The 144,179-nt window shown below is 40.5% G+C and overlaps 1 protein-coding gene across 3 annotated transcripts; it reads right to left on the reverse strand.

Moving 5' to 3' along the window:
• Positions 1–2,431: 2,431 nt before the first annotated feature.
• ALKAL1 (ALK and LTK ligand 1) lies at positions 2,432–111,428 on the reverse strand. Of its 3 annotated transcripts, none has more exons than XM_089678420.1 (6): positions 111,267–111,422; positions 109,203–109,507; positions 26,600–26,653; positions 11,788–11,868; positions 8,314–8,387; positions 2,432–3,051 (listed from the first exon to the last, which is right to left on the reverse strand). In XM_089678420.1, exons 1-5 carry the CDS (start codon positions 111,371–111,373, stop codon positions 8,323–8,325), a joined length of 612 nt encoding a protein of 203 aa, XP_089534546.1. In that variant the 5' UTR covers positions 111,374–111,422; the 3' UTR covers positions 2,432–3,051; positions 8,314–8,322. The 3 variants fall into 3 exon arrangements, with proteins under 3 accessions (XP_089534546.1, XP_089534545.1, XP_089534547.1); XM_089678419.1 differs by having other exon boundaries at positions 11,788–11,871; positions 111,267–111,421; XM_089678421.1 differs by lacking the exon at positions 26,600–26,653 and having other exon boundaries at positions 11,788–11,871; positions 111,267–111,428.
• Between the last annotated feature and the right edge of the window lie 32,751 nt (positions 111,429–144,179).

The raw sequence follows: 144,179 nt of genomic DNA on the forward strand, positions 1-144,179 counted from the left end.
GTAAAAAATGCTTTTGGAACTTTTATTTTAGCGACAGATCGACTTTAAGCTGTAAGATCCTTTTATATGTACTAATACAGTGTAAACACTTCTAAAGACAAATTCCAGCAAACTTTAAAATATTTCCTTGCAGTGGGACTGCACTTGCATTGAAAAGGTTATCTGCTCATATAGTTCTAGAGGATATCGAAAGAAAGATTTACTTACCTGATCCTCCACTTTTCTGCACTGCTAGACCTATCCCTGCATGGGGTCTTCTCCCCAAGCTCCAGCAGCCTAAGGTCTTTACATAAGCAAGGCCAATGCAGGATCCAAAGCCCTGCACTAGACATGATCATGCCAAAGGACAGTCTACAGCCAGAGCATAAGAAAGCACTATCTGCAGGGGTAGTAGAGGATCCAATAAGTAAAAACGCTTCTTCTTTCCCCTAGCCAAAAAGAGCACTTAACGCGGTAATAAAGGCTGTTACAATAAAAATAAAAAATTACCCTGCAAACAAAGAGTATAGTGTGCTAGTATGCATCACATACTAACACATTATGAAACACACACCCTAAAATGAAGCCCTCCAGTGAAGCACTGCCACCGCTGACAGGGCTTTCATTTTTACCTGGTCTATCATCCGGGTTTAAGGGCTATGTCCATTTGAATGGCAGAGCCACAATGATGTCACTCCTGCTCATGCATATGGGAGCCACAGCCATGGCACTGTGGCATGCCGTCCCTTCAGAGCACAGTATGCATACGCTGGTGATGTCACGGACTGCAGGAGTAGTGAATATCTATTCCATGTACTTACAGGTAAGTTTTATTATAAGTCTGCCTGTAGGTAAAAGTGAGCAAGCGGTGTTTACTACTGCTTTAATACTTTCAGGTGCAGATCCACTGTTAGGCTCTATTCACACCAATGTGTTTTTTAGTGCTTATTGCAGAAACGTGCTACAGTCTATTTAATATGATTTCCTATGGAACACGTTCACATCTATGCTTTTTTGAGCTGCTGCGTTTTTGGAAAGGGCCAGGGACTTTTTTAAAAGCAGAAAGCAGCGTATTTGCTACAGTAGAGTTCAATGGAGAAGCTGCTGAAATGCATGGTAGTGCATTCTTGCCATGTTTTTACCATGTTTTGCATTTTTATTCTGTCCAGCAACCAAAATAAATTCTACTGTAACAAAAAAAAAAAAGAGCTGAACAAAAAGCAAAACGCAATAAAAATGAGTCACAAATGCATGTAGAAAAACGCAAAACGAACTGCAAAAAGCACTGCAAAATAGACAAAAAGCAAACTGCACAGGTGTGAACGGAGCTTAAGGGAGGATTTTAAGGATTATTAGAGCTTTAGACTGAACTCAGCTAAATTCAGAAATTACATATATGGGAGCTGTTTAACCTGCCAAAGGATTTGTATATCTGTTCAATTGGTTGTAACATTCACACTGCTGTACTAGATAGCAAAGCTCTGCTTGGCAGGGCAGGAGACCTGATTTTCTTTTGCTGCAGTTACGTAGCACTTAAGCCAGCCATAGACAGATTGAAATTCGGACGGGTTAGTAGAAACCAGTTAAATTTTGATCCATCTATAGGCAAGCTGGTTGTACCAAACACGATTGATCATTTGACTTTAGTACAACCAGCCTGTCTGTTTTTCTCTGCCAATCACTGCCACTGGCTATAGCCGCCAGCAGTGATCATTGTATTCTGATGGCCAGGAAACCTCCCGCTGTCAGAATACAATAGCTCAGCGGGAGGAATTCCCCCATTAGCACAGATTGTGTTGATGGAGGAATTGAGCAATTTTATTTCCTTCAACCATGAGTTGCAGAAAACTGTATAATGTATGTCCTGCCTTAAAGGTCCATACCCCCCCACCCACCCACCAGCCTGTGACTGCACAGTAAAAGTAAAGCAGCTGACTGATCAGCTTATCTCTCTGTCACTCTACTCTCTTTTTTGATAAGCATGTTCCTTGTTTGCATGTGACCACTGTAGTACAACTGATTAGCTCCTTGTGCTGCTTCTCCCTCTCCAGTCTGAGGTCTGCTGTGCAGTGGACTGAAAGAGGCTAATACCAATCTAAATTTAGATATTTACAATGCTTGAATTAATAAAATAGATTTTCAGTTGAAATGTGCTTTATTTATGTGAATAATTTCCTTTTTACTTGTTTGGATAATTAAAGTGAATCTTTACTGTGTGAACATACTCAGTTCTGTAGATAAGTCAGCCTCTTTGACCCTAATACCTTAGAATGATTTATATAAATAATATAGTTGTTCATACAAACACAATATTGTGCATTTGGGTTTTATTACCAACATCTGCTATTTATTTAGTGGTTAGTTATGGCTAAGATGTAAATGCGAAAACTTATAGAATGCAGTCTTTCACTGAAACAGAATCTTATAAGCAAAACAATTAGACACAAATAGATCATTTCTTCCATGTAAACTGCATTGCAGTTTTCCAGTCATGTATCTTATGTTTATTTTTTTAGATGTTCCACACTTGCTGATACATTGTGCAATTGTTCTCATGTGCAATATTTTGCAAAAAAAAAAAAGCTTTATTATACAATATCAGATCACTTCTTCTGACAATAAAATTATCAGAGCACTTCTTCTGACAATAAAACATCTCCCTTAAAGCTTACTTTGAATAGTCATCTCTCATTATATAGATTTCTTTTCTCTTCAAATTAGTGCAAATAAAAATGTATGAGCCTGAGCAACTTATATAATTACAATGGAAAAATGTTAAACTGAAAGAAAAAAAAAACAAAATCTGACACTGTTGAGTGGTTATAATTATAATATATATTAAGTATGTCATTAGTAAATATTATATACAATGTATTTAAATAAATAGAATTGTTTTCGGCCCTGTTCAATGTGTTAAAAAATGTTTTATTCACATGACTATGGAATGTTCAATGTAAAGAAAAAGAAAAAGATGCTTTAATAAGAAAACAGTAACTCAGATCATCATGGTATAGACATCCGATTTCAAGGCACATTCTTGGCAAATCAGAGTTCTGTTTTAGTAGATCAGACCTAGAATTAAAGGGAAAAAAAGATGTCAGGTACAAGTGCTATGAACAGCATTTTAACAGATTATGATGTGCCTAAGTCCCCATTTTAAAAGGTTAAGATGTGCCTAAATCCCCATTACAAATGCTTGTACAGTTTGTGGATTTTCCATTTGCCCAAAATGCACTTCTCTTGGTAACAGGCCTCTACAGGGGTTGCTTACTAAAGGAGTGTAGAATGGTCACAAAGTCGATTTTAATTTAACAAAGTGAATGTTTACTTTGGTTGGTAAACAGAGCGAAGTTTACATGAAATGCCCAATCATGTGAAGTGGAGTGAAAGAAATCAGAAGTGTCCAATCTTTTGACTTTCTTGGGTCTCACTGGAAGAAAGGAATTGTCCTGGGCCACACATAAAATACACTAACAATAAGGATAGCTGATGAGCACAAAAAGTTGGGCAGATCACCAGTTAATCACGGATACAGATATTGTACCTGTCTGAGTAATAAAACTTCATTTTTTTAAAATATATTTTATTATAAAAGTAAAAGGGGGCAACATAAAATTAGTGTAATATTTGACATTGTTTTTGATAAACTAACTCATCAATATCTGGTTCAATGGATAAACTAGCAATTCTCAATGAATTCTCAAGGTGCTCATCAGATATTTTGGTTCTAATTTTGTTCTTCGTGTGCTTCATCTTTGGAAATAATTGCTCACAAATATAGGGGCTGTCGAAAACTGACGACATGAATAAGGTGATTGTGAAGAGTGGGCGGTTTTTCTTTGGGAAGAATAAAACTTAGTAAAGTTAGTAAAGCAATACTGTCAAATTTTTCTTCATCCATATACGATTGCTATGTGTAAACACATTTTTGCAAAAAATTCCCCCAAAAATCAACAGTTTTACGTAAGTTTATGATTTTGTTTTGGGCCCCATTCATAGTCATCTCAGGCCACATGTGACCCATAGACTGCAGGTTAGACACCCCTGTTATATATGATTGCATTATTGTTAAAGTGAACACATCTTTAGCTTATTCACTAATCTTACTGAAAATTTACTTTATGGAGGGAACATTGTTTATTCCTTAGTAACCCAACCACTATTAATTAATAAAACACAGATCATAGATGTAGAGGAATGTAAAGCCACTGCAGTAGCACATAAACAGGGGATAAACTTCACACACAGTAGGTGTTTAACGCTAGAACGTGACTTCATTGTATATTTGTAAACATATCTGAGTTCTCTGTGTTTATTATTTATTTTTTGTTCTAACTGTACAAGAGTAAGACAGGTAACAATAGAAGCCAGTTGATTTTTTTTTTTTACATGTCTCTATTTACATTTTAGCCCACATTTACACACATACCAAGCTGGTCAGCATCTTATTCACTTTTTTTAATGGCGTTGTAACCACCAAAACACTGGCAGTGTCATCGTTTGGAACCCTTTCTGTCACAAGTGGTGAGGTCTACCTTTTCATGGTTTTATAAGGTTGTTTAATTAATTTTACAATAAACATTTATATTATTTTTCATATAAGCCGCGGTTTGCCCTCATTGGGACCCCTTGACCTTAGGGATCTCTTTCCCTTGGTCTTCCCCCTTTTCTCCTCTATGCCATATTTGGTTCCGAGGACACCACTGTGTCATCCACATGTGAGTCGGCATTCTTATACATTTTCCAGCATCAGGGATTAATTGGTTGATACCCCTCTGGTGACTATTTATGTTAAGCTTAGGGGCATCACGTTTTTTTAATTTTTTTTTATTTTTATCTTAAAGATAACATTGTAAGGGTTTTGATTGCAAATGACAACATTTTGTTTTCCCTTCCTTTTTTGAAAGTTAATTTCCAAATGAAATACGTTGTGCGTATATAGGCTAGAATTTCTGGTCACCATCTAAAACTTCTAGTTGCCCTACCTCAATAGTTTTAGTGCTGTCTGGGTTATTACAGGTTACAGACATGAGATAAGTATGCTAAACATAACTAGATGAAAATTCTCCCATGACTGGATAACTGTGCTGACTTCAACTATCCAGTCGTGCACAAGCAAAAATACTGGGTTTTTTTTATTTGTTCTTGCCCATGATGGAGTATTCTTTGCAAAGTGAATTTTTGATTTGTTTCACCTTATTCACTAAGATTAGTGAAAATTCAACCATTAATACTATCAACACATTACATTTTCCCCTAAAAGACTGTTTTGTTTTTGTATCTCAGTGCCAACCTTGTCTTCCAGCCTCTCCCTGTCTGCATACACTGTACCGGCTGCCACAAAGGTGACAAACTGGAATATGCCTTTATAGTGTGTGTTGGCAAGGCCATTTGTAGTCTCCATGAGGGGCATCTAAAATGCTCGGATACTATTGGGAGACAGTTGTCAGCCCATATTAGGAAGGATCTTCATAGTAGTATCTCCAGGTATTATTTTAATGAAAGCTGCATATTTTAAAATATTAACACAGACTTTTGAAAACATATATACATGTCAAAGTTTCTATAAAATTTTAGCAACGAATTGTATCTATCTATCTATCTATCTATCTATCTATCTATCTGTCTATGTATCTATCTACAGTGCATTCGGTATTTAGTATTCAGATCCCCTACACTTTTACAAATTTTGATATGTTGCAGCCTGATACTACAGTTGTTTAATTTCACTTTTTTCTCATTAATCTAAACTCAGTACCCCATAATGACAAAGTAAAAACAACATTTTAGAAATGTCACTGAATGTATTCACTCTGAAAGAAAAGTTTTTTTGCAAACTCCAAGCAGGCTTTCATGTGTTTTGCACTGAGGTGAGGCTTCTGGCTAGCCACTCTGCCATAAAGCCCAGATCGGTGGAGGGCTGCAATGATTGTTGTCCTTCTGGAACTTAGACCCATCTCCACACAGGATCTCTGGAGCTCAGTCAGAGTGACCATCGGTTCTTGGTCACCTCTCTTACTAAGGTCCTTCTCCCCCAGTTGCTCAATTTGGCTAGGTGACAAGCTCTTGGAAGAGTCCTGGTCATGCCAAATGTCTTCCATGTGAAATTGAGAGTTAGGGAGGCCACTGTGCTCTTGGGAACCTTCAGTGGAGCAGAACTGTTTTTGTAGCCTTCCCCAAATCTGTGCCTTTCAAAAATCCTGTATCTGAGCTCTGTAGGCAGTTCCTTTGACTTCATGGCTTTTGCTCTGATACAGTATGCATTGTCAGCTGTGAGGTGTGTGCTTTCCAAATAATGACCAATCAATTTATTTACCACAGGTGGACTCCAATCAAGGTGCACAAACATCTCAGCAACAAAGAGAAATAGGAGGCACCTGAGCGAAAATTTCAAATGCAAAGGGTCTGAATACTTTGTCCAATGTGATATTTCAGGTTTTTTATTTTTAATAAATACACAGACATTTCTAAAATTCTGTTTTCACTTTGCCATTATGAGGTACTGAGGGTAGTTTAATGAGAAAACATGAATTTAAACAACTGTAGTATCAGGCTGCAACATAACACAAAAATGAAAGAGGTCTGAATGCACTATCTATCTATCTATCTATCTATCTACCGTATTTGCCGGCGTATAAGACGACTTTTTACCCCTTAAAAATCTTCTCAAAAGTCGGGGGTCGTCTTATACGCCGGTATAACATGACATGACACTTTTTAGGGGGGCGGCGCGGTGCCGCCGCCGCCCCCCCCCTTCCCCTAACGGAAGGGACACTAAGTACAGGGGTGGGCAGGGGCTATTTCTTACCTGGTTCCGATCCCACGACGATCCGGTCCAGGAAGCGCGGCTGCGCCTTCAGTTCGGCCACTGGATGTTCGCGCGGCTGCTCGGCTCCGCCTCCTCACCAGCGATTGGCCGCCAGAACTGTAGCTCAGGAAAGGCACACAGGCGGCCAATCACCGGCGAGAGGGTGGAGCCGAGCGGCCGCGTGAAAATCGAGTGCAGGACCAGCAGGTAAGTGGTCAGTGTAGAGGTGCTGCTGCAACCACATATGCTGGCTGCAGCAGCACCATACGAGAACAGAGTCAGCAAGTGTCAGTGGGAGGAATAGTGCCCCATCATTGGTGTCACTGATACCAATGATGGGACACTATTCCTCCCGCTGATACCTATGATGGGGCACTATTCCTCCCACTGACACCAACGATGGGGCACTATTCCTCCCCCCCACTGACACCAACGATGGGGCACTATTCCCCCCCCCCACTGACACCAACGATGGGGCACTATTCCACCCCCCACTGACACCAATGATGGGGCACTATTCCACCCCCACTGACACCAATGATGGGGCACTATTCCTCCCCCCACTGACACCAACGATGGGGCACTATTCCCCCCCCCACTGACACCAACGATGGGGCACTATTCCCCCCCCCACTGACACCAACGATGGGGCACTATTCCCCCCCCCACTGACACCAATGATGGGGCACTATTCCACCCCCCACTGACACCAATGATGGGGCACTATTCCACCCCCCACTGACACCAACGATGGGGCACTATTCCACCCCCCACTGACACCATGATGGGACACCATTCCTCCCACTGACACCAATGTTGGGACACTATTCCTCCTACTGACACCAATGATGGGGCACCATTCCCCCCACTGATACCAATGATGGGGCACTATTCCCCCCACTGATACCAATGATGGGGCACTATTCCTCCCACTGACACCGATGATGGGGCACTATTCCTCCCACTGGTGTGCACTGGAAGAGGGGTAGTCTTATACGGCGAGTATAGCCCAAACACTACATTTTAGCAGGAAAAGTAGGGGGGTCGTCTTATACGCCCAGTCGTCTTATACGCCGGCAAATACGGTATCTATCTATCTATCTATCTATCTGTCTATCTATCTATCTCACAAAAGCTCTATCCATTTTAACCTACTATGATCACCTACAGCGCAAAGATTTCTCCTACCTTGTTACAATTTAGAATAAGGACATTGTCATTAGACAGAGAACAGCTTTTGGAATTGCATCAACAAGATAAAACTTTTAAAGATTAGGTTTAAGTCTACTTTAAAACCAGACCATTATGGAAAGCCAGGCAAATGACATTATCAAAAGAAGAGAATAACTGAGCAAAAGTGGAACTTCTGATATTAGCAAATAGCCAAAAAAAAAAGAATCTGATTTCTTGCTATTGTGATTGCTTTGTACAATAACTTAATTCTACCAGCGGAACATGCCTCCATTCTTCAAACAATAAATATAGATTTGAAGCCAGTGTTTTATGTATACAGTCGTTTTACTTACACCAGTAATTTAGGGTTGTGCACACAACTGACTCTTAGCCAACCTTGTTAGCAGCCTTGCACATCTTTTGTAATCTGTAAAAAGAAAGTATATATTGATAAAATAATATCTTTAAATGTGTATTTAAGTACTGAAATGCATACACAGTTTATGGAAACTGTTAAGTATTATGTTAATTGTTAAAGTAGAACTATAGTCAAAACATTTTTCTCATATTGGACAGAGTAAGGGAGGGTCATAACCACTGTCAGTTTATTTTTTACCATCTGTGTCCCACTGGGGAGATTTACCTTCACTTTGTGTTCCATAGCCAAAACAGGGAGAGAAAATCCCTACAACTTAAGGGAATTCCATGGGGACCCCAAGGTCACCAGAACTAGTGTCCCCATTGGAAAAATTCCCCCTCTATTACTTTTCTGGGGACAACCCAAAATGTGGGATTTTCTTTTAACTTTCACTTTTGAGGATAATGGTAAACCATGATCATCAAAAGTGAAAGTAAAAGAAAATCCCAATTTTGGGTTAGAGAGGGTGAATCTCTTTAACAGGGGCACAGACAGCAATAAAACCCTAATAGGTGTTTTAATCCATCTCCACTCTATCCAAAACCTAAAAAAAACAAAAAAAAGCTGTCAGCTCAGTGCTTCTCTAAGTTTGTAAGATTAGGGCCTGATGAATTATTTCAAAGAGCTTGCCCCAACAGTAACAGTTAAAAAGCTTTCATGCCTGAACAATAAAAAAATAATAAAAAACATGGGCACACAAATTATGTATTCAATTGCATTTTTATGCATCCATATGGCTTCATTTGTCTCTTGACCTAGCCTAGCGATCCTGTCATTGGTCATTTGCTGCCAGTGACATGACTGCAAGTGTGACATGTAAAATCCCTCCATAACTGCAATTTATGTAAAGCAATAACATATTTTACCAGTAAACTAGGTAATCGGCACCCAATAGCACTCCCCTACTTCTATACCTTTCTCCAGCAATCCACACAACAGCATTAATGTATTCCCTAGGAATTCAGCAACTTTTCAGTAATTAACCCTTGAGCAGCACCTTGCAGTACTTTTCTTAGTAATTCCCAGCCTCCACACCCAAACCATGAATTTAACTCCTAGAAAATTATAATAAATTATAATTAACAGCATTCTTCTCCCACCACTAGCCTTCTTTCAGTGCTTCACACCTTATAACTTGCCATCTGTTACTCAATTCCTGTTACTGTGCAGGTAACTGTGAGATGGGGTGACATTCCACTCATACAGCACTTCATTTCCTCTTAAGCAGTGTCCTTCATCTTGCCCTGTGGCCCATAAGGTAGGTGCCTCCTACCTACCAGTTGTGGACTGAATGTAAACACACAGCACCAGATAGAAATACTATACAAAGAGCTGATGAGAGAGACTCTGCAGAGGCTATGAAAACAGGTTTTAACAAGATGTGGCCCAGCAAGAGAGAAAACAGTCAGTGTGGGCACAGAGAAACAAAAAAGCTGGCTCTGCAATGACTAAAAACAGTGGGGTTTATTTACTAAAGCTGGAGAGTGCAAAATCAGGCTCACTTCTGCGGAGAAACCAATTAGCTTCTAATTGCGCAATGGATCAAATTCAAAATCCTAACACTGACGTACAAAGCCATCCACCATACTGCCCCGAACTACATCACTGACCTAATATCCAAGTACCACCCAGCACGCACACTCCGCTCCTCACAAGACCTCCTTCTCTCTAGTTCCCTGGTCTCCTCCTCCCATGCCCGCCTCCAGGACTTCTCCAGGGTGTCATCCATCCTCTGGAACTCCCTGCCCCAACCCATCAGATTATCACCTACTCTCCTCTCCTTTAGGCGCACCCTGAAAACCCACCTCTTCAGGGAAGCCTACCCCACCCCCTGCTAACTTGCCAACCTCCTCCACTCTTCCTACCACCCCATCCCCCACAGCTATCTCCTCCTGTGCCACCATCCCCTCCCTCCTAGATTGTAAGCTCGAAAGAGCAGGGCCCTCGATCCCCTCATGCTTTGCATTGTATTGTTGTTGTTCTGTCACATGTTCTGTCCCCCTTTGTAATGTACAGTGCTGAGCGAACTATTGGCGCTTTATAAATACTGTATAATAATAATAATAATAATAACCTCAGCTTGTTCAATTAAAGTGGTTCTAAAAGCACAAGGTTCTTTACTTTCATGCATTCTATGCATGAAGGTAAACAAACCTTTGTGTAGCAGCCCCCCAGCCCCCCTAAAGGTTGCCTGAGCCCCATTCCGATCCAGCGATGTCGTATGGAAGAAGTCTTGATGAAGAAACTGGTCAGAATTGACGTCAGAAGCCAGAATGAATGCAATTGCAGATGCTGGAAGTACTGCAGCAGCCATTTTGGAAGTGGTTACAGGAGTTTTTTTACACTGAATATTTGTAAGTGCATAGATTTTAATAAATATGTGTTTTGTTTAAGGATTTACTGCACTATGGCCTCTGTATGATATTTCTTGCATGAGAAGCTGGATTTAAGAAGGGGACTGTTGAAACTGGAGGAGATTGGTGGAATGTGATTTGAACGGCACCAATCTGGAAAGGTGCATGGAGTGACACTATTAAACATTTGCATGCGGTGGATTTGTATCATTCAAAGGTATATGCACTGTTTTGGTGGTATGGAAATGTGAGTGGTTTTAAGTTTTATTTTCAAGCGTTGTGTATAAGCAATATCACACTATATTAGTCTTTGTTTTTTGGGGGACCATTTGCATGTCATGCTGGTAAAGAGCAAGAGGGTGGAATGGTTTATTTTAAAGCACAGTTTATTGGAAGTTTGGTAAGGAGCTTGGAGTGTCTTTGGTGAGGTGATTCACTTGGAGGATCATACTATGGGTATTAATGGGAATGCATAGTTAATATATTATATTGTGAGTGGCTTTCCATCTGAGAGAGATTTTTAGAAAACAGTATTACACTATATTGGTATTTTGTATTTTGGGTAAAATCGTGTAGAGTACCAGACACAAGGAGACACAGAGCTGAAGAGAATCTGAGAATTGATTGATTGGATATATGCCAAGTATATGAAGGGTAAGGTTAGATAAAGAAGAACACTGGTGAACAAATACACATATGGTCATTTATTATAAATGTGAGTACATTGGGCAGGATTTGAAGCATGGCGTATTGAGCATACTACATTATATTATATTTCTTTTTTTTGAAGATCACTGTATAGGAAGATTGGATTCACAGGAAGAAGTTGATTGATGAATAATATCTGATTTTCGGTCATACAGAGACAATATTAAAATAATTATTTTGAGAGCGCTGGTCACTACTAATATATATATATATATATATATATATATATATATATATATATGTACATCCACATACATATATACACACACATAAATCAGTTTAAATCTTTTTTTTTGCATGCACATTTAAATAAAATAGGCCAGAGTTCCCATTTAATTTTTACTTACATGATGGTGTTAAACAGTCTTTGGTGTTGTGGTAGAGTCGATAGAACTGTTTACTGCACTCCGCTGAGACTATTAGTGGACCTGCTAAAATAAAAGTGAAGGCAATCTGTTTACTTGAACCCTTCTAAAGACATAGGCTGAATTAATAAGGCAGAACAGATAGTTAGATTGTACCCATGGCACTCAAAATCTTCCACATACATCCACCATCTCCTGCGCTCAGGGGCTCTGATCAGAGGAAGATTATTAATGAGAAAGTATGTTCATCCAATACTGATCAAAGGTTGTGCAGCTCTATTACGAAGCTGGGGAAGCTTGATATGGACTGTAGTAAAGAATAAAAGAAAGAGCGCACCTATCTCAGTAAACAGTAGATGAATTTATTAATAAAATATACTCACAAGAGTAGCAGTAAAATAGGTATATAATAACCATAGCCAACACAGGGTTACAGGTTACATACAAGTTCCATCTGAAGGGGAGATGAACTCTTGTTCAAGCTAACGCGTTTCGAAGGGTGATCCCTTCTTCATCAGAGCTATTCATAAAGAGATACGTCACCTCTCAATATATTGTTAATTGTTATTATACCTCACAGGGCCTCACATATGAGTTTATCTCCCCTTCGGATGGAACTTGTACGTGAGCTGTAACCCTGTGTTGGCTATGGTTATTATATGCCTATTTTACTGCTACTCTTGTGAGTATATTTTATTAATAAATTCATCTACTGTTTACTGAGGTAATGCGCTAGGTTGGTGCACTCTTTCTTTTATTCTTTACTACATTAAAAATCTTCCTCCTTACTTTTATTTTACAAGTTGGACAATGAAACAGACATCTGCATGAACAAACCCTAATGCTCTGCCTACTGGTTGCAAATGGTAAATATGAAATATTTAAAATGTTTAGCCATTAATTCTGAACATTATAGATTAGTAAAGTATGTAAGAAAACAGAATAGATGCTCATTCGAGTATAGGTAAATACCATTTGTAAAATATCATATAGGCTTTATTATTATTATTTTAAAAAATTATTCATTTAATTATAACAATATCTGGTGATTCAGCCATGAAGGTCTTTCTGCAGGCATTTCTGGTTATAGGGTGATAATACTCTGTCCCTGTCTCCTAAATACTCCAGTATATATAATTATTCTGGAAGGAAGAATTAATTATTCCTCAGAATAAACTAGGTAGAAGAGTGGTTGAGAGTACTAATGGTGGGAGCAGGGGCGGACTGACCATTTGGAAACTCGGGCACTGCTCGAGGGCCCAGGGTCAGTAGGGGACCCCATGAGATGCCCCTGGTACTTTTTTTGCATTTGGGCAAGGATACAGGGGCCCCATGATCCCCTATTGCCCGGGGGCCCCATGAGTTGTCAGTCCACCCCTGGGTGGGAGTATATTTTATCTGTGTATTGTATATTATTATGGGGGTACTTCTAAAGTATATTTTATTGTTGGATTGTAATTAATATATTAAAAAATATATAGATGCATTTTGTCTGAACGACACCTCTAAAGCACCAACGTTCTTCTGTAGTGTACCTCTAATACATTCTTTATAGGAACAAAAAAGAAACACCTATGATTTTGAAGTGAAAACACATTTCTACTTTAATATTACCCCATCAATTGAAAATGTTGAAAGGAAAGAGAGAAAATTGCAGTCTACATAGCCCCATTTATACAAATTCATGGATGCTCCTTAAGGGACTCAAAACATTCCAGGTCAGTAGTCTGGAAGTGAATTGGAGTTATGCATCATACATATCTCCATATTTTATGCTAGACCTAAACTTGCTACACTGTGTACTTCAAATACAAAACTTTTCATCTAGAGGTTGACCAGACCATGCAGATATTTTAATTTTCAGCAGTCATTATATAACCTTAACACACGGTTCTAGTATAAAGGACAAATCCACAGAGATAAAAACACAATACAAAATATATCTCAATGAAAACTAGGTTTCCATTTAAAGATAAATCTACAATATAAAAGACCATTATATACCACATGTTATGAAATTTCAGTGGAGGAAAAATTGCAGATATTCCAAATATTTCATGAATAAACATGGACCAGCGCAAAAAAACAGATGTTTAACTGGTAGTATGTTATTACACCACAAAATTATGCTCTTTTTCCTATATAAATGATGGTATTACTGTAGTACATTATACTAGTATATACCAGATGAACTATTTCTGCAACATTCTACAATTTTGATTTTTTCTTTGATTCATCTTTTACTGTTATGCACAGTGAAGGATACTGTGGACACCTGCAAAAAAGGCAACAGCAGCTTTTATAAACAGATATAAAAGATATAGTCTGACTAGAACTGCTGGTAGCATGGGAGTAAATATTTATTCTGCTCTCCAAGACCCTATTGGTTTATAAAAGTAATTGCAAGTCCAGAATCCCAATTCTAAAAACATTAAGGTGCAGAAGTTGTTGAAACATCTCTTAGAGGAGAAACAGTGGAGCCCCACACTAGAAGCATACTCTTGAAAATGTCCCCAGTTAGGATAGGGACCAAAAGGAATGTCTCTCTATGAAATTCACTTACAATTTAGTGCCTGTTTTTCACAATATGCAGGGTCAGCTATCCATCTAGTCACTTTATAGGAGTTTGAAAGCAGAAATGCTAAGTCAGGTATCTGCAGGGACAGTCTAACCACTCTGGTATGACATAATACCCTCCATTACACAGAACATACACATTGATAATTTTGGGAGCATCTGTCTACATTTGATTCAAAATGGCAAACCATTCCATGCTCCTAAACCAAAAAGTCCAAGAAAGCACTGGGATATACATGCACATTTCAGGATAACTTACCCACCTGTGGTTGAAATGTGCCCTAATTTCTGATTTCCCTGTACACTGAACAGGGCATTACATCCTGTCTGTACAACAGACACTGAGGGGTAGATTTACTCAAACTGGAGTGCGCAAACTCTGGTGCAGCTCTGCATAGAAACCAACTGGCTTTCAGGTTTTATTGTCAAAGCTTAATTGAATAAGCTGAAGTTAGAAGCTGATTGGCTATCATGCACAGCTGCACCAGCTTCCGAGTGATCTAGTTTTAGTAAATATCCCCTTGATTCTTCTTCTTCTGAGAGCTGTTGACACAAATGTGTACCCCAAATTTACAGCACCAATCAATGCTAAGGTCAGATTCAGAAACCCTTAGAGAATAAACCCCAAACCTGACATTCAGGTAGATTCCAAACTCTTTTTATTGATGAAAGAAAATTATACATTCACAGACATTAATATAGGAGTTGTTTAGTTGTTTTGCAGTATCACATTGGTTGTGGAAGCTACTACAGTGATTTCCAGCTTCCACTGGGATCAGCCAAGTATGGCACATTCAAACTTACATTAGTCCAAGCTGGACCAATTGAACTATGTAAAAATTACTATACCTAAACTTCCACTTTAATATATACACTATATTGCCAAATGTATTGGGACACCCCTCCAAATCATTGTATTCAGGTGTTTCAATCACCTCCATGGCCACAGGTGTATAAAATCAAGCACCTAGGCATACAGACTGCTTCTACAAACATTTGTAAAAGAATGGGTCGCTCTCAGGAGCTCTGTGAATTCAAGCGTGGTACTGTAATAGGTTGCCACTTGTGCAATAAGTCCATCCATGAAATTTCCTTGCTGCTAAATATTCCACGGTCAACTGTTAGTGGTATTATAGCAAAGTGGAAACATCTGGAAACAACAGCAACTCAGCCACAAAGTGGTAGGCCATGTAAAATGATAGGGTAGGGTCATGCTGAAGAGCGCAGAGGTTGTCAACTATCTGAAGAGTCAATAGCTAAAGACCTCCAAACTTCGTGTGGCCTTCAGAGTAGCACAACAACAGTGCATAGAGAGCTTCATGGAATAGGTTTCCATGACCGAGCAGATGCATCTAAGCCTTACATCAGCAAGTGCAATGCAAAGCGTTAGATGGTGTAAAGCACACAGCCACTAGACTCGAGAGCAGTGGAGACGTGTTCTTTGAATTGGCGAATCACGCTTCTCTGTCTGGCAATCTGATGGACGTGTCTGGCTTTGGCGGTTGCCAGGAGACTGGTTCTTGCCTGACAGCATTGTGCCAAGTGTATAGTTTGGTGGAGGTGGGATTATGGTTTGGGGTTGTTTTTCAGGGGTTGGGTTTGGCCCCTTAGTTCCAGTAAAGGGAAATCTTAAGACGTCAGCATACCAAGACATTTTGGACAATTTCATGCTCCCAACTTTGTGGGAACAGTTTGGGGATGGCCCCTTCCTGTTCCAAAATGACTGTGCACCAGCGCACAAAGCAAGGTCCATAAAGACATGGATGAGCGAGTTTGGGGTGGAGGAACTTGACTGTCCTGATCTCAACCCAACAGAACACCTTTGGGATTAAATTAGAGAGGAGACTGCCAACTCAATATTGAACCCTACAGACTAAGACTGGGATGCCGTTAAAGTTCATGTACGTGTAAAGGCAGGCACCCCCAATACTTTTGGCAATACAGTAAGTCCTTTACTTAAGAATATTCGAGTTGCGAACTTTCAAAGATATGAAAAACCTCCAAGTTGCGAACTTTCAAAGATGCAAACATGCATTCACATGCCAAATCACAAAAGTAGCTCACATGTCAGCTGCGAGCACCCTCTGCCACAAGCGGTTGTTCTGCTGTGTACTTTACTGTATAGTATAATAGTGTACAGTAGTTTTTGATTTCAAGCCTAGGATGTCTGGAAGCAAACATAAAAGCAGCGGTCTTGTCTGGTCACGCCATGCCAGCCCCTGTATGTCAGCTGTTGTACTATACTACTGTACCTTTCAAGGTATTGTAAGATTAAACATCCTTTCTTTACAGTATTTCTTTTTATGCATTATTTGTGTGAAAAGTATTATAAACCTTACTTTTTTGGACTTACAAACAAATTGGATTTATGAACGATCTCTCAGAACGGAACTCATTTGCAAGTAGGGGACTTATCGTATAGTGTACATGCAAGTTGGGCTGCAAAAATAATATATTTCATGGGCAGCACGAAATATGGTTAAATGGTTAGCTTTTCCGCCTGGCAGTACTGGGGTCATTAGTTTGAATCCCAGCCACGGCAGCTCCTTTGCATGGTCTCCCTGTGCCTGCGTGGGTTTCCTCCGGGTGCTCCAGTTTCCTCCTACACTCGAAAGACATGCTGCTAGGTTAATTGGCTACTGTCTAAATTGTCCCTAGTATGTATGTGTATGTATGAATGTAAGTTAGGGACCTTAGATTGTATGCCCCTTGAGGGTTAGGGACTGATGGGAATATACAATATATATGTAAAGCGCTGCGTAAATTGACGGCGCTATACAAGTACCTGAAATAAATAAATGGTTGCCCAAATTTTGGAGTTATGTGGTTCACCTCAAATACTGTAGTACCAACCTACATACAGATAATAAGGCGAATCAACAGTTTGTCAATAGCTGATTCTGATAATTTGATTATCAATAGTGCAGACAGTATCAAGATCCTTTTTACACCATCACTTATGAAAAAAATGAAAAAAATTAGGGGAAAGAAGACTTAAATACATTCACATTCATGTACAGAAATGTTCACATCTGTACAGAAACTGCCTTAACTGTTATTTAAATAATTTTTGTTCTCATAGGCTTAGAAGATGTTTACATGCTCATGGGATGGTAATATCCTTCAGCTGTGATTTAATATGGCATTTATTTAGCTCTGCCTTCATTAATACTGTAAATTCCTGTGTTATAACTGAAATATATTTAAAGTGAAACTAAACCCTACTATTTTTTACAGCCAAAGAAGCTGCCATCTCTCTGATTGATCTGCAGTTGCCATGGTGCCACACATGTGATCAGTTATAACACCAAAAATTTGATGGTTTGACAGTTTGATTGAGCACACATGCAAATGTGACCGCTTATCATTCACGGCATGCCTTGAATGCCACTGTTTTGGTAAACAGTTAAATTGATGCGTTTAGTTTACTTTAACTTGAAAAAAACAATGATGAAAAATAGATGGCATGGTTTCAGGTACTTAGTACTTGATGGGGGAGGGGGGGTGCTTTTGAGAATTAGTGTAACATTATAATGAATTATTAAAGTGATGTCTGATTACATATATACACAAATAAATATTGATGATTTTAATTTTGCAAAATCATCTTTTTTATTTATTTTGTTATAATTTCCTTCCCACTTGATTAGATAGTCTACAACACTGTAGCTGGATTGGATACGTAAACTTTACCTTACTTATACTTTACCTTATTCACTATCCATGTGCATATTCACTTTGGAAATTGAACATCCTATATTCCTTTACTGACACCTTTATCTTAAACAGACAAGTAAATGTTAAAGTATATCTAAAGGCAAAGCTTTTAGTTTTAGATATAGTGGAGAGGTATTAAAACACCTATTACGTTTGTATTGCGGTTTGTTAGGGAGATTCACCCTCTCTATTTCTCCTGTTTACCATTATCATTGAAAGTGGAAGTAAAGAGAAACCCAAATTTTGGTTTCTCCCCATGAATGTAATGAAGGGGAAATGGGGGACACTAGTTCTGGTGACCTGGGGGGCCCCAAGGGATTCACTAATTTGCGCGGATTATCTCTCACTTCCTTTTGTGGCTATGAGACAGGACGTGAAGGCAAATCTTCCCAATGGGACACAGATGGCAAAAAATAAACTGACAGGGGTTATAACCTTCCCTTACTCTATCCAAAATGTTTTTTTTAAATTTTGCCTATAGTTCTACTTTAAAGCAAAAGCATGACTGCACCCATTATCAATCTCATTGTTAAAGTGAATCTGTCACAAAAAATTGCTTGCTGCTAACCCCTTGCCCTCCAGAGGATTTACCCCCCCCCCCTTTCTAACCAGGCCATTTTTTGCATTATGGTGCTCCGTTACTTTAACTGACAATTGCACAGTCATGCAACGCTGCACCAAAATAAAATTTATGTTCTTTTTTTCACACAAATAGTGTCAGGGCTCCCAGGTGTGACCAGAGGTGTGTGACTGACGCAGGGAAACGCAGACTTCAGATATGTGATAAACAATATAATTTATTAACACTAACAATACAAACATAAACGCAGTGCAATACTAAACATAATACAGTGCAAACAAACCAAACCAACCACCCACAGATAACAGTACATACAAGCAAGCGTCGTCAGGCAGGCCAGGTCAATATCAATTGGGCAGGTAGGTACAGGGGGAGCAAGCGGAGATTGGTCGGGGTCACAGGCCAGGTTCAGCAGGTAGCTAGCAGCGTAGTACAGAGGGTCAGGCAGAGGGATGGTCAGGGTCACAAGCCAGGGATCAGAACAGGTAGCAGGCAGCGTAGTACAGAGGGTCAGGCAGAGGGATGGTCAGACAAGCCAGGGATCAGAACAGGTAGCAGAGAATCAGACAGGAACAGAGAGCAGGAACAGGATACAGGGCCCAAGAGAAACACAACACCAAGGCAGAGTCTGCAAGTCTGGCCATCCCTTAAATACCCCAGCATAATCAGTTCCAGGTGTTAGCTGGCTGCAAAGTTGAGTCTCTGATTGCTGGGAGCATCCGCTGGCCAGCCCTGGTACTGCAGATCAAAAGGCAGGTGAGTCCCACCATTGCTGGCTAGTCCATTCCTGACAGTACCCCCCCCTCAAGGAGCGGCCTCAGGACGCTCCAAACAGTCCTAGCTGGGCAAAATGTTCCACCGCCCGGGTCTGGTAACTGGCGGGATATCAAAGACTGGCACACCGGGCAGGACTCCGGGCAGCGGCACACCGGGCAGGACTCCGGGCAGCGGCACACCGGGCAGGGGCACACCGGGCAGAGGCACATTGGGCAAAGGCACACCGGGCAGAGGCACATCGGGCTGGACTCCGGGCAGAGGCACATCGGGCTGGACTCCGGGCAGAGGCACATCGGGCTGGACTCCGGGCAGAGGCACATCGGGCTGGACTCCGGGCAGAGGCACATCGGGCAGGACTCCGGGCAGAGGCACATCGGGCAGGACTCCGGGCAGAGGCACATCGGGCAGGACTCCGGGCAGAGGCACATCGGGCAGGACTCCGGGCAGAGGCACATCGGGCAGGACTCCGGGCAGAGGCACATCGGGCTGGACTCCGGGCAGAGGCACATCGGGCTGGACTCCGGGCAGAGGCACATCGGGCTGGACTCCGGGCAGAGGCACATCGGATTACCAGGCGAAGCAGCAGGCAGCGGGCCACCGGGCGGAGCAGCAGGCACCGGGCCCCCGGGCGGGGCAGCAGGCACCGGGCCCCCGGGCGGGGCAGCAGGCACCGGGCCCCCGGGCGGAGCAGCAGGCGTCGGGCCCCCGGGCGGAGCAGCAGGCGTCGGGCCCCCGGGCGGGGCGCCAGGCGTCGGGCCCCCGGGCGGGGCGACAGGCGTCGGGCCCCCGGGCGGGGCGACAGGCGTCGGGCCCCCGGGCGGGGCGACAGGCGTCGGGCCCCCCGGCGGGGCGACAGGCGTCGGGCCCACAGGCGGGGCGACAGGCACCGGGCCCCCAGGAGGGTCGACAGGCACCGGGCCCCCGGGCGGGGCAGCAGGCACCGGGCCCCCGGGCGGAGCAGCAGGCGTCGGGCCCCCGGGCGGAGCAGCAGGCGTCGGGCCCCCGGGCGGGGTGACAGGCGTCGGGCCCCCGGGCGGGGCGACAGGCGTCGGGCCCCCGGGCGGGGCGACAGGCGTCGGGCCCCCAGGCGGGGCGACAGGCGTCGGGCCCACAGGCGGGGCGACAGGCGTCGGGCCCCCAGGAGGGGCGACAGGCATCGGGCCCCCAGGAGGGGCGACAGGTCTCGGGCCCTCAGGCGGAGCGGCGGGCGCCGGACCCCCAGGTGGAGCGACAGGTCTCGGGCCCCCAGACGAAGCGGCGGGCACCGAGTCACCAGGCACGACAGTGGGCACCGAGTCGTCTGGCAAGACTGCGGGCACCGAGTCAACTGGCGGAACAGCGGGCATCGAGTCAACTGGCGGAACTGCGGGCACCGAGTTGTCTGGCAAGACTGCGGGCACCGAGTCGTCTGGCAAGACTGCGGGCACCGAGTCGTCTGGCAAGACTGCGGGCATCGAGTCAACTGGCGGAACAGCGGGCACCGAGTCGTCTGGCAAGACTGCGGGCACCGAGTCGTCTGGCAAGACTGCGGGCACCGAGTCGTCTGGCAAGACTGCGGGCACCGAGTCGTCTGGCAAGACTGCGGGCACAGAGTCAACTGGCGGAACAGCGGGCACCGAGTCGTCTGGCAAGACAGTGGGCTCCGAGTCAACAGGCACGACAGTGGGCACCGGGTCATCAGGTATCGGATTGTCTGGCTCGACAGCGGGCATCGGGTCACCAGGTATGACAGCGGGCACTGGGTCACCAGGCATCAGGTCATTTGGCTTGCCAGCGGGCACAGCGTCATCTGGCAAGGCAGTGGGCACCGGGTCACCAGGTATGACAGCGGGCTCTGAGTCAATTGGCACGACAGCGGGCACTGGATCAGGTACCGGATCATCTGGATCAACAGCGGGCATCGAGTCAACTGGCCTAATAGGATCGTCGGGCTGGATCAGTTCATCATGCTGAGTAGCGGCATCAGGCTGAATGCAGGCATCAGGCCGAGTAGAGGCTTCAGGCTGAGTAGAGGCTTCAGGCTGAAGAGAGGCATCAGGCTGAAGAGAGGCATCAGGCTGAAGAGAGGCATCAGGCTGAGTAGAGGCTTCAGGCTGAGTAGAGGCTTCAGGCTGAGTAGAGGCTTCAGGCTGAGTCACGGAAGGCAGGTTCACCGGTTTGGATACTGGCAGGATGGTATTGGTTGGAAAGAATTTTCGCTTTTTTCTGGTTTTAACTACTGGAGCACTGCAAGTAAACGCAGGTCTGCAAACGAATGGAGCAGCTGGAGACAGAGAAAAACTGGAGGATGGAACAGGAGAGGGAGCAGTTGCTACAGAGGACTTTTTTACAGGGTTAAAGGCAGGATAGGTGCAGCGAGTGGGAACAGGGTACTGACATGCGGTAGATAGCCAAGTATACTGGGCTGTAACTGGAGGAGCTGGTGGGAATACAGGAGTAGAGTTAGAAGCAGGACTGGGTTTTTGTAAGCTGACTGAGGCTGGGTGCAACAAGTCTGTCCATGTCTGCAGTATGGGTTGAACAAAGCTGAGCTTACACAAAGCCTGTCTGGTCAATGACTGCACTGCGTTTATACAATCTCTTAGTGTCTGTGGTGAACATGTGGAATAACGCTCCAGAAAGTAACCCACATCATCCTCTAATAACCACACCAGGGACTCTACCTGGTCTGCACTAAATGGTGGCAAAAATTCATCCCTGCATTCGGGGGAACCAGATGAAACCAACTCAGCACAAACCTCAATCAATGGCTGCACCTCAGAGAACTCTGTGCCCTGATCTACTAGAACATGAGCGAGCCGTATACATTCTAGTAGTTGATCCCTGGGATACTCCTTCAGAGTTTGATAAGCATACTCCCTGTCATCAAACACTAGCAGATATAAATACACAACCTCATCCAGATCCATCCTTCCTAGCAACAAGCCAAGATGGCTTCCCTGTGCAGCCACTTCTGGTCAGGATTGGCCTTGGTGTAATGTCAGGGCTCCCAGGTGTGACCAGAGGTGTGTGACTGACGCAGGGAAACGCAGACTTCAGATATGTGATAAACAATATAATTTATTAACACTAACAATACAAACATAAACGCAGTGCAATACTAAACATAATACAGTGCAAACAAACCAAACCAACCACCCACAGATAACAGTACATACAAGCAAGCGTCGTCAGGCAGGCCGGGTCAATATCAATTGGGCAGGTAGGTACAGGGGGAGCAAGCGGAGATTGGTCGGGGTCACAGGCCAGGTTCAGCAGGTAGCTAGCAGCGTAGTACAGAGGGTCAGGCAGAGGGATGGTCGGGGTCACAAGCCAGGGATCAGAACAGGTAGCAGGCAGCGTAGTACAGAGGGTCAGGCAGAGGGATGGTCAGACAAGCCAGGGATCAGAACAGGTAGCAAAGAATCAGACAGGAACAGAGAGCAGGAACAGGATACAGGGCCCAAGAGAAACACAACACCAAGGCAGAGTCTGCAAGTCTGGCCATCCCTTAAATACCCCAGCATAATCAGTTCCAGGTGTTAGCTGGCTGCAAAGTTGAGTCTCTGATTGCTGGGAGCATCCGCTGGCCAGCCCTGGTACTGCAGATCAAAAGGCAGGTGAGTCCCACCATTGCTGGCTAGTCCATTCCTGACAAATAGAGCTTTTTTTCACTGGCATTTGATCGCCTGTGCGCTATAAAAAAAAAAAAAAAAAAGACCGGCAATTTTGAGAAAAAAAACAATGTTTTTGGCTTTTTGCTATTAAACATGTCCAGTAAAAAAATATTTAAATGTCGTCATAAATTTAGGCCAAAATGTATTCTGCTACATGTCTTTGCTAAGAAAAAAATCCCAACATGTGTAAATGAATTTGTTTATGTGAAAGTTATAGCGTTTACAAATGGCGGTATATATTCTGGGATTTTTTTCTAATTTTTTACATTTTTACTAGTAATGGCGGTGATCAGCGACTTATAGCTAGACTGCGGGACTGCGGTGGGCATTCTGACACTGGGGGGAACTGACAATGTCACTGACATCCCCAGTGACACCTATACAGTGATCAGCATTAATAAATAGCACTGACACTGTACTAATGGCACTGGGCAGGAAGGGGTTAACATATGGGGCGATCAAAGGGTTAACTGTGTGCTGTGTGCTGTGTTAGTGTTTTCAACTGTAAGCACACTGATTTGCATGCAAAGCAGTATGCAGGAGCTGACAGGGGAGAGAACTGGATTGTTTACATACAGTTCTCTCTCCCTGTTGGTAATGCTCCTCAATAACCGGGTGCTGGAGAGTAATCACCGGCCGGGATCTGGTGATTGACAGTCGAGGCCGCGAATAGCGGCACGGGTAGGGGGCGCATGTGCCCCCTACCCGGAAATGCAAAATCACATATATATACGTGATTTTGCGTACCTGTGCCACCTTGTAGCAGTATATCTGCTATAGGGCAGTGGGAAAGCTGCACTATATATAAGAAGGCTAGGGTACAAAGTGATTTTTAACTACTAATGGAAACGTTATATAGAAGTAGTGAAGCTTGTAAATTTTTTTGTAATATATGATATTTGTACTTTTTGGGATAATTTATTCCTGCAGTTTGTGTAACATACAGTGTTCTTGTCAAGACAATAAGGTGAGTTCTGACAAACTACTATAAACTATTATGCATTAGTGATATTTGATGCTGAAGAACAGATTATTAAGTCCGTAAAAAAAAAAATGTCAGGAGAAATATATGTTGGTTGCTATTGTTGACCTCTTTTTGAAAATACTGGTTGCCTGGCTGTCTATGTATACACAGAACAACAATGATGTGCAAAGTCAGTACACATTAGCCATGAAGTAGCATAATGAGATCAGGAGCAGGTGAAATGAGATTGGTTGGCTGCTTCGGGCATATTTCAAAATGTTACTCTGCTTTGCACTTCCTTACTAAAAAGGACATCTCTCTCATACAAAATGTCCTGCCTTTTGAAGTACATAAAACACAGGAAGATGAAGTTACACAACAGAAGTTTAAGAATACACAACCACCCACAAGGTTGGAGCTACGTAGAATCTAGGATTCAAGACCTTTCTAATAAATTTAAATCTACTAATAGTAATGCCTTTTCTGCTCTTTTTTATTTTGATGATTGGTCTCTACTGCAAGCCTTATAACCGCCAGGAAACTAGCCACCTATCTCTACCCTGGAATCCCTGAAAAGCTTTGGAGGCTGAGTAAGCTAAAAGGCTAAGAGGCTGTATTGTGTTCACTGCCCCAACCTGGGCTAGTATCATTCAGATTGAGATGGAGTGGTGAATGAACACAGGGGGTTACAGCCCAAGCAGAATTCCAGGATGATCACAGCACTGTATTTAAATGGGAGTTGAAGTCACGACGCACGTGAAGCAACGCGTTGGTATGCCATTTCCGGTCACGAGGTACGTCATTTCCGGTCACGAGGTGACGGATGTCCGGACGCAGCGGCCATATTGGTTTCTCCAGGCTTCATGCATTACACCCATGGGATGAGGTGACAGGCTGATGTACTAGGGGAATACATGTGAGTGAAATTCTTGTTTTGTATTCGTTTCTACATTAAATATTGTTGCACTATGGAAGGATCTTTTTGTGTCTTATCTATATACTATTGAGTGGAGGTGGAGTGGAATAGGAATGCTGGGGGAGGAGTCTCCATTTACCGTGTGGTCCCTGGATAAACAGCATACTTATGAGGATCTGGTATAGAGGAGATTAATAGCCTTTTGGTCCTGTGTGGGTCAGTGTGTGGAGGTGAGCAGGCACTGCTGCCATTTGAGGATTTATGCACTAGAAGTGAAGATCACCTTTTCACACAGTTTTCACTTGCATGAACTTGCTTATATATTGATTACTCACGGATGTTTTTTTTATATTTGTGATTCACAGCTGTATGTTAATTTATTGAATAATTGTATAAATGATTATTTAGATTGAATATTATTTATACACATGGAATAGTTGTTATCACTATTCACTTTAAGTTTGTGTATGTATATCACCATAAGGATACACTTATGTTTATGAGTCATCTATCACGGAGCACTATTATGTAGTTATAAATGGCACTGTAATATGAATTTATTTAGTTATTTTTAGCGCTTCACTAATTTATGTATGCACAGCACTGTATTACTTACATAGGATCATAGCAAGTTTTAGATCCATCAACATCTGTCATTCTTGAAGAATTACCCATCAGTTATTAATCTGATAAAGTACAAACTGTAAACTATAGTGCGTCCTTTTTATCAATTCACAGTAAGTTTGTTGCAGTGATGTTGGAAGATGGCTTCAAACTGGTTGTTACAGTTATTGCACCTTCCACAATACCATTACTCTGCATTTCCTTATTGAAACCAGTTACAGAATTATCAGTTATATTTTCCATAAATTAACAAGTTGGTGGTAAATTAAACTAGAACTATAGGCAAAACTTTTTTTTTCATTTTGAATACAGTAAGGAAGGGTTGTAATCTCCATCAGTTTATTTTTTGCCATCTGTGTCCTAATCTACCATTGGGTAGATTTACCTTCACTTCCTGTCCAACAGCCAAAAACTGGAAGTGAAAAAATCTCTGCAAATTAAGGGAGTTCTTTTGGAACCTCCAAATCACCAGAAATAGGGTCCCCATTGGAAGATTTCCCCTCTATTACTTTCTGGGGACAACCCAAAGTTTGGAGTTTCTTTTACTTTCACTTTCAATGATAATGGTAAACAAGACAAATAGAGAAAGTGAATCTCCCTAACGGTGGCATAGGCAGCAATAAAAAAGCCTAACAGGTTCTAATTCCTTTCCACTTGGTCCAAAACAAAAAAAAAACATTTTCCCTATCGTTATAATTTAAATGTAATCATAATAAATGTAGTCAGTCATCAGTCATAATTGTAGTTACAGATATTCTGTTCCAAAAAATGCTTAATTTTTGACTTTGCAGTATCATAATTTATTTTTTAAATATTTAAACTTCTCTCATCTCATAATCATACTACATATCACGATTCTCTATAGGTAGAAAGTTCTCTTTCTTTAAGCTTACAGTCTAACATTTTTTCTGAACTATAGAAAATCACTTGGAGCACTACTGGAATTTGAAAAATAAAACTCAAGATGTCATAAATGTCCTTACCTGTAAAGTGATTTATGAATCTGTCTTTAAGGGTGGGGTCTCTGGAAAATATTTCTGAAAAATATTTATAAAAACTCATGTTAGTAGGGTTTTTGTGCCATTTATATAATCCAATCTATGTTTTGTCAGCCAATACAATTTTTTTGTAGTTACAGCATGAAGAAGAAGAAAATGAGTGTTTTCATGGTAACTAGAACACAATGTTGAGAAAAGGAGCTCTGGGAACAAAACAGTGAATGAAATGCAAAATAACAAGACATGGATCTGCTGGAAAGTCTGCCTATACATAATATGGAAGTGATTAGGAAGTCATATAGAAAAGCCTAAGAAACCACTACAGTAAACATAAACTAATATGTGACAGACTTCACAGCTCTATTCTTTTAATGCTTCTTGTACTTGTAGGTAGAAGTAAGCAACTATCATGAAAAATGTATTCTAATAACTGTATTTAGTTAATATATGTCTTTTGTGTGTATTCCTTTTTTATTTTACAATTACAGTTTTGTTCATATTTTCCTACACTGCTGGCACACTCAAGAACACCAAGGCTAGCAAATTACTGTTCAAGGGTGCTCTGCGGTCATTTAATCTCAGTGCATGGAGCTCCAAATCCAAGATGGGGCCCATATAGCAGGAGAAGTATACAGCAGGTAGAAGAGGCTGTGAACCCACAGACAAGGTATCCACAGGCTTTAGACTTTAAAGTGATTCTAAAGGATGTAATTTAAAAAGAAATAAAAACATGTTATACTTAAGTGCTCTGTGCAATGTTTTTTTCTTTTTGGGTCCCAGTCCTGGCTCCTCTTGCTAAGGGGGTAGTTAAGCAGGCTCACTTTATTTACTCACTGATTGTGGCTCGGCTCCGCTGCCCCCCCTGCTCACTTGTTATTGGCTCACTGGCTGTGATTGACAGCAGCAGGAGCCAATGAGGAGTGAGAGACCAGGAAGAGCCACTGCTGTCATACACATCACTGGATCGAGTTGGGTCTCGGGGGGAGCTGCACCCAGAAGGTTTTTTACCTCAATGCATAGAATGCATTAAGGTAAAAAAAAAACTTTCTACCTTTAGAACCATTTTAAAGGCTTTTAGACTCTAAAGCCTTTCAGCAGAAGAAAGCATGTAATTCAAAATATCTTTTAAAAGCTCAATATTTTTTTACACATGAAGAGCAGGCTGTCCAGAAAAGGTGGCAGTGACAAGAATTAAGGAAAACTATAGCATTACAATGGTCATCTTCCACTCACATGGTTTTGATAACTTCAGCTATTTGTGCAATTCTGGCCTGAGATTTGTTGTTCCCACAATCATGTTTGTGAGTTTTCTGCCTTGTGTTACTATTAGTAAATAGACCATTTTAATGCACTGGGTCGATGCACCCTAAGTTTGTTTTTGCACTCTGATAATATGGCAGCACTCAGCTTGTAACATACAATGCTTGGTTAATTTGTATTTTTGAACTGTTGCAGCCACAATAATTTATTTTCTTCTTGTTTGGCATATACAGCACATATTATTCTATAACTAAGAAACATTTATCCACTTGCCTACAGGGCACTTATACCCCCTTCCTGCCCAGGCCAATTTCCAGCTCTCAGCGCTGTCACACTTTCAATGACAATTGCACGGTCATGCAACACTGTACCCATATGACATTTTTATCATTTTTTGTGACAGATAGAGCTTTATTTTGGTGGTATTTAATCCCCTCTGGGTTTTTTATTTTTTCTTAAACAAACCAAAAACCACAGAAAATTTTGAAAAAAAAAAGTTTTTTCTTAGTTTTTGTTTTTTTGTATTTTATAAATTGTGTAAATAAGTGATTTTTCTCCTTCACTGATGTGCGCTAATGAGGCTGCAGTGATGGGCACTGATAGGCTGAACTGATGGGCACTGATGAGGAACTGGTGGGCATTGACAGGCATCACTGATGGGCACCGAAAGGCAGCACTGATATATGGCACTGATAGGCGGTACTGACTGGCACTAATAGGCGGCACTGACTGGCACTGTTAAGTGGCACTGACTGGCACTGATAGGCGGCACTGATGCACACTGATAGGCGGCACTGACTGGCATTGATAGGTGGCACTGATAGGCGGCACTGACTGGCATTGATAGTGCCCTGATGATCAGTGTACATGTCCCCTTCCCGGAATGCCAATTGCCAGCTCTCCTCTCGAGCTGTCAGCGTGACAGCTCGAGAGGAGAGACATGCCGATAACCGGCATTTCCCTGTTTACATGTGATCAGCTGTGATTGGACACAGTTGATCACATGACGGAGCCGACATCTTCGGCTCTTTCTGTAGATCGGTGATCCACTGTGTCCGAGGGACACAGCGCACCACCGATCGCCGTGCTACACGCTCCGAGCCGTGCATTCGCGGTGAGAATGGGAGGATGTCATATGATGTCCTCCCAGAACGAGAGAACCACCTTGCGCCCATCATTGGACTATATGGTGGGCGGGAGGTGGTTAAAATGCAAAGCATATTATAATATGAAAGACATAAAGCTTTTACAAGTAGATTGGCCACATGACAAGTGGTCATATGCATGAAAGAAATAGGGATAATACCCTTCAGATTTAAAAAAAAAAAAAGGTCATGCAGGCTAAATGACAACTTGGCATAAAAGTGCAAAATAAAGAAGCCTGATGTAATCTGGCTTTGTGAAAAATAGTGCATTTGATGTGCAAAGAGCATCAAAAATTATCTTTTAAACAGTGTGGTTGATTTACTAAATTTGGAGAGTGCAAAATCCGGTGCATCTCTGTGAAGAAGCCAATCAACTTCAAGGTTTTTTGTCAAAGCTTATAGTGTTACTAAAAGCAAAATAAAAAATTAATTAAAATAACAAATATGTAATACTCACCTGCTCTGTGCAGTGGTATTGCACAGAGAGGCCCCAATCTCCCTCTTCTCGGGTCCCCCGCCGGCAATCCTGGCTCATCCTCTTCTTTGTGTGTCTCCATAGCAAGGATTCCTGACCCGTGTGTCTACGGAGCAGCGCTCTGCAGACACACACTGCGGGACTTAGCCCTCCCCCCACTTCCTCTTCACTGCACTTTATTGACAGCAGCAAGAGCCAATGGCTCCTGCTGCTGTTTGAGTCCCTGAAGAGGAAGGGAGGGGAAAAGAGATGCAGCCATGCACAGAGCTGATCTTTTCTCACGTTTTTTCCCCATCACACAGGGAAGGGGGAGCATATGGAACATAAAAACATTTTTTACCTTAATGCAAGCAATGCATTAAGGTAAAAAACGTTTTTAGATTTAGTATCACTTTATTTGAACAAGCTGACGTTAGAAGCGGATTGGCTATTCATGCACAGTGGAACCAGATTTTGCACTCTCCAGTTTTAGTAGATCAACCCCAGTCTGGCTACAGTAGACTGAATTTTGAATACCTGCTCTATTAGATACTATGCATTCGGAACTGTTCTGCTATTTACTGTATATATATTTATTTATTGAAATATATTTTGAAATATATTGAATATGGCCAAAATTGTAGCTATTCAAATATATGGCAATATATTTGGGAAGAATAAGTTTAAAATATATTTCAAATATATTTTTCTTCCATATGGTAAGGAGGAACTCTACTCAGGCAGGAGATACGACAGTATATGCTGGACCTTATAGGTTGACACTGAGCCAATATTTCTGCCCGTGCAAGGACAGAATTCAAATGAATAATAAAATTTGCAGCACTATTGGAAAGCCATCATCTTACAAATGTCCCATTCTCTACAACACATGGAAAAACTCTACTTCTCTGAATCAATTTATATAACATACAATTAAGATACATTAAATAAAAAGCATGAAAGACTCAACCAGTTTTATACAATATCATAATGTTGCCTAGAAATAAATGGCTTTTTGTGCCAAAAAGGTACTTTATTACATTATGTGCTATGAGCTACACAAGAAAAATAAAGAATTTTACATCCTTTGAAGGGTTAAACCAACCAGATTCCCGGTTTTATTGCCAAAGCCTAACTGAGAAAGCTGAAGTTAGAAGCCGATTGGCAACCATGCACAGCCACATAAGATTCTGAGTGCACCAGTTTTAGTAAATCTACCCCTTTGGATTTTACCTGGAGCTAATGACTATCACAGATATGTAAAATTGTTTTCATTCCCCAAAAGGAGCTATTATAAAAATGCTAAAATCTTATACCACCAATATACTACATCACACAGATTTTACCATAACTTAGTACTGCACTGGACAGATTAAACAATAGGGCAGTTTTTAGTAGCGCACAATGCATATATCTTTATGTATTTATTTGTGTTTTATTATTATCTTTTTGGCTTGTGGGAAAAGACATAAGCAAAAAAGAACATTCAAACTCCATGCACATAGAAAACCTGAAATTGAATACAGAAACCTTGCTTCTGACCGACAACTGCACTGGCCATTTAACCACCATGCTGCGCTATATCCAATGAAACAAGTATAATAAGCCCAAAAGAAGAACTAGAAGACAGAAACAATATTACTTGTCATGTACTGTCCTGCTTCACACAAAGGTTTTATTTTTTTTTTTTCATTTCATCATGTTAATCCTGATCTGACCTACTTTTAATCCTGAAATCAAGCTCAGACAGCAAAGGAGGATCTATTTTTATCTCAACTAGGAACTTTAGTAAATAGTAAAATGCTGTGTGTTTATTATGTAGTCTTTTGGAAAATAATTACTAGTCTGTACAATAATGCAGCACCCATCTAAGTTCGTTTCAGCCTAAGGCAATGTTCAGATGGGCACCAGATGCAGAATAGCATCTAACAGCCAACTGTTAGGGCAGAATTGTGCAAAAGTCTGAAACATTCCCCTTTCAGAAAACTAACAGAGCTCAATAGCAGTCATAGCCTAACGATGCATCAAACATTCAGTCGGCCAAACTGTGTTGCTGCACTTGTTAACCTAGTGTACTAAACTAGGATGACCAGAACATCAGAAGTCTGTGGGTGTTAAACTGTGGGGTGAATAATCAAATACATAGAATCCAAACAATGCCAGGAATTGTCTTGGATTCTACTGTGTAAGCCTGCAGTGAGAGAGCAGTGGAGCTGATGAATTATATAGCAGGAAATTTCAATTAATAGTTACATAGTTACATATTAAGTCTGGCTGAAAAAAGACAAAAGTCCATCCAGTTCAACCATAAAAAAAACAAAAATGTTATAATCCTATACACACAGTTGATCCAGAGGAAGGCAAAAAAAACAAGCAAAGCATGATCCAATTTGCTTCTGCAGGGGAATAAATTCCTTCCTGATTCCCAGAGAGGCAATTGGATATTCCCTGGATCAACTTTAGATATACATGTTAATATCCAGTTATATTATGTGTATCTAGGAAAGAATCCAGGCCTTTTTTAAATAAATCCACTGAGTTGTCCAGAACCAACTCTTGAGGGAGTCTATTCCACATTTTCACAGCTCTTACTGTGAAGAAACCTTTCCGTATTTGGAGATTAAATATCTTTTCCTCCAGACATAAAGAGTTTCCCCTTGTGCTATGTGATGACCTCAGGGTGAATATATGAACCACTGATGTATTTATACACATTGATCATATCCCCCCTTAATTTCCTCTTCTCCAGAGAGAATACATTCAGTTCCTCTAATCTTTCCTCATAGCTGAGCTCCTCCATGCCTCTTATCAGTTTGGTTGCCCTTCTCTGCACTTTCTCCAGTTCCCCAATGTTCTTTTTGTGAATTGGTGACCAAAACTGAACTGCATATTCCAGATGAGGCCTTACTAATGATTTGTACCGGGGTAATATGATATCTCTCTCTCTGGAGTCTATACCTCTTTTAATACAAGAGAGGATTTTGCTCGCTTTAGAAACCGCAGCTTGGCATTGCATGCCATTATTAAGCTTGTGATCTACCAGAGCTCCCAGATCCTTCTCCACCATTGATTCCCCCAGTTGTACCCCCCCATTATGTATGATGCAAGCATATATTCGTAGCCCCCAACATTAAACCTCATTTGCCACATAGTTGCCAAATTAAAACAGTGCATTGAGGTCGGCTTGTAAATTGAAGGATATTATTCTACTGCAATGCTTGGTGTCATCTGCAAAGACTGAAACTGTATTTTTAATCCCAGACCCTATATCATTGATAAATATATTAAATATATAATAGTGGAGCAGATAACATATTAGGGCTGATAGACAACATCTTTAGCTGCATAAAGAGGATTCTCTGCTGGAAGCAGACTTTATATTCCATCACTCCCAGTTGCTATAACTAAATACATTAAAGGATAACTCCACTGTTGTGGAAGAAAATAGCAAATAAAATATATATAAAGTATATATCATATACAATTGCTACACAAATCATATAGTCATTGAATGAGGTAGCACAGTGGATAAGTGGTTAGCATTTCTGCCTAACAGCCTAACAGTGCTAGGGTCATCAGTTTGAATCCTGACCATGGCACTACCTGCATGGAGTTTATATGTTCTTGTCTCTACCGTGGGTTTCCACCCACACTCCAGTGACATACTGGTAGGTTAACTGACTCCTGATCAAATTGGCCCTAAAAAAAAAATCACAGGTAAAATCCAGTGAGGCTTGTCAAGGTGCTGTCAGGCATTTTATAACTGGACTTTATTGTGGCATTGGTGCAGTAAAGGCTTCTTTCTGGCATCTTCACCATGCAGCTCATTTTTCTTCAAGTATTGTCGTACTGCGCTCCTTAAAAAAAAAACACACCATCTTTTTCCAAAGCAGCCTGTATTTCTCAGGCTACCTGTGGATTTTTCTTTTTATCCTGAACAATGTTTCTGGTAGTTGTGACTGCAATCTTTCGTGGTCTACCTGACATTGGCTTGGTGTCAAGAGATTCCTGAACTTTCCACTTCTTAACCTCCTTAGCGGTTTTCCCGAGTGTACCTCGGAGTAAAATTTGAGTACCAAGAGCGGTAACCCCGAGCTACACTCGGGCTTACCATGCGGCATTGCTCAGGGGGTCCCTGCAGCACTTACCTTGTCCTTCGCTCCCGCGATGTGTCCCCTGCAGTGTCCCCGGCCATCTCCTCCGGCCGATGCCGGCATCCGGCTTCCGTGTTCCGGTCCCTGTGACATCGGGACGTACGGCGGGAAATTTGAAATTTTTAAAAAACTTCATTTTTGCTGTCATTGCTGTTTCAATGCATTTCACATATATTTTGGCCCTACTGCTTTGTCCTGTGCCCTGCCTGCATTTTGAATGTTCTTTCTGCCTGGAAACATAGAAAAGTCCATGGCGTCCAAAAAGCATCCCTTTACGTCAAAAGCGGTTTTAGAACAGCGATAATAAATCAGAACCACTTGCAGAATTGAGTGATAATGATTCGTGGGGAAATTTATCATCAGACACTGAAAACGATTTTGCGACTTTGCTCAGCGATGTGCGAATTTGCCTCTGTATTTCAAATTTCAGTGTTTTTGGTTTGATTATATTATTGAATTAAATTTATTATTATTATATTATTATTTTTTATGATTATTTATTAAATTATAATTTATGATTTCGTGTTTCAAGTTTTATCATATCCGGAATGTTTACTAGACTCTTGTTCGTACAGATTTCAGTGAGTTATTCCTAAAAATTACAGCCTACAATAAAAAAACTACATATTTCCATGCAAAAAAATGGTACCGCTTTCAGCACAAAAAATCGGAAAGAATCATACCGCCAAGGAGGTTAATAAGTGATTGAACAGTACTGTACTGACTGGCATATTCAAGGCTTTTTTATATATCCTTTTCCATCTTTATAAAGTTCCATTAACTTGTTACACAGGTCTTTTGACAGTATTTTTCTGCTCCCCATACATCCACATGACAGCTAACAAACTCACTGACTATTTATACACAGACACTAATTGCAGTCTAAACAGTCATAGACATGAGAAATTAAACTTTACTTGCCAGTTTAACCTGTGTGTGCCACCTTGTGTGTCTGTACCAAGGCAAAACATTCCAGGGTATGTAAACTTTTGATCAGGGTTATTTGGGTGATTCCTGTTATCATTATGATTTAAAAAGGAGCCAAACAACAATCTGATAATAAATTACTTCATATGATCACTGTCCTAAATAAAAGACAGTTTTCTGCCAGGGTATACCAACTTTTGAGCACAGTTGTATACAGTATGTGAATATATAAATATGCAGACAAACATCTTCAGACGTATGGGGTTGATTTACTAATGCAATTGAAGCTGTATACTGCAAAATTAATGTTTCATTTGCCTAATTTTTGCAGCTTCTTGCCCTTCCCCTCACTCTAATGCTTTGCCCAATGCAGCCCTCCTCAAATCAGGTAATCTTCAACACTGCAAAAAATGTTTATTGGATCCAAAAATGAATTAAACTCACGAACATAGTAGGAAACAAGCATTTCAGAAACCAACCAGCCTAGAGTCGATGGCGTCTGACCATGTATGACACAGTTGAAAGGCTAAAGCCTTTCAGGGTCCGTAGCCTCTTCCACAGAGCTCTGGTCATTTCCATGAGCTCACCCTTCCATGGTGAGCTCTGGTCATTTCCATTAGAAAAAGACTGTAGTCATTCAATTTTTCCACTAGGGCTTTTAGAAGAGTTACATTTGTTTAATTGAAAACCAGAGAACACTGCTACCAGTGAGTAATTCAAGTATGAGCCTGCTGATATATACTGAGGTCCTAGGATGCTGACAAATGATCAACTTTAGAGGGAAAACGTGCTCTCTAATTGTACTGCACACCAATATCACAGAAAATAAAGCTAAGGGTAAATCCAAAGTTTTGAGTAGCCACCTGAGATGGGAATCTTTATGAGTTTTGCTTCATTCACTAGGCTAAATGAAAATTCCCATTAAAAGTGAGCAGCCTATGTGCTTTTAGAAAACCAACACTCCCTTTCCCTCCCCAAGTGTTGTATAATAGGTGCAGGGGAAAGTCAATCCCAGAATAGTTTAGTGTAGTCAATTTGAACTTATATAGTAAGCCAACATTTTTTCCTATAATCTCTCAATAACAATATTCATAATAATGCTGATTACTTTCATGTGACAGCTATTTAGAAATCCTATTTGAAAACCAGTACTCCAAGCTAAAACAATGCAATTCCTTTTGGCCTTAGGTTTACACCAATTCATTCTTCTTTTTGGACAGTAGGTTGGTATATGTGAGAGTTCTAATAAAATAAAAATTGTACTGATAAGAAGCATTCAGTTTCAAAAAGTACCTACTTCTGGTAATTGTGTTAATTTAGTCACTGGTACACTTTCCAATATCTCTTTTGCACAAACATCTATCCGGACTATTAACAGACAAAACAATCTTGCAATATATTCACACATTTTGCAATGTTCTAAACACAATTGACATTTACAGCATTTCAATAAAAGTTGCATATCAACTTTTCAAAAGCCATTTCACCATTCTTACGGTTTGCAGGAGAGTACTCTGATTCCAAAAAAATCTGAAAACAATAGGCATTGAAAGATCAAAGTGTGAAGATGGTCATATAGAGATAATGAATGAATGAAAATTGTTAGGAAAAGTTTTAGGGAAATTTGTAGGAAAATTCTCAAAACATTCTCAGAACATTTGAACGTTGTTTGAAAGATTTTTGGATTCATTTGATTTTGGAATGAATAAACTTTACTGATTGAAAACCACATACATTGTTAGAAATGTCTTCATTTGAGAAAAAATTTCCATCCTGCTCCTTTGAAAACAAATATCAAGTTGATCCACTAATGTTTAGAAAAATGAATGGACTTAGAACATTCTTTTCCTAAATAATTTTTGTTCGAAATTCTACCCATCTATGGCCAGCTGTATCCTCTTTTATTAATAATGTTTGAAGCTATGAATTCCATTGGCCGCTTTGGAGAGAACAATGTTGTGATTAGACAGTCTTTATATAAGTGCAGATCATTGGCCAACTTAGCATGGGGATGAGGGGGATGTATTGCAGTCATTTACAAAGAAATAGGATACAATGCAGGTTGCAGCACAGCTAAAGTAATGATATAACTGTGTGAGTGGGTGGTACATGTGATAACTCTAAGTGGCACAGGAGGTACATGGACATTTTAACACTAGCAATAGAAGCGCCCTGCCAACCAATGGCTGGACAACAATGTGCTACTCTTAAAATAATGTGAGAAAAACTTTGTGCTCAAGTGATTGAAGGGAAGAATTCTCTGGCATTGGGTCATGATTAAAATCTTCAGTAGCTGAAATGTGAACTGTATTGCAAATGTATATGTAGATCAGTTTCACATGATTTATAGCACGAATGTAAGCAAGCAGACATTTGAAATAATCCACCATAATATACTTTATTAAAGTCAGGTCACCCATAAAACAGATATAACTTTTTGCGTTTAGCCCTGGGGCTGAATGCATAAGCGCTATCTGTTTTATGGGTGACTTGACCCTTTAATAAAGTAAACCTTGAGGATTATTTGGATTGTCAGTTTACATTCTCGGTTTGGATTCAGTTTGAAAAAAGGACTGTTGCCAAGCACGGGCATAGCAGGGCATGGGCTACATGTGGGGACAGATATCAAAGAGTATTCAGTTTACTAATCAAAAATAATGCAAGTTATGACTATCAGATGAAGCACATTATGAGTTTTATAAAATTTTGCCTTAAGGTGAGAGTTGAAAGTATACAAACAAATAGGGATTTATCTCCAGAATTCACCCGGAGCCATTTCACACCACAAACACGTACTGCAGACGCATTCCGGGTGCATTTTTCTGTGTTTCAGTACAGTTCTGTGTAGAAAAAAAGCAGCAATTTCTTTTTTTTCTGCACCAGAACGCATTGGAACTGACTGCACTAGTGTGAAGTAGGGCCATTGGAATACATGGAAAACACAGTGCATGCATTTTATAAGCAGAAAAAAAGCACTGAACGGCATCTGGTGTGAACCAGCCTTAAATCTTGCACAAGAACAAGATTGCCTGTCACACATTTCAGCTCACACACAACCTAGAAAAAGATTCTGCCCTTTTAGGCACTCTTTAGCATAACTTAGATTTTACCCGTTTTATCAGCAGACATGACAAGAAGACTTGGGCTAAATTCACAAAAAGGCATACTGTACAAGGAATACTACAAATAAAACAAAAGTACATAGTGCTATAAGTCTTTTCTGAGTAAGGATATTCACTTGACAAAGCGAATATAATGAACTCTTTAACATTACCGATTGCCCTAATAGGTACAATTGTTAAACCAGCAGCTAGAATACCATTTGATACAAAAATGATAATTTAAAAAAAAACTAAAGTACAGCTCTCATAAAACAAAAACAAATCAAACTAATATTAGTCCAGTATGTGTATCTACAGTATAATAAAATGTCCATGCAAACAAAAGAGCTCTAGAGAGAATTAGGGGTGAAATAATTTTCATATAAATCTGCATGTAGCAGTGTAGAAAACACCTCCAAGTGAAGATACAGTGCTCCCACACCAGTGCCCAAATCAAAGGCTTACCGGAACAGTATGACCATCAAAACTCTAATTCAACAGGAGGTTACTTGGTCAGATCACCAGGTGAAAACAGAGGAAAGAAAGCCTAAAAAAAGAAAATGAATGTGGCCACCACATCTAATGATTGGTAAAACTACAATATATTACATTTTTGGTTTTGGGTCTATTACTGTTTCAAGTAATTTAAGGATCAAAGTGAATTTAGCTTCACATTGTTCACTAAGATAAGTTTAAAAAATCACTTAAAAAAATCACAGAAAATCAGAAATTCAGACTAAAAGCAGCGGTATATAAACTCAATAAATAAATTCTCATGTGTGTAAATAAAGTGCATGCATGAAAATTAAAGTGCATATACATAAAGTGTAAATATAGTCCATATATTGGTGAAACCTAGAATATAAAGTGCAAAAAAAAACAGTTCATCATAGAACAGTGAACCTAATAAATCCAAATGTAAACATGCTTAAAAAGTGTTGCCCACTTCAGATTCGGTGCAAGGAATCACTCCAAAAATGTGTTGTGATGCAGGAGAAATCCAACACCCAGTGCACCCTGCTGACAGACGCCTCTTGCCAAAAAGGATGGACCTTTAAGTTATAAATGGTCAAGAACACCTGTGAATGTCATCCACTGGTTCCATCGGCTCAACATAAGACAGAAAGGATGGACCACTGAATTATAAAAATTATGCAGTTTTTGATATATTTTTCTAAACTATTTGGAAGGGTTTGATATTTTCGGACGCAACAGAATAAATAATGCAAAATTCTGTAGCCTCTGCTTTTCAAAACTAAGAATTGCATTCGACTGTGGAACTGAACTGACTGAATGTGACCATTAGAAATTCAATTTAAATCACAAATTTACTTGAATTTAAATTATCGAACAAATTTGAAAATTGAATCAATTTCTCCTTGGGCCTGAACTACTATCGTATTATGTGACATCTTCTGAATGAAACAAATGTATTTGTTAATTTCATTATCATTTTTTGGGGATTTGTTTACATTCGTTACTATGTCCATTAGGAGATTCGTATACATCCAAATATCTGAAAATCCATTTGTTACAAAACTAAACGCACATGTTTAACAGACTGTTCATACCTGTGACTGTTTTTCAACATTTGCCTTTTTGAAATACACATTGTATGCATTTTGCATGGAACTAAACTTTAAGGATAGATAATTTTGCAATGTCCATACATTATATGGATTTTATATCCTATGCTAAACCATATGTATGAAATAAATCTTCAAAGGGATTTGCTTTTGCAATTGGCTTTAATATACATATTCTATGGGAGACAACACATGTAAATAAAGAATGGAATGCAAGCTTTTCTGTGATCCATCATTCGTGTTCAATATTTTAATTGGTGCCATCATCTTTGTTTCTAAAAGTATGTGGAATCAATGCTTCCTTTGGGTGCACTATTTCCATGTTTTTTATTAACAACATACTGGCTAAACGCTCAAGTTAGCATATGGCAATAATCGTATTCAAATAAATTTCCAATGTGCACATAGTTTAAAAGGGATGAGGTCCCATGGTGTGTCCTTCTACTCTACTCTATTCTACTTATTCTACCTTTAGGATTTATAAGAATAGCATGCTGGCCCCTAGTGTACACCTCATTTAAAAGGGAAGAGAGCCCAATGCGTGTGTTTCTACTGGATGCATTCCTTGGGATTCTGTATACACATTAAAGGATGCTTTGCATATTGACCTTTCATGTGGAAAAGTTAGTACTAACTATGATGCAATGGGGTTGATCTACTAAAGGCAAATATATTGTGCACTTTGCAACTGCACATGCAGAGTGTGCAGTCTATTTGTCTTTAGTGAATCCACCCCAATGACTATTTGATAGAATTTCTTGAGGGTAACTGTGTTTAACCACTGAATTTCCACCTTTGATTTAACCAAATTCCTAGTTGGATGGAGCATTAAAAGTGGTTGTAAACTTCAGACATTAAATACAGTGTGTACTCGTTTCAATTAAGAGCACTAAGTTTCTTTTCTGTCTTCTGCTTCGTTCCTCTGCTGTCAGCATGAATCCCTTCTGACAAGTCTTCCTGACACCAAGAGGTGAAAATCTGACAGGGGAGGAAGCTCCAACACACAACCTGCAATTGACAGCCACATCTCTGTTCCTGTGTGCTGTGTGAAGAGGAGTGTGTCAATTCCCTTCAATTAGCTCTCAGAGCTCTCCTCACTGAGCTCTGCAGTGGGTAATTTCAGTTCTCCGCCCCGTTTTCTGACAGCTCAGACAAGCTGTATAAACTCTGGACTTTAAAAGGCTGTAGAGAAGAGAAGACTTCAGATAAACAGGTACACCTTATGTAGGAGGATGTGTTTCATCTCTGTGTATCACCTGGGGCCAGTCACTCCACTGGATATATGTAAGGGTTTACTACCACTTTAGGCTTAATATTTTGAATCCTTCTTTTTTTAGGTGATACCCATTAAGCTTTACATATTCTATTAATATGGACATGACACTATTAGCTTTTTTAGCAGAGCCCTGCTGATATTTTTAACTTTTTTTGTGTACAAGGTTGTATATTTGCTTTTATGATTTTCCTTTTCTCTTTTGTTCCTATGTATACAATATGTGTTTTTTAAATATGATGGGAAAACATTATTAATATCCTCTTGTAGAACACAATATATATTATTTGCAATGGCAACATACAGCTTGCAACTTATCCGAGGAAATCATTGAATAGCAAAAGTATGCTTGTTGGGCTAATGGAGAAAATATTAAATAGTGAAAACATGTTCATATCATACTAAATCACAACACACTTTTCTGGAAAAGCATTGATGTAAACAGGTCATAAAGGAATATATATATATATAAAAAAAAAAAAATATATATATATATATATATATATGCAAGAAAATGCATCCTCTGCTGTGGCCATCAATCTACTATGTGTGATGCAGCAGGAATGTGTCAGTCAGAATGAAGATTAGGCATGATATGATGGGAGTAGGGATGAGCTGACTGTACTGCACATGGGTTTGGGTGCTGAAACCAAACCCCACTGAAGTCAATAAATCTCACTGCTAAAAAAAAATAGTAATAGCCATTTTCTAGCCTATTAGGTAAGGGATTGTCAAACAAATAACATGAGGGTTGGGCACAGCCATACAGGGATCATAACCTTACATTAGATGTGAGGACACCAAGGGACAGATCATATGCCCTCAACATGTAGAGGGTACCTTACCAGTGGGGATTCCCCCCCAACAAAGCACCTTGCTCCCATGTTGATGAGGTCAAGATCCTCTTTCCCATAACCCTGGCCCAGTTGTTTTGGGGGTCTGCATGTGAGGGCATATCAGAATCTTAAAATTAAGAGGGGCTCAGATACTTCTCCCCTCTCAACTGAGTGAGTAAAAGGTAGTCATTTATTTTAAAAAAATGTTCCTAAAGAGCGCATGCGAGGGCGGCCGAAGCGGATGTCCTGCTGCCCACTCCGCACAATCCTGGCACTTCAGTGGCCACCACCCACCTGCACCCCCGGCACTCACCTGTACCAATTGCAATTTTCGAATTAGAGGGCTGCCTGAAACGGTAAAAGATATAGCGTCTATTGCCCATTCCCTGATCCATGCTGTAATACGGACGATTGATGAAATTCATCTGGAAATAGATCGTATCCACAGGGCTTTGGTCCCTTTGCGGACAGACGGTCCTCCTCGGGACATAATAGTGAAGCCTCACTGTTTCAGGGTCAAAGAGTCGGTGATGCGTTACGCTAGGGAACATTCAGATTTGGAGATTGATGGATACCGGATTCAAGTCTTTGTAGACATCTCTCCAGCTACCATCCAAAAGGGGAGGGCCTTTAAACCGCTACTCTCACCGTTAATCCAGAGGGATATCCGCTATCGATGGAACTATCCGTTTCATCTACAGTTTCTTTATAATGGCAAATCCTACTCTTTCTCTACATTTCTCGAGGGGGAATGACTTTTGCTGAAATTGGGCTTTATCTCCGATAGCCCCTCCTCTTGGAACCAGCCTAACGTTAATGGACCCCCCCTTCACTCGCACCTCTATGGTCTCCCGCTTCCAAGCAGAAATCCGCAACTGCAACACCACATCGGTGTCTTGAAAATTCTGCTTTCTGCTACTTATAAATTTTTAACAGAGGCCTCTCAGAGGTCCCATTTTGGGATGCTGGCCTCTGTATGTGTGTACTGCCTTACGGTTTTGATAGTTACTCTTTGGTAAAATAATTTGGTGGCTTTAAAAGTCTTATCTATGCTTCATGTGGACCCAAGATTCTATGCACTCTCCCTATTTAAAAGACTCTCTGCATTGTTTGACTTTGTGGAGACTCTTTCGGTCCTTGACCTAGTGTCTAGGATATTGGTATTTTGTTATCTTACATTGCATACTACTGTTTAGCCTGTAATTGGATGCAGGCCATTCTTTGAACTTGGTGTGACGTCAATGCACAGGCTCCTCCCTTGATGCATTGACGTCACGCTGCTGGGACCGCACGAAGGTTCGGCGGCCATATTTGTGAGTGGTTATATGCTTTTGCTTTGTATTCTCCATGTGGAAGTACCTAACCTTTGAAATAAAGTACTACACTATCAGATGATTTTCTCTGGCTCTTTTGTGAGCTAACTCCTCAGGATTCCTACCGTGGTTTGTATGCTGTTTGGTGTCACCATCCCTATCTGAGATCACCTTGGCCTTCATGGTCCCACAACTGATGGGTGTGCTGTCTGACCTGCCTGGGTAAGAAAACAGCTGTTCATGCACATTTTATGTGCGCTTCTGGTGAGTGCATATAAAGGAATATTTTTCACGAATTCACCAGCACTGGAAATCACCTGTTCATTGATTCATTTACTGGACTGTTCTATATCATTGCTTATCATAATTGTGCCATCTGGTATATGTTCACAACAAGTCACTAATCTATTCAATATCACTCTACGCTGACCTTCAGTGTCACGTATACCCTCACCATACTTATCAGTATATTGATTATTGCTAAAACAATGATTTATTTACTTTCACATTTATTAGATTACTATCGCTGATCAGAGCGCCTCACTGTGTCTTTTTTCAAGTATTGCTGCTATATATTCATTGCTGCTTTATATATTTCATCATTATGTATTCATTCATATGCACATGTTTTAGATACTTATAAGAATTATATTTTAAATTTATTATTTTAGCACTGCACCTTTTACATTTCATTTACCAATGAGGATACCAAGGACGGTCCCTTAGTGCCAGCAGCATACACTTTTCTATGTATCCAGAGTGCTCACCAACACTTCATACTTATACTTATGAATTATCAGATTGGCAAGATATTGCTCTGGCGCTATCAAAAATTTCTATCAATACTACCCTAACTGAAGGAAACTATAAAACTTTTTTGAGATGGTATTTGGTCCCCACTTGGATTGTGAGGATGCATCCGTCTGCTTCTGCGATGTGCTTCCGGCATTGTGGCCAGGTGGGATCTATGTATCACATCTGGTGACAATGTCCAATCGCAACTAGATTTTGGATTTGCATGTTTAATTTTGTAAATTCAGTGATGGGGTAAATATTTGCAGATCCTGGGAGACGGCGCTCTTTCATAAATTTACAGTTAATGTTCCTAAGACATCCCATAAATTGATCACCTACATGTTTCTGGCAGCGAGAATTACTATAGCTAGACATTGGAAGGAATCAGCAACTCCACTTGGGTATGTTAAAAAAAAATTAAACTGGATTATGGTTAATGACAAACTCACCTGTATCCTGCACTATAATTCGAAAAAATTTGATAACACATGGAACCCGTGGCTTCAATACATCTCTGTGCCTTAATGTCCCTCATTTCAACCCTTTCTTCCACTCTTTTCTTTGCTTTCTCTTTTCCTTCCTTCTGTTATGTATTGTTTTTTATATATTGGTTAGGCGAGATACACTCACTCTGGCTTTGGTTGGAATATATGTATTGCCTTAAATGTCTGTTTGTGGCACATTTCTTTGTTATCGGTGTCTTATATCTGTATGTATGATGGTACACGGTTTATTTATACTATCTGTACTACTTGTTTTTGTAAAACATAGTAAAACCTAATAAAAAAACCACTGTAAACTAAAAAACAACCAAAATGTTCTACAATGTAAATCCATTGCCAATCACATTATCCAGAGTTGTAGATCCTCATCAATGATAATGAACAATACCCATGTCCATATATAGCCAATGAAATCACCCAGGGGACGCTGCCCCTTTGGATACATTTTCCAGTGAGGACCCGGAGCTGTACTCCTACTGCATGAGAGACGGGATTTGATGCATCAGCAGGTTTTTTTCTTACAGCAGGTTAGTGGGTGTCACAGTTGATGAGGATCTGTGTCGCTGGGTGATTGACAATGGATTTATATTGTGGGATATTTTTGTGTTTAATTTGTACTTTTTTAACAAAGGGTTTTTACTGTGAGTGTGCAGGCGTATTATGTACCCATTACTCAGTCACAATGGTAGGGGCAGGCTCCTGGGGCCCCCCCCTGTTTTTAAAGGTGCCCTCTAAGCTGAAGACATGTGGCCTGGTATGGTTCAGGAGGAGGCGAGGGGCACACATTTTCATTCAGAAAATACAAGGCTTCTTGTGAATGCACCCAGCCTGATTCAATTTTGTTCCTGGGGGAAGTCCCTGTCCTGTCCTGTCCTGGAAGTTCATGCAGAGCTGACAGGAACGGCATGTGCTAGTTAAGGAAATAGTTCATTTGGACAACCTTGGTCCAAATGAACTATTTACAGTTTACTAAAACATGTATTTAGACTTTAACCTTGCTACATTATCTGTAAGTAAATCAACCATATTTTCTATGATTAGACTGACTAGAAGATATTGCCTTAAACATATTTCACAAAAATCCTTTTCAATACCTATGATACCATTTTTCACAACAAACAAAGCTTTTTTTTGGAAATTTGGTCTTGCAAAATATTATTTCAGTTTCTATGCAATATAATAAAAAAAATTGTTTATTTGTTTAGCCAGTGTTGGTTTTAAAGTGTTACTCTAGTTAAAACAGAGACTATTTGTTTAACTGTCTTGTTTAAAATTAAAAAGATAAAATAAATTCTGGCACACCACATCAAGTTTGCATATTTTTTAATGTGGTGATTTAAAATTAAAGGGAAAAAAAGAAAAATGTATAAATGGTAAAAAAAAATGAAAAACATGAAACAAATCAGCTGAAATAGCTAAAAACTGTTGAGGGTTAAAAAAAAGGTTAAATAGGGACAATTTTGTATTGACAAAATAAACTATATATATATATATATATACATATGCACACACTATATTGCTAAAAGTATTGGGACACCCCTCCAAATCATGGGAATCAGGTGTTCCAATCACCTCCATGGTCACAGGTGTATAAAATCAAGCACCTAGGCATGCAGACTGCTTCTACAAACATTTGAAAGAATGGCAGGAGAATGGTAACTGCCTGACTGCACTGTGCCAAGTGTAAAATCTGGTGGAGGGGGGATTATGGTGTGGGGTTGTTTTAAAGGGGTTGGGCTTGGCCCCTTAGTTCCAGTGAAGGGAACTCTTAAAGCATCAGCATACCAAGACATTTTGGACAATTTCATGCTCCCAACTTTGTGGGAGCAGTTTGGGGATGGCCCCTTCCTGTTCCAACATGACTGTGCACTAATACACAAAGCAAAGTCCATAAAGACATGAATGAGAGAGTTTGGGGTGGAGGAACTTGACTGGCCTGCACAGAGTTCTGACCTCAACCCGATAGAACACCTTTGGGATTAATTAGAGCGGAGACTGTGAGCCAGGCCTTCTAAATCAACATCAGTGCCTGATCTCACAAATGCGCTTCTGGAAGAATGGTCAAACATTCCCATAGACACATTCCTAAACCTTGTGGACAGCCTTCCCAGAAGAGTTGAAGCTGTTATAGCAGCAAAGGGCAGGCCAACTCAATATTGAACTCTACGGACTAAGACTGGGATGCCATTCAAGTTCATGTGCATGTAAAGTCAGGCATCCCAATACAATAAGTTCACCTTTATACAAAAATAATAAATGCACATTGTAAATCATTGCATCAGTGATCAGCATATCGCTGGTGCCATAAAGGTCTCCTGCAGACCTATTGGCATATCTGCTTGTCTGTATGTAGTACATTAAGAACTACATGCTGGCAGCTGCTGAGGCTTTCAGGACTTGTAGTTTCTCATTCACAGAACATAGTGGATGAGTGACATGGCAGAGCCCTGCACGACCACTTTTTAAAAAAAATTTGACAGCCAGCAAGGCGAGAGCAGATCCCCCACTATCTGTCCAAGCAGGGGAGTGGGGAGGAGCGGGGCACTGCTCCTTTCATAGCATGTTACACCTTGAATATGGGTGTAACATATAACATGGTAAGAAAGGTGAACTTATCCTTTAAAGCAGGGGTCCTCAAACTACGGCCCGCGGCCCACCAAGTCCATTTATGCGGCCCGCCGGCAGGGGAGTATTTTCCACGAGGAAGGGACACTAAATACAGGTGGCTGCTGTACCTTACCTGGCTCCGGTCCCAGTCCCACGACGATCAAGTCCAGGAAGCGCTGCTCCTTCATTCACTCCGGCCACTCCCTCACTCCTGCCGCTCGGCTCCGCCTTCTCACCGGTGATTGGGCGCCAGAACTGTAGCTCAGGAAAGGCACACAGGTGGCCAATCACCTGCGAGGAGGCGGAGCCGAGCGGCCCCGTGAACATCGAGTGAGGGAGAGGGCCGGAGTGAAGAAGGACAGCTGACAGGTAGGTGTGCCGTGCTGATGGTGCTGCTGCAACCAGGTATGCTGGAACAGGGGTCAGCAAGTTAAATGTCATTGGTGTCAGTGGGAGGAATAGTGCCCCATCATTGGTGTCACTGATACTAATGATGGGGCATTATTCCTCCCACTGACACCAATGATGGGGCACTATTCCTCCCACTGACACCAATGATGGGGCACTATTCCACCCCCCACTGACACCAACGATGGAACACTATTCCTTCCCCCACTGACACCAATGTTGGGACACTATCCCCCCCACTGACACCAATAAAGGGGCACTATTCTCCCCCACTGACACCAATGACGTACTATTCCTCCTACTGACACCAAAGATGGGGCACTATTCTTCCCACTGACACCAATGATGGGACACTATTCCTCCCACTGACACCAATGATGGGACACTATCCCCTTCCCCCACTGACACCAATGACAGGGCACTATTCCCCCTCCCACACTGACACCAACGATGGGGCACTATTCCTCCCCCCACTGACACCAACAATTGGGCACTATTCCTCCCCCCACTGACACTAATGATGGGGCACTATTCCTCCCACTGACACCAATGATGTGGCACGATTCTTCCCACTGACACCAATGATGGGGCACTATTCCTCCCACTGACACCAATGATGGGGCACGTTTCTTCCCACTGACACCAATGATGGGGCACTATTCCTCCCACTGACACCAATGATGGGGCACGTTTCTTCCCACTGACACCAATGATGGGGAACGTTTCTTCCCACTGACACCAATGATGGGGCACGTTTCTTCCCACTGACACCAATGATGGGGCACGATTCTTCCCATTGAAACCAATGATGGGGCACTATTCCTCCCACTGACACTAATGATGGGGCACTATTCATCCCACTGACACCAATGATGGGGCACTATTCCTTCCACTGACACCAATGATGGGGCACTATTCCTCCCACTGACACCAATGATGGGGCACTATTTCGCTCCATAAGACACACTTCGGGGGAAATGTCTGTGCGTCTTATGGAGCAGCCGGCCCAGTATTCCCGCCGCCGTTGTATGTCTGCAGTCTCTGGTCATCTCCTGTACTATGTTCGCAGTCTCTGGTCATCCCCTGTACTGTGTCCGCATTCTCTGGTCATCTCATGTACTATGTCCGCAGTCTCTGGTCATCTCCTGTACTGTGTCCGCATTTGTTCATAGTTTTTTTTTTTTTTTAAACTATAGTCCGGCCCTCCAACGGTCTGAGGGACAGTGAACTGGCCCCCTGTTTAAAAAGTTTGAGGACCCCTGCTTTAAAGCAATCTATTTATTATCCTAATAAGTTGGACAGTGTATATAACAGAAAATTAAAATTGAAACTGAGAATGAAAGTAAAACAAACTGAAACTTACAAAATGGACAAATGCATGAAAAGAAATTGTTTCAAATAAAGGAGATTAAAAAAAAACAAACTGAAAACTTAGAGTGTTACTAAACCCAGGACTCTGCATTCACTATAGCTGGTCTTCCACAGGACACAGAACATGGAAGTGCAATTATTTTAGTAAATATAAACTGCTAAATACCTTTTCTCTTCAGTAGTTAGAGCAATCTTGTGACTTCAGCTGAGCACTGGTTAAAGCTTGTAAGAGTTTTCTTTTTGCTTTAAGAGGATGTGAAACCTCTGACCCTCTGTCTGGACAGTGCTGATTGGCCCTGTGCTGATCACATGCACTATCCCAAGAAAAAAAAAACCTCTCTAACAATACACACCAAACTGAGAATGTGCATGTGACCACGTGTTCAGTCTGTATCAGGTTGTTATTTTAACAAGAGAGAGGCAGAGAAGAAAGGACCAAACTGCCTTTTTACACAATGCAGAGGATTAACCCTTTAAGTTCCACAGTGAGTATAACAAGCATGCTTTACTGCATATACAGACTGATTTTACTGTTGTGAGTTTAGTAACACTTTAAGTACTTCTCTGGCAAAAGGAGAAGAAAATATGGAGCATACCCCCAATCATCAGCTGGACCCTATAAATAAGGAAAATTATTGAAAATTGTAAATCCAGATAACAGGGTTATGAGAGAAAAATATTTAATTATGCTTTACGATTGTTAGATCTATTTATGTATGTTTACAGACCAACAAGGATGTTATTAGCATCTGTGAAAGACCCAAATTAACAACTCCCATATCTCAAGGCTTTGCATTAAAGGAATTCTATAGTCACATCACACATTTTCATTTTATAACCTCTACACTGTAATAACTCAAAAAATAGATGTGGAAAGGACCCAAACTCTATAAGCAGGCACCATCCCCATAGACAATGGCAATTGTAATAATACTACCAAACCTTCTTAAACAGGGTGGCTGGAGTATAAAAAAGAGGATTTTTATGTGCCATTTAATTACAACCAAATAACAATTTAAAAAAATTATGAAATTTTATTACAAGACATAATATCACAAAAACGTTAAAAACGGAATCTGCAGAGCCATATCTAACATGATAGCAAGTGATATCAGTTTGTGCAAATACAACAGACTGCTATGTCACTGTGTTGAAAATGTGTGTGCAGGATCAACGCGTTTCACTCACATTGCTTCATCAGGATCCATACCAACGCAGGGACATTCACAAACTGTACAGATCAAGACAAAAATTACATATAATACACAAGATATTACAAAACATAAATGAATATCTTCTAAATTTAATTTATATCCTAAAAACCATAACTACCTTAGAACAAACTTAAATTTACAAGGTCAGTGATCAAAGGAAGAGGGAAAAAAAAGGGAACCCTAAACATACGTATCAGAACCTGGAAGCCCCCAGATCCCGCCCCCCCCCCCCATGTTAATGAGTATACAGCTACCCATTCACAAAAAAAGTGTAGTGTAAAAAAGACAGGAGACAGTCTTTTGACGATTTCTTTATTAAAGATAAAAACTAAAAAAATGTCCCCAGAAGTAGATCCAACATTGATCACGATGCCCGCCACCGCTACCCGAAAAAAATTTAAAAAATGCACCGCTCGCTCCCGCCGTCTTACAGCTGCGCTGCAATGACAGTTCTTAAATACTGTCATGATATCACAAAAGGGCAGAGTTTCACTAGCTGTAAGCCATAATCATCAAAATTAAAAGAAATAAATGCTTGGAATATGTCACTCTGTGTGCAATGAATATATATAATATATGAGTTTCACATTTTTAATTGAATTACTGAAATAAGTTAAATTTTTGATGATATTCTAATTTATTGAGATGCACCTGTGTATCTTGTCACTGGCATATACATATACCATAAGGCTGCATTCACACTGGAGCAGAACATTTTTCAGTTGTTTTTATAGGAGTGTTTTTGTGCTTATAAGAGCATTTTAGAAGCAAAGTCTATTTTATATGTCTATGCAATCTTCAGGGATTTTTGTTTTAGGGCTAGGGGGAGAAGACCATTTCTTACAGGCTAAAAAAACTCCTGAAATATGCCTAAAAATGCTCTAAAATGCTGGATTCAAGCATTTCAGCCATTCTTACTAAAGTCCAAAAATGACCACATTTGCCTCAAAAGTAGCCCCTGGAGCATTAGGAGCACTGCAGCATCTGGCATCGAGCTGCAGGTGCCTGAGCACTCATATGTGAATGGCCATCAATTAATTACATAGAATTTTGTTTGATGAGAATTTTGGATCTCTGAGCTTCAAGCTATGAAATGTTCAGGTGTGAATGATGCCCAAAGGTCCACAACTCCTTGTCTTGACTAAGTCAATGTGAAAAGAAAAGCCTGCAACGAAGAGTAAATATGTCTTTTTGTTCTGATTTTTCACAGCCTTTTGCATGATGTGTTTATTTTCCTTGTCATGGTGTGGGTGAAGGTCTGCTTTAAAGCTGAAATCAAGGCTAAACAAATATTGTCTATATGCAAGTATGCATTCTTATTGGTGTGCTTTGTATAGGTCTTCCAGATTTGTGCAATATTCCAGCATTCGACTACTTGTACACCCAGGCTCTGTGCTGGTGTTTTCTATAATAGAGACCAGTCATTCCTGTCCTCCTTGCTTGTGCATGGTGATTAGTCTTGTACCCACCCCCTCTAGTTTCTGCAGGCAGTCTGTAGTGGGTCGATCTGCTGGATCTCTCTCACAGATTTGCTGTGTGTACAGCACAGTGATATTACAATTACTTTTACTGGACACTAACTGGGTGGCGTTTGGTGCATAAAGCTATTTGGTGCAAACAAAGTGGATCTATATCCTTTGTTGCTACAGGGAAATATTTTTATATGACCAAGGTGGAAGGGTCATTGGCTAAGGTGGATAGGTGGGCAGATGATGCCACAATCTCAACCTTAGCCAATCAGAGGAGGCCTTGTATTCATTTATAAAATACAAAGATTCCTGTTAATGGATGAACAGCGCTCAGCTCGACTGGAATTTGTTATGGGATTTAGTCCATGTACCACTGCCAGAACATAACTATGTCAACTTTATGTAGCTGATGCTACATACTATATAGTTTATACAGCACTGACAGCAAGCACATTTTTTACCAACTGAAATCATTTGTTTGGGCTAGCTTGGCACAAATGGTGAAATGAAAACCTGGAGTTGGGCTTAAATTGTAGATCCTACTCTAGGTAAAACAATGGGCACCGTGTAACATGGAAAATACGACAGATTTGGGATATTTGACATAATGGCTTTTACGGAAACCCCTGTCTTGCAGTCATGCAATATTATTCTGTAGTCTCTACCATATAGGCCTCCAAACAACTAAATTTAAAATACATATGTAGTTAAAGCCCAACTGAACTTTCAGTTGAAATCAAATACATTCCAGGTGCGTTAAGCAAAGGGTTTTCCAGAATCTTAGTCTAGGTTCACACCTATGAGTTTTCCACTGTGTTTTGCGGAAACACACAGCAGTCCATTTAACATGATTTCCTATGGGATAGGTTCACATCTCCGCGTTTTCACCTGGTGCATTTTTGGAAAGGGTCAGGGACTTTTTTAAATGCAAACCATTCCGTTTTTGGTTCTATAGACTTCAATGGAGATGCTGCAGAAAAGCATGTAGTGCATTTTTTACGTGTTTTTATATTTTAATCTGCCCAGCAACGAGATTAAAAAAAACCCTGCAAGACGCATGAAAAATGTGTCAAACACACATGTGCAAAAACGCACTGCAGAAACGGATCAAACGCAAACTGCATAGGTGTGAACCTAGCCTAACAGTCAGATTTCTTTATAAATTAGCTACAGCCTGACTGAAAAAGCCTGTCCCCTGCCAGCACACTGCAGAGAACAACCCTTGCTCTCTGTGCAAAAGCAGTATTTTGCTGAAAGCTCAATTTTAAACTGAAAGCTCAATTGGACTCTTTGTCAAGATCAGACAGGAAAAAAGATTATTATCAGTGTGTTTCAAAATATTGTTTTCTGGACAAGCAGAATAACAGTCTAGAATTGAATAGAAATATATAACTTGTAAGCCCACCTTGTTATTTTTTTTAATAATTGAAACATACTGTATCTCTAGATAAAGCTATTCATTTTTAATGCATTTTAAGAAGCAAGAAGAGTAACATTCTATTCTTCTATCAAATTCCACATATGTTTTACTCTTTGTAATTTCCTTTGAAATGGGTTACAAAACATAGTGTATGATAGGTAGAACATTGTGAACTATTCTGAATTTCAGATATGTGCTCCTAATCTTTGCCCAATATTTTAGATTTTCAACACGTGTCAAACTTCAAATTTCATTGATTGCAAAATCAAGATAAGGCCATAATTTTTTAGCTTGGATATTTTGCTGTTTAGGTGTTCTTCTATTATTTCGACACACTGTGGTTTACTCAGTAAAGAAGTAGGGACTTTTAACATAGCAGTAAAGTAATTTTTCCCCTAAATGAGATAAAAATAACATAACTCACATGATTATTATAATACAGGATTTATACAGCGTCAACAGTTTGTGCAGCACTTTACAACATAAGGGCAGACAGTACAGTTAAAATACAAATCAATACATGAGGAATCAGAAGGCCCTGCTCATTAGAGCTTACAATCTAAAAGGGAAGGTCAAAAGGTAATAACTGTGCGGGATGCGCTGATGGAGAAAGTGGAGATACAGTTGTTAGGTGGAGGCGGAATAGGCGTCTCTGAAAAGAAGGGTTTTCAGGGATCGCCTAAATGTGCAAGTAGGAAACAGTCAGACATATTGTGGTAGGGAATTCCATAGGATGGGAGAAGCTCGGGAGAAGTCCTCGAGGCGAGCATGGGAGAGGTGACAAGGGAGCTAGAGAGCAGGAGGTCTTGGGAGGAATGAAGAGAACGATTTGGTTGGTATTTTGAGAATAAGTTAGTGACACTAATGGGTGGTAAGGTGAATGAGTCTAGCAGCAGAATCCATAATGGACTGAAGGGGGGATAGACTATGTAAAGTTAGTCCAATGAGGAGTGAGTTGCACTAGTCAAGGTGAGAGATAAAGGAGTGAAATAGGAGCTTTGAGTTTTTCCTTTCTCAATTGTCCCCTGGCTGCAACTCTATATTCCCATTCTCTCTACACCTCTGGGACCTATGGAATCTTGTAGGAGTCCTCTCTAGATGCAAATTGCCACTCTTTAACACAACTCTGCATGCAGTCATTGAGAGCGCAAAATAAGGGTAACATCGAAACACAGCTGCTTGCAGCAAGCCAGCTCGATAAACCGGCATTTTCTAAGGCTGTTAGTTCATGGTCATTTCAGGAGCCCAACACATTGCTCCCATGTGAAAAGATGTAATTAAGCAGCTAAGAAGATGCTCATCACAGCTGCAGGAAAGGATCCTGCACCCAGCCATGTGGACGTGATCAGGCAATTAAATGGCCACCCAATGTCCCTCTCCAGCCTGTTTCTCCTCCTTATGCTTCCCTTCCCTCTGTTACAAGCAGTGCAGTGCCTGCCCACATTGGTCTCTGACATTAAAACACAAGCCACTTTACTAGCTGTCATGCAAGCTCGCTGATTTTGGTGGCAGCTGCGACAAAAGACACGAGCAGTAGGAGATTGCTGGAAAGTTACATGTGGGTCAAGAGAGGCAAATGCTGAATGCATAATCAGGGACTCAACATGTTTCATAAATTTTACTTAGGTTTAGAAATTATGGAGGAAACATGCAACATCATGCTCTACCTCTATATAAAATTTTGTAGGGTGGACAGCACCAACAAACCAAACTTAGAAATCTATGCATGTGACCAGGTATGTTTCCAACAAACCAGCAAGACAAATAAAATACAAGGGGTTCCAACACAGAGCTACAGACAGCATAATGTATTGCTTCTATTAAAGATTACACCATAAACCCAGCCCTGCATAGTTTATATGTACAGTATAAAAATCAGCCCATACAACTATTCTGGACCTGGACTTTGCATTAAAAAAACATGCTGTCAAGTTATGTTGCACTACGGAACAGATTAAAACACAAACCTTTTCCTTATAGAGATAAATTATATGGCTTTTAAAACAGCAAACATGCCACTGTTAGCACGTTTTACAATTGCTTATTTTTTAACACTAATAGCTGTATAAATTATATTTTCAGACTTGTTTAGAAACATAAAATTGTTTGTTACACAGAAACACTTTTCAAACAATATTCAGCCTCATTGAAAAGTTGCCTAATGTTTCCCAAAAACAAAGGCCCTTCAGTAACTCCTTTAAAATTAATGTACGTTTCAGTTTTTTAAAGGGTGCTGCAACCAAGCAATTCAACTTGGTGCATTAAAAGGGTTTAAAATGGGTTGTTATGTGGTCTGGTTATTCTTAGTAAAACAAAGCTTACAGTTGCAAGAAAAAGTATGTGAATCCCTTGGGATTACGTGGAGTTTCGCATGAATTGGGCATAAAATGTGCTTTGAACGTCATCTAATTCACAACAATAGAAGAACACAGTCTGCTGAACATAATACTACACAAACATTAGATGTTGCCATGGTTTAATTGCACATAACATGTAAACATTCACAGTGCAGGGAGGAAAAAGTATGTGAGGCCCTAGCTTAATGACTTCTCCCAGAGCTAATTGGAGCCAGGAGTGAGCCTACCTTGACTCCAATCAGTGTGATGATATTGGATGTGTTGCTGACAGCTGTCCTGCCCTTAATAAACACACACCTGTTTTGGGTTTACTGGTTTCAAGAAGCACTGTCTGATGTGAACCATGTCTCGCAGAAAAGAGCTCTCAGAAGACCTACGATCAAGAATTGTTGACTTGCATGAAGCTGGAAAGGGTTACAAAAGTATCTCCAAAAGCCTTGATGTTCATGTGTCCACGGTAAGACAGACTGTCTACAAATGGAGAAAGTTTAGCACTGTTGCTACTCTCCCAAGGCGTGGTCGTCCTGTAAAAATGACTGCAAGAGCACAGCGCAGAATGCTGCATTAGGTAAAGAAGAATCCCAGAGTGTCAGCTAAAGACCTACAGAAATCTCTGGCACATGCTAACATTTTTGTTGACACATCTACAATAAGGAAAACATTAAACAAGAATGGAGTACATGGGAGGACACCACGGAGGAAGCCATTTCTGTCCAAAAAGAATATTGCAGCACGTTTGAAGTTTGCAAAAGAGCACCTGGATGTTCCACAGCACTACTGGCAAAATATACTGCGGACAGATGAAACCAAGATTGAGTTGTTTGGGAAGAACACACAACACTATGTATGGAGAAAAAAAGGCACAGCACACCAACATCAAAACCTCATCTCCACTGTAAAACATGGCGGAGGGAGCATCATGGTTTGGGGCTGCTTTGTTGCCTCAGGGCCTGGACGGATTGTTGTCATTGATGGGAAAATGAATTCCAGAGTTTATCAAGACATTTTGCAGGAAAACGTACGACCATCTGTCCGCCAACTGAAGCTCTGCAGAGGATGGGTGATGCAACAGGACAATGACCCAAAGCATACAAGTAATTCAACAAAACAATAGCCGCAACAGCACAGAATACGCCTTCTGGAGTGGCCCAGTCAGAGTCCTGACCTCAACCCGATTGAAATGCTGTGGCATGACCTTAAGAGAGCAATTCACACCAGACATCCCAAGAATATTGCTACACTGAAACAGCCTTGTGAAGAGGAGTGGTCCAAAATGACTCCAGATCGTTGTGCAGGTCTGATCTGCAACTGCAGGAAACGTTTGGTTGAGGTTATTGCTGCCAAAGGAGGGTCAACCAGTTATTAAGTCCAAAGGTTCACATACTTTTTTCCTCCCTGCACTGTGAATGTTTACATGTTATGTGCAATTAAACCACCATCTAATGTTTGTGTAGTATTATGTTCAGCAGACTGTGTTCTTCTATTGTGACTTAGATGACGTTCAGAGCACCTTTTATGCCCAATTCATGCAAAACTCCACGTAATCCCAAGGGGTTCACATACTTTTTCTTGCAACTGTAAATGTCATTCAGTCAGGGTTGACCTCTACTTTAGAAAGTAGCTGAAAATACACGAGGTTAAAATCTAAGTTTCGCGTTTTGAAAAGGGTTGCCAACCCAAAATTAATTTTTTTACTGCCTGTGGACAGCACAAAATGTTTTATACATCTCCAAAAGCAACATATTATAACCCCAATAGAATTATTGTTTTACTGGAAGTAGTCCTTTTAGAACCATGAATTACATTATATACTGACACATAACTGAGATGCACTTTGTGTGAATGACAGGTCTAGTCATTACATTGTGAGGAGTGACTGTCAATCACACATTGACAGACTCACAATACTGAAAGATCTCAGTGAAGAGCAGCAGTTCTTTATATTTATGAATGCGTCTAAAGCAGCCCACAGAAAAGAAATTACAGATGGGAAATCTGACAATGCTTTGAATTAACAATTGTCAAGAGTGGAGCCCTAACAAACCTAGCCTCTAGTCTCCATAATCTCCATCTCAAATGCAATCTAGTGATACAAAATTATAATTACACATATACAGCTTCCCATACTATATATTAGCTGTTGCTACCTGCATAAATCACTGTGTAGGCAGACAGCTTTGTGTCCTACTATGCTTCTGGATCCCATATAGTTGCATGATCTGCTATAACTACAGTTCCACCCTTATTTGGAAGGTACTCTTCAACTGACTTCAATTATATTCATTTGACTTGAACTGACTTGAACTGTAAAAAGTAGGTCAATGGAGCACAAACTGTATTTTCAACTCTACTTATAAAACAATGGCACCCATGATCTTCTGTGGGATTGCCTGGCTCTTGGAGTAAAGGTCATCACATCACTCGTGATTACTTCATGCCTGGTCTTTGAAATTAGCTTTTCATGATATCTAGTGACAGATTTCTGAAGGGACAAGTATTAAAATCTGAGGTTCAAAGAGTATTCTGTTTAAGCTGAGCTATTTGCATCCTGGTAAGAAAAAACTTCATGAGCACGTTAGTATCAGCAAATAATAATGGACTAAAATAACCAAATAGCTTCCTATTATCACTAAAAACATTTGTTAGCATTTCCAAGTGGAAATCATGTTTTTTCCCTATGTTGCTTTATAGTATATTCTTTCTTTTACCTTGTTAGCGTAGAACAGGTTTTATTTTTTGACTAAGTAAGCAAAAATAGGCAAAATAGGATATTTAACACTGGGTAGATATAAAAGACATGAACTAATGTAGCTCTGTATTAATTAAGTACCGGTAGTTGTAAAGCAATTTTTGCAATGGTTTTGAGTGATATGGTGACATATAAAAGGAGTAACTTCAAGCATTTCTTGAAATACCCATGTAACCTCTAGGCGCCTTGGTAGCTCTAGCAGTAAAGAGACCAAGATAACTCTGACGTCTTGTAAGGAAATCTTTACCAGCCAAAAAATATTGTAGAAAACAATGAGTGGTAACTTTTTGTACAAGACTTTATCAATTTTGGCTGGTGAGCAAATACAAGAAAAATTTATCAGCAAAAGTTCACAGCTGTGCAAAACCAGCTAGGCCTGAGAACACTTTCCCAAATGCCAAAGTTTCAAGCACTTGTTTGTGAATTTCTCTTTTAGTAGCAAGAACACACAAAAAAAATCAGGTTTCTTGAGAGACTGTAGTGATTTTGAAAATATTCTCATGGTGATTGATGCTGAGTAGGTGTATATTAGACAGGGCAATTGATTCCTCCACTTAACAGAATACCATCCAGGCTTTGACCTCCTAAGTGTAGTGGGGCTGACTCCAGCACTTGTCTCTCTCTAAGCAGAATGGGTAGCTGTCACTTTAACCCCTCTCAAGGGCCCCTTTATAACACAGATTGTGCTTTTTATGACATATCTGTGCTCACAATGGCTGTCAAATTCTTGTAGGAATCCTGAGTCTAAATTTCACACAGGCCACTCCAATATGGCATCCAGAGCCTATAGCAGAGGACACATTAGTCCTATTCTGGTTTCCCCCCTAGTGCTAGCATTAAAGCAGCAGTCATGTGACCGCTCATTTGAGCGGAAATAAAAAGAGAAAATGACTTAGCCATCAAATGGCCCCAGTATACTTTCCCATACAGCAACCTTGATGCAGCAAACAACCAGTCCAGCCTGACGTTAGCCATTGGCAATGAGCAGAGGCTGCCCAACCAACCCCCTTCCTACACCCACAATAGCTTCCTTTGTTGTATTCTGCAAAGTGTTAGGCTAGATTCATACCTATGCATATCCCCCTGATGCAAGTTCAATTGAAATCAATGAAAGTGTATCAAAATGCATGTTAACGTATGTACATTGTTGTTCTTTTTTCAACATGTGATGATCTGCAGTATATTGGATATCAACTCCTAATACACATCAATGTGTGCTGACACAAGTTATGGTATGTTTGCATGCGTTATGATATGTCAACTTGTGTCATGTGCTTGTTAATGGACATCTCAGCCCATGCATTTTGATGCATTGTCATCAATATCAATGGAAAATACATAAAGCAAAAATGCAAAGATGTGATTCCAACCTTAGTTTAGGACTCTCCAGACATAAAAACTCTTGAAATGAGTGGTAAGCCCACTTATTGTGGCCAAAATACACACATCACATGAATTTGTGTGTTTTAGTCTTTTGGACAATGGTCCGAAGAAAATGAAAAATGAAATGATACTATACACTTGCTGTTATTTGAGAATTATAATACATAACCATTATCTTTTTTTTTCTCAGTAATTTTTCTAATGTATTGACATTATTTGGATCAGCTAATTCTAGTAGTTAAGTTAATAATTGAAAAGCTTAGATCGTAGGGTTGTCAATTAACATGTAGCCTAAATAATGTTTCCTATGTTTAACATTCTTGAAAAGGTTAATACTCGATATACAGCCTCATTTCTCCTTATAAATGAAATACATTTAATCTAATCTGGGAAGGCTACACACATACAGTAATTTTGTAAATATTTGAAATATTGTCACAAGAGATTATTTGATTTTGTTCCGTTTAGAATATTAGTGTTGCTCATACAGATGTCAATAGCCAGACTTGTTGTCTGCAGTATTGCAGAGGGCTAAATTAGGTTAAGGTACCATATACATGACGCAAACATACTCTTTAAATATACCACATTTAAACCCTATTTTTCTGCCATAGAGTGTTGGCAAGCTTAAAATGGTTTCACCACAGTAGTCTGCCTGGCAATACATGGGAGCATAATTTTCAACAATATAAGCACAATATCTAGGTACTGACCATGCTCTAAAAGGGTGCCAATCACAGTTAACAGTCACAAGTTCTTTTCCTGCCTTAACACATTTCATTTCTAACATACTGAACATTTCTACTATCACTGATTTATAATGCTTCACGGTGTATATACCCTAAACTACAATCACTGGCCACTTTATTAGGTACACATGTTCAATTGCTTGGTAACACAAATTGCTAATCAGCCAATCACATGGCAGCAACTCAATGCATTTAGACATGTAGACGTGGTAAAGACGACTCGCTGAAGTTCAAACCGAGCATCAGAATGGAGAAGAAAGGGGATTTAAGTGACTTTGAACGTGGCATGGTTGTTGGTGCCAGACGGGCTGGTCTGAGTATTTCAAAAACTGCTGATCTACTGGGATTTTCATGCACCACACAACCATCTCTAGGGTTTACAGAGAATGGTCCGAAAAAGAAAAAATATCCAGGGAGCTGCAGCTGTATGGACGAAAATGCCTTGTTGATGTCAGAAGTCAGAGAAGAATGGGCAGACTGGTTCAGCCATGACATTCAGATGGTAGGGTCAGTATTTGGTGTAAACAACATGAAAGCATGGATCCATCCTGCCTTGTATCAATGGTTCAGGATGGTGGTGGTGGTGTAATGGTGTGGGGGATATTTTCTTGGCAAAAGCAAGGTGTACCTAATAAAGTGGCCAGTGAGTGCATAGCTTTACTTTGTATTAGAAACTGTGAATAAATCTTCTCCATCATTTGAGAAAATTGAATAAAGTGTAAGACCTCATGCACACATGAGCTCAGAAATGCCCGTTTTACAGGCTTAAGAGCAGGGGTGAACTGACCATTCGAGCACTCAGACACTGCCTGAGGGCCCGGGGTCAGTAGGGGTCCCCATGAAATGCCCCTGGTACCTTTTATACTGTGGGCAAGGACACAGTGGCCCCATGATCCCCTATTGCCCGGGGGCCCCATGAGTTGTCAGTCCGCCCCTGCTTAAGAGGTTTTATTTTCTGCCTCTATATGCCCCTGCCTGTTAGCCATGTGTCCATGCACACATAGACTTTAACAATTTAGAGGCAGAAAAAAAAACATCACTTGTGTGTTCAAGAGAGGAGTGTTTTTGCTGTTTAGGGCACGTTTAGCTCGAGCGTTTATTCATATCAGTGGCCAGAATTAATAATATTCACGCCAATAAATGAACACCCAAGCACTTGACGCTTCTAAACATTCCTAAATGCATTTTCAAAAACGCAGCTTAGGCGTGCATTTCAATCTGCTTTTCTCCTGCCAGGAGAAAAGATTTTACCAAAGCCGCAGTGTGCACGAGACTGGTATGAATTAGGGGGGGGGGGGGCTGTTATGAATTAGGGGTGGGGACCCCACCCTGTTGTTTGTTTTTTTTATTTAAATATCAGCAGGTTCTATACATTTTGCAGATGTGCAACTTTGCAGGTAGTTTAAGGGGACCCCCCCAGGCATGATATTTAATGGAATGTTTCTTTTTTTTTCTTTTTACTTTAAGCAATGAAAAATGACTGCCCCTTTAAAAATGGTACTTTTTGAAAAATGTTTTATACTGATTCATGTACCACAGGGCAGTAGCCGGGTCTCCATATCCCTTTTATAGCCAATAACTTGCAAATAAGCCTTCAAAATGGCCACTTTTGAATTAACAAGTTTGAGTCCCATAGACTTGCATTGAGTTTGAACATTCATTAGGTTTGAATTTAGGGGGGGGGGGGGTTCGACCCATCACACATTTCCACATTAGAATAACAATTCAAACAATATTTATTTTTGACAATCCACTATAAAGGTTACTTAACCCCTTCACGCCTAAGGGTAAAACAAATCTAAATGCCTAAGCACAATTCTGCAACGTTGACGTGTTAGTAAAACCGTACATATCGTCACAACTACTTTGTACATCCAGGTGGATTATACCTTGTTTTTTCTCAGGACAAATTGGGCTTTCATTTGGTGGTAAATGGTAATGGATAGCTCCTAATTTTTTTTTTATTATTAAAGGAAAACTGGGCCAAAATAGTAAAAAAAATCATTTTTTTTAATTTAACTGTGTGTTTCTTGTTACGACCATAACCTACCACCAAAGAACAACCCAAAATACATTCTCCAGTTCTTGACGATCGCAGCGATACCATATATGTGTATGTTATTTGTTGTTTGTACCCGTAGTACAGTCCAGAAACAACAGTGCGCATTTTGTTTTTGTCTTTTTTTTTATTTTTTTTTTACATAAAACACACTGTCACTGACATTGACATTAACACTAACTGACACTGATACCAATTTTTTTTTAAAATCCTGACCTTTGACCCTGACCTTTGCCCTTGACCCTGACCTTTGACCCTGACCTTGACCCAAACACTAACCCTGGTACTGAACTAGATCAAACCTTGATCTAGGTATTTTTCTTTATTTTTTCTTTTATTTTTTAATATTTATTTATCTTTTTTTTTTTTTTACAAATTTTTGTGCTGGGAGCGGCGCGCTCCCAGCACAAAGACAGGTACGCAAATATGCGGCCCCACGGAAAAAAGCCCAGGTCCGTGAGGCCGCATATTTGTGTTACGTCGGCGTCAAGGTCTTAAAATGTCTCCTATGCTGTTGTGATTGCTGCTTGTCTGCTGGCCATCTCTTTCCGCAACTCCCTGGATTCCCTGCCTGCTTTGCCGTTTCTAAGCTGCTGTTTACTTTCAATTTCTAATAACTACAGATCCCATGGTACCTTCCTGCCTGAAAGTAGTGATTCCTGTACTAACTTGGCCTTCTGAAACTCCTCCTCTCAGCACCTCTGTAGTTCAGAAAGCAGGTTCTTCGAATTGTGAGACACAGCAGCATCTACACACAGGTCATAGTGAATACATTTCACAGAGTTTCAAGAAGTAAATGTGTGTGGATCTTCAGAATGGTAAATTGACCATAGACGGATCAAAATTTCAATCCAGGTGTGGTCATCCCCTCTCAGCAAAAGTCGATCATTTGATTGTTTTCTACCGAAGGGACATGCTTGAAAGCTCTTGTTGACCAGCAGCTTCAGCTGCTGATCAGTGTATTTTGACAGTGCCAGGTCCCAGTGTCAGAATACAATCTCCTGGCAGGGGGACATAGAGATGGATGGAGGAATCTGTTGCCTTTTTACCTGAATGAAAGAAAAACTGCCAGTCTATGGACAGCTTAAGTTTACAAACTTCAAGATCATTAAGATCAATAGGAGTAGGCTAGAAATAATTGAAATACAATGTAGAAATTAATATAATGGTTTTAAGCTGAACGCTGGTAAACTTGGAAATGTTCCCTTGTAGTGGGGCTGTGCTAGCACTGCAATGGTTAACTGCTGGTTTATTCTGGGTGATAGTAAAATACATTTTACATATCAGATCCTTTGCTCCCCCAGCAGACATTGCTCCCCCATGCTCCTGTGACAGACGCATCCTTACATCAAGGCTATGGTCCCTGCATCAGTCTTGATGACATCAGGTTCTTAGACCACCAGATCATAGGGGAGATTCACTGTAAGGGTCTGCCTAGTAGTGTAGAGGAGCCAGCAGAAGGAAAGGATAAGGTAAGTGTAAGGCCCCTTTCACATGGGGCGTAATCTGATTTGCTCAGCAGGGGAACTGCCTGCTGATCCCCTGCTGAGCAGAACAGAGTGGGCAGATGACAGGTCCGTGTCCACTCAGTTTCTGCAGAGCAGACATGGACAGAGTTTGCTCTGCTCTATGGGTGTCGGACACCTGACTGCCCTCCGATCCACCTACATGGATGGGGATGGATTCCCTTTTGTTGTTTTTTGCAGAACGGACCGGAGGTAGGCGGGTGTAAATGAACACAAGTCCATTTACACATGCTGGTTCATAGGGATACATGGACCATCCAATGAGATCTGCCAGGAAAATTGACAGGAGGACCTGATCAGATTGCCTGTGTGAAAGGGGCCCCAGTCTACTTTTTCATGTCTCCTAGACCTCAACAAGCAGTTAACCCCCGCAATGCAGGTGCAGCACCACTGCATGGGAGAACTTTCAAAATTTTCTGCAGTTCAGCTTTAAATTTTGACCATAGGTATGCTTTAAAAAAAACCGTTTACAGAGAGGCACTGTGCCTAACATACTGAAAATTAGTTTTCAGGTTTACACATACTTTACTGAGAAATCAGCTTTTTTTTAAAATAAAAAATCAATTAATATTGCAATGCTTAACTTTTAGCCTAATATGTCCTGTGATACTTAAATGGTTCCCAGATGAAGAATAAAAAAGTGGGTTGACCATAACTAATTATAATTGATCTTGAACTTGCTTTGCTGACCATGGTAGAGTCTGAAGTTTCTCATGAATCACTAAGCAGCTGACACATAACAGTTGGAAAACACACTGAATCATATTTTACTTTTTTCTCTTTTATTATACGTATAATGTAATAAAAAGGAAGATAAACATACTTGGGAATTATATGTTATTACATCATTATTTGCAACCCTGTGAAATCCAGCCATCTCTTTCCTGCTGGAGTTAAAGAGAAACTCTACTTTTGTTCAGCAAAAAACATTCCTCTTTGGGTGATCAATGTAAATTGCACGAAGTTTAACAAACCTTGTTGCAGATTCCATCTGCTTCTGCAGGGGTTTGTTCTACTTTGTGTCTTTGGATAGTGATTCTGAATGGGTGTGACTAAATAATTTTAATCAGCTGGTGCACTTTCAGGATTCTGATGAGAAACATTGCAGTGTCTGCATCTGTCTAGAAGTGATTAACCTTTAGGAAGTAGCTCATCAAAAATGTGTCTTCTGTTGCAAAGAATGCCTTGATTTGCATTTTAGTCCTGAGTTCTTCACCCGAGCAGGAAATGAAGGGCGTTTTTTACACCAACTGTATAATGAGTGCTTCCAAGTTGCCATATTGCATTGAATTTTACAGAAAAGTAAAGGCAATTTTTAACAAACATTCAATTACAATATGGCTAGTGTAGAAAATTTATATATTCTTTTATATAGTTTTTATACTTTTATAAATGTTATATATTCTGTATAGAATATATACTTTTTGTGGGGGCACTGATCTCTTGGTGTGGTCTACTAATTATCTAATACAATACAGTATAGAGTTTGAAGAAGAATATAAAGGCTATCACTTTCAGACTAATTATTATTATAATGTATGTATCTCCAGATGCATGCTGGTTGACTCTGAGAGCCCCTTTACGTCTTGTATCCTATCCAGGTCCTCAGTGTTGTTAGTGAGTGCTGGGCTGTGCTTGAAAGCATTACTTACCTCACTAAATTGTAAATTGATACCCACCTAAAGTCAAAACATTAAATGTTTCATGCATTGTAAATAGATATTGATTGTTATTAAAGGCTTTTGCATTTCCTAAGCAAGTGGTACAGGTGTACTGTGAAATGTGCTCAAACCTGCCCTTACCCCATAGAGCAGGGATGTTCAGCCTTTGACTTTCCTGGACCACACTGGAAGAAAAGGAACTGTCTTACATGAAATACACTAACAGTAAAGATAGCTGACAAGCAGAAAGAGTCAGGCAGATCACCAGTTAATGATCACTGACATAGAAAATGTACCTGAGAAATTAAACTTTTTTAAAAATATTTTTCTTGTAAAAGTAAAAGAGTGCAACATAAAACTAGTGTAATATTTGGCACTGTTTTTGATTATGATAAACAAATGCATCAATATCTAGTTTGATGGATGGAGTAGAAATTCTCAATGAATTCTCAAGGTGCTCATCACATATTTTGGTTCTAAATTTGCCCTTTGTGTGCTTCATCCTTGAAAATAGTTGTTCACGAATATAGGTGCTGCTGAAAACTGATGATTTGAATAAGGCATGATTGTGAAGAGTGGGAAGATAAGACTTATAAAAGTCCAGTAAAGAGATACTGTCAAAATGTTCTTCTTCTACATGTGTTCACTAAGTGTAAATACATTTTTCCAAAAATAAAAAATATATATTTTTAAGTAAGTTTATGATTTTGTGTTGGGCCGCATTCATAGCTATCTTGGGCTGCAGGATGGACACACCTGCTATAAAGTGATCCAGCTACTAAGAAATGAAAAAATGATTTATGAATTACATATAATACAGAGCAGCTGTGGGGTAGAATAGGGAAATTTGTTATATGGAAGAACTTTGCATAAGATTTAAAACTGAAACAAGTTCACAGAAATAAACAAGTGAATCTCATTATGGTGTGCAATATTTGGGGATGTCTAGCTCAGTGGTAGATGCGTTTTCAAGTGAGCTCACGCCAGTCAGGAACTATTTTCAGGGCTTGGTAGCCTACTTTTATTAAAAGAAAAGTCAAAACAAAATTCCAACATAAGGTTTCCCAAGCAGGGGTTCTTCTTCAGTAAAATACACACAGTCCAAATGAAAATACTAGGCCATCTGCTGTTCCTCCACAAAACCCAGACACTGGGTTGGAGATTCCGTCCCGCCCAAGGCACTATGGAATCTCCACACTAGGGAGCCCCATCCAAGATTACCAGAAAGCTGCAAAAGCAGTTGCTTTCTCCATTCAGAACATAATATTATTATATAGTATTTATATAGCGCCAAAAGGTTTGCTCAGTGCTGTACATTATAGTGGGGGACAGTACATGAGACAGTACAGTAACAAAACAATACACGAGGGGTTCGAAGGCCCTGCTCTTTCGAGCTTACAATCTATACTCCCTAGTCCTGCCCTTGGCAAAAGTGCAAACCCCATGTCCTTTTGATGACCAACTTCACCGTGGCAAAGTCTCGTCCTGTCACAGGTGGCACTTGAAAATCCCAATACTTATATACTGTATTTTGAATACATTTTATATAATCCTGAATAGGAATGTGGTGTGAATCTAAAATGGTTGGTCCAGTATAAGGATTCTTGAACCTCCTTCATATAACTACAGAATCTACTCAACAGGTCTCTACTCCCACTGACCTTTTAGTCTAAAATATTTAAAACCTATACACAGGGAGCCAGTAGATAATTAAAATCATTCCTAGATTGTAAGCTCGAAAGAGCAGGGCCCTCAATCCCCTCATGTTTTGCATTGTATTGGTATTGTTCTGTCACATGTTCTGTCCCCCTCTGTAATGTACAGCGCTGAGCGAACTATTGGCGCTTTATAAATATTGTATAATAATAATAATAATAATAATTTACAGGAAAATTACATCTCAAAGAGAGATATAGGCAGCCTTCCACTTCCTCCCGTCTCCTTGTCAGCTGTGGAGTAATAAATCTGGTCACATGCCTACGTTTGTCCATGTGCCCTTCAACTCTAGCACTGCTCCATGATGCTACACTACTGGCCACCCCTACTGTCTGCCACCTGTTCAGAACTTTGTTACATTGTCAGATTCCTCTATTGCCTGCTACCTGTTCTGACATTTGTTACATTACCAGATACCTCTACTGTTGGCTGCTGGTCCTAATCTATGCTACATTCACAGATTACACCTGCTGCTAGCCGCCAGTCCCATCTCTGACCCCTCCAGAGTGCTTTCCATGTTGTTTCTCCTATCGCTGTGAGGTACATCTGCTTTCTTTGTGCCAGTGCCAGTTCACAAATATGTGGATTGGATGTGGTTTGAACTTCATCTAATCCGCATGACATGTGAAATAACATTGCTTCCTATGGTGCCTGTTCATATATGTCTGCTGCACTGGCAATGCGGATTCAGTGTGAACTGAAAAAGAGTAATATCTGATTTCTGAGCAGTGCGGTCCAGTTCAGGTGTGGATTACAGGCTATTGACTTCTATGGTACCATTCCTAAACCACACATATCGTCAGTTCTGAACAGGATAAAATCCTGACCTGAACTAAATCTGTCCTGAACCTGATGCTAACCTGACTTCAACCGCGGAACAACTACTGTATTAATTAGCTGTGAAACCTGAGCTGCACACCATACATATGTGAATCAGCATTCAGTCTGCTAGTGATGTTCTATAGCCAAAGTATATATTTTAGTGCATTTAGCCATGAGGGCAACCAAGTACAAGCAGTCCTGCTTGCCAGAAGGGAAGGGGGCTGCTAATGGTAAGGCTACACTTGTCCACTACTTACCCTGACTGGAGTGTCCGCATGTGGACCTTATACAAGACAGTCATAGTGTATCCATCCTAAAGAACAAGGCATGTTCCTGGTATACCACATTGCTGAGTAAGTGTTTGTGCTGTCTTTAACATTTGTAGTGACCTAAAAATTCACATTCTAATTGAAGTACTTCACATACAGATCTGTTGAGTATATTTACGTCAAATAGGTTAACATAATTTATGAGATAAAATACATTGCAGGATAAGCCTTCTTGATACTGTATTATTTTCAGGTAATTGGATAAACACGTGCTGAGAAAGAAGAACAATAATATTATTGCTCTATACTGTATATGTTCACAGTCTACATTTAGCAAGCAAATAGGGTTGTTCCTGTCTAATTACGAAATACATGGAAAGAAAACAATTATAAACTATTTTAAGATAAAACAATTCAGACTAGGCACAGGCATGACATTCAAGAGGCTGCTCTGTATTGAGTTGGGTTGAAGTCTACTGGGGTAGGTAGTTGTACAATATGCTCCCACTATGAGTGCAGCTATACAATACTCTATGGTGTTTAAAAGCAGGGTTGCAACCCCCCCACACTTATTTTTACTGGAAAAACATGGAAATAATTTACTGACAGGGCATGTTTTTACTGACAAACTACAATATTACTGCTATAAGAAAGTAATAAAATTTACATTTAAATGAAATAAATATATAACGATAAACAATACACATAACAAATGATCTGCCTGACTTTACAATCAAAAAGTCAAAGCAGCATGACAACATGTGAGCGTGACTAGGATTATGAAAAACCTGGGGGACCTTGGGATGGAGCAGACAACAAAAAACAAATCCTACAGTAGTGTGCTGTGGCAGTTGGTGGTAATGGTCAGGTTGTGCCTAACAGTGGGAGTGGCTTAAAGGGGAATGAGTTAGCAGAATCTGAGCCTAGTTGCTGTATACATTGCATAGCTATGCCACAGTTCTTGTACCACAAAATACTCATAATTATTCAGCTAAAAGCAGCAGTTCCTCAGACACACATAAACCTCAGGACAAAAGGGCAGGACAAAAATGTTTTACATTTTCAATTACATATGTTTTTTTGCATACAAAAGAATATCACTTTGTCTGACGGAGCAACTACTGAGATAATGAACACTTAGGTTAGGGCTATGTAATGTAGAACAAAGTATATAGAGTGCAGGGGTCTACATGAGGGGGGGGCATAGAAAGGGAAAGGGGGGAGCAAAGAGAAAAGGTAGAGAGGGGGGAGAGAAAGAAGGGGGGAAGAGAGAGAAAGAAAGAAAGAAAGAAAGAAAGAAAGAAAGAAAGAAAGAAAGAAAGAAAGAAAGAAAGAAAGAAAGAAAGAAAAAGAGAGAGGGGGAGAAGGAAAGAGACAAGGAGAAAAGGAGGGAGAAAGAGAAGATGAGAGAGGGGGGAGGGAGAGAGGAAAAGAGATGGGGAAAGGGGAGAAGGGAGGAGCAAGAGGGAGAAGGGGGAGAACAGGGAGGTGGATGAGAAAGGGAGGAGGGAAAGAAAGAGAGAATAACGAGGGAGAGAGGGGAAAGGGAGAGGAAAGGGAAGAGAAAGGCGAGGGAAAAAGGAGAGGGGGAGAGAGGGATGGGGAGAGGGGGGATGGAATAGAGAGTAAGGGTAAGAGTGAGGGAGGTCAGAGACAGAGGGAGAGAAAGAGAGAATAAGGAGGGAGAGAGGGGAAAGGGAGAGGGAAGAGAGAGGAGGGATGGAATAGAGAGTAAGGGTAAGAGTGAGGGAGATCAGAGACAGAGGGAGGAGGGAGAGAAAGAGAGAAGGAGGAGGGTGTGGAGGGAGAGGGGGGCTAGAGGGAGAGGGAAGAGAGAGGAGAGGGGAGAGAAAGGCAAAGACAAAGAGTGAGAGAGGGAGGGGTAGAGAGAGTGGAGAAGGTGGAGAGTAAGGGGAGGACAGAGGGAGGCCGGAGATGAAGGGAGGAGGGAGAGAAAAAGGGAATGAGGATGGAGAGGGGGAAGAGAGAAAGAGGAGGAGGGGGTAGAGAGAAGAGGGAAGAGAAAGGTGAGGGGAAAAAAGAGAAAGGAAAGAGGGGAAAGAAGGAGAGGGAGAAAGGGCAGAAAGAAGAAGAGGGAAAAGGGAGAAAGAGAGAGAGCGAGGTGGAAGTGAGAGAGGACAGGTAGAAAGAGGGAGGGGAAGAGGCATAGAGAGGAAGGAGAGGAGAGAATGAACATAGAAGTCAAAGGTTACTTCCAATGGTGTCTGCATAGTGGTTGCTCCTTCCATGGGTTTCCACTACTCTGCTATGGATTCTAGTGGAATGTTTAGCAGCCTCCTGTAATTCCATTTACAGCAGCACATAGACTAGTAATAGGAGTGGTGGTCAACAAACCTGCTTACAGAAGAGGACAATGCATCCAATCATAGTCTAGGGTGGGTCCTAGACCACAGTGCATTGCTTATCTGAAGTGTAGTCTGCAGAAAGGTCCAAAACCTGGGTGTACTCTCTTTTATGCTTGGAGCACAAGGTTAGCTTTACAGAATTGATTCCTTTGGCATGTAAATTTGTTTACAGGTATGTGTTTCAGCTATGCATTTAGCTGTTTGCTGAGAGTTCAGCTTTAATGTATTCTTAGCATTTCTTTAGTTACTGTAAACAAAGTTTTACTAAATCAAAATTATCTTCTGAAATTAAACAACAATATTTAGGATCATGTGACCATGCTGTAATATTTGGGTGACAAGCCAGCACTGAAGCTGGAACATGGAAACAACACTGGAACTACGTTCACAAGCCACTATACCACGTGGCTTGTGTGGAAACAACTGTCACATAATTAAATACATACTATTTAAAACAGAAATGATAGAAATGTTGTAATATGAACAATTCTTACAGTTCAGATACAGTCAACCTGAGCAAAACTAATGTCAACTCCCACACTGGTCCTTCTAACCGCCCAATCTCTGTGGAATCTACTTTAAATTTACCAAAACTATTTATTATAAGAACAAACTAAACAATCTATTTAACCACTTCAAGTCTGGACACTTTCACGCCTTTCCAGTCCAGGCCAATTTTCAGCTTTCAGCACTGTGCCACTTTGAAGTCTAAAGTCTAGCCTTTGGTCAAATTTGAGAAACCTCCACTATATGTTTGTTTTGTGTTCCCAATCACATATCATATTTTAGTTGATTGTTTTGAGCAGATTTATACACAAGTCTATAGGCAGCTTATTTTGCTTTGAATTGATGGCAATGTGGAGATAGGGGGCAAACACAGGGATAGTTTTTTTTAGTGTGTTAATAAACAATGCACCATCCAAGCCTCAGATTTTTGTAACCATTAGCTAGGACAGACAGGTCTGCACAAAATACACACTGATAATTAAATCTACCAGCACAGTACAAAAGGGCTTAAAGAGTTAGTTCACCTTTACAGAAAAAATGTAAAGGTGAACTAACACTGTACATTCTCACCCACCCCCAAACCACAGGTTCCCCACTATTCTTTTCTTCTCTGTGCAGCACTTCCAGGTCAGACTAAAGCAATTCTGATTGGTCAGCGCCATCAGAGAGCATTGCTCTGATCCGTTTCACAGAGAAAAGGGAGAAGAGAAGGGATTTCAAATCCCTAGTCAACTGGACTGGCTGGCATTTTCAGCTCAGAATCTCTGAAGGTTAGTACAGTGGGGGACAGGGTGTGGTGTGTAATGTGTCAGTTCACCTTTACATTTTTTTCTGTAGAGGTTAACCAACACTTTAAATATGGCAAACAACTCCTCCCAAATATTTAGAAACGGAGAGTTAAGTAGGATTTTTCAGTCCTGGATTTTGTAAACAAGCATTCTGGAATATTTTTTTTAAATGAAAAGGGATGAATGTGAAAGGGATCATCACAATCGCAAAGGTGGGAGGGCTAATGTAATAAAAAAACATTTTCCAGCTCTTAGTTCTCAGTGCATGTTCTGCCTGCTTGTGGGTTTATCAGATCTAATTACTGCACCTTCAGAGCACTAGACCAAGAGATCCAGGGACTGTGGGGTAGTTTCTGCACAAGAAGTTTCGGTTCTTAGACTACAGACAGAGCTCTTGCATAATCCTGTGCAGTGACACGCTGCATGCCTCATGTTTCAACACAAACAGAAACTGCTGACACAGCAATGTGCAATGGAAGTGAAGAGAGAACAGATTTTTTTCTAGCATAGGATTATGTTACGAGTGAACACAGCTTCATTAAGTGAATTAAGTGAAGAGTTTTGCTAAGTGAACAGCATTAACTGTATTATGTAATATTGTTTTTAGCCACCCTGTCATCAGCAGTGTCTAGAAAATTAATTCTGGGTAGTAGTTTGGTAAGGCCAATTGGTAGTTTCTCATCTAGTTTCTCCCCTATGTTTGAGATTGGTACAGTTCCCTACTGCCACCACAGGGTGTCACTGGCACTCAGGGCAATAGTTATGGAGGTGGTGACAATCTTGTGATTCTGAGAGTTTATGTCCTCTCTGGCAACCACTAGGTGGTTCATGTCAGTGGTGCATGCTGAGGGGGGGGGGTATAAATATTTGGCAACCTCTCTGGCAACCACTAGGTAGTTTGTGTCAGTGGTGCATGTTGGGGGAAGATATAAATATTCGGGGAGCAACCTGGTGAACTCTCTTCCCCCAGCCTGGGGAAGAGAATGCACATTTTTGTGCTTTGTAGGCCTGGGACCTGCATGATGCCTAGTCCAGAATTCCTAAAGCTGCCCTGTCTAGTTGTGAAGGACATAGCTTCCAAGGTGGCAGAGGCAGAAGATGGAGGTCCTGCTGGGGGATCAATGTCTGGCTCAGAGGATTCTGACACTCCCTTGGATAGAGGATGAGTCTGGTGGAGTCTGGAACCCTATTGCTGAAGGAGACCTCTACCCTGTCCATCTCTCCCTGAGAGTTGGAGCAATAATATCCAGAAAAAAGACTAAAGTGGCTGGAACCCTTCATTATGACAATCTCATCTGCAGCAACAGATCTGCCCTGGGGTAATGTCAGCCCTCTCCTTGCACTATAAGCAAGCTATCTTCTATCCCAGAGAGTAGGGGAGGTAAATTTTCATTTCTAGAATTTACAATTCGCCTGCAGTGTATGTATGAATGCACAGACTCTGGTATATACAGTATGTGCAATCTACCCCCTCCTAGATTGTAAGCTCTAAGGAGCAGGGCCCTCGAACCCCTCGCGTATCGCATTGTATTGTTATTGTACTGTCTCATGTATTGTCTCCCATTGTAATGTACAGTGTTGAGCGAACTATTGGCGCTTTATAAATACTGTATAATAATAATAATCTACTAAAGATATTGTTTGCATTGAAATATGTATATACTCCAGTATGCTCCTAGCTCAGCCATCACTTGCCTCAAAAAATGTGGTTTTCTTTAATGTTTTGGGTCTATTGTACAGCTGTTCCCTTTTCAAATGGAGGTACTATGTAGAAACAAAACATAATTAAGCGAGTTCGGCTATAATTAAAGGAGACTGAAAAGAACCCTTAATTGTAAAAAGTATGCTGCACAAAATAAACATCAGTGTACAAGCAGCCAAATAGGTTCAGGGATCATGTGTGTGAACATCTGTGAGAACAAGCATCCCATAATGATCAAACCCTGCTCTTTCTTATAAAAGATAGCACATTATACCCTTGAATTGCCTTAATTTATATAATTTACATTATTTACAATAGGATATTTATAGTCACCTTGCAGAAGGAAATATATGTTACTGAAAATTGCTTGACATCTAGAAAACATTCAGCATGTAGGATAAACAGTATTTGGTATTCATGAATGGCTTCAGCCCTCAGGCATGTGATCTTCACGTTTAAATGAGCGCATCCAGATAACAAGTCATATGAAAGGCACATTTTGACACTCTAGGCCTGACTCCATTGCCCACTCAAATAAAAGAAGTGACCAGACTGTCAGCTTGTCATTCTTAACACAGGAGAACAATGCAGACACCCTTCTGTGCCTAGGATGTAACAAGCCCATGCAAACTGTAGCACAGCACCCATCAAGAGTCAGACATCAAACCACTCTTGATTCAGGTTCAGATTAATGGGATGAGTCCATATACTGTATGTACATGACCCAATCCATATTGAATTTTCTTTTATCTATGAAAACATCCAGGGTGGAAGCAATTTTAACTTGATCAAATATATGACTCAGGGACAAGCACGCAGCAAACAAAGTCAGAGTGATTCCAGAGTTCCTGATTTGCATACTTTTTCCAGGTCAAAAAGCACTGAAGTTGAATCAATATGACATCCAGGGAACTAGCATTTTCATAAGGAGAGGTTGGCAGCCTAAAAAAATACAATATCATGAAATGATGCAGCACCAGTGAATATAATAAAAACATACAATGAATAAACAGTGTTCAATGTGAAAGTTCGCATTTGGCATATTGAGTATGGTTTATTTATTTTATTATATTCACTGGCGCTGCATGATTTTATGATATTGTAAGTCTTTGGGTATATCACACTTTGTTTGCCAGAGGCCAAATGTGTTATCACAGCGCAGATTCAGTATAATTTATTATTAGCCTAAAAAATTACTCATAATAGAATTTCTGTCATACACGATTCAACAAATGATCAATTTCTTTTACAATAAATCCCTCCCAATAGGAAAAATAGATCTATGGTCTACAACCCATTCAATTGCTATGCCACACACTGGAAGTGGATTTTAATCAATAGTTGGAAGATACAATTGTAGGCTATTGATCTCATCTCTTGCTTCAGCAAGCAGTTTCATAATTTGATCAAATCTGAGTGTAAATAAACTCAGTGCTGTCAAAACAACCCAACACAATTGATAATTGTCTGTCCTGGTTAATTTACTCAAATCTGATCTAAATTGGTCAGAAGGGAAGTTTTGTTATACCCATTCAATTGTTTACCAGTTTGAGCACTGTGATCAAATTACACATTGAACGGATAATAACATTGAAGCATGTATGGCCTCCATTTAAGTAAATCTCTCCAGTGCAAAGGTAGGGGGTAACTTACCCCCCTCCCCTCTAGCATCATGTACTTACATTTCCTTAATCTTAATGGGAGAAATACATAATGGATAGAAATACTCATTACTTTAGGGTGTTGGGGAGCATCTGACTGTTAGGGATCCGGGTATGACCAGAAATGTGTGGGAACACAAGTGTAGTCAGGGCTGGAGAGATGGAATGCTCAGGCAGGCCGTTTGGTACTGTTAAGCACTGCCTGGCGTCTCTAGCAGCCCACAGCACGGGGTTCCTCAGGGCGCGGGGTCTAAGTCTCAATCTGCTTATTCACCAGGGCCCCTGATGGTGGGAATGGACTTGGAGCAGACTGAGACCAGGTCGCGACCCCTGAGTACGTCCGGCAATGGTAGAGAGCGTCGTCAGAGGTGTGCGGGGAAAGGAACCTGACGTGAAGAGGCTGGCAGACCTGGTAACAGGGATAGATCCGTGCAGGATGGATGGATGGATCGTCTGGGTAGCGTAAGGCGTAGTCAGGCAGGCCAGTTCAGCAACGTGCGGGCAGCGAGGTACCAGAGGAGCAGGCAGAGAATGGTCAGGGTCACAAGCCGGGTTCAGTAACTCACGGGCAGCGTGGTACAGAGGATCAGGCAGAAGGATGGTCAGGCAAGCCAGGGGTTAAACAGGAGCCGGTCAGCAGGGTCAGGAGCAATGCAGAGGTCGGCAACAGAAGATTCACAGGATACCAGGTACAGGGGCTCATGGGAAACAAACACCAAGGCACTGATTGCAGGCCTGGTCCTGCTTAAATAGACCTCCTGCAATCAGCCTCAGGTGATCGCTTGATTGTAGGAGTGAGACCCTGGCTGCTGAAAGCACCCTCTGGTAGGAGCTGGTACTGCAGCCCACAGAGCAAGTGAGCCACAGCACCACCAGTGGTGAGTCCATTCCTGACACTGACTCACTTTTCCTCTCTAAAAGGTCTGTGTTAGTGGCCCTGTAAAAGACCTAGTGCTGTCTAAGGGAAACCATGGCTTTGAATAGGTTCCAACAACTTGGTTTGAAGCCTACAAAGGGCTTTCTTTCCCCAGTTCTGGTGGCTGAAATGAACTCTGCGGGAGGTAAGAAAGGTTAGTATGTCCTATTGGGGGGCAAGTGATCATCTTAATTTGCCCTGCACAGGTAAGGGGAATCAGTTTAAGAAAAGAAAAAAATGAAAAAAGAGTTTATCAGAGTAAATCCAACTCGAATAGCCTGACTAACCTTAGAAAGTATTATTTTACGGATGCTTGGAGCAGACTTCCAGCTGAGGTAGTGAGTCAGTCAACAGTAAGTGACCAGATGGACCATTTGGCCATTTTCTGTCATCACTCTTCTATATTTCTATGAAATGTTTATAACAAGATATTTCAATAATGGCTCAAAGAATGGAAACTGGAGGCCATGGTTATCCACAGCAGCCAGTCTGTGTATTGCAAGTTCAGAAATGGATCCTGACACCTCACATTGTAATAAGTGCAATACTACTTTCTTAACAACTTCACTTCTTTGTTGGGTAGTTATTTGTGTGTGCTAAATCCAAAACTGCAATGTGTGCGTCTATTGACACACACAGTGCGACTGGACCCCAACCCCCTGCTTCCTTATCACTGGATTTGATTGACAGCAGCGGGAGCCAATGGCTCCCGCTGCTCTCACTGAATCCAGTGATGAGGGAGACAGAGAGAGTAGTGATGCTGCTCTCAGACTCAGCGCTGAATTGACATCAGGCTCAGATAAGTATTTAGGTGGGGCATGGGTAGCTGCATCTAAAAGGTGTTTTACCTTATTGCAGACAATGCATTAAGGTAAAAATCTTTAGCCTTTACATCCACTTTAAAGCATTTTTTTGCAGCTTTCAAAACATGGTAGGTTCAACAAGCATATTTTGTATATACAGTGTCATGCCCACATACCTAATGTTAACCATAAACTTGCATTTTTAGGGTATCACTATAACCCCAAACATTTTGGATCCAATTTACTGTAAAGTCTTGGAATAATATTTACCCCTCCCTCTCCCAGTGTGAGTGCTATTACAGAGTGCATTACAAGAAGTTGAAATAAAGTTAATTCAGGTATTTATACTAGTTGATTTTAAGATACATTTTTTTTTATAAATAACTGTATCCATTGGTCTTTTTAATATTTCTCTGGATTTTAGCTATAATCATGTTAACAAAGGTGGCAGTTTTTAGTCCTGAGATGGGATTGAAATAATTATCTGATTTTGGATGTTGATTTTGTACAAATTGTACATGTTACTCCTGGGTCATAATAAAAGGCTAATGCTCCCTCAAATAGATTAACTGGGGAAATATGAAGCAAAATAATAAACAGTTTGACATAGTTAATGCACCAAAATTAAAATGCCACATAAGGCTATGGTCAGTTTTTTTTTAACCTATACAAGTTCTTGAAGTGTCCATTCAGCCTAAATGGAAATCTTCAGATTTTTCTCCTAGTCATGTAGCTGTCTATAAAATGAAGTCTACAGTTATCTTCAGATGACAATGTAATGCTCACATACACACTATATAATAAGATTTATATATTTCTAGGATCTATAAAGACACAATAGAAAAAGTAAACCCAGTATTCTTAAAGCTTACTATTTCAGTCTACCCTGTGGTACAATATCATAGTAATTAAAAATATGGATAAAAGTTTAGATGAAAAACAGGTATAACATCTTAAAGCTGACCTTCCCTCCCAAAAGCTAATTTTCCTCCCTGAAGCCTTTATCCCCCCATCCTTGACAATATGAAATGGCCATTTTTAGGCTTTTTGGGGGAGAGGGGTTGTTTAGATAAGACAAGAATGATGTACATGCTCCCATTGCTTCCTGGGATATGCAGCTAACATATACTAGGAGGCTGTATGAATATGTACTCGGAGAGGCTAGTGGACAATTACAGCAGAGGAAAAGATGGTGGCATGGGACCAGAGCAGCAGCTTGCAGCAGGACAATGCTGGATTTACTGGGCAGGTCAGTATCGGAATTGAGGACTATCCTGGATAACAGTTAAGAGTGGAGAAATTCTATTCTGAGGGTGCTCAGGTCCAGTCTTATGATCCGATTCCAGCTCTGGCTTCAGTGTAGAGAGGAACAGCCAACAACGGATGCACCATAGTAAGTCTATGGGTGACGTCACAGCATAGGCATTTGCAGCCGTTGTTGGTGATCTCTCCTCTTCACTGAAGCCACCACTAGAGAGATCATGTGACCAGACAGGAATAGCTTCAGAATAAGTAAGTATAAGCATCTTTTTATTTACAGGGTAGATAGAATAGGCTTAGAATGGGGGTGGAAGTTGATTTAGCCTTTGTTGACTGAACTTCCACTTTAAGGAAGACTCAAAGCAGCTGCCTATAGAAAGTGATAGATAACAAAATCAGTCAAAGATATCCATTCAGGACTGTCTCACATGGAGGATAATCACAAGGACTTTTTCAATAGGTTCTGTTTTTTGCACAGGGCCACATGAGATCCTGAATTGTGAATATTATCCTTCCATACATACAATAACTATGAAAGGAGTCTTGTTTCAGTATTTTCTTTTCTCAGACGTTGTAAGGAGGAGGTTAAAAGGAAATACAGTATTTTCTGGCGTATAAGACTACTTTTAATACTTAAAAATATACTCCAAAAATTGGGGGTCGTCTTATACGCGGGGTATAAAATGTGAACCTTGAGTTTGTTTGGGTCAAGCTGGCTGCATGTGTGGTAATACTGTACATACAGTATACCGTGCTGAGCCAAGCTGGCTCAAAACAAATGTCCCTATGACAGATTAATCTGTCAGCCCGCTGGATGTGCGGTATATACAGTATACTGCGCTGAGCCAAGCGGTTTCAAAACGTACCGGTACGCCCCTACTGTAATCAGCCCGCTGGATGCGTGTATGTATGGTAGCTGCGGCTACATACAGTATACATTGGCCAATCACGGGGAGTAATGTATTCTACTAATGAATACAAAGCCTGCTCGGATTGGCTGAGTCAGAGAGGTGGGCTGATGATGTCACAACCTCAGCCAATCCGAGCAAGCTTTGTATTTATTAGTAGAATACATCGCTCGCCGTGATTGGCCCAGTGTATACTGTATGTAGCCACAGCCACCGTACATACACACATCCAGTGGTCTGATTACAGTAGGGACGTACCGGTACGTTTTGAAACAGCTTGGCTCAGTATACTGTATATACCACAGTGGAATATACTCAGTATACTGTATATACCACACATCCAGCAGGCTGACAGATTAATCTGTCATAGGGACATTTATTTTGAGCGCGTTTGGCTCAGCGCAGTATACTGTATGTACATTACTGCACATCCAGCGGGCTGTATATATACTGTATACTGTATGTAGCCGAAGCTACCTCATTACCACACATCCAGCAGTAACCATCTGATTTGGAATTTGATCCATATGATGACTGTCTTACAAATGTAGCACAAGATGTCATTCATGAACTTATGATGTCAGAGGATGAACATGAGGATTTTGAAAGATTTTAAGTACTGGTAAGTCATAACCATTTCAATTAAAAAATCTGATGTTTTTAAATGGTGTTGCCTTGGAAGGGGGGTAGTCTTATACGGCGAGTATAAGACAAAACCTTTAACTGGAAAATTAGGGGGTCGTCTTATACACCCAGTCGCCTTATACGCCAGAAAATACGGTACTTTCTTATCTGCTCATATATTTGGGGATCTACTCAAAGAACTACATTTTTAGAGCAGAAGGAACTGATTATGGTAAGTGTTTTAAAATTTTAATACATTTGCAAATATATTGTCACTGAAAGACTATGTAGCGTCTATGAATGCACTGTCTGGTCTACACATTTACACAACAGTGTTGTATGCAGCATTTTTGTACATCTTTTTGTGGTAGCAAAGCCAGGTTAGAATGACTTAATGGAGTTCTCTAAGATGACATTTCAACCTAGTGGCTTATACATTTATGTCCATAAAGAGGTGTTTTCATCAGCACTACTGCAAAAGGCAAGCGACCAGACCAGAAGACTGTCCATAAAGGGGGTCAATTTTCTGGATATTCAATGAGAATAAAATGAAGCAAATGGCAGTAGCAATATTCTAACAAAAAAAACTATTGCTGATAACTGGTGAAGATGGGAAGGATCAGTGAAGATGATTTTTCATACTGATTTACATAGTATTTATCTACTGTAAGATCAGCCTAGAGCTGGACACAAATCAGCAGAAGTTTGATCAGTCAGGTTACTGCATTTGTAATCAAGTGCTTGGCTAAGAATAGAGAGTGAGAGAAACCCTGGCTGTATCTGCTCTCTGCGGTACTGAACTGGTTAACAACTGTATCAGTGAGAGGAGGGAGCTGCTGAGCAGAGTTCAACAGACTCAGGCAGCACTGAACAGTGGCTGTGCAGGACATAACTCTCTCTTGTTGTGAGGGACACCAGAGGGTACATATCGCTGTCCAGTATGCAGCATCACTGTTGCATGTCGGCATCCTCCGCGGGATCCGACAGCCTGAGTCACCTGGGTGCAAAGCAAGAGTAGACTATTCGCTGTGTGCGACTGGTTGGTGAGCTGCAATATCACTGGGACTAGTGGGGCTTTGCTATCTGCTGCTAGAGTGACTGATCCCTTTAGGAACTGACCATACAGTTATCTAGTAGCCTTATTGACTGGGACTATTCTCATGTACAACAACAGTACAACTGGGCCCCAAGGCTAGCTGGCTGAAGAGTTATTATTATTAATAATAATAATTATTATTATTATAATACAGGATTTATATAGTGTCAACAGTTTGAACAGTGATTTACAATCTAAAGGGAGACAATACATTTACAATACAATAAAATACAAGAGGGTTAAGAGGGCCCTACTCATAAGAGCTTACACTCTAATAGGGTGGGGCAATTGGTACTAAAGGTAATACCTATGGGGGATGAGCTGATGGAAGAGTTGAAAGTTCAGTTGTTAGTTGTAGGCATGATAGGCTTCCCTGAAGAGATGAGTTTTCAGGGATTGCCTTAAGGTGGCCTGAGTAGGTGATAACCAGACAGATTTAGGTAGAGAGTTCTAGAGCAGCCTTTCTCAACCAGGGTGCCCAGGCACCCTGGGGTGCCTTCAGACTTCTTCAGGGGTGCCTTGGAAGAATGGCCAAAAATTGTATACAAGCCAGCAGGTGGATCAATCCTGCCTTTGAGTACACAAAGCCACAGGTTTTCATTGTGCATTTTATGGCCTTCTAGCTGCCACCATCCTAACAACCAATGACACCATCAGTTGATAAGGAAAACGTCAGGTGCATGCATCATCTTTGTTTGGCCCTCCCCTGCCCCTCTCCATCAGAACAGGGGTCACATTAGCAGAGTGAGGGAGAGAAAATGAGAGAGACACACTGGAATACTAGTCGGTACCAGTGTGCAAAGTTGTATTTGCTTTGTAAGAATAAATCACCTCTAACGTTGGGTGTCCTGGATGTGTGTAGAATAGTTTTTCACATTTTAGATTCGGGTGCCTTGAGATTTTGCAGAATTTTAAAGGGTGCCTTGAGATTATCCATAATTTTAAAGGGTGCCTTGACTGAAAAAAGGTTGAGAAACACTGTTCTAAAGGATGGGAGAGGCTCTTGAGAAGTCCTGGAGATGAGCATGGGAGGAGGAGACAAGTGAACCTAAGAGCAGGTGGTCTTGGGAGGAGCAGAGAGGATGTTATGGGTGATATTTGGAGACAAGATTGGTGATGTAGCTCGGGGCAGAGTTGTGAAAGGCTTTGTGTGTTGTTGTTAGTATTTTGTATTTAATTTGCTGGGCAATCAGAAGCCAGTGGAGGGGTTAGCAGAGAGGGGTGGCAGACACTGCGTGATTGGTAAGTTAGATGAGCTTGGCAGCAATATTCATGATAGATTGAAGAGAGGACAACCCAAAAAGGTAGGTCTATAAGAAGGGAGTTGCAATAGTCAAGACAAAAGATACGGGAATGAATGAGCGGGTTAGCACAGGATAGGGGTGAGATTTTGTCTTAGAGATGTTCAGTAGCAAAACAGAGAATTGAAGGATTAAAGTGGCAAAGGTTTCTACGAGTAATCATTTGATGCTTGTACTTGAAGAAAATGACACTGTGAAACTGATGAGGTTGTGATCCGAGAGAGGAAAGGGAGTGTTGGTGAGGTTTCCAGGAGTGAAGATATGGGGAAATACAATGTCAAGGGTGTTACCATCTGACTGAGTGTGTTAGGTTGAAAGATGAGGTGAAGTTGAGAAGCTGAGATGTAGCCAGACCGTTAACATTAACAGGGATATTAAAGTCATCAAGAATGATAATGGGTATTTCACAGGAAAGAAAGTAGGGTAACCAGGCAGAAAAGTCCTTAAAAAGCATGATACTGATCCATAAATCACTGCAATCCTCATAGAAATTGAAAAAGGAAAGATACAGTGGGTCTCAAAAGAGGAGAGGGATAGAGAGGGAGAGGTAGGAAAGTCTTGAAAGGTGCTCAGTGGGGATAGAAGGAATCTAACTCCACCTCCTTTCTGTCCACTGGGTATGGATTAATGATTCCAGTAGAAGCCACAATGGGAGAGGGCAGCAGGAAGAGCAGAGTCAGAATCTTGAAGCCAGGTTTCAGACAAAGGGCATTCCAGTGGGCACATGAGATGGGGGGCTGGTTTTCGGAAGCGGGGGAATAGAAATTAAACTGAGAGGATTGTGCCTCTTGCCAGAGGAGGAAGGGTGCCAGATGTGGGGGTTGCAGTTATAAAATGGAGGTCCAGGATTGAGGGAAATTACCCCAGAGATTAGGAGAAAAAAGCATGAGAAATGTAAGATGGAAGTAGGATGTATATGAACACATATGCCTCACTGTCCTGGTGTTTAGGTCAGTGTGTGGGTTCAGTTTTTGCAGGTGATGGGTGCAGTAGTAGGGAGAGTATAGGAGTGAGGGTGATATATATATAAGCTATATAATCAAGCTTCATAAGAAGTTATTTACAAAATGTTTGTTTGATTGCAGTCTTTCCAGAGTGGAGCAAAGTTTTGCTTGATGTATCTTCATACCACTTTAGCTTTTTTTTTTTAAATAACAAACATATCTATATTTACCTGTTCTATGCAGTGATTTTGCACAGAACAGCCCCGAGCCTCCTTTTTTTTGGGTCCACGCCAGTGTTCCTGGCTCCTCCCCGTTGAGCAGTGCCCCCTGGAAAGCTGCTTGCCCCGGGGGCACCGCTGAGTGCTAATCGCCAAGCCACTGCTCTATGCGTATATAAGACTCGGCCCCACCCTCCGCTTTCTCCTCATTGGTTCACTGGTTGTGATTGACAGCAGCGGGAGCCAATGAGCTGTCAATGGGCAGCCAATGAGTAGGAAGAGACCCAGACAGCAGAGGCTTTCAAGAATGTTGTTGGATCGGAGGGGGCTCAGGTAAGGATTGAGGGTCCTGTGGGGTAGTGCTACACATTGTTAGATCAAAGAAGAGCCCTGATCTCCAAGACCCTCCATGAACTGTCATGGGACCTTAGAGTGGAAGAGGGTACCATTAGGGGCTTTAGAGACAAAAAAAAACACATGGAAAATCTGTGTACGTGTGATGATAACAGAAATCCAGTACTTTATCAATACAGCGTATTAAACCCAAAAGCAAAAATATAATATGTCACAGATTTGTGTTTTATTTTTTAGGCTTTTTTTCTTTTATTTCCACCTGTTGATCCTGCCAATAAGTATGTTATTTTTCAGCTTCCTTTATCAGACCAAGCTATCCAGCAAAGGTAGCAATTTACCATTAACCACTGACAGGGATGTTTAAAATGGTCAGCCTTAATTAATTTATGTAAAATCTTTATATGAAGAGGTGGAAAAAAGAAAAAAATCAGCACAAGAGACATACCTTACAGTCAATAGAATATGTCCCTTGTGTTGTTTCCTGTGCAGTTAGTAGTAACTCTCTTCAGTCCTGACTGCTCCCCCCACCATAATCTTCCAGTGTGGCGGGGGTTAATGCAAAGGGCTGTCACAGGCTCTCATCAAGAGAGCCTGACAATGCCCATCCTTTCTGCCCAGATCCACCATTCAAAGAAGCCATACTACAGTTTCAACGAATGGAGCAGATCTAAGAGTGGAGGATGGGCTGATGATTGATAGTTCCACCCCCTTTATTCATTCAGGTCAGAGAAAGATTACTAGTAACAACTGAGGAATTAGCACAAGGGGCACATCCTACTGACTGTATGTTATGTTCCTTTTGCTAACTTTGGTTTGGATTTTGGCTGCGCTTAGGCTTTAAGGGTCTATTTACACCAGGTGTGGTACGACTGTGTTGAGTGGCTATTCTAGCTCAGCCCAACACAAGACAAGACAAAAGTCCTTGTCTCCTGCCTGGCCAGTTTATACCACCATGTTGCAGTACTTTTGTTCAGCGCAGCACAGTGCAACGCAATCAACTACCTCACAGAGCGCTGTGACCAACAGAAATTAGTGAAATGTCACAGCAATTATTTGTCAGTCAAGTCAATCTTAATTTGCTAGTGCATCTAACACTACCCTCTCCAAAAAGGCTGTCTTTAAGGAAAGGCAAAAGGGGCAGTTGCCCTAGGCCCAGTCATTGTTGTAGGGCCCAAAGCAGTTGCCCCATACTTGCCAACTGTCCCAGTTTACATTCCCTTGTCCCTTGAAGTCTTCATCCCGTACTGTGCCCTGATATTCCAGTGTGAAGTGCTGGAACTTATGCTACCCAGCTCTGCCCTATTACTATGACTCACATGCAGACTGTTACCATTAACATGTAAATAAATGGCATTTATATGTAAATATCAGCGGTATTCATATGTATATTATGTCCCCCTGAGGTTCCAGCCACCATCATCTCTGCTGAATTCTGGGAGGTAAACAGGGGCATGCTCTAACATCTTGCCTGCAACTGTGGTCACTGAGCCTACCATCAGCCTGTTCTATAAAGTTAAGTGTGGCGTGTTTGTGTGTACGCAGAAGAAGGCAGGAAAGGAATTATACTTTGGGGTGCACAGGTAAGCAAGGAGGGAATGTACAGAGGTAAGCAATGTGGGTGTAAAGATGAGCAGAGGAGGCATGTGGAGTTAAGGTGGGGGGAGGTTAGAGTGGAGAGGCTAGGGGAGGTTTGGGGTGCAGTGGTTAGCAGGGAAATTTAGGATGCAAAGGTGTACTGATGAGGTGGATAAAGATGTATGTCACGTGTAGGGCAGCCCATTCATTTCAATGGGCTGCTCTATGCACTAGAAATGTGGAAATAATGTCCCTCACCTTTTTTCAAAATCACACTGAGCCACGGCAACATGAATTTTGGTGCATGTGGCAAACGTGCACGTCAGCAGATGAGCAAGGATGTCATTAACAATTAATGGCACTGCTGTGTATCTGCTAAAGGGCAGCACATTTCTGTGGTGTCAGGAAAGAGATTTTGTGGTCAGTGTTGAATCCTCCTTTACATTGGTGGTCCATGTAGGAGCCCCCTTAAACTGGTGCTCAGTGTAAATTACCCCTTTCATTGGCGGCCAGTGTAGAAATTTACTGGTTGTTGGTGTAAAATCCCCCATTAGATTGGTTGTCAGCGTAAATGTTTCATTACATTGGTGATAAATGTAGAACTGCCCTGATACTGATGGTTAATGTAAATCTCCTCTTACATTGGTGGTCACAGTAAAACTGTCATCTCCTATCCCCATTGAGCACTGCCACTGATCCCATCCCCCCCAATTACTGCCACTAATCCCATCCCCCCACGAGCACTGTCACTCATCCCATCCCCCAGCACTGCCACTTATCCCCTTCCCCCACCACTGCCATTGATCCCATCAACACCCCAGCACTGCCACTGATCACACACTGAGTTGTGTAAAATTGTTGTATTTTATATTGGCTAATATGCAACGTAAGGGTCTGTTCTGGTAGAGAGGGATGGGGTCTGTACTGGAGGAGGGTTTGTATTGGTGGGGAGGGAGGGGGTCTGTGCTATAGTGGGGGGTCCATACTGGTATGAAGGGAGGGGGGTCTTTAATGGTACAGAGAGAAGGGAGTGTGTACTGATGGAGGGGAAGCCTGTACTGGAAGGGGGGGTCTTTACTGGGGGGAAGGAGGGATTCTATACTGGTGGGTGGATAAGGGATTTGTTCAGGAGGAGGAGGGGGGGAGGGGTGTACTGGTGGAGACTGAGGGCATCTGTATTGGGAGGGTGGGATGTCTGTACTGAGAAGGGGTTTGGAGGAAGGTCTGTGCTGTGGGGGGTTTAGGGATGTATTATGGAAGTGTACTGAGTGGTGGGGAGGTCTGTACTTGCCAAGTTATGGGCCCGATGGGAGGGATTTTTGGTTGTAATCTGTGTACTGGTCTGTGCATTTTTTGCTTCAGAAAACTGCACTCATTGTGTTACATAGTTCTGACCCCTGTACTTTGAGCATTATGCACTCCTGACCCTCATACTCTGTAAGATAACCTGTACTCTATATATTAACCACTCTTGACCCCATTTCATACTACTGACTACAGCGCTCTGTACGCTGACATATTCCTGACCACTGCACTCTATGAGCATAACTCCTGAAGTTCTTCTTTAAGGTAGGCTGTGTGCGGAAAAAGCTAATTTAATGGAACATTTTCATTTTTTAAAAATGACTGTTTGTTCTGTGTTGCAACTCAGGCTGACCACATGGTGTTTTAAAATCTATGGTAATAGTGTCCATTCACACCAAAGCAATAAAATTGCAGGGTGTTCTTCAAAAACAATTCTATGTGTCATGCTTCCCTTCAACTGTTTACAGACTTTCAAAAGAAATTCAATACATCTGAAGACACATGGCAACATGTGTTAAAGCGCACATGATATTGCAGGCGTTTTCAGTTGCCTCTGGCATGAATAAACCTTTAGCTATTGAAAAGATAGGGGTGATGATGAGCAAAGAGAAGCAATCCACAACAAGCCATGAGATGTCAGGTCACAGAGATACACTCCATAAAGATCTAAAAATAACAATTAATGTAGTCTTTAAAATGAATTCATTATATATTTCTAATATAAATTGTGTATGTGCCTGAATGTATACTGATATTAGCCTTCCACAATCCACTGCATGATAGCAACACTCTGGGACTGGGGAAGGGAAAGGCAGCACTAGAAGCCAGTCTACTGGAAGCCAGTCAACATGGTGATAACAGGAGACAACAGAATGAACAAGAAGACAACTCATTATTATTCTGGTATATCTTACCTGTCCAGTCAGTAGGCAGGTAAACCCTGGATCATAAAACTGGCCGCACATGTAGCTAGGTGCCCGCTAGCTCTACATGTATCCTTCCCCCGTTCACCCCCCCCCATTTCCCAACACATGTTGCTGCCTGAGGGGAGTGAAGAGTGTCAGGCTGTGTTGCAAGGCAGGTTGTGTGTTTGATCCTCTGCTTGCTCCTGCTCCCCCCCCCCACAGTAGAAGATCAAATCCAATCAGGGGCAAGTGATGATGCAGCCACCGAGAACTCCGGGACATGTAGTCCTCAAACAGCACTGCAAAATACAAGTAAATGGAGGTTGATGGAGCTGCGGGCTTCAATACCCAGGATTCCTTGCAGAGGACAGAGACAGCATTTTCCTGGGAAACTGCCAGATATCGCGGTAGACATTCTCTGCATTAACATAAAATACCTTCTGTGTGCACCTACATCAACACCCCTCCCCCTAGCCATCCCTTATACTTACCTGAACCCAATCTCCATCCAGCACTGTGCTCAATAAAGGCGGTTCTCTCGTATCTCTCTCTCCTCACTGGAGAGAGAGGCAGCAATGGGAGCAATTGGCTCCTGCTGCTGTCAATCACAGCCAGTGAGCAGAGAGTGGGGGGCAGTGAGTGTCAATGGATGCACAGAGTGCAGCTCAGGATGAAGCCTGCAGCTGTACCTTCATAGGAAGCCAGCAAGTAGGTAGGTATCTGTTTGTTATTTAAAAAAAAAGGTTTACAATCACTTTAGTGTCACATTCCAATGCTAAATTTACTCTGGGAGCAGATATGGGCAATACATATCTGCAATGTCCAAACAGACAGCAACTCTCCTGGACACTTCAATAAAAGGCAGCAAATTGTCTGACTTCCATTCATGATTTCTTGGCAGTTGCATCATGCATTTATAAATCCCAAAAATTAGTTCTATGCTTTTTTATTCTGGTTTATAACACTTCAAACATGTCCCACACGTGTGGTTTAAATGCTTGGTATCTTTGAAAGTTAGTGGAAACTATAACTGAGGTTGATTTACTAAAGGAAAATAGACTGCGCACTTTGCAAAGTGTAGTTGCACTCTGGGAAGGCATTTGTTCCAGACCTTAGTAAATGAGGGGAAGCTCTGCTGACTTCCATCTTCCAATTATGTGCAAGCAAAAATTCTGTTTTTTTCATCTTCTTGCATGTGACTGAGTATTCTTTGCAAAGCGAAGCTTTAACTCATTTAGTGGATCTTCCAATTGTGTATCTAAATCCAAAAATTAAAATGTAGCATATTGCAGCTTAACAAACACATTTAAAGAATTCAATGTGGTGGCTGCGTTTTTTTTTTTTTACCTTTTTTCCTTTATTTTGGTAGGCTGCAATATATTACATTTTGTGCTTTTGGGTTTAGATACGCTTGGTCTTGGTATGATATTTATTGTACAGTTACAACTACTTCAGCTCCACCCCACAGCAGAAATATATATGTGATTTTGCATTTCCGGGTAGGGGGCGTGCGTGCGCCCTACCTGCACCACCATTCACAGCAGCGGCTGTCAATCACCGGGTCCCAGACGGTGATTACTCGCTGGCACCTGGTGATTGCCGGAAATCTCTGATGGGGGGGAGAAATGTTAGTAAACAAAACAATTCTCTTCCTGTGGGCTCTGACACACTGCTTTACAGTGAAGCACAAAAACAGAACATCGTTAAAGTACACTGTTAACCCTTTGATCTCCCCAGATGTTAACCCCTTCATGTCCAGCGCCATTAGTACAGTGTCAGTACTTTTTATTATCACTGATCACTGTATTGGTGTCACTGGGGATGTCAGTGACACCAAGTCAGTTCCCCCCAGTGTCAGAATGTCCGCTGCAGTCCCACAGTCCTGCTATAAGTAGCTGATTGCCACCATTACTAGTAAAAATGTAAAAGAAAAAAAAAGCCCAGTATATATACTGCCATTTGTAAACACTATAACTTTCACATAAACCAATTAATTTACATGTATTGGTTTTTTTCTTAGAAAAGACATGTAGCAGAATAAATTTTGGCCTAAATTTATGAGGAAATTTGATTTTTTTAATTTTTTTACTGGACAGGTTTAATAGCAAAAAGTCAAAAATATTGTTTTTTTTTTCTCAAAATTGTCCATGTTTTTTTTTATAGCTCAAAAAATTAAAAATGCACAGGTGATCAAATACCATGGAAAGAAAGCTCTATTCGTGGGAAAAAAGGACGTAAATTTCATGTTGGTGCAGCATCGCATGACCGTACAATTGTCAGTTACAGTAATGCAGCGCCGTAAAGCAAAAAATGGCCTGGTCAGGTAGGGGGGTAAATCCTCTGGAGGGCATGTGGTTATTTAGCATGACCCAATATAGGTAAATATGCATACCTCATACCTGAGCAACCACTGTGGAAGCTGCAAATCACTGTCAGCACTAGCGATCATAGGGACCTTTCATAAAATGCCTTGTATTTTTTTATGAATACAAGACATTCTCAGCCAGGGGGAAGTCCTTGAGAATATCGCCCTGTGTCTCCATCTCATTCATTTAGATAACAACTTGTATTCATTACCAAAAATTTAAATACAAGATGTAATGTGCATAGTAGCAGTGCTGAGTAAGTCCTCATGCACACTGGACGTTTTTACAGCTGCTGTTTTTGGCTTTTGATGTTTTTTTCTACAGCTAGTAAACCCCCCGGCATGTTATCCTATGTGTTTATGCACACATAGACTGTAATCAACATTTTTGACTGGACAAAAAACCCAGAACTAGTGGGTTTCTAGAGGAGTTTTTTAGCTGTAAAACCGCTCTAACGCTGAAAAACGCAGCAAAACATGGTAAAATGCGGCACACCAGTGTTTTTGGACTTCTTTTGACCAAAAAAAAAGTTTTTTTTTGTAAAAAAAGAATAAAAAAACGCTAAAAAATCCAAATGCAAAAAACTTGGCTTAACGCTAATACAAAGACGATAAAAAACGCTTAAAAACTCATGTTTTTAACGTGACTTTACACAGCTAACGTTACCAGTGTTATTAAAACGCCCCGTGTGCATGGAGCCTAAGCATACCCCCGTGATTATTATGCAGATGGGATGCCACTCAGCAGAGGTCCTTGAAGATCGCTGCTATCACTTTAGTATTGCAACTACTACAGTGATTTGCAGCTTCCTCTGTGGCCCCTCAGTATGATATATGCATACTTACATTGCTCTAAATCATAACTATGCAATAAAAATCACACCTAGAGTTCAGCTTTAAGTCAGAGCAGGAAACAAAATTGTTCACATAAAAAAAAGTTAGGTCTATTAGTAACACTGAATCAGCATTAGAATCTGCATCTTCTTAATTTGCTTGTTTTCTGACCGAATTCTCAGGTATTTGTGAATCAGGGAATGCTCCACCTTAGGCGGGCCTCTACTCTTAGAGATGAATGTACACCATGTACACTGTTCTCCAGTTGATGTAAATGTACATCGTTCCACTGTAGCTTACAGTCGGTTGGGCTCCACTTGAGTTTAACTCTTGAACTTCCATACCTCTGTAGAGGATGGCGACCTATGCAGTGCAGTTCTGCTCTGGCTGCTTTGGGAGATAGAATGCAGTGTCAGGAGTGCCGATAACATCTCTCTCATGGCTAGAGGCAATTCCACCCATAACAGGTACATGTTCCAACAGACTGCTAGCTGACTGTACCTTCCATTGCTCATGGCAAACGCATATACTGTATAGCTTTTATTAAAGTTACTCTTAACATGTTAACACTTCATATCTCATGGGCAAGTGACCCAAGTGGTAGAATAAGTGTGTGCTAGTGCACCCCTTTCAAGAACTTTAGACCAGGCAGAAGGCAAAAGTTTAACGCTTTACTTGTATTAAAGTACGGCATTACAAATGAATCAAAAAGTAGACAAAATAGTCCATCAAAACTTCAATAAAATGGTCAATATACTATGTCCCTAGTCCCTACTCCTAACCAGGCTATGTGTTGCCCTGGCATACTTGCAAATACAGAGTCCATCAGAGGCACTCTCCATCAGCTGGTGTTTTCAGGGCAAACCCCAAGTCCTGACAACTTCACATCCAAGAAGGAAGTGACATTCTGTACTCCTCCCAATTCTGTACTACTCTGGGAACCTCACAGGCTAAAAAGCAAAAAGACTAGGCTCAGGACTCGGCACACTGTCCCCTTTTATATACACAGGTGCAGTGGGTTTGGACCCAGAGATCCTGCCAAAAGACAAAGAACTAAAAAAGGCATTAACCCCAAGGGGCAGCACCTATCTAGCTAATTTCAACCTAATTAGAATCTTCCATGTTTTATTGTCAAAGCTTAATTGAACAAGCTGAAGTTAAAAGCTAATTGACTACCATGCACAGCTGCACCAGATTCTGAGTGTACCACTTTTAGTAAATCAAGCCCATTGAGCCTTTATAAAGGCTAGCATTGGATTGTGCTAGCAGGCTATGCTGAAGGTAAAATCTGTTATGGCAGATATGAAGAAAACCGGAAGCAGATGGAGAGTGGGAACCTGTCTGGGATTCTTAATTCCCCATAAACCTCCATAATGGTTGTCTGTAATGGACCATGGAATTGCCCTGGTCTCACGAGACCTACTATCCTTATGTTTAATAGAGTCCTGACATTGTACTGCCTGAACCATACAGTAGACATAGGATAGACAGCAGAAAGCAAAATCAGTCAAAATGTTTCAATCCTGAATCTCTTCATTTAAGGGTAGAAGAGCTTGTAGCTCACATCCTGTGAGTTGGCCACAGTTACAGAAATACAATTTTTTATTTAAACCATTATCATATATGTTCTGTAAAAATGCAAACATTTAAATCTTATTGAGCTTTTAAAGTAAACACAGCTTTTATCATCTGCTATGTAAATCAATCATGCCATCCCCTTTAAGTTGCTAAAATTTTAACACAAATGAAATGAAGGTACCAAGAGGTGCCTTTAGACATCCTTATGAGTGTTTGACAGCCTAGCAGCCTTGCAGCTGAGATTACAGAGTTATCTAAATGAGCTTGGATTCAAACTGAATCCAGAAGTTAGCTGCTCTTGCTGGGGTAATGAGCTGCGAATGTGAGATTCCCCACCCCGCAGCTGCACAAACTCAAAGGGGTGGGGATGCTGGTGACATCAGTGATCTAATATGACAACATGGCCATACTATTTATTAAATAAAACGTTGTATAAACACTGCTTTATATGTGAATTATGTATACACAAAAAGACAAATGTGATCCAATATTCTGGACTATATGATTTCAGAAACCGAAACAGGAGCTCCCTAAAATAGTAGCAAAGTTGTTTCTAAAGAAAGATGAAGAAAATGCTAACTGGTCACAGATAACTTCACCACTTGAAACAACATTCTTTTTTCTCAATCAGTCTTTTCTTACAAGTATTATAGAAAACAAAGCCCATGGCTGTAGAGTAAACTCAAGACTACTACAGAACGTAATCTACAGAAACACAAATCCTTTGGCAGCCAAAACAGCTCCCATGTGTGTATTTTATTTGAAGTTAATCTCCTTATGATTGACAAACACATATGTGCAGAGTCACATGCCAAACATGTGTGTTTCTGTGGGTTTTCTGTGAAAGACAGCTCTTGGTCCCTGCTAATGATCGGTAGTCAGCAGTATTGGCTCCCAATCATGTGACTACAGTGACAGCCAATCACAGTGGTCATGTGATCAACTCATGTCTCCCACCCCCGGCATTCAGAACTTTTTAAAAGCACTCCAGGGCTGGCTAGAAGGGGCTAAACTTTAAAGCAAGAACCACTTCATGGAAATCACGAAACTACCTGACTTCTTTAGTGCATTTAGGGATCATGTACACTGCAGCTGATAAACTCTCATTCAGGAGCTTTTGCGTTTTTTTCAGCAGCCCCTCAACTCTTCCTAATGTTTTCCTATGTGTCCATGTACACATAGTCGTTTACAGACAGGTGAGTTTACAGTCATTTTTTTTTTTAATGCACCAAACTTGCATAGATTTTACCGGCGTTTCAAACACCAAACGCTTTAAACATTTGTAAACGCATGTAAACGTAGTTAACTGCGTTTATAAGCATTTGCGTTTAGAAGCGTTTTTAACTTTTCCATGTCCAGATGCTGTCCAGAGCCTTTTTTCATCATCAGAAATGCATGCAAAGCATTTTCCATGTATTCAAATGGACCCGGTACACCAGCGCAGTCAGTTCCAGTTTCACCTGAAGGAAAAAATGGTAGAATGTGCTGCAATATGCTCATGATGGGATCCATAGTGAATACAACCAGAAAAGACAGGTCATCTCAACACATACTGCTCTCTGTGCTTCTGCTCTCTCCATTTCTCTCAAAATATCTGAAATAGTTAATTTTTTACTGTTTTTCAGTGCATTCTGGGCATTTGGGAAGGTCCCCTAAGGTTAACTTTTAAAAACGCTTCTAAACGCAAATGCACATAAACGCGGTATGCAAACGTGGTTAAATTAAAGTTTTTTTAACCTGCGTTTTCCAGCAGTCAGTTTTCCTCGTTCAGAAGAGTTTTCCAAACACCCCGTGTACATTCTACAGACATATGAAATCTTAGTACATGGCATTTACAATTTCATGCAACTAGTGTAAACTATTTACAGACAACCTTGCAGTAACAGGTAAGGCCCCGTCCCACTTCACAAATCACCTTTTATTATTATTATTAGTAGGTGTAAAATGTAACTACAGAAGAAAAATTAAATAAAAGATAGGGGGTTATGATAGGTTTATGCTACAGCACTCTTTTACAGTGTGGTCTCTATGCCTCCCTGGCGGTATTCCCAAGTGTAGCTCGGGGTAAAGTTTCAGTACCACAAGCGGTAACTCCGAGCTACACTCGGGCTTACCATGCGGCGCTGCTCCGTGATCCCTCGATCACTTACCTTGTCCCGCGCTCCCGCAATGTCCCTCCTGCAGTGTCCCCGGCAATGTAATCCGGCGGATGCCGGCATCTGTCATCTGGGTTCCATCGCTTGCGAGCGTCGGGACGTACGGAGGACAAAGCGGCGGGCAATGTGAAAATGACAAAAAGTGCCATTCACTAAAATCACTAAAATCACATAGTAAAACATTACTGTATCAAACCATTTCACATACATTTTGTCCCGAGTGCTTTGTCCTGTGCCCTGCCTGCATTTTTACTGTTCTTTCTGCCTGAAAACTGAGAAATGTCCATGGCATCTAAAAAGCGTCCCTTTAGGTCAAAAGCGGGTTTAGATCAGCTAGAGAACAGAGATAGTAAATTAGAACCACTTGCAGAATTGAGTGATAATGATTCATGGGGAAATTCGTCATCAGACACTGAAAACGATTTTGCGACTTTGCTCAGTGATGTGCGAACTTGGCGATATATTTCAAATTTCAGTGTTTTTGGTTTGATTATATTATTGAATTAAATGTATTATTATATTATTATTTTTTATGATAATTTATTAAATTATAATTTATGATTTCATATTTCAAGTTTTATCATACCCGGAATGTTTACTAGACACTTGTTCGGACAGATTTCAGTGAGTTATTCCTAAAAATGACAGGCCTACAATAAAAAAATACATATTTCCATGCAAAAAAATGTACCGCTTTGAGCACAGAAATATGGACATAATCAGACCGCTAGGGAGGTTAAGCAATGCAATAATTCAAAAATCATACAGCTACGTCACAGACACCGCAAACTGAAAGGTAGCCATATCAGTAGAGACCAACTGGTGTGTGCCAACCACTCCAATCAATGCAATACAAATAACACTTCATCACTTTTAAAAATTGTTCTATACCCAAGCTTAACTACAATATATAAATCTTAAGTACTTCCCTCCACCTTTACAAATAGAAATAGACAATGTTGTCCATTTTCACACATTTAAAAACCTGTCTGGATGTCTAACCGGGTATATTGACCTTCTCAGGTGCTATCTCAATTGCTAAACCACATACTCTAAATCTGAAAGTCAACATGTTTATATACTTCCATATAAGTGCTAATCCATACTTCCATCTATAAGTGCTAACACTATCTTAAACAGTTGCCATAGTAGACAAACAGAAGCAGAAAAGATTAAGCAACAGTAGCTTTTGCAGTCCTATAAAGGGATTTTGTAATTTATTGATAGTGTTGAAACACCAAGTGGAGTCTTATGAGTGGCTGAGCTATTTGAACTTTTATGAATGGGCAGCAGTATATAGGTTGATTTGTTATATGTAAACACATGGTTATCAGCTACGCATAATGGATTTGGTTTATGTTTGAGCTATTTCTATCAGCGTGAATAATACTGCTGCTCTTCATTGCCACTTTCGCAGAGCCATATATTAAGAGATCATTTTAGATTTATGACCAGCAATAACCTCTGCCAATATACAGTCAGGTCCATAAATATTGGGACAACGATACAATTCTAACATTTTTGGCTCTATACACCACCACAATGGATATGAAATGAAACGAACAAGATGTGCTTTAACTGCAGACTGTCAGCTTTGATTTGAGGGTATTTAAATCCAAACCAGGTGAACGGTGTAGGAATTACAAGTTTGCATATGTGCCTCCCACCTGTTAAAGGACCAAAAGTAATGGGACAATTGGCTTCTCAGCTGTTCCATGGCCAGGTGTGTGTTATTCCCTCATTATCCCAATTATCACAATGAACAGATAAAAGGTCCAGAGTTCATTTCAATTGTTAGAATTGTGTCGACGTCCCAATATTTATGGACCTGACTGTATGCTGTGCAACTCTGAGCACGCAAACGCTACTGTTGCTTCATCTTTACTGCATGCGCTCAATACTTCTGCTTACCTCTACTGTTGCAAAGACATATTTTTTTTTGTTAAAAATATAAATATAGCTAAATGTAGCTGCCTAATGACTGGCTACTATTTGAGATAGTGTTACCACTTATACAATGCGTGAAGGCATACGAATGCATGTTGATCTTCAGATTGAGAGTTTGCTGTACATCAATTGAGAGGGCCAATATGTGTTCTATATATACCCCTTTAGACATGCCAGCAATGTGCGAATAGCTTGCTCACCAGTCCCTTGGATGTTGCAGTAACCACTCGCTGCAGAAGGAGGGACCCCCTCAGTCTCTGCCCAAAAGCCTCTGGTGATCAGCGGTGGGAAGCAGAGTGGATGATCAAGTCTGCCTGAGGCAGTGGTGCAGGTGTTGTGATGTGGGAGGTGCTGTGCTGCCCCCAGGTGCCCTCACTCCCAGTCTCATGCTCAGATGTCTGTTGGTAGTCTCCAGCTGGCAGGCAAATATTCAGACAGCTTTCTTTCTAACTCCCTCAGTGCCAAGAGGAAGAACATTCCCAGGCAATTTAATAAAAATTGGTTCTCCACTTCTACTGCACAGTGCGCTGTGACCTGTAGTGTAACCACTTGCCCTCCAGTAAATCTACCCCCCTTCCTAAACAAGCCATTTTTGTGATACAGCACTGCGTTACTTTAACTGACAATTGCGTGGTCATGCAACGCCGTACCCAAATTAATTTTATGTCATTTTTTGCCACAGAGTTGGTGGTATTTGATCACCTCTGCAGTTTTTACTTTTTACGCTATAAACAAAAAAAGACTAACAATTTAAAAAAAAAATATATATATATATATATATATATTCTGTTATAAAACAAATGCAATAAAAAAAAATTTAACATCTAATTTCTTTATAAATTTAGGCCAAAATGTACATTCTACATATTTTTGGTAAAAAAAAAATCCCAATAATTGTATATTGATTCGTTTGCGCAAAAGTTTTAGCATCTACAAACTATGGTACATATACTGGAATTTTTTTTATTTTTATTTTTTTATACTAGTAATACCAGCGACTTATAGTGGGACTGCGATATTGTGGCGGACATTTTTACACTAACTGACACTAACTGACACTTTGTGGGAGCCAGTGATAATAATACAGTGATTAAAAATATACACTAATCACTGTACTAATGACACTGGTTGGGAAAGGGTTAACATCTAGGGTGGTCAAAGGGTGTGCCTAGCTATGAGCTTGGTATATACTGGGTGGTGCTTTAACTATGGGATGTGATGGATCGTGTTCTCAGCTCTGCAGAGATACACGATTCATGATCCCCCATGTCACAACAGAACTATATCTATGTAAACTTAGATACAGCTCTGTTCTTCCTCCCTGACCGATGATCTGCATGTACTGGCAAGCAACAGTTTGCAGATGCTTGGAGATCAGCTTGTGCTGTGACAATTCACAACAGAAGAGATCGTCCAGCGGCGCACGCGCACCCCCTTGTGGCAGAAGTGCAAAATCTTGTATATATAAATATAGATATATTATAATATACACACATACACATGATTTTGCACAGGAATGCTGCCCTGTATCAGTAAAACTGCTATAGGGTGGATGTTAAGTCGTTAAGCACAACTCCCAGGATTGTCATAACTCTGCATAGAAGTCTAGGGTGTTGCTTGGCTTTAGCTCTCCTGCTGGCCGGAGGAGAATGGTGCAGCATAATATCATATATCAGTAGAGGAAGAGAAGAATAAAGGGCAATATCTCAATTTCCATATTGCTGAAGCCCAGCACCTGGCTATATATACACTATATTGCCAAAAGTATTGGGACACCGGTCCAAATCATTGGATTCAGGTGTTCCAATCACCTCCATGGCCACAGGTGTGCAAAATCAAGCACCTAGGCATGCAGACTGCTTCTACAAACATTTGTGAAAGAATGGGTCGCTCTCAGGAGCTCAGTGACTCCAAGTGTGGTACCATGGTAGGTTGCCACCTGTGCAATATGTCCATCCGTGAAATTTCCTTGCTACTAAATATTCCACAGCCAACTGTTAGTGGTATTATTACAAAATGGAAGCAACTGGGAACAACAGCAGCTCAGCCATGAAATGGTAGGCCACATAAAATGACAGAGCGGGGTCAGAGCATGTGGAAGCACACAGTGTGCAGAAGTCGCCGACTGTCTGCAGAGTCAATAGCTAAAGACCTCCAAACTTCATGTGGCTTTCAGATTAGCACAACAACAGTGCATATAGAGCTTCATAGAATGGGTTTCCATGGCCGAGCAGCTGCATCCAAGCCATACATCTCCAAGTGCAATGCAAAGCATCGGATGCAGTGGTGTAAAGCACACCACCAGTGGACTCTACAGCAGTGGAGATGTGTTCTCTGAAGTGACAAATCACTCTTCTCTGTCTGGCAATCCAATGGACGTGTCTGAGTTTGGCAGTTGCCAGGAGAACAGTACTTGCCTGAGTGCATTGTGCCAAGTGTAAAGTTTGGTGGAGGGGGGATTATGGTGAGTAAAGGGAACTCTTAAGGCATCAGCATACCAAGACATTTTGGACAATTTCATGCTCTCAACTTTGTGGGAACAGTTTGGGGATGGCCACTTCCTGTTTCTACAAGACTGCACAACAGTGCACAAAGCAAGGTCCATAAAGACATGGATGAGCAAGTTTGGGGTGGAGGAACTTGACTGGCCTGTACAGAGTACTGAACTCAACCCGACAGAACATCTTTGGGATGAATTATAGCGGAGACTTCAAGCCAGGACTTCTCGTCCGACATCAGTGCCTGACCTCACAAATGTGCTTCTGGAAGAATGGGCAAACATTCCCATAGCGACCCACATTGTGGATATGTTTGGATTCTTGCCTATGACTTAAAGCGGAACTTTACCCATAACACATTGATACATAGTAATGTTCTTTAGCAAGGAACAAACATTCAACATTCATAATTATTCTATCCATAATTTATCAATTATGCTGTAAATTGTCTCCAGCATTGTCCGTATGTCTTCTTGCTGGAGGCTGCCAGCGCCCCTGAGCAGCAGTAAAACTTTAGGGCTGTCAACAGATCAGCCTTTACAATTTTGGAACAGTGCCTGAAAAATAGAAATCAACTGAGTTTTAGCAAGAGGAGAAGAAGAGCAGCAGTGTGGAACACAGTCTACAGAGAAACATACATTTTTTACCCTCAGTGTCCTGCTGGTCACTATTGTTCCTCTCTATACCCCACTGGGCACTACTTTTTTCTCATACCTCCTATTGGGTACTAGTGTTCTCCCCCACCACCACTGACATTATTGATTTCCCCCACCATCTGCTGGTATTTAATACTTTAATAAAGCACTGTTTTTTTAATAAGATAAAGCACTATTTTTGGCAATTTTCTTTCCATTGAGGGCACTTGGCAAGGAAAGGAAAACAGGAGATAAGCAGCATAAGAGGGAGATCCCAGCAGGAATAGGAGATGGGAATCAGCCTGAGAGGGACCCACCACTCTTTATATGGTGCAACAAACATCAGTCCCATTAAGTGGACAAAAACGTTATTAGCCTGTTACAGGCTAATCTGGAGGTGAGTGCACATCTTATATTCATTAAGGAAGTCACCTGGAATTACTGATTAGATTTGAATCACTGGGAAAAGTCACATATATTTTTTTCATTGAAGACTGATTAATTTTTATATATTTTTTTATATTATATATTTTTTTGTATAATGAGCATGGGATGACATTTTGATTTCACATGATTTTCTGTTTTTCACAAGTTTATTAATATTGATTTTTTTATATATTTATTGGAAATATGTATTGATTTAATATTCAAAGAAGGAGCGCAACATATTGTTTTTATGTTTTTGAATTATTTGCACATTTAAAGAGGATGTGTTGTATGTTTGCAATCCTGTAATAGCAGTAAGTAGCTCTATTCTATACCCACATTGAGGATATGTTTGGATTCTTGCCTATGACTTAAAGCAGAACTTTACCCATAACACATTGATACATAGTAATGTTCTTTAGCAAGGAACAAACATTCAACATTCATAATTATTCTATCCAAATATTATCATTGGCCGACAAAAATCAATTTTATAAATAGTCCCATACTAAAATCCAGAAGTGTTGATCAAAGTTTACGCATGTCCAGGACAGAAGGCGTCAAGTCCTCCTATAAATTCTGGGGGTGGGTCAAACGTATCAAAGTGCGCTAAGATGGAGGTGTTCCTAGCAGCTAAGTACAGCGAAGGGAGGGGGGGGGGAATTTGCAATGGGGACTAGGGGAGGGTCATAAATGGCTGGCTGCCAGTGAATGTGTCAGTCTCTATATTACAATGTACAGACCAGTGTATCCATTGCCAGCCAGTGGGGGTAATTAAGGGACAGCTGCTGCAGGGCGGATAAAACCTTGTAGCTTATCAGATTTGGCTTACTAGCTTAGTGCACCATGGTGAACACTGGGTGTGGCCAAATTGCCCAACAGTGGGACTTAAAGAAGCATAGTCGACCACAAACCTCAGTCTCCTTGTACCCATAAACTATTCTTACATTACTGTGCAACAAGTGAGAGTCTGACAAACTCAGCACAATCTTTAAAAAACTCTTCCATTACATATGCTTTTCTGCATACTGAAAACAGACAAAAAAAACACTTTATCTAAGTCTACCTTAAAAAAAAACTTCATTAAAATATTCACGGACTGCTGAGACAATGAACACTTTGATCAGAAATATGTCATGTACAATACTGTATAGTGTATAAAGTGCAGGAGTCTGCAAGGCACAAAGTGCAGGTGTGTGTAATGCAAAGAGCGTAAGGGTCAGTAGTATGTAACACACAAAGTACTGTGGTTAGTGTAAGTACAGGGGTCAGCAATACATGGCACATAGAGTGCAAGGGTCAGGAGTATATAGTGTACATAATGTAGGGGTAAGGTGTAACACATCAAGTGCAGGTGTAAGGAGTATGTAATGCTCCAATCATTTCCAAAACAAGATTGACGCAATCCGTAAGGACATTGTCAACTCACAATCTACCTCTCCACCTTGTCCCCCCCCATCACCCCCTCAACCCTTCCCTCCTCCGACTTCATACCCGCACTGCCCCCCACCATACCGAACACCCCACACACTATCACCTCCCCATCACTCTGCTCCTTCAGCCCAGCTACCACTGAGGAGGTCAATAAGGTCTTCACTGAAGCCCGCCTCATCACTTGCCCCCTGGACCCTATCCCCTCACAGCTCCTCCATTCACCCCCCTCCTCCATCATTCGCTCCCTCACCCACATCTTCAATCTCTTCCTCTCTACTGGCACATTCCCCTCCCCCCTAAAGCACGCACACATCATCCCCATACTCAAAAAACCATCCCTTGACCCCACTGACCCAATTAACCTTAGACTCATCTCCCTGCTACCACTCACTTCCAAGCTCCTTGAGCGCTTGGCCTACAATCGCCTAAGCGCCCACCTCACTGATAACAACCTCCTTGATCTACTACAGTCAGGCTTCCGTCCCCTACACTCCACCGAAACCTCCCTACTTAAAATCACTAACAACCTGCTAACCGCCAAAGCTAATGGCCATTACTCAGTCCTCTTGCTCCTCGACCTCTCCAAGGCCTTCGACACAGTCGACCACCACCTAATCCTAACAAAACTGCACTCCCTTGGCATCAGGGACGCTGCTCTCTCCTGGTTCTCCTCCTACCTATCCCAACGCTCCTTCAGCGTCACCTATAACACTGCCACCTCCCCCTCTCTCCTCCTCTCTGTTGGAGTCCCCCAAGGCTCTGTCCTTGGACCCCTCCTCTTCTCCATCTACACCTCCTCCCTTGGCAAACTAATACACTCCCTTGGCTTCAACTATCACCTCTATGCCGACGACACACAAATTTACCTCTCCACTCCCCACCTCACCCCCTCGCTCTCCGCCCGCATCGCCCACCTCCTGAACGACATATCAGACTGGATATCGCTCCATTTCCTCAAGTTAAACCTGTCCAAAACCGAGCTCCTGGTTTTCCCCCCAGCCCACGCCCCCCCCCATCCTCTCCATCACTACTAGCAACGCCACCATCAATCCCACCCCACACGCCAAAGTCCTGGGTGTCACCCTGGACTCAAACCTTTCCTTCCAACCTCATGTCCAATCACTATCAAGGTCATGCAGGCTCCACCTCTGCAACATCTCCAAGATACAAACATTCCTCACCCCAGACACTACTAAACAACTCGTACACTCCCTCATCATGACACGCCTGGACTACTGCAACTCCCTTCTCACTGGCCTACCCAAACAAACGCTATCCCCACTCCAGTCTATCCTGAACTCAGCGGCTAGACTCATCCACCTCACCAACCGCTCCACATCTGCCACCCCCCTCTGCCAATCCCTTCACTCGCTCCCGATTGCCCAGCGCATCAAATTCAAATTACTAAATCTGACCTACAAAGCCATTCACAATGCCGCCCCAAACTACCTAACTGACCTGATACCCAAATACCACCCTACCCGTGCCCTTTGCTCCTCACAGGACCTCCTACTCTCTAGCTCCCTGGTCTCCTCCTCCCACGCCCGACTGCAGGACTTCTCCAGGACTTTCCCCATCCTCTGGAACTCCCTTCCCCAATCCATCAGACTGTCACCTACCCTCCTCACCTTCAGACACACCCTGAAAACCCATCTCTTCAGGGAAGCCTACCCCACCCTCACCTAACAACTGATCTCCTCCACTTCTCCCACCACTCCATCCCCCACAGTCACTTCCTCCTGTACCACTTCCCCTCCCTTCTAGATTGTAAGCTCGAAAGAGCAGGGCCCTCGAACCCCTCGTGTATTGTATTGCTACTGTATTGTCTCATGTACTGTCCCCCTTGCTATTGTACTGCGCTGAGCGAACCCTTTGGCGCTATATAAATACTGTATAATAATAATGCCTAACGTGAAGGGGTAACGTATACAAAAAAAGTGAGTGCAGATGTCAGGGGTGTGTAATGCACAAAGTGTAGGTATCTGTCCCAGAACAGATCCTTTCCCCTCTAAAATCGCCTCTAAGCACAAATCCTCTTCCCACCTAAAATCCACCTTCCCAGCACTCATCCTCTCTTCCTCTCCAAAATCCTCTCTCCCAGCACAAATTCTCTCATCTTTCCCACTAAAATTCCTCCTAGAAGCACAAACCTTTGTTCCTCCACCTCCCCACGATGCCCCCTCCCAGCACAAATTCTTTCCCTCAGCACAAATCTCTCCTTGTCCAATTTTCCCCCAGGTTCCCTGTACAATTCTGCCCAGCCTCCCTGAATTTACAGGCCTTAGATACAGCATAGCAAACAGTCTTCCTTGCCTTGCAGTTTCCCTTTTGTTTCATCAGAGACAAAGAGAAGCATAGGGGAAACATCCCTCAGTTCTGAAGTGTATCACTCTGACAGGCAGCTGGTTAAGGTGAGATGCCAGCTGCTGCAGGAGCTTGCAATCACAATGTTGAGGACCTGGGGAACCCTGCAGTTGTGGGGCATGTGCTTTGGGTACCCAGTTCTACTATCGCCATTGCCTGTCCCCACCCTCTCTCCTGACATTCTTGACTGAAAAATTGAAAGAGTGTGTGAAAATTGTGTGCCAAACAGTGCAGTATCAGTGTACAATATTCGTCCAGCTGCAGCTATACCTGTGTTTATATGGTCAGCCTATGGTATCTCACCTGCATACACATACTAGGACCAATTTGGACAGGAGACAAGAGTCTATGGAGTGTAGGAGGAAATCAGAGTTCCCAAAAGAAGCCCACTTGAGCACAGCAAGCTCCATGCAGATAGTGTTCTGACCATGATTTGAGCTGAGGACAGCAAGACAGAATTAGGCAAAGCTGGGTTCACTTTGAGTACACAATTGTGTGCACTTGGATTTTAGGTAACATGTTTGGGTATTCAACGTGAATACAGAATAAATTTATTCACTCACTAACATTCATTGTGAAACATGAACCTCCACTTTTCAGAGTTAAAGTTCACTTTACAGGATGATCACCCAGCACTTACTTCTTTAGTAAATAAAACCTGCCTTTTGGGTGTATTCACTTGAATTTGCCATTTATGTCAATTCAAACTGACACTTGCCTTTATGCTTGTGTTCTAATGCGAAAAAGCTTCCATATGCATGGGAAAGAATCATATAATTTATGAATCATAATTGAACAGATTCGTAAATTGTGAGATTCGCTGCAGATCAGACAAACTGAATTATCGGTCATCAGTTCTCTTGATTTGTTATTATCATTATACAAGATTCATATAGCGCAAAATACTTTGCTCAGCGCTTTATAATATAACGGGAGACAATACAGCAACAGTACAGTTCAATACAAGAGGGTTAGGAGGGTTCTGCTCCTTGGAGCTTACAATCTAAGAGTGAGGAGATAGTGGTACAAAAGGTAATAACTGTGGGGGATGGAATGGTAGGAGGAATGGAAGATTCCATTGTTCATCCCTTATAACATTTGCCAGTAGACCTTCCATCCATGGCAGCCTTAGGCAACCTATAAATCTCAGTGATGGTCACATACCATGCTGGAATATATAGTTGTCTAACACCTCAAGAGCAGCAGGTTTTATAGCTGTTCAAAATAAAATTATAGTGTCGCGCTCCACTGACAAGTGAATAAATGGTTCCAAAAACAATATAAATATCCCAAAAATTATTTTGTATCCAAAAACAGTATCACTTTTCCAAGACTAAGTGTCAATATTCAATCCGTGACTTCACACTCTTTCCGGTGTTGCAGACAAAACGATTTGTATTCAATTCACCACTATTACGTAGTTGTAACAACCATATGTGCACCTTCACCGGATGTGCTCTTACCTGGTAAATATGACCAAACCAAGTGAGGTCATGTATGGCTTGTGTCCTTTTAAATTGGACTTAGGACTGGATGGGAGCTTTTTTCACATTAGAACACAAGCATGAATGCAAGTGTCCATTTGAATTGACATAAATGGCAAATTCAAGTGAATACATCCAAAAGGCAGGCTTGATTTACTAAAGAAGTAAGTGCTGGGTGGTCATCCTGTAAAGTGAACTTTAACTTCGAAAAGTGGAGGTTCATGTTTCACAATGAATGTTAGTGAGTGAATACATTTATTCTGTATTCACGTGGAGCGCAACACTATTATTTTATTTTGATTTGTTATAACATATTAGTATGGGTATGTGTGACGTGTAGGTGATCTACTGTTACAATGTAATCGTTATATTATTTCACAGCACTTTATTGGTTAATATAATACTTTTTAACACCTTAGTAGCTCGCAAGACCCCACATATTAGGTTTTATAGCTGTGTCACATGACTACATGTACTTGTTTTGGATTACACAGGAGGAGACACTTCTGTCTCATTTCAACTGGTAGTGGACTGTAATAAAGGCATGTACTAGGTGTGCCTTCTAGTGAACTGTGGGCTGGGGGAAGGGCTGTAATCATTGACTTGTCCTCTTCTAGCCCTACCATGGGCTCTGATCAACTGAGGCAGAAACTATTCCAGCATTATTGGCTTTTGCTTCAAACTAAATCACAGAAAGGGGACATCAACTCAGCACAATGGCTTTTCCACCAAGCCTCATCCCTTTATATGAGAAGCATCATTCCCTGTATGGTCTATAAGTCAGCTCCCAAAAAGTCATATTGCCTTTTGCCAAAACATTTTGTCATTTGTTGAACAGCCCCGTGTACTTAAAAAGCACACAGCTGAAACTCATTTTATTTTTTTCCTCCTTTGATGCCAGTGTAAACATCTTGAATTGTGGATGACTTACAGTAGCCTTTCAAGTGTGCTTTTATAAATTGCTTATTCACAAAATCTTTTAGGCTATTAACTTTACTTTTACATAAGAACATTTGATTGCTCTCTTAGGCTGTCTGTGGATTGAAAGATTCAATGAATTTCAAATGAAATCAAACAACAGTCACAACATTCCAGGTATATAAACAATTGCTGATGGACAATAAAAAGGAAAGATATGGGTCAAAGTGATATGACAACTTGGTGGAAAATAATCCTCAGCAGATTAATTTATTTTTTCAGTAATATCCATTCAAAGTATTGTCTAAATTGTAAAAAAAATATAATCTAACAGACTTACTACTGTGAAAAGCACAATGACTGACCACCCTAAAAATAGTACAGTCTAAAAGTCACAAAATATATTAATATTAGCTGTTCATTTACAACCTTTCCAAGAATGTGATAGTATCATAACTTTTTACACTTTACATCTTTTCACCTGATGTTACAGCGTTATAGGCCTCTTGCACATGGGTGAAAAACACTTGTAGCCATGTAGCATTTTTAGTTGTTAGAGAGCAACCTGTGAACACAGGTGCACTGCTGCCTATAGGACAATGGACACAGCTGGACAAAGACTCATAATGCAGCAATGTGTTCAGAGGTGTAAAAAAAACAATATTTCACATTTGAGTGCAGTATTGTATATATTATGTAATGCATATGCAAGTATATATAAGAGTAAATGGGTAAATTACAAAACTGGTAGTGAGAAAAGGATGAAGAAGAATTTCACGCATGCATATGCAGGTTTAGATGAGGCCATAATTTGACATTTTTACTCTGGATCCTTCTGTCAGCAAGATCATGCAAATGAACTTCAGAAAATGATTATGTCCATTTGCAAGAGGCCATGCAGAACGTAAGGCTATTTTCACATGGAATTAGGAATTTTACTGATCATACAGGCATGGTTTTTCTGGCACAAAAGTTCTTGCGTAATTGATCAGTAAATGCTTGCATTTAAATACTTTTTAACTCATAAAGACACAAATGCTTTTTTACATAAAATCTAGTTCTTCTGTTTTCAATCCCAGGATGCACATTTTGCACCTACATATACATGATACATACATGCATACAACACATGTGCTCTAACACATATTTCTTACAATTATGGCTATAAATCTAATGAAAAGTATGAATTGCATTTTGCACTTTGAATTGCATTTTTTATGGTTGTATGCATGTAGCCAAAGGTTACCTTTTTACCTGATGCATTGAAGGTATATAGAAAGAAAGGCCATCTTTTCACTTGATGTCATGGAGTTAAATAAACTATATACAATATATGAATAGCTATATAAGAAATGTATGGTGTTGCTAGTGGTCTGAAGAAATTGGTGATTTTGATTGTGGAATGATCATCATTAATATCAAAAATTTGTATTAGTAAAACTGGAATTTGTTGTCTGTTTTCCATGAGATGAACACATTTTTCATAATTTTGTTTTTCCATCATAAGATAATTAAAACCTGTAAACTACATAAAACATGCAACTTTCCACTACCTAAACTGCCATTAAGACATTAGCTGACTCACTTTTTTGTGAAGAAATGGTATTTTTTTGTCAGAATATTATAGGTAATCTGGAAGATGGACAAGCTTCCTGAACACTGTGTAATGTGCAGTAATCACATTAGCAAAATGCTTAATCAATAGAGATCCCGACTTCCTCTGTTTAGTTCCCCTATAGGCAGTACTGACTTGATTAGTTCCAAACCATACACAATCAGACAGTTTGGGTGTCTAAAGACCTGCAGTTCAGAGCAGGTCAACTTTTTTAATTGTTATTTCTAACTATACCTCCCAAGGCACACACATGTACTCAAGAGACTCGTGATAACATAGGAACCCAATAAACGGAGGCTGGGACCAGATGTCTACACTCCCTTACTCACCTGAAACACAGTATAAGGATTTTATGGGGTCTAGTTTAAAGTGTATTTCCAGAGAGGACTATTCTGATTATGGACACCTTTTTCCAGTTTTACTCGAGCCAAGAATGTATCATTTTCTCTGCATACTGACCCTACCATTGAACCATTGTATATGAACATTACCATATTTTTGAAACTTGTACCAATATGTTTTGTATGCATTTTTGTTATGTCATTTCTTATTTTGGAAATTATTTTTATTGTAATCTGGAAACCTTAAATAAAAAGAGATTATACATAAATTAAAGTGTATTTCCAGCCTAAATCATTTGGAAAGAGTTGGGGAAGGATTTGAACCCCTGTCCAGTTTTTATCTGGGGCTCCACTAGTAAGATTTTTAATATCTTTTACAGTGAAAACCATTTCTCCAGGCAGAAAGTGAGTTCAACTATGCAGCAGGGACACAGACAGGAATAACAAGTTAATAGTCACAGATGGTGCCTTTTTTTTCAGTCAGCCAGTGGGCTGATTGAAAAAAAACTGCCTCCCATTCACACAAAGGAGTTGTATGGAGGAATTCTTCCCGATGCACTATTATATTCTGACAGTGGGACTCCTTCACTGTCATACACTGATCAGCGCTGCAGCTGGTTGGCTGCAGTCACTGACTGTACGAAAGGGCATACTGGTAGGTGGTATATGCCTCCAATAGGCAAACCGTGGGAGATTGACTAAAACTGGGGCACTCCGAATCTGGTGCAGCTGTGCGTGGCAACCAAACAGCTTCTAATTTCAGCTTGTTCAGTTAAGCTTTGGCAATAAAACCTGGACGCTGATTGTTTTTTGTGCAGAGCTGCACCAGATTTTGCACTTTCCAGTTTTAGTAAATAACCCCCACTGGTAGGTTTATAAGCTCCTATTAAAATTGTCCCCAGTATGTGTATGTATGCAAGTGTGGTAAAGACCTTAGATGGTAGGCTCTTTGACGGCAGGGACTGATGTCAAACCATAATATGTAAAGTGTTGCATAAATTAATTTATAAATAAAGAGAGAGAGAGGGGTTATTTTTGTTTGTTTTGTTGTTTTGTGATTTTTTTGTGTCTTTGTTTTCTTTTTTGTTTTTGTCTGTATTGGCATTGGGGATTTTTCCTTACTTCCTAACTGGAAACACTATTAGTAAAAGTAGTAAAAACACCACAGAGGTTCCAATCTCCCTACACTCTATCCAAAAACTGTTTTGGCTGAGCTTACACTTTATCCATCAGTATGTTTGATTTACTTTGCAACTTCTCTTTCCAAATTAAAAAATGGACAAGTTCTGTTTTGATAAAGTATCATGTAACAATGTAGGTGCCTCTACCTCTGCTGGCTGAGATCTGTGCCTGTGCACATCAATGAGTCCCTTCCAGGACTGGCTGGACACCAGTGTAACCAGGGCAGTAAAATGGAACTGAGCAGACATGAGCCCAGCATGGAATCTGCTCATCCTCTCCCTGTAAAGCGATTAGTGACAGTCTAAGGAGTGCGGAGGGCTTTCTCAAGGGAGATAAAACTCTGTCTTATGGATTGGATTATACCGTCCAAACTTCATGGTGTAATGAAAAAAAAAGTGATGAGGGTGAGAGAGCAAAGGCAGCAGGGGATCCCAGTGAGCAGATCACTTACCTGAGGGTCTCTTACTGCTGCTCCTTGGAGATGAAGCTGACCTCTCCCTGGATGACAGTCTATGATTGCCATGTTCAGCAGAATAAGCAGGACCGTCGCTGTACCGCCTGCTAAGGACTTTTCCACTTTCTCTGCTGCTGCTGCTACTACTGTCCCCAATGACCTGCACAATGAGATCTAGAAGAGTTCTCCTGTCGCTGGCTGCCACTTCACTGATGGCCTGGACTGACGATGTCACCAGCAATATGGAGATGGCCAGTACTGCCTGCCATTTCCTCGCCCTCTGCATCTCTCCCTTTGTGATCCTGGGGAAGAGAGAGGGAGGAAGACAACTGTTACACATGCTAGCTTCTGCCCCCCATCACCTCCGGGCTGCTCATGGTGGAAAACACGGGGACCCCCCTCTAAGTCTCTGGAGGAACGAGCACAACGGGATTCTCAAAGTGCCAAAGAAGTCCGCAAAATGACAGGATCGACTCCGCTAACGCCGCCAATGTACTAACTTTGCAATCATCAGTTATTCCTCCAACTGTTATAATCCATCCAACTAGCCCACACTCCTCCCAGGGCACGATTATTCCCAGCAACTAATAGCATGGCAATGACTATCCTCCCTAATTGACTGGCCAGACTCTCTCCTCCCATTCCACATCTTCCACATCCCTTCCAGGGCACATGGATAGCCAGGATTAGAAGAAGGTATTAACAAGGCAGCGGAGATAATGCCATCCTGGCTTTGTTTGGGATTGATTTAGCTTTCTTCTCTATGGGGATCGCTACACTGACAGCAAGCTGCGAGTCCACACAGCTCTGGATGGCTGGGACCCTATAGGAGAGTATAGAGGGAAGGGAACAGCCCCATCGTGGACGTGTCACAGCAAAACCTTGCTTGTGTAGTGCAGTTTACAAGGTGGTGCAGGGCTGACTGTCAGGATGACCACAAAACATCGATCAACTCAGAAAATATGACATTGTTGGGTTAAAAGACAGATGCACTTTGCACTTGTACCTTGCATATATGTAGGAGTAGATTTGTACATATATATATATATATATATATATATATATATATATATATATATATATATCCAGACAGAACATGTGTCTGAGTATGAAGTATAAATATATATATATATATATATATATATATATACAGATAAAACATGAATGCATAAAAGTTACATATATAATTTATACATGTATACATATATAATTTTCAACTTACATGCATATATGTGTTTTATCTCTCTCCATATATGTATAGTATGTATACATTCATTTATTTTTTTTACTTACATGCATACACATGTTCTACATATATATATATATATATATTTTTTTTTTCTTTGTAACCTGCATGCATATGCATAGAAGTTACACAGATTATATATATATATATATATATATATATATATATATACAGATAAAACGTGTATGCATAAAAGTTACATATATATATATAAAAATATATATATACACACATACATATATTTAACTTCTATGCGTATGCATGTAGGTTAAAAAAAAGAATATATATATATATATACATGTGTTTTTGAGTATAAAGCATATATATATATATATATATATATATATATATATATATATATATATACAGATAAAACACATATATGCATGTAAGTATATCCAGATGGAACATGTGTATATATATTCAGACAGAACACATGTATTCATGTAAGCTGAGCTATATACTGTGTATATATATATATATATATCTATATATATATATTATATATATATATATATATATGCAGTCCAAATAAAACATATGTATGTATATAAGCTGAATTATATATATCCAGGTAGAGCACATGCAAAGAACTTGAATTACATATATACTGTATATCCAGACAGAACAAATGCATTCATATACTTTGAATTATATAATTACATATGTATTTAGTCCAGATAAAACACATAATATAAGTTCAAAATACACATAGCAAACATTTATGCATATACATTGTGGTCTGTACATCTTTCTTTTACAAAGCATGTAATACTGTTAATGCTGACCTGTGTGATGCTATTGCAGTAACTTACCTCTTGTGTGTTGGATATATTCCCAATACTGATGCTGTGCAGAGCCTTGCCAAGTGCAGACAAGTTAAAAGAACTACAATCTTTTGATACCCAAACACCTGTCTCATATATATATGTTTTCTAGGTGGTTGTTCAGGCTAATAATATTGACTTTAGGTGGGTGGCAGGTAATGAAGACATCTTTGGTAATTCATTCTTTGAGTCACCCTGGCTCTTCCTGGCATACTGTATTACCATCCCCCCATCCCAGTGGATAGCAATTGAGAGTCATTTATTAGACTGACTCAGATATGTTTGTGAATTAGATTCTCCCTCTAGATCAGGAAATGCCTTTTAATAAAACTGCCAACTTCAGACACAATTTAAGACTTGTGAGGATTCTCTGAGAATGGCAACAAAAAAAAGTGAAAGAAAAATGTATTCTTCCCCTGGGACTGACTGAACAATGCATATAAATTTGTGATAATAAGAATACCCCCCTGTGCTAAATGTCCATTATAGGGAGAGATACTGACAAAAAAAGAGGGAAACAAAGGTGGTGATAGATAGATAGATAGATAGATAGATAGATAGATAGATAGATAGATAGATGACTAGAAAGGTAGATATGGTATAGAAAGTATAGAGATAGATAGATAGATAGATAGATAGATGACTAGAAAGGTAGATATGGTATAGAGAGTATAGATATAGATAGATAGATAGATAGATAGATAGATAGATAGATGACTAGAAAGGTAGATATGGTATAGAAAGGATAGATAGATAGATAGATAGATAGATAGATAGATAGATAGATAGATAGATAGATAGATAGATAGATAGATAGATGGAGATGCGATATAGTAAGCACAGATAGATAGATAACCAGAAAGGTAGATATAATATAGAAAGTATAGATAGATGGACAGACAGATAGATGAAGATATGATATAGTAAGCATAGATAGATAGATAGATAGATAGATAGATAGATAGATAGATAGATAACCAAAAAGGTAGATAAGATATAGAAAGTTTAGAAAGAAAGAAAGAAAGAAAAAAGAAAAAGAGAGAAAGAAAGAAAGAAAGAAAGAAAGAAAGAAAGAAAGAAAGAAAGAAAGAAAGAAAAAGTTAAGGCAATGATTTATGAATACATATGAGGGAGACAGAAAGATTAGGTATAAGGCAGCTGGAGCAAAATAACTTGATATATGTGAATTTCTCTGTTTTTATGCACATCTCTATTCATTCAGCCAAAAATATATGAGGTCAATCGATTTAGTTATGCCAGTGGAATCTCTAAATTGCAATCATAACGCACGTCTGCATACCTTAATTAAGACTTGACTTGTAAAAAAAAACCTATTCTTCCATTATAGGACTCCAATGCATCCCAGATACACTTTTTTCTGGTTCATCATATTTTTTTTACTGGGAAATAATTGTGCCCCCTCCCTATTCCATTATTTGGATTTCCAGTCTCTTTTTCATTGCTCCATCCCACTTCCTCCCACACTCTCACTGTGGGGTTTTCAATATAAACTTTCTTATCCATGTTAGAAGATTCTTTGGAGAGTCTGATCATTACAGAGAAAATCATTAAAACTCTCCTTATGCCAATCTCCATCTCCTAAACCTACTGAGTATATTTATTGCACTTCCACCTACACACTGAAACAACAGACACACCAAGTTCTCAAAGCAACCTTCAGAGAGCTCCCACGCACATCACATCTATGGATTGAGTGGTCAGTGTGTTATTAGCATTGTAAGACACCTTAAACAGAGCGAGACCTTTCCCAACCAAGAGGAAGTATTCTGGACATGATACCTCTCTGCAGGATGCAGGACTGGGACTTTTATCAGCCTCTTTGACATCTCAGCATCCATCCTTTCAGGCACCACTTTCAATATATCATCCTTCAATTGCCCCATGATATAGCTCACCAGTAATTGCAGCACTTCATTGTGAGTCCCTGGCTGTCAGTCTGATTTAGGTCACCTATTCTGTAGAATATAGGAAAGTCTGTTGATATCTTTTTCTAAGCCCTATGACAGAGAAAAAGTCTCACAGATCTTCCAAGGCTTACTGTTATATGAATATATCTCTAAATAAGCCCAGTAGTGACTAATGCAATATTTCACTGTTGACGTGTACTATTGATTAATTAGAAATACATTGTTTATTGAGGACATTGCTTCTTTTGCTTTGTTGATAACTTTTTATTTTTTATAATGCAGGTTATTTTTAAGCTGTTGTTTCATGAGCATTGTCTGAAATGAGCACCTTCTGATGTAGTCTTACAGATTTGGATGCAACTCACCAGTGTTTCAACAGATAATTAAAGTAGCATGTCTCTTGGAAGTTTGAGGGGAAACTGTTAGCAGTTGTCCATTGTTCTAGAATCTAGATTGTAAACTCTAATGAGCAGCGCCCCCTGAATCCTCCTGTATTAATTTGTATTGTAATTGTACTGTCTGCCCTTACATTGTAAATCGCTGCATAATATGTTGGCGCTATACAAATCCTGTATAATTATAATTTCAGTTTAACAAAAATGAATTATAAATCATAAAACATGATTGTATGCACATACATAAGCATGCATATAATAGGAAAAAAGTTTTATGTTTGTTTTGTTTTTTTTTGTTTTTTTTTATCAATTTGCTAAAGAAGTACCGAATGTTCAGTAGACGATCCCCTTAGTAAATTAGGTGTTGACCTGACAATGTTATTGAAGTGCATTGTTCATTTTGTCAACCCAGTCACATAAAAACATTTGTTTAAAAAAAAAATACAGATTGTCCTTAAAAATGAATGAATGGTTGATGTTAAACATCTTCACTTTATTCACTAAGCCAACTATCCATACACATTACTGGGTTATATAGTTTCAAATTTAGGTTGAAAAAAGAAATACGCCCATCTAGTTCAACCAACAGGAAAAAAACAAACAATTAGAAAACCTCCATAAACACTAACTTATACCTTCTGTTAACCCAGAGGATGACAAACCCCTCAAAAAACATATTCTCTGGATCAACTGCCACTGGCAATGTTCCCTGTAGATGTTTGTATCCAGGTTTATTTGATGCATTTAGAATTACATCCAGCTCTTTTTTAAAACAATCTGCTAAACTGACCAGAACTAGTTCTTGAGGGAGTCTATTCCACATTTTCACAACTTTTACTGTAAAGAAGCCTTTCCATATTTGAAGATTAAATCTCTTTTCCTACAGATGTAAAGCGTGCCCCCTTGTCCTCTGTAATGACCTGAAAGTGAACAATTCAATAACAAGTTCATTATATGAACCACCTATATATTTATACATGTTGATCATTTCCCCCCTTAATCTCCTCTTCTCAGGGAATACATTCAGTTCCTCTAATCTTTCCTCATAGCTGAGCTCCTCCATGCCTCTTTTCAGTTTGGTTGCCCTTCTCTGCACTTTATACAGTTCGCTGATATCATTTTTGTGACCTGGTGCCAAAAACTGAACTTCATATACCAAATTGGGTCTTACTAATGATTAGTACAGGAACAGAATGATGACACTCTCACTCTCCAGTCTATACATCTTTTAACCACTTCAAGTCCGGACACTTTTACTCCCTTCTTGCCCAGGCCAATTTCCAGCTTTCAGTGCTGTCACACTTTGAATGACAATTGTGCGGTCATGCAACACTGTACCCATATAACATTTTTAGCATTTTTTGAGGCAAAACGTTATTTTGGTGGTATTTATTCATCACTGGGATTTTTATTTATTTTTTGCTATGTAAATGAAAAAGTCCAAACATTTTGTAAAAAAGAGTTTTTCTTACAGCATTTTGCAAATAAATAATCTTTCTTCATAAATCTTGGTCAAAATGTATTCAGTTATCTTTTTAGTAAAACACAGCTTGTCACATGGTACAAGGCTGTTATGAATAGCCTTGTACCATGTGACCTCTGTGACCATTCACAGATTTCACACGTACTAAGCAATGATGTCAGAAGTGACATCTTGCTTACTACTCTTCATGTGATCACTGATTGGCCAATCACACAGAGGTCCCGTACAACGATCGGTGTTCCACTGTGTCCGGAGGACATAGCGGGCACCAGATCGCTCCCAGGGAGCTCGCACAAGCAGGGGGCGGGAAGGCCGTTTATAAATGGCCACCTGCCCCTGCACTGCTCCCTTCCGGCTGTTTATATACATGAGCCGGACGGGGGGTGGTTAAAACAAATAAGTAGTTTAGTTTTATAAACTGCAGCTTGGCTTTGCTTGCTGTTATTAAGTCTATGATCTACCAGAACACCCAGATCCTTCTCCATTATTGACTCCCCCAGGGGTTCTCCTCCTAGAATGTGTGATGCATGATATATGCCTCTTTAAACCCACAGGCGCATAACTTTACATTTATCAACCTCATTTGCCACATAGTTGCCCAGTTAAAGTGGGTGTAAAGTGTATATTTTTTTAAATAACAAACATGTTATACTTACCTGCTCTATGCAATAGCAATGCACAGAGTGGCCCAAATCCTCCTCTTCTGTGATCCTCCACTGGCACGCCTGACTCCTCCTCATCTTGGTGTGGCACGCACCCCCTGCTCCCTTGTCATAGCATTTGACTGACAGCAGCAGGAGCCAATGCCTCCCATTGCCTCAACAAAGCTTGTGAGAGCAGGGAGAGCTGCTACAGACAGCCACAGCTCTGGATCAATTGTGGGCTCAAGGAAGTAAAAGGGAGTAGGGTGAGGAGGCGATACTAATACCTAAAAACATTTTACCTTAATACAGGGAATGTATTAAAGGGTAACTCCACTTTCATAAGAAAAAAAATTAGCAAATAAAAAAAATAATATTTTTTACAATTGTGACGCAAGCCACATTGTAATTTTTTGTTATTAAATATTACCTTTACTTTTCAATTTTTCAATCTGCAGCACTCTCATTTTCTGTAAAATCCAATGCATTATGGCTACCTGGAGGTATTCTCTACATAGATGGTGTACAGAACACCCCCCAGAAATATAATTTCTTGCTTGAGCATTTGGCTTACTTATTTCTCAGAAGTCTACACTAAGATTTTGAACATCCCCTGCAGCAAAAATGTCATCTTTGGTGAGATACTCCCAAAGGGAAATCGCATCTAAAGGGATGCAGACCCTGCCATTTTCCTCATTAGAGCCCTCCAGGTGCAGCATCTGGTTGATAATTATAAAATCACCCCCATACAGATTCACTCTGCACATGAACACAGACAAACAAACATCCATTTCTCCAGAATAACTAAAGGTAGGAATCTGCAACAAAGTTAGTTAAAAAAAACCCTGCAATGTACATAGATCATAGAGGGGAATATTTTTTTTCAGCAAAAGTGGAGTTACTTTTTAAGGTAAAAAATGTTAAGACTTTACAATCAATTTAAATAGGGCTGGCTTGTAAATTGGAGACATCCCATGAAGATGCTATTCCACTACATAGCTTGGTGTCATCTGCAAAGACAGAAATGGTACTATTAATCCCAGCCATTTATAAATAGGTTAAAAAATAAGGGTCCCAACACTGAACCTTGGGGTACACCACTAATAAACTTAGACCATTTAGAGTATGAATCTTTAAAAGAGCTTTGGCCCTACTTCTCCTATGGATCAGTAGCACCTTTCACACGAGCAGTCCATTTAAAAAAAAGCAAAAAAACGGATCAAACAGTTCACAGAAGTGTAGAACAAACTGCACTCCTCTTACCGATTTTCAGTGAGCTAAAGCCCGCTGCCCGCACTCAGCCTTTCCAGACTCTGGACAGATCCTAACTTTATTGTTGGGATTCACCCAAATGTCTGGACTGTCAGCTGATTTAGCCTCTAAACACAACGCTGAGAGCCTAAGCCAGCTGCTTCTGCCCCCTCCACAGCCATTGGCTCCAGGGAGAGCTGGAGGGGCAGAGCAGAGAGCCAATGACTGACACTCACCACTCTCTGCTCACTGAAGTCTGAGAACTAAATGATCAGAGAGAGGTCTTTGATCACTCAGTTCTTAGTGTAGAGGCAGCAGAGGACAGCAGCAGCATCAGATCAGTGCTGCATTTACCTAGGTTAGTATAAATGTCTTGGATTTTTTTTTTAATCCCGACCTTCTCTTTTAATGAATATCTCTGAATATGGTCTATAAGCCAGTTTTCTATCCATTTACAAAACGTGTGAAGCTTAACCACTTCATAAACGTGGTCAAAACAACACCCAAGCCTAATATTGCAACTTTCACCCATGTTAGTAAAACTGTAGATATTGTCAAAACTACTTAGTATATTCAGGTGGATTATACCTTGCTTTTTTCCTATTTAAACACATTATCTCTGACACTAACTGCAACTTGCATTGGCACTAACACGGACACTAATTGACACTGACACTAACTGTCATTAGCTGACAATTGCCCTGACACTAACTGACACCAAGTACCATTACCTGATATTTACACTGACAGTAACACACTGCCACTAACTGCCAGCAACACTGACACCTACACTCACTAAGCTAGGTAAAGCATTGAACTAGAAATTTTTTTTTTAGTATACGTAGATGTCTCCATAGCAAGGAGGAATAGATACTTTGTATCCTTTCCTCCTTGCTAGCAGAGAGGTCTGTTGTCTTTCCTCTTCACAAAGGTACTGGCTGCAAAATGAATGATCACTGTGATAGCCAATCAGAGACTATCACAGTGATCATGTGATTGTGATCCAACTCCCCCAGGTCCTGATCGTTACTAGAGACCCGGGGCTGTCACTGATCTAGCGTGCTCCCAGCATACACACGAGAGCACATATACGCGGTGCCCAGGTTTAGCCACTTGACCTCCGAAAGATTTACCCCCTTCATGACCAGGCCAATTTTTATTATTCAACATTATGCTATTTTAACTAGTAATTGCAGTGCAATGCTGTACGCAACTGAAACTTATATAATTTTTTTTCATACAAACAGAGCTTTCTTTTGGTGGTATTTGATAACAACTTTTGTGATATAAATGAAAAAATACCGCAAATTTTGACAAAAATGATATTTTCTACTTTGTTATAAAATAATATCCAATAAATTCAAATTTCATAATAATTTTAGGCCAAACTGTATTCTGCTACATGTCTTTGGTAAAAACAAAGTCCCAATAAGTGTATATTAATTAGTTTGAGTGAAAGTTATATCGTCTACAAACTATGGTATAGATACTGGAATATACGCAGCTTTTACTGTCTAACTTTCATCACATTTCTTGAGGTGCTAAAATGCCAGGGAGGGCACTACAAACATCCTCAAAATGACCTATTTTCAAAAAGTAGACACCGTAAGCTATTTGCTAAGAGGTATGTTGAATCCGTGGTAAATGTAAATTTTGTCCACAAGTTTTTGGAAAATGACAACTTTTTTTTTTTTTGCACAAAGTTGTCAAATATATTGCTCACACATGCTAAGAGTACACAGAATGGAATTACACCCCAAAATATATTCTGCTACTTCTCCCAAGTATAGGGATACCACATGTGTGAGACTTTTTGGGAGCCTAGCCGCATACAGGAGCCCGAAATCCAATGACCTCATTGAAAGCCTGAAGGTGCGTGATATACTCATTTCACTTCCTCACTACCTATCACAGTAGCACAACACCCCCTCTCCCATATTACCCCTTTTCAGAAATTAGACACCCCAAGGAATTTAATAAGAGGCGTGGTGAGTGTTTTGAAGATCTCATTTATTGTCACAAGGTATTGAAAAAGAAAAAAAGAAAAGAAAAAATACATTTCCGTTTTCTTTATTTTCCAAAAACTTGTGGCAACAAATGGGATCTGCAAAATGCTCACCATGCCTCTTAGCAAACACCTTGGAATGTTTGCTTTCCAAAAAGGGGTTATTTGGGGGGGGGGGTTTATACCACGCTGGCATTTCAGAGCCTCCGAAACTGTGACAGGTAGTTAGGAAGTGTAATGAGGAAATAAAGCCCTTTAACAGCCCGAAGGTGCTTATTGGATTTTGGGGTCCTGTACATGGATAGACTGCCAAAAAGTCTCTCGTATGTGATCTCCCCATACTCGGGAGAAGTAGGAGAATGTATTTTAGGGTGTAATTCTACATATACCCATGGCATGTGTGAGCAACTTTGTGTAAAGTTTTTGTCAACTTTGTGTAAAGTTTTTGTCATTTTCCAAAAACCTGTGGTAAAAAATAAAATCTTCCATTGACTCAATATGCCTCTCAGCTAATAGTCTGGGGTGTCTACTTTCCAAAAAGGGGTCATTTGGGAAGGGGGGTGTTTGTGCTATCCTGGCATTTTATGCCCAATATTAGAAGCATCTATCACACATCACCCACTCTTCTGACCACTTGAAGACTAAGCCTTTTCTGGCACTTTTTGTTCACATGAAAATAATCAGTATTTTTGCTACAAAATTGCTTTGAACCCCCAAACATTATATTTTTTTAAACCACAGGCCCTAGAGAATAAAATGGTGGGTGTTGCAATTTTTTTAAGTCACAGTATTTGCGCAGCGATTGTTCAAACACAGTTGTTTTTGGAAAAAAAAATTTTTTGAATTTGAATGCACAAAAACACAATATATTGGCCAACTATTATGTAAAATATAAAAGATGATCTTACACTGAGTAAATAGATACCAAACATGACATGCTTTAAAACTAAGCACACCCTGTGCAGTGGAGACAAACTACATACATTTTTAATATCCATAGGCAATGTTTTAAAAGCCTTTACAGGTTACCACTTCAGATTTACACAGGAAGTCTAGTGCTAGAATTACTGCAGCCCGATCTGAAATTCACAGTGATACCTCACATGCATGGTGCAATCGCTGTTTACATACCAACACGGGACTCTAGATCTCTCATCTGCCCTTAAAGCACCTGATCTCACCAAGATCGATGTGATCAGATGCTTTCCAAATTAAAACAATGGCGCTGCTTATATCCAGCGAAACAGAAATGATGAAATGTTCGTAGTTTCCAGTTTCTTAGACTGTAGATATGATTGGAGCCATTATGGTCTCCGATCAGCTCTACAGTCAGCCGGTGGAAATTCCAGCTGCATTCTCTGGTTCCCTTCCCACTGCTTTTAAAACAATTCAGCGGCTAATTATCATGAATTTGAAAATGCTGTCATCCAAATGAAACAAATGAAGGAATGAACAAATGCATTCTTTTTTTTTCATTATAACTTTTTTCGGATTCATTGCCATTTGTTGCTATGTCCATTCGGAAATTCAGATGCATCCAAATCTCCAAAAATTTAAATTTTGTCGAAAAACTAATATGAACAAACTGATTCACACATGTCTAACTGTGAATAAACTGTCCATTGGTCAGTGCAGTTTGCAAAAAAAAAGTATAAAGCCAATGAAATGTGATTAGCATCAAACAATATAGTAAATGACTTGGGTTTGTAGTCTGCGTCCACATTCCTTCCATGCGCCAATTGGTGTGTAAGAGGAAAAAAAGCTTCCTGTTTGCAGACAGCACCCGGAGTAGACTAGTAATAGTGTCACCCAGTACTATAACAGTGTCATCCATCCTGCCACTGTCATTCACTCCTCTACAATATACTGTATATCAACTTCATCCTGCACGTGATCTGACCAATGCCTCTCTTCCCCTATCATTTGCACAATTAGCCCGTCATCTCTATCCTCACACTGTATGTGACCTTCACAGTAACCCTATCACTGCCTGTTTCCTCTGTATATGACTTATACATTTAATGTATCTAGTGCATGATTACAGAGCACTATGTATTTACTCCCTCAATATCAGCATGTTTCTTTATTTTTTTAAAATTGTGGCAAAAAATCAGATCACCTTTCTAAAAAAAGTGTCATTTTGTGGGTTTTTTTTGTTGGCCACCATTTTTATTTGCTATGCTTTATAACAGAAACTCAGAAAAATATATTTTTTTTCAAAATATTTGTTTTTTTTAACTTTTATATGTCAAAAAGTAAAGACCCAGGTATTTTCAAATACCACCAGAAGAAAGCTATACGTATCTGTCTCTAAAAAAAGTATATAAAATGCACCAGGGTACAGTGTTGAATGATGGTACATTGTAACATGCTGGTCCTCAAGTGGTTAAAGAACTTAAAATATTTTGAATCACAGCATGTAACTGAGTGACGTCTTTACTTTCTCTGCTTGTAATGAAAATGTAGTTGATATGCAGTCCATTATTTGTCATAGTCTCATACTTTCCATTGCATTGTGGCAGTGGAATTTTTGTTCTTGAACTCTGAGAAACTTAAAAGGACACCCTTGCACTGGGGCTGTGCCCAAACAGCATGGATTAATTGTTCATTTAGGTCTAGGAGGCATTGAAAAGTAGAATTACTTACCTGATTCTCTGCTCCTCCATTCTGCCACTGGTCTCCGCAGTATCTTCTCCCCTGTGCTCCAACTGTCTAAGGTTCTGTTGCCATTACAGCTGATGTAGGGTTTATAGCCCTGCAATGGACCTGAGGATGGTGAGCAACAGTCCACCACTGGAATATGGGGAGTCCTGTCTACCAGTCAAGGTGAGGATCAAGTGAGTAAAATTGCTTCCACTAGACCAATGATCTCCAGACCTTCTGGACAAATGGCCAGTTTACTCTCCTTCAGACTTTGAGGGGCCCAGACTGTGACCAGTGTGAATACAAAATGCCCTGGCATCAACAGGAGTAAACAATGCCCCATCATTGGTATTAGTGGGAGGTTTTTTGCCCTATTGTTGGTATTTGGGGGAGAAATAGTGCCCCATCATTAGTGTCATTGGGAGGAATAATGTTCAATTGTTGGTATCAGGGGAAGGAATCGTGCCCCATTACTGGTGTCAGTTGGAAGAATAGTGCCCTGCCATTGATGTCAGTGGAAGGAATGGTGCCCCATCATTGGTGTCAGTGGTAGGAATAGTGACACATCATTGATGTCAGTGGGAGGAATAGTGCCCCATCATTAGTGTCAGTGGTAGGAATAGTGCCCTATTGTTGGTACCAGTGACAGGAGTTATGCTCCAATGTTGGTGTCAGTAGAAGGGCTAGTGCATTGTATCAGTGGTAGAATTAGTGCCCCAAGGGCCCGATAAAAGTAAGCAAAGGGCCACATCTGGCCCCAAGGCTGCAGTTTGAAGACCACTGCCTAAACTAAAGTTAGGCTATAAGACTTGTTAGAATTGGCCACAGATGAAAACTCTGAAGTTAGGGAGATGGAGACACCAAAGAAAGGAACATACCATGCCTTATGTGGCAATTTTTGATACAACTAGAAGGAGTTCTTCCTAAACCAAATATAGCAGTCTTTAGTTTTTTTCAAACTTTGACTGATTTCTTGTCACTTTCTTTATAATAATAGAACTCAAGGAAGATATTTTTAAGATACAAAGTTGAGGTTATTTTTAAGCAAACGATGTTAATGTTACGAAGTGTTCTGCCTAGATGTAAAAACAATAGCAAACAGACGTTCACAGTTCTGAACATTTACAACCATGAGAGTCGCTACATTTGTCTCTCTAAGCCACTTTGCAATAGCTTTTCAGGCCCCATCAGAGTAGACAATGAAAAAAAATGAGATAACTAATAAACAATTGCAGCCACTGTCATGACAACATGATGGAAAATCTGTGTGATAAATGCCCTTCCAGGGACCACCAGTGTTTGTTATTGCTCTCAGATTAACTTGCACACAACTTATATTGCAGTTAATGCTTGTACCTAACGCATTGCTTTCACATGTTGGGCTATAATGATGGCTTACCAATGTAAACCAATCGGGCTGATCTGACAGCAGCAGCAGGGTTTACTTAAAGTGATTCTAAAGGTTTTTTTAAAGAAAAAATAACAAACATGCCTATACTTCCCTTCTGTGTTTTGCACAGAGCAGCCTGGCTCCTCCTCTTCTTGAGTCCCCCGCAGGGTCTCCTGGCCCCTCCCTCCTGTTGGGTGCCCCCACAGCAAGTAGCTTTCTATGGGAGCACCTGCTGCTCTGTGTGCCCATTCACATATGGAGAGCCCCTCTCTCTTCTTATTGGCTCATTGGCTCTGATTGACAGCAGTGGGAACCAATGGCTCCCTCTTCTGTCTAAGACAATGAGAAGAGGGAGTCCCAGGATAGCAGAGACTCCAGTGCACATCGCTAAATCGAGAGGGGGTTGGGTGAGTATTAGGGGGGCTGGAGGGGGAATGCTGCACACAGAAGGTTTTTTTACCTTCATGCATAGAATACATGAAGGTAAAAAACCTTGAGCCTTTAGAACCACTTTAAGCCTTAAAACTGAACTCTAGCCTTACCTTCAGTCTTGCTCATTTGCACAGATTTCCCTACTGTACTGAAGCTGCTTACACTGATTCACTGCACACTGTATAGCATCAATGGGGAAATCTGTCCAATTATTTGTTACCAAAATAACTGCTTTATAAAATGTGACTCTATTATATTGTACTATTTGTGACAGTATGAACGGCAAAGTGATGGATGGACGATATGTGAGGTATTCTGAGAGAGCTGTGTGTGTACTATACCTACAAGAAAAGGTTTGCTTTTGCTTTGTTTTGGTGACAGGGAGAAGCCCTTCACCTCTGAGAGAGGAAACGCCTTTTGTTTAGTTAGTGCCTGGATGGCAAGGGTTTATTTTGATGTTTTCTTTATTTTGATATTTTCTGCAAACCTCTTAAATAAAGCTGACAACCAGTCAGATTTTGATGAAAGCCTGCTGTGCGGTCTACCTTTTTCCCAGGGAACGTGATCCCCCCACCTGAGCTAACCCCACATATTGATGAAGGGGCAATTTTGTCAAAGCAATTAAAGGCATTGGATGTCAGCTCTTGATAGACCCTTTTATTGTAACAAATTAATATTTATATTTAGCCCAATCTCCACAGTTTGGTACTCTCATTCTTTCTCTTCATATAAGCAATCTCTTTTTTAGTCTTAGTTGATTGGGATTTTAAGTAGATAGTTGATTGCGGTAGTAAAGTGTAGGTACTTGTATACAGACTTACTGTCTGTGCAAAAAAATTATTTCATCCATGTGGGGCTTAATCATAGAGGCTCTATGATTAATCCATTAAGGACATCATAACACATATATATGGCATCCACAAAGTGGACTTTAACGAGTTGCCGTTCACCCTATAGCAGTTTTACTGCTACAGGGCGGACTCACTGAACAAAATCACGTATATATACGTGATCCTCACTCCTGTCATGTTCCCAAACCAGGGGCATGTGCGTACGCACCCACCAGCCCAGCAGTGCTGTGATTCGGTACAGCACCAATCAGTCACCAGATCCAGGCCAAAGATTTTTTACCTGGACCTGCTGATTGACTGCACCAAAGCAGATATCATCCTGTGAATGACAACTGGTTAAAGTCCACTTTGTTAACAGAACACAGGCACAGGAAATGATGCAAAATTCCCTCCTGGAGCCATTTTCGGTTCCAGTGAGAGAAGAGAGCAAATCCACATGAATCAAAGCAGCACACTTTTCACTAAAATACTTAGTTAGTCACATTTTAACCCCCTGATTGCCCCCCAGTTAACCCTTTCACTGCCATGTCACCAGTGTCATTAGTACATTGTGAACTTTTTTTTACTGATCACTGTATTAGTGTCACAGGCGACTTCAGATAGCATTAGCATCAGTTAGTGTCCCTCCCAGATGGCATCAGATTGCCCCCCACTACATTACCATCACTTTTAACCCGTTGGGTGCCAGGAACACTCTCACAGACACACTATAAACCTCTATTCCTAGTAGATTGTCTGAATGGATCAATATTTTTGATCAGATCAGAACTATACTAGCGTCCACAATAGTATAGTGTCCCCAAAAACCCAGCGTTAGCAGGATCAGCTCCAACACCTACCAGCAAGTGCAGTGTCAGTAGATCACTATCACTTGATACAATACACACAAAACTGCAGCATTGGCAAGATCAGGCCTAATCTCTGCTATCAGTATATTTTTTTTGTAGCGGTTCAAGCAATCCCTGACAGCCAGGTGCTCTTTTTCCCATGAGTCGCTCTAGGTACCTCTAGTTAGTGACCAAAATGTCCAAAGAAAGGTACACTAGTGAAGAGACCTACAGTATTCTGAGGATGTCAGATGAAAGTGAAGGGGAAGCCTCACTGACAGAATCAGGCTCAGAATACAAACCTGTAAAGAGCAGCGGCACCCCGACAGATAACTTATTTTAGTTTAGGACAGAGTGGAGAGGGAATAGAACATCTGTTATGTTTGTATCACTGTCTGTGCCACCATTAGGGAGATTTACTCTGTTTATCTGTCCGGTTTGCCATTATTACTGAAAGTGAAGGTAAAAAAACAAACAAACAAATTTTGAGTTGTCCCCAGAACAATAATAAAGGGGAATTCTTCCAACAGGGACAGTAGTGCTGATGACCCCGGTGACAACCAGGAATTCCCTCACTTTGGACAGATTTCCTCTCATTTTCCATTTTGCCTTTGGGACAGGAGGTGAAGACAAGATTCCCCTCAATGTGACACAGATGTTAAAAATAAAACAGACAACAGTTATAACCCTCCCTTACTTTATCGAAATGAATAAAAAAGTTTTGCCAATATACTACAGGGGTTTATGCTTGCTTGCTTTACTGCAAAATGACCAAAAAGTTTCAAAGCAAAACAACTGTTCAGAACTGGGAAGGAGAAAGAATAAGGATGAGTCCTTGCAATGTGAAGATGCAGAGTTTTGTCTTGTCTGACTTGTAAAAAATAAAACTTTGTAGGCTCAATCCAAAAAGCTAATATATCATAAAAGGAATACTTATTTAAAAGGTAACAATTATTTTCAGCCCAATGAGATGTTTCAATTACAGTCACATGGCTAAATTGGAGAGGCTAATGCTTGTGTTAAAGCTTTGTAAATTGTGTCTACTAAGTCCATGCTAAAGCATTAGGTATCATCAGTATAATTTATAGAACTCTGCTAAGAACCATTCAATTTAAACTCATAAAAGAACAAGATTCCCAAGTAACTATCATGATGACTTAGGCAAGCTATACATGAGTTGAATTCTGAATGAATTTTCCTTACAAAATCAGAGATTTCGAGCATTTTGTGATCCAATGGTACCACCATTGATTTCTAAATTAACCAACCAAGCCTTCAGTTTCACCTCATGTAGCTACAAAAAAGAATTTTCATGTCTGGGAATCTTCTTTTTTTTCCAGGTCACAGCTTATGCCCATTTCTTTTCTGATTAAATTTCTAGCATGATTCTCCCATCATTGATTAGAAATTAGTTAATTTTTCAAAAAATTTCCAACATGCCCAATCACTCAAATTCAATGGCTGCACAGAAACCAGTGCTGCAGACCACTATTGGTTCAAAATTTGAATGAATATTCTTAGTTACAATATTCTAAAGAAAATTATTTTGGAATTTGACCCATGTATGGCCTGCATAACATCTATTTTGTTGTCATATATACTGTAGATGAAAGAACGTCTTGATCCTCTACGTGTGATAGGCAGTGTTCAAATCTAGTTTCAATTGATAAGATCTGCTTGTACATTTTAGACAGGGTTTATAATGGGAAACACAGATACACAGCCCCCTCATAAAGAGATTTTCCTTCCTTGAGGGTCTAAAATACAGCATCTAAAGAAAGGTATGCTACAGTTTTTGATTTTTTTTTCATTTATGGTGGGTGACTAGGACATGTAGCAAATATAAAGTAATTATTATCCCAATCTGGCTGCAAAACTGGTAAAGATATCCTGCATCTATTCTCAGACAAAATAGCCCTGGTTTAATATACTGTATACAAGGCAATAATGGGCCACACCTGTCTACATTTCCTTTACATTTTTTTTTATATTTCATGTCCAAATTTTGTAATGAGAAAGACAGTTAAAGCTGAAGTTTAATTTGTTTTTATTTTGCATTCACTCTTTTATTGCATTTTCATTAACATGATAATAACACTTTTAAGCAAAGTCTGTCTGTTTTCAATTCATATCTTGTTTTAGTTCCACTTAGATCATCACTCACTCTCATCACTCAGCAGATGGGGAGAAAGCGATATGCTCTCTGAAGAGTGACCCAAATGCTGACAACTTTTCAAAGTGCAAAGCACATTTGAATGAGCCCTTAATTTGTTTTTAATTATTTTTTAGAATTGAATTTTTTTTTTAGAATTGTATTTTTTTATTTATATTTTATACTTTGTAGCAGCCCTTCAAGTCTCACTTAGATCGCTCATTGTGCTTATTCAGGAAAGACATATGACATGTTTACCGGCCCCCCACTCTCCACCTGGGTCTCTTCAGCAGCTGTTGGCAGGAAAGGAGAGGAGGGATGCCAGCAGGGGGAGCACACAGGTGGGACCAAACAGCAAGAGAATGGGGGTGCAGATACTAGAACCAATCCCCCTGCAGTGCAGCCAGAGGTAGAAAGCCAGCAGTGCTGCAGGGGCATCCACAAAAATCACAAAGCAGTACAGCCAGCCCTCCTGCTCGGCAGATGCCCAGGCCCCCTTTTGAAGTGATGGGGCACGGTACATGAAGGCTGGCTGTACTGCCTTATCAGGGGCCTTGGCAGGCATGCTGGCAATTCAGCAATCTCACAGGTAAGTACAACAGGGAGGGGGGGAGGGGGGTTGCAGAGAGTGTACAGTATTAGTTTACCTTTAGATTTTTTTCTATAAAGGTGAACAAACACTTTAAGGATCAAAACAGTACACCATCAGGATCTATAGGAAAGTTTTGTCCAGACCAAAGTTGTGTTTTAAGTATTAAAATGGTTAATTTGCTTTTAACTTTACAATGTGTGAAATAGAATAACTATATACTAGTTTTAACAAGAAAACATTAGTGGATGGCTCTGTGTGCATTGTAAAGGGATGGTTTGATAGGAAAAAAAATTAAATTTTGCCGAAATAAAAATTCAAGGTCCCCAAAGTTACAAACAACTTGACCCTAGTTTTCTTAGTTTAAGATGTCATCATGGCTAAAATATTTAATTTTCTTTCCATTGTGAAGAGTTGAACCTTTTCAGGTGCATATCTTATGAGAGCACTCATGTGTGCTGTAAGAATTTGCTATTCTTCCTTTGATGTAAACTGTGCAAACAAAGAAAAAGTTCTACTGCACTAAAACTGATGATGACAACAATAATGAAAATTAACATGATGACGACGATAATAATATTGAGCAATGAAGATGACGGTGAATGATGACAACCTCTTAGATTGTAAGCTCCAAGGAGCAGGGCCCTCCTAACCCTCTTGCATTGAACTGTATTGTTGCTGTATTGTCTCCCGTTATATTGTAAAGTGCTGAGCAAACTGTTGGCACTATATAAATCCTGTATAATGATAATAATAACAACAATAACGAATAACTAATAATGATGCATAAATGGACAATGAAGCATATTATATTGGTGATTCAAGCTTGAAATGCCGTGCATACTTAAATGGTCACTGTGATTTGTGGAAAGAAAGTCCTTCAAGTCACTCGTTGGAAAATAAAAGAATATTGGACATGACGAGGCTTTGCTGAGGTTCCCAGTCCCAGTATGATTTGTCAAACTAAGCACTTTGGCCAAATTATTATTATTATTACAGATACTTATGTAGCGCCGTCAATTTACACAGTGCTTTACATATATGTTGTACATTCACATCAGTCCCTAACCCTCAAGGGGTGTACAATCTAAAGTGCCTACCTTACATTCATACATACACATACTAGGGCCAATTTAGACAGGAGCCAATCAACCTACCAGCATGTCTTTGGAGTGTGGGAGGAAACCGGAGTAAACACACTCAGGCACAGGGCCAAATGATAGATGTAGGTAAGTTATAGAACTCTAGCTTGCAGATGCACCTAGACGCTGCATCTACCTACTTGCCTAGGTGGATGCAGCATCGGTCCGATGTTGGATCTGTCCCCCGCCAGCTCTAAGTGTGAGAACTCAGTGATCACATGACCACTGAGTCCTCAAAGTCGCTTAGAGCAGAGAGCAGTGACTGTCAGTCACCACTCTCTGTTCTGCCTCCCCCCTCGCGTTTAATGGAATGCTGGGATGAGGGGGGCTCACTCAGGCTCTCAGTGAATCGCTGAGAGGCTGAGCCAGGTGCCGTTCCAGACTTTAAAGTCGGGATCTTTCCCCAACCTGGGTGACATCAGCTGAAAACGGATCACAAGAGTGCAGAATACACTGCACTCCTATAATCCACAGGAAAGTACAGCCAAAAGAGCTTTGGCCGTACATCTCCTTTAAAAGAAACCTGTTCCCAGACTATGCACATATTCTAAGCAAGCAGTAAAACACTTTACAAGATCTCATTCACCTCTGTAGCTATACGCATTGTGAAGATGTTCAGAAGCGAAGGCACTGAATTTACAGTTACTTTCCACACTTCTATGAAGAGGAGAATTTTGGCAGCCTGTCAGCCCTTTAATGTAAACAAACAGCGGGTGCTGCTAAGCTGCTAGAAGCTGACTGACAGCCAAATTTAGGATCTTGAGGGTACATTGCACTGATGCATTACTACAATGGCAGTGCAATACACTTCCATGCATTGTGGTGTACTGCATTACAAAGAAATTGTGCCTGTCTGATTCTTCTGAACAGTGTGAAGCTTCTTAGAGCAACACCTCTCTCACAGGGATGTAGGAAGAGTCTTGTAGTCCAGATAAATAGCTGAAAATATCCCCAGAGCTGCTCCATAGGGTAATGTTGGGAGGAGTCTCTGCTCTGCATACAGAGGATAATGGCTGCATGCACAGAATCACTTCACTTCAGGCTTGGCCATCTGGACAGCTGGCATGGTGCCGGGGCTTGGAAGGAAGATGCATGCTTGTGTGCTCAATCCAGGCAGCCTGTACACCTGGATTAATGTAGGAGGACCTGTCACCTGGAGACAGCTCACATGTCCAGTCTCTACTGTCTCATCAGGTGTGGTCTGTCCTAAAGTGTTACTAAACTCTGGACCCTGCATTCACTCTATCTGGTCTCCCACAGTACACAGAACATGGAAGTGCAGTTATTTTAGTAAATATAAACTGGTAAACCTTTTCTCATCAGCAGTTAGAGCAGTCTTGTGACTTCTATCAGTGTCCAGCAGAGCACTGGTTAATCCTTTAGGAGAGTTTTCATTCTCCTTGGACTGACCTGAGGGGGGGGGGTATCAGAGAAGTCAGGATCAAAAATCCTTTTTACACAGTGCAGAGGATTAACCCCTCAAGTTCCACAATGAGTATAACAAGCATGCTTTACTGCATATACAGACTGATTTTACTGTTGTGGGTTTAGTAACACTTTAACTCTCTTAACCGCTTCCCAACTACCCTATAGCAGAAGTACTGCTACAGGATGGCAGGGCTGCACAAAATCACATATATATATATATGATTTTGTATTACCGTGTAGGGGGTGCGCGCAGCCCTGCCTGCGCCGCCATTGGCGGCTTCAGCTGTTGATCACCGGGTCCCGGCCAGAGATTTCCCTCCGGCACCCGGAATCACCGAGTAAAAGTGACAGAGGAGAGGTCTGTATGTAAACAATAAAGATGTCTCCCCTTTCAGCACCAGCAGGCTGCTTTGTTTTGCTCTGCATAGCAGAGTAATACAAAGCAGTGTGCTTACATAGTAAAGCACACACAGACAAAACAGTAAAACAGCACACAGCACACAATTAACCCTTTGATCGCCCCAGATGTTAACCCCTTCCTGCCCAGTGTCATTAGTATAATGTCAGTGCTTTTTTATTAGCACTGGTCACTGTATTTGTGTCAGTGGGGATGTCAGTGACAGTTAGTTCCCCACCAGTGTCAGAATGCTTGCCTCGGTCCCACTATAAGTCGCTGATCGCTGCCATTACTAGTATAAAGATTTTTTTTTTAAACTCCGGTATATAAACCGCCATTTGTAGATGCTATAACTTCCAAGTAAACCAATTAATTTACATGTATTGGGATTTTGTTTTAGCAAACACATGTAGAAGAATACATTTTGGCCTAAATTTATGATTAAATTTGATTTTTTACATTTGTTTTACTGGATATGTTTTATAGCAAAAAGTAAAAGAAATTTTTTTTTTCTAAATTGTCGGTCTTTTTTTTGTTTATAGAGCAAAAAATAAAAACCGTACAGGTGATCAAATTCCACCAAAAGAAAGCTCCATTTGTGGGAAAAAAAGGACATAAATTTAATTTGGGTGCAGCGTTGCATGACTGCGCAATTGTCAGTTAAAGTAACGCAGCGCCATATCACAAAAAATGGCCTGGTCAGGAAGGGGGGTAAATCCTCTGGAGGGCAAGAGGTTAATGGATGGAGATAGGGGAATTGATCAGAGATGATACTACAGACTTCAACAATCATCACAAAATAGTGCAAACAAGTGACACAGGGATTACACTAATAACTAGTTAAAACAACTAAAACATTTGAAATTGTACAATGCCTTTAAGCCAGTTTAGACAGGTTGCTATACAGTATGCCAGAAATACAACAAGCAGATTGCATCTTCAAAATAAAATAAAATGGGCTTATTTCTTTCCAGACAGAATAAAGAGTCAATATAAAGATATGAAGCACCATTTTTTATACCCTTTTATTAAGGCCAATAGTGTGTGAGGTACAGAGGAGGGAAATTGAATGTGGAAAAAAATAATTTATTTTATTTATATTTGAAACTTAAAGCAGAAAAATTTCAGTGATTCCAAGTACACATTTTGGATAGTATATCATATAGGCATGCGCTAAAAATATACAACACCAAATAATTAAGTGTCCATATTAAAACTGTGAAAGTCCAAAAAAATCAATTAGAAATTCCATTGTGAACTGTGAGTGATCCACCTCCAAATGAATTAAATAAACTCACCAAACTCACACATTTTGGATAAACTGCTATTTCTGAGGGAGAGAGCAAGCAGATTTCAGCGATACATTTAAAATTAGATTGAATCTTTGAGTAGACATAATACAAATAATGTACAGATTTGCTGCAGAGAATCTCATCCTTATTAATGGGAGGATAACTCTGAGGCAGAGATTAGGCCTATTTTAACCAGAAATATTACCTGAAACTGCATTAAAGAGTTTTAAAAATTGCTCAAATCTGAAGATCAGAATTTCATTTGTGCTAGTAGCAAACACGCCTGCAGGCACAACGTTGGATTCTTTTAGCTAGACATATGAATAACACATGTATTTTCTAGAAAGGTACTATATGAAAATCATTTGGATTAGTTAACCACTTAAGCTCCTGGAAGATTTTACCCCCTTCACGACCAGGCCATTTTTTGCTAATCGTCACTGCTTTACTTGGTTAGTGTACAATAGATGTCACCCATTCTAACAAATGGGCACTAAGCCAAAACCCCTTAGTTATGAAAATAAAGGAGACCACACAACAAATGGCGTGAAAATGGCCATTGCAGCCTTTTATTAACAATTCAACTTAAACTAACATAAAGAATAAACATTCCTTAAAACAGAAACAGGTTACCGTTAAGCTTGTTAGGCTTCGAAGGCACTCAAAACTATATTCCATTATACTCTGCAGAACCTTTACCCTAAGACCCCCAGCCACAACACCACAGCTTGGGAGACAACATACTATTCGCAGTGCAACAATTTCCATGTTTCAGTTACACCTTCATTAGCAGGAATGCACCAGAGGGACACATAGTACTGATGGGTCCCGAACCATTATCTTAGCCTAAATTTTCACTGCTTGCAAAGACCAACAGCCACCCAGCTGCCATGACATCCACTAACCCAACAAGTCCAAACAGGTGAAGAAAAACAGAGAGGATGGGGTAGGTGGGAAGCTGTCTTCTGTGTCTGCCGAGCTCTAATGGATACCAGGGCTAAACCACCCCTCCTTAAGCCACCCAAGACCCCACCCAGCCACATGCCACCCCCCAAACAGGTAAGCCTTCTACTAAATAAAAAAACCTCCATTAACCCTTCACAGCAAGTCTCCCCTCTTCAAACAGTCATGTCTGCCCTCCTCTTTTTTTTTTGCTCCGAGCCTTCATTTACCTGGCAATTGTGCAGTCATGCAACACTGTACCCAAATGAAATTTATATAATTTTTTTCACACAAATGGAGCTTTCTTTTGGTGGTTTTTGATCACCACTGGGTTTTTCATATTTTATTATATAAACAAAAAAAGACATAAAAGTTTGAAAAAAAAAACAATTTTTTTTACTTTCTGCTATAAAACATATCCAATAAAAAAAAATATTTAATTAGTTTGCATGAAAGTTATAGCATCTACAAACGATGGTATATACAGTGCATCCAGAAAGTATTCACAGCACTTAACTTTTGCCACATTTTGTTATGTTACAGCCTTATTCCAAAATGGATTAAATTCATTTTTTTCCTCAACATTCTACAAACAATACCCCATAATGACAACATGAAAGAAGTTCATTTTGAAATCTTTGCAATTTATTAAAAAGAGAAAATGAAAAAATCTACATGTACATAAGTACTCACAGCCTTTGCTCAATACTTTGTTGGAGCACCTTTAGCACCAATTATAGCCTCGAGTCATTTTGAGTATGATGCTACAAGCTTGGCACACCTATTTTTGAGCAATTTCTCCCATTCTTTTTTGCAGTACCTCTCAAGCTCCATCAGGTTGGATGGGGAGCGTCGTTGCAGAGCCATTTTCAGATGTCTCCAGAGATGTTCAATCAGGTTCAAGTCTGGGCTCTGGCTGGGCCTCTCCAGGTCATTCACAGAGTTAGCCCATAGCCACTTCTTTGTTATGTGGGCTGTGTGCTTAGGGTCGTTGTCCTATTGAAAGATGAACCGTCACCCAAGTCTAAGGTCCAGAGCGATCTGGAACAGGTTTTCATCCAGGATATATCTGTACATTGCTGCATTCATCTTTCCTTTGATCCTGACTAATCTCCCAGTTCCTGCCACTGAAAAACATCCCCACAGCATTATGCTGCCACCACCATGCTTCACTGTAGGGATGGTATCGGCCAGGTGGTGAGCGGTGCCTGGTTTCCTCCAGATAAGACGCGTGGCATTCAGACCAAAAAGTTCAATCCCTGTTTCATCAGACCAGAGAGTTTTGTTTCTCATGGTCTGAGAGTCCCTCAAGTGCCTTTTGGCAAACTCCAGGCGGGCTGCCATTTGCCTTTTACTGAGGAGTAGCGTCCGTCTGGCCACTCTATCATACAGGATTGGTGAGTGCTGCAGAGATGGCTGTTCTTCTAGAAGGTTCTCCTCTCTCCACAGAGAAATGCTGAAGCTCTTTCAGAGTGACCATAGGGTGCTTGGTTACCTCCCTGGCTAAGGGCCTTCTCCCTCGATCGCTCATTTTGGCCGGATCACGTGTACTTTATGTGGGCCGCTCTGCCATGGTATATATGCAGTAGGTGGTAGCCAACTAGTTAAAAAAATATACATTTTAATGGGAGATAATCTTATAGACAGGGATCAGTCAGATTTCAGCATGAAAAATTACATTAAACTGTATTTTTAAGACACCAATACCATATAATTTGTACAAATGTGCTTAAAGTGGAACTGCACTGCACCTGAGCACCACAAACACAAAATGCTGTTTTATCCATTTTTATTATTCAAAGCAAACTCCCCCATCCATGTCTCCATGCTTTATTTTGCTTAGAAATAATTTTGAAAGTACCCCCTGGCATTTCTGGTCGTGGCGGTTTTGAGTAAGGGCAGACGATTCATGTATCATCTATTTCCTGGAATCCATCTGCCCTTAGCTCAGGTATAGGGTGACCTCAGAACCCTCCGTCCCCTTCTGAAGACTCCAGGGGTGTATGACATAATTTGCCTAGATATAGAAACCAGGAACAAACTGAAGAAATGTAAAAAAAAGAAGTTTAAAACCAGTAAATATATTATACTTCCTTATCTAATTACTAATGCTTGCAGCATAAGGTTTAAAAATAGCCTATGTTGATTGAGAGAGTAGAGTTCTACTTTAACAGAAGCTTATTTTTTTTCATGGGAGACAACTTATGAGCCAGGGAGATGACATATTTCAGCCTTATATATGTCTCCAACTCTTTCGAGGTCTTGAGGAAGCTAATAAGCGAAACGCGTCGACCTCTGGAGGACTCTGGTTGTCATGACATGCGATGCTATATATTAATAGGCTGACTAGCCAAAATACTGTTTTATGGTAAATGTTTGGAAGAAATGTTTCAATAAACATGTTTTTATACAATAACATGAGGCTGTCCATTTTCTGTACCTGTAAAGTCCCATTTGGTTTTTCTGTGGTTCTTTATACGGCATATTTCAGCCATAAATTTTAAATGAATCTGTATTGTTTCCAAAATCATGTAATACATCAAATTAAAAAACCTAATATATTATAACCCTACAATAATTTTCTCGCTAAAAAAGTTAACATTCCTTGCAATGGTGAAAAAGCTGCCGAAAAACTGGGTTTGAGGTGTTAGTGGTGCCAGCGCACCGTAACCCAACACAAATATTTTTGCAGCACACAGGATGTTACCTGCCAAAAATGTACATTCTTTGCAATTATAAATCAGCTGCAGAAAAATTGAGTCTGTGATGTTAGTGGTGCTAAAACACTGTAACCCTACTGAAATATTGGTGAAATAGCTGTGGACCAATTGGGTATGCCAAGTTAAAGCGCTGTTGCATTGGATGACAGTAATGATCCCAGTATGAGAAAGTAATGGTGGCAGGCCTACAGAGGTAGCAGTTGATGTTAACAGTGCCAAGCTAGCAGTGGTAGAAGGAAGTGTTAATTGTGGCAGAGTGTACTCATGAGGGCAGGAGGTGGGACAGCCCTGGGCCCTGGATACAGAACAATATTTTGAAGACTTCTCTTAGGTAGCCACCCCAACCGCTGATAGCAGTCTCCAAGCCATGTAGTCTGTGAGATAACATCAGATTCCAAGCCACATTGTCTGTAAGACAGGATTCTGCCAGCCTCTGGAAAGGAGATTAAAATGTTCCTCCACAGCATGTCCTCCAGGTGTTTTATCCTTCCTCCAACTGAGTAGTAATGACTTGAACTGCCCTGGGTTTGGGTAAGGGGTCTGTATTTTTTTTTTCTTAAAGCAGTAGTAAATAGCAGGAAAAAAAAGAAAATAAAAATCCCCTGCACAGTAATGTCATAATGTGCTAGTACGCATCGAATACTAGCACATTATGAAGGACTTACCTCAAAATAAAGCCCTCCAGCGCCATGCTGTCATCGCTGACAGGGCTTCCATCTTCACCCGATCTCCCTTTTGGGTTCACAAGCTCTGGCCGTCTAACTGGCTAAGCCGCGATGACATCACTCCCACACATGTGTGCGGGAGTTCTAGGCCACGGCACGTGCTCTGAAGGAATGGCACGGGTATGCCATTCCTTAAGAGCGCATGCGTCGGCTATCAAAAAGAGCTGATATCTCTTAAATGATGCACGTTTAGGAGATATTCATTTTACCTACAGGTAAGCTTAATTATAAGCTCACCTGTTGGTAAAAGTATTAAAGAAGAAGTTTACTACCACTTTAAAGAAGCCAGCAGTGAATGTAATTTGCCAGCAATTTAAACTATATCATGTTTGTGAGGCGGGGTTCATACTGATACGGTGCGGAATTTGCGTTTTCTGTGTGAATTCCGCACTGCATCAGAATCACACCCGTTCGTGCGAACTGATGCGATTGTTAAGTTAACAACACCCTGAAATTGGTCCACAAAATGCAGTGCAATGTGCAGAATGGGAATGCATAGGTGTAAATACCCATGCGATCCGATTCCAGTGCAGACCCAAAAAAGGGTCCTGCACCTTTTTAGTGCGGGTGCGGTGCAATTTGAGCCATACATGATGTATGGCTCAATCCCACCGCACACAGATCGCTTGTGATTTGCATAGGAATACGTTGCTGTTCCTGTGCGAATCACGCGCAGTATACCGCACCGCATTAGTGTGAACCTAGCCTCAATGTTACTTTTGCTGTGTAACATCCTACACCAAAAAGGAAAAAAATATGTGCAGAGTCTCCCCAAAATACCTACCAGACACATTGAGTCTTGAATGGATTTTAAGGGGGTACCTCATGCATAAAAAAACAAAAAACAAAAATAAAAAGTGTGAGGTTACCTAGGAAATCCATAAAGTACCCTTAGGGTTTGGTATGTATTTTAAGAAGGACTTCATCCAAAGAAAAAAAAAAAAAACAAATAGCATGAGGTCCCCCCATAATCTAAGCATGGAGTCTGAGGGAAGGGATAAGTGTGCACCCCCCTCCTCCTGCACCATAGTAGGCCACATACGCTCAAGATAGGGGGATGCCTTGCATGGGGGGACCCTCCCTGGAAAAACACCTTTTTCCCATGATCATAAGGAGAAAGGCTTCTTCCCCACAACTACTGCCCCATGGTTGTGGGAATATGCAGGCGAGGTGGCTTATTGAAATCTGGAAGCCCCTTTTAATATTAAGGAGGCCCCCCAATACTACCCGACCACATGAATTATTATTATTATATAATGTTTATATAGCGCCAATAGGTTTGCTCACATGAATGAGTAGAAGTACATAGGTGGAGCCAACAGTCATGGGAAATTTAATTTATTAGGCAAAATATAGCTGGAATTCATAAGGGCTAGGAAAATGCTGTGGCATTCATTCAATAATTTGTTGATACACTTATGCTACCTCCTATTTTTAATCAATGATCCCATCAGAGTTTCTAACCTATCCAGAGTCTACTGCAAAAAATATTTTTATTAACGTATTTTTTTAACCCCCATAGGAGCCGCTGGTTAAGATGGGTCCTTTGCTCTTTGCATCGACCTCCATAAGAATTTCAGCACCTCTGACACACTAGGTTGAATGTACAAAATCACCGAAAGTAATACCTGGTAATCAGTAATAATATCATGTCCTGAGGTTTTCTCTTTCTAACTCCTTGGAGCCAAAAAGAAGCAGTTACCCTGGGTAGTTTAAAACAAATTCCTCTCTCCACTCCCCCTATTGCACAGTGTCAATGGGATTTAAAATGTAAAGAGTCTATGGGGTTGATTTGTTAAAGTTAAATAGGCTGTGCACTGCAATTGCTCTAGACCTGAGGGGAACATTCAAGAAAAATTAAAAAAACAGCATTTTTGTTGCACAGGATTGGATGAAAGAAATCAGCAGAGCTTCGCCTCATTTCAGAACTTCCCCTCGGATTTAAAGCAACTACTTTTAGTAAATCAACCCCTATGTATCCCATAATATGGTTGTCGTCCCAAACCACAACTCCCAAGATTTTCAGCACGCTGCATAGAAGTCTTTGGGCTTGCTTGGCTTTATCCCTCCCTCAGAGGAGAATTATGCAGCTTAACATTAGCATCCCAGCAGAAAGCTAATGTAAACTGGATACAGCACGGTGGCTAAATGGTTAGCACTTCTACTTGGCAGTATTAGGATCATTGGTTCAAATCCCAACCACAGCACCACCTGCCTGGAGTTTGCATATTCTCCTTGTGCCTGTGTGGGTTTCCTCCGGGTACTCCAGTTTCCTCCCACACTTCAAACACATGCTGGTAGGTTAATTGGATCCTGTCTAGTATGTGTATGTATGAATGTAAGTTAGGGACCTTAGATTGTACACCCCTTGAGGGTTGGGGACTGATGTAAATATACATTATATATGTAAAGTGTTGCAAAAATTGACAGTGCGATCAGTGGCATCCCACCGGAGGTGCGGTCTGCACAGGGTGACACCAGACCCACTCCACAAAAAGGTAAGTTGTAAACAAAGCCGACGATCCCCGCAGGATGCATCGGATCTGCAGATTGAGCATGATGGAACGGAGTCTGATCCATTATGCTCAATCCGCAGAGCCGATCCATTCTGTGGGGATCGTTGGAGGGGGTGACACCTACCCTAGGGATGCCTCTGAGTGCTATATAAATACCTGAAAAATATACATTATAAAATAGGAAATATCTCCTTCTCCATAATTCTGCAGTCCAGCACCTGGCTACATATCTTTCTCCAGTGGGTACATTTCTCAAACTCCATGTTCTATCAGACACTTGTCAAGTAAAAAGGAAGTGAACAGAAAGCTCCCAATTGGGGACACAAAAATGCACAGTTAATGGAGCTTAAAGCAGTATTGAACCCAAAAGCAAACATATGCAGCTTACAAATTTTTAGATATGATGGTTGTATTAGTTTCCTTTTTTTAGGCTCTCTTTCTTCTATTTCCACCATGTGATCCAGACATCAAGTCCATTATTTTTAAAAAGCACAAGCTCTCCAGCAGAATGTATCAGTTTACATGGATGAGACAAACCATTTACCACTAGCAGGAATGATTAAAATGATCAGCTTTTATGTATTCACGTAAAACCTTCATCCCAAAAGAAAAAAAAAACTGTTGCTGTAACTGATTATAAAGTATGAACTGGAGTTTGACTTCAATTTGTTATTGTGACTGTAACTGATTATAAAGTGTGAGCTGAAGTTTGACTTCAATTTGTTATTGTATTCAAATGTGCTAATACATTTAACACTTCTGACCCTCCAAGACTAAAAATGCTGCTGTCTGCTTTGCCCCCTGTACTCATTCATCCAGAGTGGGGGCACTCTAAGTCTCCATTCACACCAATGCGTTTTTTTAGTTCTTTTTGCAGAAACGCACTGCAGTCCATTTAACATGGTTTCCTATGGAACATGTTTACATCTACTGTATGCTTTTTTGAGCTGCTGCGTTTATGAAAAGGGTCAGGGACTTTTATAAAAGCAAAAAGCTATTGTTACAATAGAGCTCAATGGAGAATCTGCTGAAATGCACAGTAGTGCATTGTTGCCTCGTTTTTGCCACGTTTTGCATTTTTATTGTGCCCAGCAAAAAAAAAATTCCACTTTAAAAAAAAAAGAAGCTGAACAAAATGCAAAGTGCAGTAAAAAACCTGTCAAAAATGTGTCAAAAACCTGTAGAAAAATGCAAAATGAACTATGAAATGCACTGCAAAATGGACAAAATGCAAACTCCAGCCTAATACAGAAGATATATTACTGGCCCGATCACCAATGAAAAAAAAGAAAAGAAAACGTTCACAGCCACCACTTCTAATGATTGGTAAGCTGCAATATAATACATTTTGGCTTTTCAGTTTAACACCTCTTTAATGTTTAGGTCATCCAGTGACAGCTCCAGTCCAGTAAATGGACACAGCCTTTGAACGTCGTATTGCAGCTTCTCCTGAGACCTTTCAACAGTGTGACAGGAGCTGTAGACTTGAGATCATCATTTCATCAGGCAGATCATGTGATGATGATCTCATACCTATGTCAACTTATGTCCTCAGCCATCAAGTTAGGATCTCTATGATTAATATATATATTTGTAGGTATGAGAGTGCAGTTACAATAGCATATTTGATTATGGTTCCTGATTAATAGATGTCTCATAATCCAGTTTTCTTTTCTTACTCCTTAACCTCTTAACGCCTAAGGGTAAAACAAATCTAAATGTCTAAGCAAAATTCTGCAATGTTGACATGTGTTAGTAAAACCGTACATATCATCACAACTACTTTGTACATCCAAGTGGATTATACCTTCTTTTTTTCAGGACAAATTGGGCTTTCATTTGGTGGTAAATGGTAATGGATAGCTCCTAATTTTTTTTTATTATCAAAGGAAAACTGGCCCAAAATAGTAAAAAAAAAAAAAGAAATTTATTTTTATTTAGCTGTGTGTTTCTTGTTAAGACCATAACCTACCTCCATAGAACAACCCAAACTAAATTCTCCAGCTCTTGACGATCGCAACGATACCATATATGTGTATGTTATTTGTTGTTTGTACCCATAGTACAGCCCGGAAACAATAGTGCGCATTTTGTTTTTGTCTTTTTTTTTTTTACCTAAAACACACTGACACTGACATTAACACTAACTGACACTGATACCAATTTGTTTTTTAAATCCTGACATTTGACCCTGACCTTTGCCCTTGACCTTTGACCCTGACCTTGACCCAAACACTAACCCTGGCACTCAATCCTTGATCTAGATATTTTTCTTTATTATTTCTTTAATTTTTTAATATTTATTTATTTATCTTCTTCTTTTTTTTTTTTTTTTTACAAACTTTTTATCTATGTCAGGAGTTAGAGAGATACAATGTATCTCTCTTCTCCATTCATAGAGAGAGAAGAAACAAGGGGGCTGGGCTGCACAGTGACTGATCACTGTGCAGCCCAGCACAAAGACAGGTACGCAAATATGTGGCCCCACGGAAAAAAGCCCAGTCCTGTGAGGCCGCATATTTGTGTGCCGTCGGCGTCAAGGGGTTAAGGAACTTATAAAATTGCCTTACATTTAGCTGGCGTATTAAACAATGTACCGCAAATAGCAATGATGATATGGATAGCAACTATTGATATGGTGTAGCAAATGCCGCTGTTGACATTTTACTTTTCATCAGTGTATCAGAGAACAATGAAATGTAATGAAATTCCTGTAGTTTCAGTAACAGAACTGAGACATACTGTATATTCTGTAAGGACAATCATCTATTAAGCTACAACCTCTATAGCAAATAGAGAAATAATTGTGCTGCTGTTTATTGCTCAGTTCACACTAAGAAAAAAGTAAATTGCAGGTTGAAGGGGTTAAATGGAATCTTTTCTCCTTTAAAGAGCACACTTTGACATGCAGGAGGTCATGATACAAAAGTAACTTGTTTTTCTTAGCAGTCAGGGTCAAACTTACTTTTACAATGCATCCAGAAAGTATTCACAGTGCTTAACTTTTGCCACATTTTGTTATTTTACAGCCTTATTCCAAAATGGATTAAATTCAGTTTTTTCCGCAACATTCTACAAACAATACCCCATAATGACAACGTGAAAGAAGTTCATTTTGAAATCTTTGCAATTTATTAAAAAAATAACAAACGAAAAAAAAACATGTAAATAAGTATTCACAGCCTTTGCCATGACACACAAAATTGAGCTCTGGTGCATCCTGTTCCCACTGATCATCCTTGAGATGTTTCTACAACTTGATTGGAGTCCACCTGTGGGAAATTCAGTTGACTGGACATGATTAGGAAAGGCATAAACCTGTCTATATATGGTCCCACAGGTAACAGTGCATGTCAGAGCACAAATCAAGCCATGAAGTCCAAGGAATTGTCAGTAGACCTCCAAGACAGGATTGTATCAAGGCACAGATCTGGGGAAGGGTACAGAAAAAGTTCTGCAGCATTGAAGGTCCCAATGAGCACAGTGGCCTCCATTATCCGTAAATGAAAGAAGTTTGGAACTAACAGAAAACTTCCTAGAGCGGGCCGCCTGGCAAAAATGAGCGATCGAGAGAGAAGGACCTTAGCTAGGGAGGTAACCGAGCACCTGATGATCACTCTGAGCTCCAGCATTTCTTTGTGGAGAGAGGAGAACCTTCCAGAAGAAAAACCATCTCTGCAACACTCCACCAATCAGGCCTGCATGGTAGAGTTGCCAGACGGAAGCCACTCCACAGTAAAAGGCAAATGGCATTCCACCTGGAGTTTGCCAAAAGGTACCTGAGGGATTCTCAAACCATGAGAAACAAAACTTTCTGGTCTGATGAAACAAAGATTGAACTCTTTGGCCTGAATGCCAAGCGTCATACCTGGAGGAAACCAGGCACCGCTCACCACCTGGCCGATACCATCTCTACAGTGAAGCATGGTGGTGGCAGCATCATTCCGTGGGGATGTTTTTCAGCGGCAGGAACTGGGGGACTAGTCAGGATTGAAGGAAAGATGAATGCAGCAATGTTCAGAGACATCCTTGATGAAAACCTGTTCCAGAGCACTCTGGATCTTAGACTGGGGCGACGGTTCATCTTTCAATGACCCTAAGCATACAGCCCACATAACAAAGGAGTGGCTGCAGACCAACTCTGTGAATGTTCTGGAGTGGCCCAGCCAGAGCCCAGACTTGAACCCAATTGAACATCTCTGGAGAGATCTGAAAATTGCTGTGCACTGATGCTCCCTATCCAACCTGATGGAGCTTGAGCGGTACTGCAAAGAAGAATGGGAGAAATTGCCCAAAAATAGGTGTGCCAAGCTTGTAGCATCATACTCAAAATGACTTGAGGCTATAAGTCTAAAGGTGCTTCAACATAGTATTGAGCAAAGGCTGTGAATACTTACTGTATGTACTGTGGTTTTTTTTTCAGTTTTTATTTTTAATAAATTGCAGAGATTTCAAAACAAATTTCTTTCATGTTGTCATTATGGATTATTGTTTGTAGAATGTTGAGGGATTCAGTGGGATCTTTGTCATGATGAAGCTGCAGTGTCCAGGAACAGATCAGTGCTGAGAGAGCGTGGTGGCTTCTACGTCGTTCACCAACACAGCATAGTAATCTGTTTTCAAGTGTGCATTTTACAATTTATGACAGTTACTATAAAATCATGAGCCACACGAATAATATTTACCACCTATTAAAAATATTAACTGTTTTTATATTATGCACTTGTAAAATTACTATTCAACTTTTATTTGTCCAAAAATAATTATTCAGCTTTCCATTTGCTGCAATAAAACTACTGCACATAAAGAAATACATTCATTATGAATAGGATAATACAAAAAGCTAAATTGGTCAGTCGTAATTTTCTCTTACACCCTACAGCAGCGGTTCTCAACCTGGGGGTCGCGACCCCTTTGGGGGTCGAACGACGCTTCCACAGGGGTCGCCTAAGACCATCGGAAAACACATATTTCCGATGGTCTTAGGAACCGAGACACCGCTCCTCGCCGCCGCCGTCTCTAGGTGTGGGCGGGATGACATGCCGCCCCTGTCATCTGGACACATCTCGAGATCAATCCTCGCCTGTGATTGGTCGCCGGCACTGTAGCTCAGGAGAGGCACACAGGCGGCCAATCACCGGCAAGGAGGTGG

This window comes from Staurois parvus, unplaced genomic scaffold (assembly GCF_062004578.1).
Source record: "Staurois parvus isolate SC_StPar_1 unplaced genomic scaffold, SC_StPar_1.0 ptg000205l, whole genome shotgun sequence".
NCBI lineage: Eukaryota > Metazoa > Chordata > Amphibia > Anura > Ranidae > Staurois > Staurois parvus.

Excerpts from the sequence above, each read along its gene's own strand:
- ALKAL1 (XM_089678419.1), bottom strand. The coding sequence starts at position 111,373 with ATGAGACAGGTGTTTGGGTATCAAAAGATTGTAGTTCTTTTAACTTGT. Across the intron at positions 109,508-111,266 it reads ATATATCCAACACACAAGAG|GATCACAAAGGGAGAGATGC; the intron begins GTAAGTTACTGC and ends TCTCTTCCCCAG. Across the intron at positions 11,872-26,599 it reads ATTCATAAATCACTTTACAG|CAGGTCCACTAATAGTCTCA; the intron begins GTAAGGACATTT and ends CTTTTATTTTAG.